General features: G+C 36.4%; 3 protein-coding genes across 6 annotated transcripts; 2 read left to right on the forward strand and 1 right to left on the reverse strand.

Moving 5' to 3' along the window:
* Positions 1-44,987: 44,987 nt before the first annotated feature.
* On the forward strand, positions 44,988-91,445 carry LOC109049359 (cyclin-Y). Of its 4 annotated transcripts, XM_042751596.1 has the most exons (12): positions 44,988-45,528; positions 79,573-79,647; positions 80,151-80,171; positions 82,633-82,667; positions 83,411-83,434; positions 83,776-83,879; positions 84,411-84,446; positions 84,781-84,838; positions 84,919-85,038; positions 88,526-88,692; positions 89,800-89,962; positions 91,066-91,445. In XM_042751596.1, the coding sequence occupies exons 1-12, from the start codon at positions 45,375-45,377 to the stop codon at positions 91,180-91,182; spliced, it is 1,074 nt and encodes a 357-aa protein (XP_042607530.1). In that variant the 5' UTR covers positions 44,988-45,374; the 3' UTR covers positions 91,183-91,445. The 4 variants fall into 4 exon arrangements, with proteins under 4 accessions (XP_042607530.1, XP_042607533.1, XP_042607531.1 ...); XM_042751599.1 differs by lacking the exon at positions 83,411-83,434; XM_042751597.1 differs by lacking the exon at positions 80,151-80,171.
* A 7,313-nt stretch (positions 91,446-98,758) lies between these two features.
* LOC109049535 (gap junction delta-4 protein-like) lies at positions 98,759-102,689 on the forward strand. Its single transcript, XM_019067212.2, has 2 exons — positions 98,759-99,101; positions 100,202-102,689. Exons 1-2 carry the CDS (start codon positions 99,038-99,040, stop codon positions 101,404-101,406), a joined length of 1,269 nt encoding a protein of 422 aa, XP_018922757.1. The 5' UTR covers positions 98,759-99,037; the 3' UTR covers positions 101,407-102,689.
* A 3,624-nt stretch (positions 102,690-106,313) lies between these two features.
* Positions 106,314-109,968, reverse strand: LOC109049033 (frizzled-8-like). The gene is given in 2 exon segments (XM_042751985.1): positions 106,314-107,647; positions 108,895-109,968. Coding segments are annotated over 2 exon segments (1,752 nt in total). The 5' UTR covers positions 109,609-109,968; the 3' UTR covers positions 106,314-106,609.
* Between the last annotated feature and the right edge of the window lie 34,211 nt (positions 109,969-144,179).

The raw sequence follows: 144,179 nt of genomic DNA on the forward strand, positions 1-144,179 counted from the left end.
AATGAAAACTAAATATGAAACCAAAAGTGTTTAGGTGTTTTTTGCTTTGTAGAGTTTGTTGTTATATATACTGTATTGGAATAAAAACCTTTCTGGTTATCATTTAAGTTTTTTCATCTGAAATTAAATAAAATCAATTTAAAACATGTCAGTTTTAGTTAACAATAACAACACTGCAGTGGATTACTATGTATTATTGAGTATGAACTAATTATATTTAATTAACCAAACAGACATGCACATTAAATTTTAATATATTTCTTCAAAACATACTGTAACTGCATTTTTCCTTTAGCTGATTGGTTTCACAAGTCTACAAGCGCCGCTTATGGTGTCTGGGACTGATCATAAACCAGCAATCTCTGTGTGGAATGTGTTCGTTGTTATTTTTTTCTTTAGCACTCAAACTGTTCAACTCATGTGCCTTTAATCACTCACATACTATCACATACTCCCTTCAGGACAACTAGAAGAATTGGCCAACAGATCCAAATAAACATAAAAGATTTACACACCCACCGTCATAAAATGAAGGGGGCACACGTCAGGTCTTAAACCAGCTGAGGTGACTGTTCCTGGACAAAACATGGGATGGAAGCAGCTGGGAAGACAAAGGGAAAAAGAGAGAGAGAGAGAAGGGGGGTGAGGGGTTTCCTCGGCCGGATCAGGTCAACATCTCTCTTATCTCAACACATCTGTTTCCTCAAGCTTCCAGCAGGGTGACAATCCCTATTGGATTACACAGATTGGAGGAAACCAGAGCTAGTGTTTGGCCACTCGTTTAGAGAAGACATAGCGGAAGTGCCCAGCATAGCTACTGACAGGAAGTCATATCCTCCAGCAGCATTGCATCATCAAAGTATTGTTATGAAGTAGAAAGAAAAGGCAAACCACTGCTTTTTAAAAGTTGCTGCTCGCAAACTGTTATTAGTGGCATTTGCTAATATTTTGGTCATAGGGACGTGAAGAAAATCGCATGGACTTGCACGAAGAAAGGACTTGAGACATAACTAGAGACCAGAAATCCACAGAGACATGGGGGTCGGCTCTTTTGACATGGATCAGTGAGAAACTATCTAGCAAAGACCCAGAACATCCGGTGTGCGAACAAACATTCAGAATACATTAACCACAAAGCAACACCCTAGAAAGAAACAGTAGAACTAACGTTACAAAATGGATAGAAACATAGTTAATGAAAGATATGATGTTAAACATAAACATCTGTAAAATAGCTTACAGCAATACTGCATATCACAACTTATATTTTAAATAATAGTTAAAATGCTACTTCTGCAACTACAATTAATGATAAAGATAATAATAGTTATAATTATGTATTAATTTTTTAGATTACTGTATTTTAATCTTTTTTAGTAGTATTCCTGTTATTGCTAGTACAACAACAACAAATAATAATAATAATAATAACAAACTTTAATATTTATTATAATAATATGAAATGTATTATGCTGTAAGTCATTGTAAAATAGCTAATATCATTACAGAATGTCGGTTAATTACAGTAATTCTGACTGATTAATCAGTATTTTCCTAAAATAATTTTAAACAAAATTAAATTGATTCTAATTTATAATCATTGACTGTATTTTAAATGTTTTATTTAACTGTTTTTTTTTTTTGTAAAATTCAACTGTAACTTTTAATTAAGCATTTTAATTAAAACATTATTTTTATTATTATATTTCATAATGTTATATTAAATATGACAGTATATTATATTGTTTATTATTATTACTATTGAAGTTATTATTTATAGTAATGATGTTTATATTCATATTAATACATAAAAAGAAAAGCCTCCAAAGAATATAATTCAAAGATATTACATTATTTCGGCAAACAAGTGAATCAGTTTCTACAGTCTCACAGTACATTTGCTTAAGAAACTAAAAAGCCATGTGATAAAGTATCATCATCGCTAGCACCTTTTTAATTTTAAGGGTCAGGGTTTCATTCAAAAAGACCTGTTGGCACAGCAAAGTGTGGGGCTAGACCTCACCTGAACTCTTTAATGACTTTTACAGAATAACATATTCTGCTTTAGGATGTTATGCACCCAGACCAGGCTGGAGAAAAAAAAATAAATAAATAAAATTTCACAATTAGTCATGTATTGTCAGTATGACATGGCACAGAGAGATTTACGGCTGTAGAATATCCCCCTTCCACTGGAGTCTCTCCATCCATCTGTATGGCAGAAAATAAGCGACTGATTGCATTAGTTTCTCTTTTTCCTCTCAAAGGTCTCTGCAGATGTTGGAAGGAAGGGGGAGGGAGCGACACTTCACAGACGTGCTGGGATTCGGCCCACGGGGGTTAGGAGGAGTGGGTTAGACAACCAGCTGTAGCTGATAAACTCCGTCATTCCCCATCCCATCCATGCGTACAAGAAAAACCCACATTTTCTCTGCTTTTTGAAAGGGTTGGACACGCCTCATTTGACAGAGCTCATGTTATATGTTACCTAAGCAAATGTTAAGCAATAATAAAAAGCCACATGTACTTTACATTTCAGGTTATTTCCAGTATCCCTCAGTTTATCCAACTAACAGGAAATGCATTTACAGTAATACACTTATTGCCTTAATGGAAACAGGCAAGCGGGTCGGAGGGATTAAAAGCAGAAATGTGAAGCATGTAGTTTTGTTAAAGCACTTGAATTTTCCAGTAAAATGTTTGAGTTACTCAAGTTATGTTTGAACTACTTAAGTCATCCTTTTGAGGAAAGACTACTTTAGTAGTGGAGAAAATTGATTCCAATTTATTAAACATTTAATAATTGTTTAAATAATTTAAATGTCTACTGTACATAAAAAATAATGAAATATTCTTGTATTTAATAATTTATAATATTGTAATTATTTAAATATTTTTATAATTATTGAAATAATTAAATTATCAAATTAGAAACCGCCAAGCAACATCCTAGCAACTTCATATTGTATAAAAAAGGAACATCTAAGCAATTGCATATACTTTTGCATAGGCAATCTTGTGTAACAAATTAGTAATTACACCTTAATATAACGTATTATGAACAAAAATCCATAATACTATATTTTGCAATCTCCTTGTTACATATTGTACACATACTTACTAGCAAAAACAGTAAATTATGCAGAATTACAAGCAACTAAGTAGGTGCATGTAGTTAATTAATAGGTAACACTTTATTTTAAGGTGTCCTTGTTACATGTTACATGTACTTACTATTACAATAACTATAAATTATGCATAATTACATGTAAGTAACCCTAACCCAAACCCTAATCCTAACCATACAGTAAGTACATGTAGTTAATAATTATTACTTAGTACCTAAATGTATAAATACACTGAAACAAGTACACCTTAAACTAAAGTGTAACCAATTAATATTACTCTGTACTTAATTATATAATTGCATTGTAACAAATATACTTTAAAATAAAGTGCAACTCCAAATTTGTTAGCCGTGGATCAACTCTCTTCCTGTCTCTCTCTTTTGATTTGAACCTGGGGCCTCTCTGTCATATGATGCATTCTTTCCACCTCCAAGTACAAACTTAACCAGGGTGAGCCATTGTACCCCTCCAGCAGGGAGGTGGGCCAGTTCTTGCTTGCTCTGCAATCCTCCACAAAACTCAGGATGCCCCCAACCCCTTTCTATTGAAACAGGGGTTTGAATAGCAATGAATGAAACCAAAGGAGGATAAGGATACGGCTTTAACAGGGCCACAATACCACCAAACAAATCTACACTTTAACAGTTTCTGAAGAAAAAAAAAACAATGGTGAAGAAATGGTTTCCTGCCATGATTGCTAGGGCTTTGCGATGTATTCTGAGTGTTTTATGTGGTTGTTAGGTGGTTTCTTATCAAGCCAAGTCTCCAAAAATACCTCTTTCATTGTAACTATGGCATCTTTTGGCCTATTTTGTCATCTTCTAGGTTGAAAATTGTAAGTCAGATCACTTAGAAAAGTAATAGCACACATCTTCTCAAAAAGTCGCATGATTGATGTCTGTATGACTGATGCAATGAGTTATACACCAAAGTTGAGGGATGAAGTCATTGCTATCATCTATAAATGCTGCACCGCTCCCCTGCTGCGCTGCATTCTTCCTTCTTTGAGAGGAAATGTAAAAGTGAAATCTTCAAATGTTCTTAAGGAACATTACAGGAATTTGTCTATTCATCTGGAGCAAGAATCACTCAGCGTGTTGAATCTTCATGTCAAATCACTTTCCTTCCCTTGATCCCATCTCCAGTCTAATGGTTCATTTGAAGCTCTTTCAAGGCGTAGAGGAGTATCTTGAGAACATTATGTGGTTATGTGATCTTTCAGCTATTCGATCTTCAAGAAATAAGAAGATCAGGAAGATCACGGAGGTGCCATCAGGAAGCCAGCGAGAATTCGCAACTCTAAGCACGTTCTGCTACATGAGAACTTTTCCTTGTTACTCTACCCCCCTCAAATGTTGTTTTTCCCATCTGTCAGACTTCCCCTCCCAAGGGCAAGACAGGGCAGAAATCAATGCCCGTCTTTATGTTGCCTCACGCATGGGAATAAGAAAAAGAAAACCCAAAGAAGACGCTCCTCAAGCAATGCAAGCACCACTACAGAGCAGTTCTGCAAATGTTCAGGCTTTGTTCGCTATTTTCGTTTACATCTGTTCTCGTTGTCGCAGTCTTGTTCCACGATGGCTTGAAATGAAGTCACGTACAAGACATTTTTAGTGTGGCACCAGAAGAGATTTGATACAGAGGCGGAAGAACACACTGCGTATTGTATCGCTGAGCTTTTGAACATATGCTGGGGCGTTCTCATCTTCAAAAGCCAAGAGTAACAAACACAGTGTGGCGTTTCCAAATCAGAGTCTCACTAGATGATGTCTTCATACCCATCACTCGCACCTGAGATGCAACAGCAAGATTAAAGCAAACAGATTCCTCCTGGTTAACAAGACAAGCAACAACAAAAACAAGCTGATCTGTGTCAGTCACATCTGTGTCTGCCTGAAGCCCCCTCCGACAACTTGATTGAAACACTATTTGATCTCTCAAAGGCATTGAATCTAATATGACAATTATACACTTGAACCGCATGCTAGCTGAGAGCTCTCCACGATAATGAAACTCAATATGAGTTAATTACATCCTTCTGTGGCCACAAGCCCGGTTATGGAGCGCTCCAGCATTTCATGCCACTTCAGAATGTGATTATTGCAAGGGCCATTGAGGAGATATTAACAAAAGGTTATTACAAAGGGATGTCCACGGGACCACTCAGCAAGCGTCTTTTCCAGTCTGGTCCACACCTCACTGCCGTCGCGACATTGTTCCGAAGATGCTGGGATCCCATAAGCACTATTAAATCAATGTAAGAGTGCAGAAATTAACAGCTGGCTGCTCTCAGGCCTCCAGGGCAGCGCCATATGGAACAGGGAGGAAGGGCGTATCTTACACCAATGCCTGTGGTCCAAACGTCTTCCTGCAATCAGCTGTGCAAGAACTGACCAGCAGCTGCTACACTGCCTTTGCCTTGAGCATTACTGAAGAATAGCAGAGTAGCAGAGTTGGCACATGGGTCAATGACCTTGTCAATTTAGTAATTCAAATATACATAAAAATGGGATTCTTGAATATGTCTCTTCAATAACAAGTGTGTTTTCAGTTTTTCAATGAACATTCATTTTGATCATCTTTGTGGGGCTAAAAAAATCTAAAGCGTCTTTGAAATTCTTTGAAGATAATATTTAATTATTTTGTCAAGTATAGTTACACCACTTGACATTTCAGTTATTCAATCAACATTTTTATTGAAAATGGATTACAAGCATTTATATGAAATTTTATAAAACAAACATGAATACAATGTTTACGTTTCTTACAATATGGCATGTTTTTAATAAGATCATTCTTATTTGTCATTGACCCAAACACAGTTAACTCATCACTGTGACAGTAGACTGCAGCACATTCACGCAAAATGACAACACTTGATAATCCCAAGCATAAAGGAAAATTGCACTGATTTGAGTCTCATAATAACAATATATATATATATAAAAAAAAAACTTTTAATGTTCCATTTAGTCCCATTCCATGACAATATCAGCACTTAACTCAGTTAATTATTTTAAAATACAGAAGCTGCAGGATTTAATTTGATTTTTATGTGCAATGCAGGGCTCCTGGGGTAAGGGCTGTGCTGTTCGGTATCCATTTGAGGCAAAAGTAATCAAATGATCCGTAATGCTCTCTCTCTGCTCAGTGGAAAAAGGGAAATGCAGCATCTTAGGAGATAAGAAATCAGTTTCTAGTGTGTTTTTATTTGATCAGATCTAGTGAGAGTAATGCTTCAAGGTACTCACGCGCTAGTGCTCCAGACTCTCTCAAGACAAATGATAAATCTGACCTCCAATGCAAATGTATAAAAAAGTCCCCAAGCACTAAATAAAAGTGACATGCTTTCATAAAATAAAAAAAAGTCTGTGGCACAGAATTGCAATCTTTTTTTTTTTTTTTTTTTTTTTTTTTTTTAAATATAAAACAAAGTGCATTTCAAATCAGACAATATTGAAATATCTCTTTGAAAATAATACAGATAGGAAATTATTTTATCTCATTAGTGGGCCACACAGAATTCTGCACAAAGCTCCAAAGATTCCAGTCCTACATCTATTGTTTAGACAGGACTCATTAAAGCAATCATTTAATTTAATTTATTTATATAGCATTTATATATTAAATAAACACAACAGAAGTTGACCACAGTGCTTTACAGAATATAAAACTAAGATACAAATAAGAAAGCAATAAGACATAAAAAATAAATAAAACATAATTAAGAATTGCTGAAAGCTCGGGCCAGAAGATAATATTTTAAACTCATGGACAGAGGGCAGGGATCTCAGATAAAAAGGAAGACTGTTCCAGAGCCTAGGTCCAACAACGGCAAATGCACGATCCCCTCTTGACTTCAGTCGTGTTCGACGCTGAGCTAGAGAGTAATTGTTTGCGGACAACAAGCACCTGACTGATGTGTTTAATTTTAAAAGTTCAGTCCATTAAGAGATTTAAAAACAAACATCAATATTTTATATTTTAGAGACATTAAAACAGGAGTACTATGTTGGCGTTTGCGGACCCCCATTAGAAATCTGGCTGCAGTGTGTTGCACCATTTGAAGCCTTGTAATAGAAGACTGGGAAATTCCAGCATATAAAGAATTACAATAATCCAATCGAGATTATGAGGAATTGTGTTTGAATACTTGTATTTTTTTGGATGTAAGGAGTGGCTTTACTCTAGACAGAAGTTTCAGATGAAAAAAGCCTGACTTAACTATTGTGTTTATCTGTTGATCAAACTATAAGGAAGAGTCCAGAGTTACTCCCAGACTTTTCACAGTTGGTTTGATATAAGAATGTAGATTTCCAACATCAACAATGTAGGAGCAAACAGGCAAGCAAGGTCTCTAGGCCTTTCTTGTAAGTGTGCTTAAAAGGCAAATCAATTTGAATGTCATCTGCATACAAATGAAAAGCTACTCCATGCCTTCTAAGAAAAGAACCTAGAGGTAACACACAGTATATAATGAAAACAGAGTTAGGGACAAAATGGACCCTTGAGGAACACCACAGGTAAGAGGAGCTATGGATGAGACAGAGCCTCCGATGCCAACTGAAAAAGTCCAGTCAGTAAGAAAAGATTTAAACCAGCTGAGGGCACTTCCACGGATGCCCACATAATGTTCAAGACGTGACAATAGAATGGCATAATCAACAGTATCAAATGCTGCACTCAAGTCTAAAATGACTGAGTCTCCGGAGTCAACAGATAGAAGAATGTCGTTCAAAACTCTTAATAGTGCAGATTCTGTGCTGTGGTTTGTCCTAAAACCAGACTGAAATCTATCAAGGATAAAATTTGCATCAAGGAAACTCTGTAATTGCAGCAGCACTGTTTTCTCTAGGATCTTAGATATAAAAGGTAAATTAGAAATCGGTCTAAAATTTGATAAATCGGTGATGTCCAAATTAGGTCTTTTCAATATTGGTCTCACCCTGGCATGTTTACAAAGAGCAGGAACAGAGCCTGAGAGAAGGCTTTTGTTGATAATTAACAGGATCCATGCCCCAACACTGTCAAATATCTGTTTTAAAACAAAAAATAAAAAATAAACGAGTAGGAACATTTTTAAGAGAGGCGGTAGTAGGGTTCAAATTGTTGACTTTATCAGTTAGACAATCGATTTCATAAAAAAAAAAAAAATAATAATAATAATAAATGGTCTCACTTTATATTAGGTGTGTTTAAAGGAATAGTTCACCCAAACATTTTGTTATCATTTAGTAACCCCCATGTTATTCCAGACATGCATTAAATTCTTTCTTCTGCTAAACACAAAAGACAGTTTAAAGAATGTAGGCAACCAAACAGTTGCTGGTAGCCATGACTACCATAGCCTACCTAGACTACCGTACAACCATACTCTGGAAGTTAATGGCTACCGTCAGCTGTTTGGTTGAGAAATGCATAATCAGTACAATTAAGCACATTTCTTCTTCACAAGGGATTAATTTGACTAAAATCAGTGTAGTGCATGAGGTCCTCTTGCTCCATTTTCTTCAAAGGGAATTTTAAATATGTATATTCTCTAAAAATGTTAATATGATCAGCATTTAGGAACTTAACAGGCAAACATTTTGACTAATAATAATTAACAAACAAACAAACAAACAAAAAGACTCTAGCACATTTTTCCAATATTCCAATCCATTCCACAGAATGACATAAAAAAATCAGTACAGCAAATGCCAAAAATTCCACAGATCCGACTGATTAGCATTTCTCATTAGCAAAATGCAATTCCAAGATTGACAACATCAAAATAGCACAGAGGTTTATCCAGTAGTTTAACAGAAAAAAACCTCTTGAGCTGAGTCAATGTGACCAGTCTTGACCTGCGTGATTGCACACAATGGAGCCATCTAGCATTTGAAAACTTCCATCCCTGAGGCTACAGAGCAAGTGATTTGATTAGGGGTCTTAACGTGACGGCCGTCTTCAGATAGCAACATGTCTTAACCACTGAGAAACACAAGGACCCCCAAAGCCCCCAGGTTACACAGCCCTGGTTGAAATCAAACCATGCCAGATGGAAGAAACAGTTCACTTTAAAGATAGTATTTCAAGTTTGTAATCTGTAGAAGTCTAACATGATACATCATGCTCATTTTTTTTTTTTTTTTTTTTTTTTTTTTAGAAGAACCATTTTGGGTTCCACTAACAAGAACACTTCATTGGACAATTTTAGTCCTAGTGTGAGGAACATTTTAATACTCAGAAGAACCATATTCCAGAATAAAGTTGTTAAAAGTACTTCTTGGAACCATAGATGCCAAAAAAAAAAAAACTATTTTTATGAGTGTACAATCCATACCTAAGTGTTTTGCATTACATAATCACACAGGAAAAAGAGAAGCCAAAACAAACAACTGTTGTGAAGCTGTTAAGTTAAACACCTCCAACATAATGGATCATATTGACAGAGATCTCAATTTTCACTCCCCACCGTTGTCAAGGTGGCAAAACAACCAGGAGCGCTTTCAAGTGCTATTGCTTATTTGTTCGCTATGTAAATATCTTAACAGGCAATGTGCCGGACAGCCCAATAAATCAGTTTAGTCTGCGATCATTATCTATACTCTGTTTACAGGCATTATGTAAGATGGCTATATCCCCAATATGTGTCATTTGCCAGCTAATGGACAGACATTCATTGCAAAATTTCAAATCAAGCCGTGACATGAAAGTGCAATCGAGAGATGGTTTTCAAGCTCATTATTTACCTTTGGCAAAAACTGATCTTTCATTTAGCCGGTTCAATATCACAGACAGCCGATGTGTCATTTGTTGTATCTTTGGCTGCGGTTGTGTGCGTGTCTGGACTGAGTTGTGGTTTAGAGCATTTTATTACAGAAAGTGACGTCGGTGGATGAAGCTACAGAGCTTTTAGTGTTCACCTTTGTAGTCTGGGGTTAAGTGTTGACAACTGTTAGCGCTCACACGGTGCACTTTAAGTTGAAATGGACGCTGCGATAGCGAGGTCAAGGGGTCGAATGAGGCCCGTGGACTCTATCAAAAGGCCCCAAAACTTTTGAACTGCAACATGAAATGCGTCTGACCCTCGCATCTATTTGTTTTACCTCAGCACTGCACTTCAAACACTCCACGGGAGCTGCACATTTGTGTTTTAAGGTTGTCAAGAAACCCCTCTGCCAGTTTTGCGATGTTACGTAAAACCTCTAGTGCTGGTTCAAGTCAAAGATAGGGGTTGGAGCAAGGTCTGATACGATCGTTTAAATCTGCTTTAACATCTCTGACACGCACCAGCTGCGTCTTCTGTTCACTCTACAGACCAGAACGTTGCGATAAATCAACTAGAGCAACACTTTTCCGTATTCCGTTCTTGCATTCCTCCGAAACCAGAGGCCTCTAACTTGTTTTGTTTACTACGATCTCTCCTCACGCAGCATTCTGGTTGGTCTTAACATGTCGCATAGACCGCAAGAATCCCAGCAATGCTAAAAATGCACCCTAAACGTTTGTTTTGCTTTTGGTGGAGTGTGCACGTATTTGACCGGAGGCTACGTATTATACTACAGGCTACAGGAGGAACTCCACATCTGTTCAACATACGAGCTTGTTTAGAGTTACTCACTCTCTCTCACACGCTCTCATTGGATCAGACCTTGTTTGGATGCAGCGGCTTATCTGTGATTGAACAGACTCACGGCATTCTGTATTTCATTGCTATGGCAAGAACTGCCTGCATCTTCAGTATCTCCAACCTTTAAGCTCGGGATTTCCAGTGAAACGCATTTTTATACACAATTCTTATAAATCTTGCTGAAATTGTGAAATCCTGCCGCGGTTGGCCAGGTAGCATGAATGATAATCAGCTTAGATTGTTAGCGATGGAGGCCAGCGCTATTCATTCGCCAAAGCTTGACAAAGGCATGATTTTATGCAATCCAAGTTCCTTCAGTGTTTCCGTAGTAAAATGTGGGCGACTTTGTAATTGGTATCAAATGTTTCATTCATCTGAACTGAACTGAAAGTTGTTGTTTGTAATGGAAAAAGAAGTTCAGCATTTTGTTTCTAGTCAAAAGTTACAGCCAAACAGATACGTAAGTGAGGGATAAAAATCCACCCAGGCTGTATAATTGGAAAAAAGGCCATTTGAGCCATCCAAATTGTCCATTTGTTTTTAAAGGGATATTGATCCAAGAGAGATCTAAATGGTTCTACCACCACAACATGCATTTCCTGTTTTTAAGATATGTGGCTTTATTTATTGGCCAGGATTTAGTGTTGAAAGTGAGCTGTGCTTGAAGCCAATGATGCTAATTGGACTCGCGTAAAGGTCTCTTGCTTCTTAAAACACCAAAACAACAAAAACAGAGACACTTTTATCACTGAAGTTTTGTACTGGCTTTTACTGTAACTTTGAGCTTAATGATGTAGGTTATCATATCCCTATTTGAATTCTTCTCACAGCCACTTCATGTTGATTTATGCTTTGCGCTGCTGAGAAGAAACAAATCATTTCATCTTCTGGCTTATGGGAATGAATTCAAGCACCGAGAGTGCATATTACACTATTCCAGGAAAATATATGTGGATGATTCTTCAGTTAGCAGAAATTTCCTGTTCCCTTGGATGAATTTAAAGAAAAATAAAAAGTATTAGTCTAGTATTAATGGATAGAGTATAATATCGTTATGCTTTATTGTGTTGACAATAAGGTCCCATTAGTTGACGTTAGTGAATGCATTAATGAAGATTAATTAACAATAGCAATTAATTATTATTTTTAATTATTAATCATTTATTAGTCTTTAATAATGTTAGTTAATAAAAATACAATTGCTTAGTTCATGTTAGATCAGGTCTATTGAACAATAAAAATTTTTTTTAAAAAAACTTTTGATTTTAATAATGCATTAGTAAATGCTGACATTATATGCTTTAGAAGTATTTTTCATTGTTAGTTCATATTAATGTAGTTAGCTGCTACAATAAATCCCCAACATTTATTCATGATCTGAAAGTAGTTTTATTAGATGCCATTACCAACGGATTGGTTAGAACTTTATTATTGTATTTATCTTATTATTATTATTATTATTATTATTATTTTTATTATTTTACAAATTTATTGGTTAGAAATTTTTTTTTGTATTTAAATAAAAGCTAACTGACTACAAAGTTAACTTTCTGTTATTGCCATCACACACAAAATCAGAAATCCACTCATTAAACATTATACAAAAATTCAGGTTGATTAAGACAATAATTAAATGTTTCTTTTTTCATAAAATAGCTGAAAATACCCATAATTGAAGAATCTAATATATTAAGTTGTTCTCTACCTCTATTAAAGAAAACATATTAAAATATATTATGAAGTAATAGTTTTATAATAATAACTGCAACAAATTATTGCTCAATGTGTTCACTCAACCATTGAGAATGTTCACTTGTGTGTATTTCAAAATATATGATCTGAGGAACAAGTTGTGAGAAGTAAAGTAGACCCCATTTCACCCTAACAGCTGTTCCCTAGGTTTCCTACAGACAACAATACTGTTAAACCTGCACCAACACGCCTCCATGTCCTTACAGAAAAGCTATCTTGGGTTTTACAAGAGTGCATATTTACAATGACAAAACTATGTAGGCTCTGACGGCGGTGAGCACAGATTTTAGTCTGTTTTGCACAGGTCACCTATGCACATGACCATTTTTGGCTCTGTTACTGTGCTGTGGCCTGTAAGAATAGGAGCATCACCATACTTTGGTGTTCATCCCTCACGTCTGAATGAAAGCGCTGGGTGCTGGCGCGGTCTTTGATGATCACAGTAAGTTTTCATCTGTCAGCCTTCATGGCTCCCCAAAGGTTCTCTCTGGGTTGCTGTCTATTAAATTGGGATTGATTGAAACAATACGAATCATACATTCAACACTGTACTGGAGAAAGGGAGATTTGTTCCTTTTGCTGTCTTTCCATTCTTTTGCTTTCATTTTTTGACAGGCCCTGGGGGCTTGTTACAGTTTCCCAAAATCCATTTCATTGCACTTTTGCAATTTAAGGTGACCACTGAGGTACTTTGCACCCGGGCTGTACATCCATTCCCATCCTGTGCGGCACTGTACAAAGAGTTTTATGTTATTAATATAGAATCAGGCTGTGGTTTTCTGGCTATAATGGTATGAAGGTCAATAAAGTATAATTATATAATTGTGTTCTGCTGCTTGGGGTTGGAGCAAAAATATTGAGCAGAATATCCTTTCTGATTTCTTCTTGTGGATCACAGTGCCATTGTGTAAGATGATATTGTAACTACTGATATAATTAACAATATACTCAATTTATACACATTATTTAGCAGAATAAACCCTGTTCGTAATTCATAATTGAAACCAGTTTTCTTGTCCCCATTTATCATCATTACATTTTAATTGGCTACCCTTTCACAAACAATGGCAAAGAATTGGCAAGTAACACAATTAATTAAACATGAAATTTTGAAGCAGAAAGACAAAAATAGTATTTCCTTGTAAAATGTAATGCTATATTAAATTTACATTTACATTTAATCATTTAGCAGAAGCTTTTATCCAAAGCGACTTACAAATGAGGAAGCAGAAGCAATCAGACGAAAGAGAGAGCAACAATATACAAGTGCTGTGACAATCTCAGTTAGTCTAGCACAATACACAGCTAGTTTTTTTTTTTTTTTTTTTATAGAATGGAATAGAATAGAACAGAATAGAATAATATAGGTAAGTGCTAGTATTAGTTTGTCAAGTGCTGGCAAAAAAGATGTGTCTTTAGACACTTTAGACAACAATCTGCAGGACCGGGCCGTCGTAGCAATATGGTCTGTGAAGCTTAACTGATCATTGATCACAACACCAAGGTTCCAGGCTGTCCTGGAAGGAGCTATGGTTGACGAACACAGCTGTATAGTTTATACAGCATGTCTGTGGATATACTGGAAGTAGCAAGTCTTAGTACTTGCTCTGCTGCAGCAGCAGCAGCAGCAGTGTTGCAGATCTATTCCACTAAGACCAAACACAATAACATAGTCATTGACAATACCATACTAAACTCTCCAAGAGTTGTCATTACAGAATAGCTTTACTAAATCAACCTAAATACATTTTGGTATCAAAACCAAAAATGCCTCTATAAGCTAACAATTGCAGGTTACCACTATTTAGTATATAATATATTATGTTTAATTTAAATTAGCATGTACAGTAATTAACTGTCCAAAAACATAACATTTAAAATCTCACTTAAGTATAATCCTTTTAGGTATATTATTTCCAGAATAAACACATGCTAAAGTGTACGTATTCTTTACAAGTTTCTCTAACAGAATTTGAGAATGCCACATGTTTGCATGTATATTGGCCTCATATCACCTTGAAAATGACTGTGTACGTGCTTATATCAAAGTACAATAATAGGAGGGAACACTACAATCCTATGAAAGAATTTGATGAAATGATTACCAAGAAGAGATTTTAAGGATTTAAAAGTTTAAGGATGACTAGAACCGTAACTCTGAGATACATCATCTGCTCCAGATACCCATCTCTTTAAAGTCCCTTGTGTTGATTTGCAGAAAAGCCTTGAGAAATATCCAACAGAGGTTAATCTCTGATTAGCAAAGGTATGTCCACGCTTGAGTCATTGAGAATGAGGGAAAAGAGAGAAACAAGGAGGAATAAACGGAGAGGGCACCTCTGAGCAAGAATTGCCCCCTACGGTTGCCTGATGTCAGGTGTGGGAAAGCAGATGAAAGTGGGGCAGGGGTGCCGTGGCAGCCTTTGATCTAGCCTTTTGTGTGCTAAACACGGCTGCATGCCAGCTCCTCTCTGAAGGTGCAGCCTTTGAGTGCTCTCCCATGCGCTTGCTATGCCAGTCTGTATGCCAACCTGCTGTCTTGTGCTTTCACAGAAGTGTCTGAAGTATCTTGTCCACCTTCTGCCGCTCTCTTTTTCCCCTTGAAGAGTCTGCGCGCAGCACGGAGACATCGCAATGATTGTAAAAAGATGGTGCTCGCATTCCGGAGGCGCATGTCATGCTGAGTCAGGCCTATCCTTTATCCTTTCTGCTTCACTATCATAGCTGACTTCCAGCAGCGCTGTGATAATGATATGCATGTTCAATTTTTTATGTCTGCTATGGCTTTGAAATGCACCCGTAGTTAACCCATTTAATCTCAATGGTCGCATTTGTGACCGCCATTTAGTTTTGAGTTTGAAGAGTCTAAAAGATTTGATGAATTTCACACCTGTCAACTATAAATGAAAGCGCAGACTGTATTGAATTTGTGTGAACATTTTTACATGGCCAGGGTCGAGAAGGTCTATAATACCTGAGGGAAACCGTTCGTTAGCATTCCCATTCATCTCAACAGCAGTGACCTGGCTGGTGCAGGACTGCCTGGAAGGATGTGAGTTGAAATCGATCATGTTTTTCATTGGCTTTCAGTTTTTTTAGCCTGTGTGACTAATCAGTAATCAGCTGAAAAATAAATAAATAAATAAAGTTTTTGTCAGCTGGCATACATTATTTAAAAAATAAATTATTTAAAAAAAGTATTTAGAAAAGTTTTTAAAAAATTATGAAAAAAATAATGACCCAAAATATATTTACTAAATGAAATAATAGATAATAAAGATAAATAATAAAACTAGACTAGACAAATAATGTTTGATGACAAGCTTTGATGTTTGTGAAGGTTTTATATCAGATAGGAAACTCTAGGCATTGCTAAAATGTTTAACTAGTAACTAGTAGCATGTACTGCTGGCCAGTGCTTGAAAGTGGAGAAAAAGAAGTGCTGGTGCTAGTATGAAATTTGAGAGTTCTCTGACCCTCCACAGACAGCAAGGGTCTTACCTCTTGTGCACAAAAAGTATAGCTTCATAGAATTACGATTGAACCACTGATGTCCCATGGACTGTTTTGTCGATGTTCTTGGTACCTTTCAGACCTTGAACGTGGTAGGACCCTTGCTGTCTATGCAGGGTCAGAAAGTTCTCGGATTTCATCAAACATATCTTAATTTGGGTTCTGAAGATGAATAAAGGTCTCACGGGTTGGGAACAACATGAGGTTGAGTAATTAATCACAGAATTTTTTTTATTTTTGGGTGAACTATCCCTTTAAGAAATTTGGTTAGAATAAAATATAACTATAATTACTGATATTCATAATAATATAGATAAAAAAAAAAAGTTTGATACCCACCTTATTTTTCAAGACGGAAGCAAGTTTTTTCCTGTGAATGTGTGAAGTAATTAGCCATTGTATAAAAAACTAGAACAATGTGCATTAAACAGTCAAATGATTTGAGCTACAAACCAGTATGTTTGTGATTATGAGAATAAAGTAAAATAATATGATAAAATAACAAATACCAGTTTGCAGTATCAAGCAAACTAACAGTCTGTTTTTGTACAGCTAAAATGACTGGAAGCAGCTGATAGCGGAAACATTCACAGTAAAAATGGCATGCTTGCTCTTATGTAAAAATAAGGTGAATTTCAAGAGTTAACTCTGTCCTGTCATAAAAAAAAAACACGTACACAAACACTATAACTCCTTTTTCTGTTGTAAGAGCCTGTTTCTAATCAGAAAGCAAGGACATAGTCAGTTGGTTGCGGAGGGCGTATGCATAGAGGTTCAAGCTTCCAGTTTGTTTTATAATTTCTCTTATTTCATTGGTGTCGCCATAAAATTGAGTATCAGATATAATATGAATTTAATTCACCATGACAGAAGACAGTATTTCTCCAAGAGACGGGTTATAGTTAGAGTAAATAATGCGGGTACATCAATAACGTACCAGCTGAGTTAGTCATCAGCAGTAGAGCTGCTGGCGGCATGTGCCAAACACTCTTTTCATTTGCGTGCATGTGTGAACTGCAGTCTGAGGATGGATTATATAATACGACAGGCACCAGAACACGATGATGCCCCAAAAGCTCTGCTGCAAAATATTGGCTTGCTTCTTTCTCTGATTCATTCTGAATTAATTGGTTTTGCAAACAGAAAACTCCAGTGGTGAGAACTGCTTTTTTTAAAAAGAACTACGCCGCTTGTACCTGACAATATAAGATGCAGCGTACAGGAAATGTCGTGATTTTCCAATTTATTAGTCAGTGCAATCTTCCAAAGCTAATATTGTGAACACATGCATTTTAATATAAGAGCTACATAAAGAAGAAAGGGGCTTTGAGACATGCTACATGCTGAGTTTCACTCTTAAATTGACTGTCAGTGTGTTTACAGGTGTTGGGCGGAAGAGGTCGCTTCTAGTCTCGAGTGAATTCTTTTAAGTGCTTCTTTTTCCATTATGCATTTTACTCTGAGTGTAATGGATTAGTTGTTAGGCTGACACCTGTGAACTTTGCAACCAAGGTTTGTTGGAAATATTTTACTCTGCTTGCATTTCTGCAAAACCTAACAAAACATTGTTCTGGCTACTGTATATTTGACTGCACTTTTCTAGTCTCGCGTAGCCAGACCTTCATTATGTCCATTGTGGACTGAAGGTCTGGATTTCATGGTAGCTTTCATTGGCCAAGACCCGCCCATGAGGCCGTTTGACCGACATGTCAAACAATCAATCACAGTTTGTTTAATTCTTTGTCACGTTTCGAGGCGTGGAAATGTCGCCGCAATAACAGACCAGTGTATAAAACTCTCTGACATATTTTAAAGATTCTATGCCACGAACTTTAAATATTTCACATATTTTTGAAAATCCAGCGTTTAGTTGAACCTGATAAGTGCTCGTCGTCACAGTTGTAAACACAATGGCTTTCTTTTTTTGTGAGGGGGTTTGGTGCCACGGTATCTTTGCTTCTAGGCGGAACGTTAAAGAACGTGACACACACACATCTCGCGGAATTCCTGTAGAATTCAACCAATCCGATGATGACTTCGACATTTCTGAAGTGTTTCCAATTTTGTGTGCCATATGCATCAGACGTTCAGCCAACGGTCCGTGGTTACAAAATCAAACATGAGCTTTTTAGCCATTTTAGCGTCTTTATACTTTGAGCTCTTTTGTGGAGTATTGTGACTTTTACCAGGTGAGCTACAAAGCAAGTTTATTACATTATAATCTGCCTCGTAATCATAATTTGTGTGAAAACAAAGAAAATTTGTTGATGTTTTACTGCCTCTAGTGTTCTTTTTCACCTGGAATCTCCAATGAGTTTGGAATTTTTAAAGTTGTAGAATTATTTGATGCAGTTTTGCATGTAGTGCATAATGTACAAAAGCATGCTTTTTTTGCGATGCTTTTGCATTTGAGAATAATAATATAATTTAGTTCACAATGCACATAAATCCTAGATTTATTGAGTAATGAAATCTGATCCATTTGTTCAGACAGCACGGTCAATATATAATATATCTATTGGTTGCTGTAATAATGTGTGACGCCAAGAGACTTGATCACACAGCAGCTGAAAGCAGCGGTCAGTGTGGGAAAAAAAGGGCAGAAAAAGCTAATCATATCCATGTCAACAACTTACTGTGATGCTGACTTTAAGGTGCACTGTACAACATGAGGCATTACTATATTTATAACTGCTCACTCAAAGCTGCACAGTGTAAATACTGTAAGTGAATTCAGACACTGCTAGACACCACTGAGTTGTGAGTAATGTTACAGTCATGTCACATTCAAAAATCTGAATTTTTATTCATATTTCATGTGTGTGTGTTTTCAGTTGGATATGCAAAAAACAAACAAACATAAAACAGATTTTAGCTGCCTATCTGAACAAATGCATAAGCATTATTATGTTCAACAGGCACTTTTATGCCCCAGGGTTGATTTTTATCAAAACTAACAAATTGAGTCAAGCTTTTATTGTGTTTTTTTTTATTTTTTATTTTTTTTTTTTATAGAAAGTTATGCATTTTTTCCCCTATACTTTGCTGTTAATGCCTGTATAAAATGTCTTGTTTTACCCTTTTCCTAGATCCAGACTTTATGAATATAAAAATTATGTTTAAGCATCAAGATAATCTAAACAGTCAAATAAACAGAAACCATTTCAATTTACTGTGTAAAAATTATTACATTATTACATTAATTTTTACATAAATTACAGTACAGCCGTCCCTCAGCAGTGTCATTTCAATTCGCCTGTGATGTATGTACACATTGTTAGACATAATTAATGGACAAATGAAAATTAATGGATAATCTTACAAATAAAGGTTTATTATTGGCATTGATGGTTCCACAAAGAACCTTTAACATCCAAGAAACCTTTTTATTGGACAAATTGTTCTTTATAGTGGGAAAAAAAATCATTAGGTCACACTAAAATATTATTCATGTTAACAAAGAAATGGTTCTTTTAAGAACTTTTCACTTAAAGGTTCTTTGAGGAAGCCAGAATGGTTCTTCTATGGCTTCTCATTTTGGAACCTTTATTTCTAAGAGTGCTTCCATCCATGCACAGGTGATCGGCTGAGGTTAAGAGACAGTTTATATGCAAGACTGGGAGCACGCTGAGTGTGTTTGAGGTTTGAGACAAAAAATAAAAATAAAAAATGCAAACGCAAGTGCGAGGAATGGCATGCATGTGTGGGAAGTGTTTTTGGCTTGAGCAGTAATGATCTCAGCACACACAGGACTGCAGCCGGACCCTCACAGAGAGCGACTAAAACAGCATCTGCCTCAAACGTTAAGCTCAGACCCCCAGGAAGAACACCTTCAATTTAAATGAAATGCCAGATTTAATGTCTCAGAGTCATCTGGCATTGATATTTAAGCTGATCTTTTTAATTTTCCAGACAAAAGGCAGGGCTACATTTACAGACAGCATCTAAAATAGCATCAGCAATCAGTCGCTCGCAATGCTTCCTCCAGTATCCCTCAAATTAATGTGCACATCACAATCAGGAAGGAAGCAGGCAAGCGTGCACTTCTGACACCTGGAAATGACATGTGCTTGCATCCTGGCATACGAGGGCTTTCTTAAAGATGCATATTTCATGTAAATGGAAAATGCATGAGGACAGGAACCTCAGTTCAAAGTGCACGACCACAGCATGTGTGCGAACGGCCATTTAAACCCTGCTGCTGGCCTGATGTATCACGTGAGGAGAAAACGACGTACAGAGCAGCTTGCCAAATGAGAGAATTATGAGAATTCCACAAGACTATATACAGATTTAAGCAGTAACTGATGTAACTGAGGAAGGTCAGGGAAGGGTGACATTCCAGACGAGTGTGTGTGGGTGAGATGAACCATCTTTCCAAACTTTCACTGGGTTTGTGTCGGGGGATTTGGGTATTGAGTTTATTTATTGCGGTTTTGTTTACAAATGTTATTTATAGACAATTCATTTAATTGCTATTACTTCCTCCCAAATAAAGAAATAGTTCATCCAAAAAATAAAATTAGCTGAAAATGTATTTATCCTGAGGCCATCCAAACTGTAAATGAGTAGTCATCAGAACAAATTTGGAGAAATTTTGCATTACATCACTTGCTCACCAATGGATATTCTGCAGTGAATGGGTGCCGTCAGAATGAGAGTCCAAACAGCTGATAAAAACATCACATTAATCCACACCACTCCAGCCCATCAATGAGCGTCTTGTGAAGTGTGTATACTCTCGCTTCTGGCCAAAAACAGTGCTTGATCTATACATATTTCTCTCCTGATTCAGACAAGATGACATTTTCACTGGAGAAAGTGGCATTATGGATAGAGCACTTGTTTTAGCTGGGAAAAAAAATGGTTTTGAAGTTAAAAATGTGTTGATGGATTTGTTTCTTACAAACATGCAATTGATTAGTTATGTGGACTACTGGATTATTGTTCACATTCTATACGTATATATCATATTTACCAAGGGTATGAATAATTTTGAGCACAAATGCAATTGATTAGTTATGTGGACTACTGGATTATTGTTCACATTCTATACGTCTATTGTTTTATTTTAAGCAATGATTTTTTTTTCTTTACAAATATAGCCTGGTTCCATAGAAAAAGACTCCACACTGTACTCCATACAGTCTCAAATATAACAAAAAATACAAATTTGCTAAAATAAATACAATTCTAATTACCATTGTGCATAATTCTGATTTCAGCTTGCAATGTTTCCTGCAGGTAACAACAATTTATTAAAAATAATAAGCATGAATTTGGTTGTAATATATTCTAAATACAACTATAAAACCATTTCTGTTTGTATAACTCAAGTCTATATACTACACATCCCTTCATCACAGCTCATTAATGTGAGAGGCTATGAACTCTGAACAACCAGCTAATTCTGGTGCCCTGTAGTAAAATCAAGGTGTCTGTATGTTTGCTTTGATTGTGGCTAATCCAGTCACATTTTAGAAAGTAGTTTTGCCTACATCTCTGCAATGTGCTGCGCTGTTCTGCAGTAATTGAGCGGCTCTAGTCGAACAGAGGTCTCGCAGAGAGAGAGAGAGAGAGACAGAGACAAAGACAGAAAGAGAGAGAGACATCATTTAAAGGCAGACAGAATGAGATGAGCTACTGTCAGAATCCTCCGAGCGTGGCCAACATTGTCATCTCTCCCAACCTATCCTCATGTGCGCTGATGTGCATCTCGGAATGACAAGATCTTCCTGTCTTCCTGTCTTTCCCTCCCTCTGGAGTCAGTCAGTATCCGGGAGGCATCAGTCTTGGATCACTACGCTCAATCAAAACCTGGTCAAGAAAGAGCCGCATAATGTGACAGAGGCAATGTCTCTTTGATGCCGTTTCATCAGCCTAGTGCCAAGAGAACCAGACACTCTGAGTCTAAATGGATGATTAGGAAGAACTAGAAAAAAAGAGCAAGAGAGGGAAAGGCACGTAGACAGAAACACTCTCAGCTGTATTACATATAATCCAGGCATTGACCTGTAGGTTGGCTCTGTTTGATTAATTGGCCTTAGTTTTAATTAGCGGGCCCTTAAAGACCACCCGAATCGAATGAAAACACGCAACACAACATAATGAAATAAAACCCCGAAAAAGGGGTATCACAGTCTCGTATGATAATATCAGCTCATTACATTGTGATTGTTTTACCTGCAATCCTATCTCTGCTCATTGCCCTCCATTATAAGGCAGTTGAAGCAATTGAAGGGAAATCAAAACGGAGAAAAAACAGATAATAATTTTTTTGTGATTATGTAATGTCATTTAAAGGCTAATGCAATTTATAATAAACCTGATCATGTCGTAAATTCACAGATGTGCTCTGGAGGTGGTGTCTTAATTTTCTGCGTCTCCATGTTGTAAACACACTGCCCTCTAGTGTGTCTGACGGTGCAGTCAGCGTTGGTGGAGAGCTGTCGGAGTGAATGCCCAAGCATCTTCTGCAACTCCTGAGGGTTTGACAGTTAAAGCCATTTTGTACATGCCACTCAAGGATGATGTGAAAGAACCGCAGATGAAGCCACACTGCTCTTAAAAACCATGTTGACACCACAATTATTAGGCACTACTCTGTGACCCTTTTAAGACAGAAGAGGGCTAATCAATAAAGAAGTCAAGATGCTGCAATCATAATATCAAGATATTTTAACAGAGATGTTTTTTATAGTATGTAGCTTGGCAATAATTTTAGAATACAATAATAATAATACTAATACTAATAATACTTTTTTTTAAAGCTATTGTTAACAAAAGCTATATATTCACTTATTTTTAGTATTTAATTCAAATTTACACACACTTACACATGTACTATTATATACAGTACATAAATGGCACAGATATACATAACATTTCTTGCTTAATTTTAGAATTTAATAAATTAAGTGTTTTTATTTATTTATTTCCCGTACAGATTCATAAAAAAATATTTTAAATACACACACACACACACACACACACACACACATATATATATATATATATATATATATATATAAAAGATATATACACACACACGCATTTGGTATAATTTGCCTAGCAACTATATAATGAGCAAATTTTAGGCAAATGAAAGAGTGATTACCATGCAATGTGATTATATAAGTGTAACAATCTATTAAATCATATCCAGAGGCTCTTGCAGTCATGTTAACAAACCATCCATATCCTGTATGGTCATCTAATTTCACCCTATAAATCCATTATAATTTTGTTAAGGACAAATAGCTGATATCATTTTCAAAATGATGTAAACAGACTCAAAAAGGGCAGGAAAACAGAAAAAAAAATGAAAGTGGCAATTCATGAAACTAAAGAGACATGTATTTTTATTTTTTGAAAGATACAACAAAAGGTCATCTGAGGATACAGTGAATGAGGAAACCTGAAACCGCGTTTACGTCACAACGTGCCTCTCTTTCCTCTAATGGCTGTGAGTGTGTTCTTTCGCTCAGGGACAAGAATTCAAACTTCACCACTATTAAGTCATTGTGTACTCAATGACTTTTCCAAACAACAATCAGCAAACACAATTCAAAACACCAAAACATTCTTTTTTAGTTGCCAAGAAGTGAAATTTTATGTAACTATGTAACCATTTCAAAGGCAAATGAAACCAAACTTTAGGGAAACTAGGCTTCGATTGCATAACAGAACTCTCTCTTTTTGCAGATTTCGACATTTTCCTTCCTTCAGTCGGGTTAAAATGTGACAGACGTCTTCTGGCTTTCTTTTACTCATCTTTGGCTAAAAATTTTATAGCTCAAACATCACAACAGAACTCAGCATCCTCACCCATTTTCACACCTCTGTTTGCTTCTCATTAACATGTTCATGTTATATAACAGATCTGGTTATGGATTCAGAGCTTCATCTATATTGACACTTTTGGCCCTGTGAACATTAATTCTGTTATGCGTCAATCAACAATGTCCAACACTGTACATACACATCACATTGATGCATATCAAAAAGGGAAAGAAATATTTTAATAAAAATAATTAAACAACTATTTAATATTATGTAGCACTTATTATATTCGAAATATTTGTCTTTGCTGAACTGATTATAATTTTTATTTATTTATTTTATTTTAATTTTTATTTATTTATTTTTTGGTGCCGTGACCCGGATCTGAACCAGGGTTGATGTGATTATGAATGTTGTCATGTTTTAACATTACAAATCTGCATCTAGGACAAAATGCAAAAATAAATGAAGTCATGGTAAAAAAGTTTCCAAAACAGCTTTAAAAGTAAACCATCTTACGTGACAAAAAAAAAAAAAAATGTCAGGTTTAATAAAAATCACCCCCTCAGACATGAAAGTGTTTGTCGTTGAAGAAAGACCCCTATCTGAAGTGAAACTGAGGGTTTGAGTTATGTATATATCTGTGATTTTCTATTCTCTATTCTGATGAAAAGGTAAAAAACATGTTTCTTTGAAGGTCACTGCTAACATAGTAAATCTGTGTGTCTGATCCACTTGGCTTTTTGCTTCATTTGTTTCCTTCAGCTGATTGATTTTAATCTGGAAATGGAGCTTTACTATGTTTAGTTCTGTCTGTAAAAGAAAAAGGTCACTTGAGGATACGGTGACACGAGACAGAACTGGAAGCGTTTGCCTCTCTTACCACCATGCTTTTTTTTCCCAGATGGAAAAGACTGTACGAACCACTTATTGCTCAATCAAGACAGAGAATGTTCCAGGCTCCTGTGCACACAGTTATAATCTCCAACTGAAGGGCCGCTATTTTCTTCGCTTCTTTTCTTTATATGGACAAGGAAAACATTAGCTGAACTTGCCACCGGAGTGTAAATAAGATCAAGATGGATTTTGATATCTGCTTTCCGTTTGCAGCGCTGTAAACCGCAAACGTTTCGAGCCACTGAAAGCCAAATCCTAGACATGAGGGGCAACATTAAATGAGATTTCCTGTAGCAAAGCACTGGTTGTGGCTAAAAGCATTAAACCAGATCAAATGTTATAAACCTCTGCTTGTAAGATTTGATGTGCATTACTGACAGTGAGAAATGGTCGGTTTGAAATATAATACAGCACTTTAAGTGTGGTAGATAGCTAGGTGGTTATAAGAAATGTTGAAAGTGTTTTCAAGAACTTGACAGTCATTTTATCAGACAGTTGTCACTGTGGTGAGTTTGCGCTTTGGCTCTGAATTCTCGAAAATAAAACCTTTACAATGTAAGATAAAGCCAGAATATGACATTTAAATCACTGTAGACTTGCTGTAAATGTTTTCCTGTGGGATACAGTGCATTATTGAATCTAATTGAGAACAAATTCGGTGACTCATGCGGAGAACTGATGGAAACGTAGAGTCACTTTCAAGCTCTAGAGAAAAGAGGCCTGCCAATTTTGTTAACAAAGTGCTAAAGTGTTATATGAAAGCCCAGCCTTATCATGTCACCTTCAAATGGCGGTCATGTCTAAGCACATTTAGAATTCAAAGTCTTTCAAATAAAAGTTGAAATTAGTTACAAGGTCAAGTTATACCAAATACTGCATTCTTATGTGATAAGGATGTCTCTTAAAAATAGTGCTTGCCCCATGCATATTTTAACGATATTGCATACAGTAAGGTAATAGAAGGCATAAAAGACTAGACCACCTTTTATGATGAACATTTCAGTGGTTTCTATTCATTTGAGCCAGCTTTGCTTATCTTAGCTCATATGAACAAGCATAATTGAGTGTCCTCAGGTGATGTTAAATTCTAGGACCAAGAGGAACAGTCACATAAGGACGAATTACAGGATAACAAGAAGAGGAAGAAGAAAATGTCATGTAAAATTTCCCTTCCCATCTCAGGGGGTAATTGACTAAGAATGAATAACGCACAATGTTATTTATTTGAACACTGTTTATTGTTTCAGTGGTTCACAAGGAATTATGCAAATTAAGGAAGGATACAAACATGCCCCCAAATTTGTGTGGCACTATGCCCTCAGCTTGCACTATATGCAAAAATCCCATTATGCGTCAATGACAAACAGGAATGTTCATGATTAAAAAAAAAAAAAAAAAAAAAAAAAAATATATATATATATATATATATATATATATATATATATATATATATAAATAATACATGTATCTTATTACAAAAATAAATAATTTTGAAAGTTGCACCACCTGACATTTAACAACTTAAACCAGTATTTTAGTAGCTTTATTGATCTTGACATACTCGCATGCGAAAATAAAGTTGCATACTGACAAGTAACTACTACATTTGTAGAAAAACAAACTTTGTAATGTTAAAGAATATGCTTTATATAATATAAATGTGCGTAGTATGAATGTAATCCAGTCATACAACAGTCATCATGTTGTCATTATAATGAGACTTCACTGCCATCCACAACTCCTCTCCCATGGCCTCATGGGATAGTAAAGTGTCTATCAGATATGGGCAATCAGATTCCTGAAGTGGTGAATCATCCGGGACTTGCCTACGGTTCTATGAATACTAGGAACTTGAACTTGCTACTCATTTCACATGCTGTTTCTTCTCCATAACATAGTCATAACATGGCCTTTGCCAACAGACTGGATGCTGTTAGAGGGGTTTTGGGACCTTATATCATTAAGAATTAACTTGCCCAAGTTGGAAAATCAACTAAACCAGTATAAACTAACTAAGAACAGCAGGAATATATTAAACATACAGGAACATTACTTAAAAAAAAAGATGCCAAAAGATGTGCAACTGATTGACATCTCTGTAATCAATATGCAAGTTAAGACGTGTGATTCAGTGTGATGAAATCTTGAAAACCTGACATAGCTAAATTTGAATTTGATGTCGTAAGACCACTCTGAAGGATCTGACTGATGGGATAACACTGCTTTTTAAGCTGCATGGAGACCTGAGCTGGCTGGGGAAGTTTAGAAGCAACACTCCATGAGGGTTAGACCATGAAGGGGGATTCCCCATTACACCCCAACAACTGTTATTGGAGACAGACAGATAAAGAGGTTCACCCACATTCGGACAGCTGGCTGGTCATAACTGATAAGCAGGGGATGTTGAGAGTTGAGTCATGTTGTTCTAATATACCAAACTCTATATTCAGCATCCATGTTTACATATACAGCCTACATGCAGACAGAAATGGATTAGCATTTTGGATATTAGAAATACTCTGGACAGGTGGTCATTGGTGGATATCACATACTGCATAGTAATGGTTGATATGCTGATGTTTATTAGACTGCAGGAACACTTCAGCTTGACCCCAAGGCAAATCAGCCAAGAAAGTCCCTTCTATGCTCAATCACCTTTTGCAATCACATCCTATTTCCCCTGGTTTCCCAGACAGCGCTGATTGAATGCCATTTACATGTTGCACAGGAAATGCACACCTAGAAATGAGTCACGCTTCCCCTATTACCCGAAACATACTGTGAAGATCCACCTGGAAGAATAAGATAAGACCAAGCTTTCTCATGGCTCTGGTACACGGTTTTCTGCAAAAGGTGTAACATATAAATTCAATTTGCAATATGAACTGTCCTGCCCGTCTCCAACATGGATTTGCATTTTAAAAAAGCCACCTTATCGGATCCACAAACTGCAGACTCTAATGGCTTCTGGTGGTGATTGCATTATTAATGGTACTGCATGTGGTTAAATTTATCCCATCTTCTGCTAAATCCCATGCATATGCCTGAGATAATGACCAGCAGGAATTGCTGAGCCACCCACTGACTCGCAGTTTCTCGTTGTCTCTGTTGGGCCAGGGGTTAATGACATAATTTCCATTCAGTCAGGCTGCTGTACTCTTCCTGGTAGTCAGGTGATGAGAGGGAATGCGAGTGTGCCTGTATAACCATAAGCTGAATCAGAAAGAGCTGGCAGCAGCTCTCTGATCCTGGAAGTGTCACCAGATACACAGAGAGTGATTCACCAGAGGAGCGAGCGAGATAAAACGAGGACTTTGGGGGATGGTGTTAGTCAAGGGAATAGTATGCCAACCCTGGCTGTGGGGAATTTATCCCTTAGAGAGCTGGGTCAGAGAGTGTTTAAGGGGTCCTGACCGAGGAAAAAGGCAATTTAAAGAAAGATTGTGCTTCTTAATGTGTAGCAAAAGTCAAATCTAGAATAACGAGACCAAGTGAGACATTAAAGGACATGTTCATCCGGAAATTCTGTCATCATTCATGTCATCTCTTTCCAATGGGAAGTATACTTCAAGTTTATTTCATTAAGTATACTTAAGTAAAGTTCAAGTATATTTTTAAGTATACTTTATGTAGTAAGTGTACAAATATCAGTGTACTAGAAGTACACTTGTACGTGTACTATTTCAATACTTCTTGGGACTAAATTGGCCCACTTGGCAGTATATAAAAGTACACTTTTAAGTATATTTTTAAGTATAACGTAGTAGTAGTAAACTTTGAGTACACAACTATACGATACTAAAAGTGAACTTAAAGGTATACTGATAGTTTACTAATTAAATACGTTTAGCATTTTTACTACACTCTGAAGTATAATTATATAGTATAAATATATGTTACATGAAAATCTGAACATACAAAACATCAAAAAGAAAGAACAGGGAACCTGCTTGTAAACAATTACATTTTATTCCAGCTTTTCATATAAACACTTGAATGTGGGTAAGTTTCATAAATTAAATAAATAAATAAATAAACAAACAGCATTATAAACAAAAAGCTGAAAAAAAGACTATGAATTGGATTCAGAATGATAATCAAAATGTAGATGAAGCTGATCAACACCCCAAATCTTGAAAATCATTATTACCTCTTCATGAGCCAACATTTTATTTCATAACGTTACACAGTTTTGATGCCGTTTTAAGTCTGATGATTATGTAAAATTGGTGTGGAAGCATCTGTTGTTTTTCGTTTTCTTCTTTGCTTGTGTTTTGGAAATTCTGTACAGAGGACATGTAATAGCGCCCCCTACCGTAAACATTCTCGGAGCACAAGTATAGCTCAAATAAATTTAGACTTTTTATAAGTCAAGTATACTTAAATGCTATATATACTTTAAGTATATTTCTGAGAAGTACATAAAGCACATTTCTGAGAAGCACATAAAAGGTAGACTGCAAAATTACTTTTCCTTTTTTTAAGTTAAAAAGAAGTATACTTATTGCACCCTTGAATAAACTTCTTTTTCGTAAGGGATTTCAAATCTGTAAGTCTTTCCCAAGTTTTGAGGAGAATAAAAGGAGTTATCTAACTAAATGCCCAAGCTTCCTCTCTCTAATACAATGAATGTGGTTGATGACCAGTGGCCATAAAAGATGTTTTTATGATCACTGAACACATACAGTATGCGCATTGTAGTCCCTAAACTATCGGCTCCTAATTAGTGGACCTATTCTATATCTTACCATATTAGGTGGCAAATTACTGTTGGAACTCTGACTGGTAGTCGTCACATTGCTTCAATACTCACTTTTGTCTGCTCAACTTTCTTGCATGACCAATGGTCTCCGTTTTGTTGGTCCTGCAAATGGTGTAATCTGAACAATGTCAGGTTGCTTTGTCACTGTGAATCACGATGAGTGTGAATGCCTCTTTATTTACTCTGGCTTTGACTCTCAAATCTAATTTGTTCTTGTGCACTTTGAAACTCTTCAGGTTAAAAACTCATATGCACTGCTAAATGACTGTCTATTATTTAATCACAACAAGTTTGAATATGCAAAAGTGAGAATGAAAGCTCTTAAAGGGATATTTCACCCAAAAAAGAAAATGCTGTCATTAATTACTCACCCCCATGTCGTTCAAAAACCCGTAAGACCTTTATTCATCTGGTCTTACGAGCTTTTGAATGACATGAGGGCAAGTAATTTTCATTTTTGGATTTTCATTTTGGTCATTGATCTTTATACCTTAAAAGATCAGTAGTGTAATTTTAGTGTAAAACAACTTACATTGTGTTTCTCACAAGTCTACATGGCTTCAAGAAACTTGGATGCATGAGACCAGTGGGCTCTTTTTAGAGTTTGACAACCCCCTTTTTTTAAAGAAAAATAAAAGCACACTGGACATTTTGGCAAGATGTCTGGTTCAATGATTCCTAACGCTAGTCCTCGAGAACACCTACCACTGCACATTTTGGATGTCTTGCCAATCAAAAATCTAATTCAACTGAACAAACTGTTAGTAGAGGCAAAAAGGTTCAGTACCATTGACTTCTTTGTGAGAAAAAAAAAAAATTACTTGGTAAGACTGAGGAATTTCACTTCCAGAGGCAATCCAAAGAAATGACGTAGGGATGCCTGGGCGTATGGTGGAGGATCTGTCCATGTGAGAGATGTGTGGTAGACAGTGTTAGTTGGTGACTCACTAGGAGTGATAAAAGCTAAAAGTGATATTGTAACAGTGCCAGATCCACACCCTTCCTTCTCTTTTGCTGGTCACACCCTGTGGAGATACACTGACCATCCCAGCACTGTAAATAACCTTTGTGCTCTCAGCCAAACCATATCCAAAGACAGAAAGATAGAGGAGCACTCACACAATATGACTCCATGTTAGGCAAGATACTTGGAAAATAACAGTAAAAATGCTTGCCTTGGTGGAAATCTCAGGTAGAAAGCTGCTGCCCTCTGTAATTTATTGTTTTTGTTCCATTTGGGCTCTGGCTGGAAAGGTTATGTAACTATACACAGCAACTCTTTAAGAGGTTTCCTCAGGGGCAGCATTCCTTAGTTTCATTTTATTTTCATCTGATTGATTTTCATTTTCAATTAGAGGTGCAAGAACTCACGTGATATGAAATATGGAAGAGGGGACAAACATGCTCCAACTGCTTATGAGATTTACATATTTGGTAGTTATGTGTGCACTGTGCAGATTGCTTCTGAATTATTGTTGTTTGCCAATATTTATATTTGCCTAGTCTATATTAGACAAATGGCAGCAGAGAATGATGATTCATCTAGTTAATTATAGGTAGAAATCTCCAGTTCAGTAGCATGAACAGACACATTTGGAATTCCAAAAACTAAGGAGGACAAAAAGTACTGCATAAAGATAATCAATAAATAGGCTGCATGAATAAGCATGTTCCTGGGTTTTACCCTCTAGTGATACATAAACACAATGGCACTGCTCTAAAACTATTGCTACTTTTGCAATTTCAACTTCTAAGGCAGCATCTTAACTCCCAAGTGACTGATTTGGAGCACTATTTGGCCTAATGGTTAGAGAGTTGGACTTGTAACCAGAAGGTCGCAGGTTCGAGTCTTGGTGCTGGCAGGAGTTGTAGGTGGGAGGGAGTGAATGAATGGTGCTCTCTTCTACCCCAAATCTTACCGCCAATGGGAAATAAGCAGGCTGTATGAAAACGTATGCATAAGATCCTACAAATTCTTGCAAATTAGCCGCCAATTTACCAAAAGGTTACAAACTGCTATGAGTTAGGAATAACCTTTGCACACCAACAACACCTCAGATGCCTAACAGAGACTGCTTTAAATCACATGATGAAGAGCCACACTGTATAAAGTTTAGTTGATAGTCTGTATACTTCTCATAGCCCCGGGAATGTGACAGAAATAGCACAGGAGTGAGTTACAGTAAGCTTGTGTGCCGCTTTCAGTTATTCTTGGAGTATATCAAAGGTCATGCATAAAGGCTTTCATATTTTTAGTCCTCTAACTTTCGTTTTGATGTTTTAATATTCAATGATTCATATTTGCAGAAGAAGCAACATATATCTTTAAAAAGAGAATCACATTCATCTGGTTTGTGCTTAATTTATCTTGTTTGGACATTTACTTTTTACATAAGAACAAGAACGTACCGATTGAGCATTTTTGGCGTTCTTTCCTTAAATTTGTCCTGTATGGCTGGATACCTCAGTAGTATGACATGCATGAAAGGCCAGAGAGGGTCTATAATCTACTGATAGATGTTGGCGAGTACATTTCAACAGAAATGCCAAATAATAAAGTTCAGATTGAGTTTGACAGACTCTATGATCTTTTCCACTACTAAATTAGGGGGACATTTCTACTTCAAATGCCATGTGTGAATGGGGGGTACGATGAGAATGAAGCTCTGACAGTTTGTTCCCGACATTTTAAAGCTCAGTGTGCCTTCCTGAATGGAATGGTTCCAAGAACAGTAAGTGGAATTCCCCTACATGATTGGCTAAAATTACGACGACTCAGTCAGTCAGTAATACTCCAGCACCCCCGCGAGCGACCCATGCGACACGGCCACATTACCGCTGCAGTTGTCTAAATACTAAATCTTACAAAAATCAAGAGTAAAAAATGATGCTTGCATGCCCGTCAAACCATACAAATTAATCATGTCTTAAAATTCCCAGCCGAGGCCAAATTGAAAGCTCATAGATATCCCTAAAACAGAAGGTGGTTCTAAATACAGCTGCATAAACGATTCCTTAAATAGACGGCAGTCACGCAGCAGGCGAAGACGCGCTACAGAACAATGCCTGCTAGACAGCAGCATATGCCTGCTAGAGATTTATGCCATGATAGAGAAACTTGGCTGGCTGCCTGTGGATTGTCAGCTCATTGCCTATGACCAATGATATAGCGTTTGCGGACTGTGAAGACATTCAGTGCAAATGGGGCAATTTGCATGGGACAGATGCATTGCCCTGTGCAAAAAAGTAATCCGATATCCCAGCTAAATGCATATCTGTAATGCCTCTGTATTGGCTCTACTAGTTGAAATGCGCTGAGAGGTGCTGGGTGTTCTGGTGATGTGTAATTCAGTTCTGGGATCTGTGAATGAGTGTAATTTCAGGCTCAGATTGTGGAGTTATGTGTCATGTTTCTGTGGAAACCAAGATAATAGTCAACATAAGTGCAGGCCAAGACTCTGCTTTTTCTGGGTGTTTCTTCTATGGCCACTTATGGTCATGCAGGCTTTTATAAAATAAACTCACTTTCACTAGTTCATTTCATTTTACAGTGTCCAACAGTGGATATATATACGTGAAGAATTATGTGATTTCCTCTGAACCAACAACTATAATTTCCATCCACCATATCTTAAATGATCCATTTAATTATACATGATAAAAGTAACATTTCAATAAATTCATAGCTGTCTTTGTAACACTTTGTGTGGCCTAATTAAATTCAATTAAATTATTTACCTATCTTATTAAAAAATGAAAGCTTATTTGACAGCATATAAAAATAACAATAAATATGATTTAGATTTTTCCCTCACTATACCAGGGTTATTATAGTTGACTAAAACTAAAACTATTAAAAAATCATTACCTGAAATAAAATAAACATTAACATAAAAATGTTTAATTTATTATATTTAAATTTAAATATTATCAATTATATTTTATTAGCCGTTTGGTCACAACTTTGGGCCTTTCATGTATAATTCAATTAATGTACAGTCAATGTTTGTATATTTTACTTCTCCGATGTACCTCATGTGCTATGATTTTAGGGTTAACTTACAACCATCTGTTTTATATTAACTCTAACACTTTAAATGTTTAGTTTACAGAGCACATGAACTGTATTCAACTTTTCAATTGTGAAAATATTACTGAAAAACATCCTGACAGAATATAGAAAATTTCATTTCATTTCAAACAGTTCCCTCGTTTTATCTACACCCACTTTCAACAGTTTACGCAATTTCAGAGCGGTTTCCGATACCATAAAGGACACATACTCTCACCATTTCCAAAACGTCCTCTGCTCTACTTTGTGACAAGATACACGCAGAAAGCAAAGCATCATAATTAGATTAGAATACTGTGTGAAAACACTGGCTCGGCCTATTGCTGCTTATTGACATTGACAGCTGCCAATACAATGAGCAATGTTACCATCATCTCAGAAATGGGAATATACAGCTCTGTCAGATTTCCTGGCGGGGCGAAACTCCTCAAGGCCAGATAGGAAACTCGCGTGGGAGGGAGAACGATAGCGCACAAAATCATAAAGCCACTGATACGTACAGACACTTTATGATATTCATGAGCTCACCGTCTGGTGCATTCACGGGTGACATGCAATAAACATGTAGACAATGCCTGTCCTGAAGATAATGTCGTTTTATTGACTGGGCTGTGACCTACAGGAAAGAGCAAAGGCTTGACTGCTATAGTTTAACCCCGGAGAGGTTAAACGGGGGTTAGTTTTACATCCACATCTGTCCATCTGATTGGCTCTTAAGCTCTCGGGAGTGCTCTACAGAAAGAGGGCTTAGAGCCGGATCTCCCACCAGGAAGACTTGAGTGATAGCGTGATGGCTTTTTCCAGGTAATGTGTTGAGATTTTCTCTCCCAGGTGAATTACCCAGCTTAAAACTGCTGTTTAAAATTCACCCGGGTGCTTGGAGGAGGACAATCAGTGCCTCTTGCTGGCTGATTGTATAGAGGTGTGGAACATTCATATTCATTTATGCGGGCAGCAGCGCCTTGGTTCTCGTCCCAGCAGCTCTCCTTCAGAGAGACCAGGCAGCCGAGCTGGAAATCTCACCTCTCCAACTCTGTAACAACCAATCGATGTCCAGAAATGATTTGGAATCTATAACTATTAGGAGAAAATCCAACACTGTTATGTGGGCCGTTCTATTGTAAGCTTTGTAAGCAATATCTAAGCAAATCATGATTTCACAAATAAAAATGCAATACTAAATAATACAAACTGTGATGGAAATGTGATTGCGTAATGTGACAGACAAAATGCTTTCTCATATCTCAGCAAAAATGTGTCTGGACTATCATTCACAAGAATACAAATACACAAACACACAAAAATGTATTTACTTCTACTATTTATGAATCATACAGTATATCATAAAACTCAAATTTTTATTTAGTAATAAATACTTTTTATTTTATTAATAAAAATATGTTGCAGCGGTCATTTTAACTGAAATCACAAAGGCTGTTAGTGATTTTATGCTAACAAGACATCTTAGAAAATGTCTCTTACATATTAACAAGAATATGTACTGTATTGGCGTCTTTTGCTGGAAAATGACGGAAGTGATTTTAGAACAAAATTGCATCTTAAAAACTGCACATTTCATACTTTCCAGGAAAGAATAGAAAAAAAAGAAAGAAAGAAAGGAAAACAACTGTGCAATTTGAAATAAGTTGAACCTTCAAGTTCAGAAAAGACAATATAATCTGTGCTTTGGAGGTCAAGAGTTAATGAAACCAGTTCAGTTTAACAGTAATTCACGTAATATACTGCAGCAAGCCGGACTGGCCATTAATCATCCTAATTTAATAAATGCAAGAATAATGATGAGACATTCATTGAGGACGTTTACTTACCCAGTTCATCACATTTAAACACAATCGTGCAAAACAGGAAATGTCAAATCTTGTTAGGAAAGAAAAACCTCACACTACACAGGACAACAAATGGTTCTGATTATAATCATCTGAAATCAGATTTAAATCCAGTTCCTCTTTTAGTGAGGAACTGGATTTAAATCATCACATGATGTTCAAAATATTCACTGAAAGTTCCTAATATATATATATATATATATATATATATATATATATATATATATATATGTTTTTCAGATGATTTTTTGAGGCAGCTTACCTGAATAAATGGATAGCACAACTGAGATGTAACTGTACATAATGAGTCATTCTATATGAAAGTACAATGTGAAAAAAGAGGTATTCAGTTTCATGCCTGTCTAAATCCATGTTACATCATTGTTAAAGACAAACACCTTTATATAAGCGCCGCACCACTCTGCATAATTTTACACATCGCTGCAGGGAGGCTTGGAGGCAATTTCAAAAGTCTTTTACTTCAGAAGTACAACTGTTATCAATTCAGCATTAGACCCACAGGAAAGAAGAATCATAATTTTATCTCAACTGTTATGGTAGCAATCCTATATCAAAGACGAAAAAGACCCCAATCTCACGTGTCGTGAGTAAAAACTAAAAAAATAACAAAATTACATATTAATAAATAACAACACAGATTCGCCAAATTCAAAGATTCAGTACTATCAAAACATTGTGTTATTCAATTCACGTTCATTTAATCAAAAGTTTGATGTCAAAGTTTGGAGTCAAGTTTTGAAAGAAACAAAGAAATTACATTTATTTCTAAATTAAATGAACTGCTTGTTCAGTAAGAATGCATTAAACTGATCAAAAGGGACAGTCAAGAAATGTATAATGTTATTTCTAATAAATGCTGTCCTTTTGATCTTTCTATTCATCAAAGAAACCTGCAAAATATATCAGTTTTCAGCTCTGATAATAAAAAGAATTGCTTCTTAAACAGCAAATCAGCATATTAAAATGATTTCTGAAGAATCATGTGACACTGAAGACAAATATCACAGGAATAAATTACATTTTAAAATCGATTCAACCTGAAAACATGCCATTGTTTTTAATAGTAATATTTCACAATATTACCGTATTTAAAGTATTTTTGATCAAACAAATGCAAATTTGATGGTCACAAGAGACTTCTTAAAATATTTTACGAACAACAAACTTTTATACCATAGCTATATATTAATACTGTATAATAACAATGGTCTCATTTGTATATATTTTTAATTAAGTGTTATGAATTAGGACAAACGTACATGCATATGGTTAAAGATAAATCAGTGCTTGCACTTCTGGTGTAGACTGAACATTTTTGAAGTAAATACTAATATGTCACAAATATTTTATCAACAAATGTGGTCATTATGGGATTTTACCATGGTATGGTAATTTACTACTAAAAGTCCCAGATCATAAGACAAATTCCAATTTTGCACTCTTCCTCTTCGGAAGATATATTTGAAGAAGAGGTGGTTCAGCAGGGTAGAACACCTGACCACATCTAACATACGGCTACTGGAAAGAATAAGAAAACTTTTTTATGGCGTGTCATTATTAATAAAGGTACTGAATAATGAGTGGTGGTATTGTATGCAAATGGATGTAATACTATATGTTGAATGTGGAAATGCAACAGCAACCTTGTTTCCCAAGGCAAAGGAGAGCAATAAATAAATGAAATAAAACATCTGAGAACCCTCTCTGCTCATAACTTCTACATTTGCAGCAATAACAATTAAATAATACACACAAAACTGCTTATGTTGGTGTGTATGGACAAATATGTGCCGTCTTTTAAAATGAAGTCAATAGACTCTTGGCTTAATATCCATCTGACAAAATTATGACCAAATTCCACAGAAGCTGCTGCTTTATGGTTTCACAATCCCACAACCCCACACTGCCCCACTGTGGCCGAGAACCACCAACACACACAGCTCCAGACGTCTCAAAGACAACAAGAGGCTTTTGAGATGCACATTATCAGTGACAGACTGGGAAAAGGCAGAAAGCAATCATTTTATTTAGCTGAAGGGTTCACGACCTCTGTCCTAAAACACAATATGAAGAACAAAGAAGGGAAATATCAAGCATAAGCAGTGAACAATGAAGCAAGGCATTAGGACAAGGCAACAGGACAGAACAGCCGCTGAACCCAATCAGACTCACCATTTCAAATGCCAAGGCAACAGTAGCCACAACCTATTGCCACGTGTAACTCTTCATGACATTTTCATTCTATTCAGTGCAATTCACTTAGATATGGAAATGCAAGCCTGCTTATCTGATTTCAATAAATGGCATTCAAGATTTAAAGGCATCTTATGTCCTTTCCATGTGAACTCAAGGAGGAATCTGTGCTGCTGAGGAGAGAGACGGATCGGATGGTTGATGGGGAAATGCCCACAAATCACAATGACATATGACTCTAAGCTGACATTTTCTGACCGTTAACTAACACGGATGCTAGAGTTTGTGTGTTGAACAGCTGGTACTTTTTATTGTAACTTTTTCAGTTTAATTGGTTATATTTCCAATCAAAGCCCTAACTGATCAATCAAGACAGATATGGATATGTTTAGCAATGGGAGAGTAAAAATGAACAGGGATGCCATATATATCAGTACCATATCAGCTATCAGCCAACTGTACAGTATTGTATATTGAACAGGACATGATTATTTCCTCTATTTTTATATTTAGACTACTTTTGCTGTCATCTAATGCTCATTTGAAGTTCATATTTAATAGTACTAATAAGAGGTGATGTGGAGAAGACTTATTTGCATTTGGGAGCAGACCGTTTTCTCTCAGTCCTGGAGAATCTATGCTGTGCTGATATTCAGAGAAGCAGCACTCCTGCTTGTGTGACAATACCATCTATTAAAAAACAAAAACAAAAAGAAATCCTGAGAATGAGGAGCAGAGTATGTGATATTGAGGAGGTGTAGATGGTAAACTAATGAATTAAAAAAAAAAAAAAAAAAAAAAACTTGGCCAAAATTATTCCTCCATCATATTCAAAAGGTGAGCACATTATGGGTGTTAATTTTTGTTTATAAATATTAATAAGCATTCATAAATATGTATTTTACCTACTAATTTGCTCAGTTGTGTTTGGTACAGTACACTCTAAAAAAAATAAAGGTTCCAAAAGGGTGTTTTTGCAGTGATGCCACAGAAGATTTTGAAGACCATTTTATCTAAAGAACCTTTTCTGCATTTGAAAGGTTCCATAGATGTTAAAGGTTCTTTATACAACCATTGATGTCAATAAAGAGCCTTTATTTTCAAGAGTGTAGAGCAGGCTATAGTTAAAGCATAGGTGAGTTTTTTTTGCATATTGATAATAGTATAATTTATATGAAGATTAATAAATGTAGATTCATAATCACATTTATAAATACATTATATTTTACAAGGTTTTCATGTTTTACATGACGTTCGCCCATTAAGATTAAGGCCCTTTTTTTTCTTTTGGCTGAAAGAAATATGCTGTAAATCAGAAGGTTTATAAACATAAATGTTGATAAATGTTTATTTATCCATACAATCATGAAGCTACTTCACTTCCTGGTAAATTACTAAATCATGTTCGCTTGAGTCATGCAGCATGATTTAATTAGGCTAATATTCACACCGGGGTAATATATATCCGACTCGAGACAGACTTTGAAATATTTTGAACCTGACACTCTTTAAATATGCTGAAAACAACCATGACGCAATGAAATAAAATGCATAAATGTGTCAGGTGGGAACTTACTGGTTATTTGAATGGTTTTCTCTGATTATTTTAATGGAATAGCATCTACTCGCAGTATGAAGTAAGATTTGTCTTCAACGTTAGATGAGGTTTTATATACTGTATCTTTCTTTGAAGATGATATTAAAGGGGTCATATGAGATTGCTAAAAAAGAACATTATTTTGTGTATTTGGTGTAATGCAATGTGGTTTAAGGTTAAAAAAAAACATTATTTTCCACATACTGTACATTATTGTTTCTCCTCTATGTCCCGCCTTTCTAAAACACATTGATTTTTACAAAGCTCATCATTCTGAAAAGAGAGGTTTGCTCTGATTGGCCAGTTATCCAGTGTTTTGTGATTGGCCGAATACCTCAATGAGACGGAAATGTTACATCCCTTAAAATACTATGATGCTGTGTTCCAGTGCGACAAGACAAAACCAATAAAACCCAATTACAAATGAGGCACATTTGTTGCATCCAGTGTTGACATAATTACAGATTATAATGACTTATACTCTGTTTTTACGCGTTGTGTTGCGTATCACACTGCGTACACATAAAACCATGTCTGCATTTGTGATCAGAGAAACTACAAAGAACAAGTGCTACTCTACACTGCTCAAAACTCACATTTGAATCATCAGTGGCAAATTCTTCAAATATGAAAACATACTTACAGGCTGTGAGTCAGCATTATTTGTCAGAACACCGGCATTGTAGGTTACTCCCACAGGAAACAGTCCTCGTCCTCCGTAAAATGCGTTGCACACATCTGAATATTTGGGTTGAACTATTGTGTTGATTTAGTTTGCTAACTATAGCTGTTAACTACTGCAAACAGCATTTCTTAACCACAAATGAACCTTCTCCTGATCTTGATCAGTTTTCCAGTTGAGTCATGTTTCAGTTCCTCTTATGGGCTGACTTCTTGTCCAGACTTCTCTTCCTGAGAAGCACAAATGCCCCAACCCTCACAAACTTGAACAGATTTGATGTAGCCTAGTATCTAGGATTTCCATTTTGTAAATTATTGTAAATTTTACAAATTTGAGATTAGAATCAATTATATAATTTTTATTACAGAAAGTAAATTGTAAGCACTTTGGGTGTATTAATAGCAAGAGTGTAACACTGTCTGATTCTGATTCATCAGTAAGACTGTTTTGGACAGTGTTGGGGAGTAACTAGTTATATTTCATTTACGTAATTTCATTACAAAATAAATCTAACTGTTATCTGTTACAGTTACTGAGAAAATGGATATTGTCATCTTTGTGAGGACATTTTGTTTCCATAACGTAGAGCACCACACCATTAGACAAAAAGCGATTAAATTGGGATTCTGGCATCACTAGTTTGATTCTAAATAGCTAATAGCAAACACAAATGACTTGGTTGCTAATATATTATCAGAGAAAATGATCCTCAGGTCTGTAGCCTATACTGTACGTCAATCCCATCCACACATAAGGATCTATCTGTAATATTTACAGAGTAACATTAGTATTTCACTTGGGCTCCTGCCCCAGTAAAAAGGGTCTGCTGACACCCCTGGCGAGACCACCAGCCATTCACCCCTTGAACTAAGCCTCAGAGCATCAGACTGCTCAAAAATATATTCCTGTTTCACTTCCACCTAATGAGACTGCAAGGTGCTAAGTACTCTCAGTATAGAGATCATGATGATGTTAATGGCTCTGGTTTTTGTATATTTCATGACCGCTGTCCAATAAAGCACTTTGTGATGCATCACACAGTCTCTCGCTTCATATGCAGCTGTGCACACTGACACTATTGCTCTCTGTAAACATTGTTCATATGCTGCGTTAATCATCTGTATGTTGTAATTTGTGAACAGTGTCATTGTTTGAGTCTATTAGACAATAATAATCATTTCTCCTGTAGAGTCTTAAATGGAAAGAAATGATGCAATGAATTGGGAAATCAAAATGAGCAAATTATCAGCCTTCGAGTACTAATTCATTGTCTTCAGATAATATCATGATAATTAAGGATGGGGTTTGTCTGTCAAAACATCGTAATGATCTTTTTATTGCTAATGAAAGGAAAACGTTATCTGATATCAACCCACTCTAATTAAAGGTTCAGTTTAAATGACTTGGTGCAGAGCCGTGAGCACAATCTAACACGCCTGGACTGTTAACATACAGGTGCATCTCAATAAATTAGAATGTTGTGGAAAAGTTCATTTATTTCAGTAATTCAACTCAAATTGCGATGCTGCGAAAATTAAATAAATTCAGTGCACACAGACTGAAGTAGTTTAAGTCTTTGATTCTTTTAATTGTGATGATTTCGGCTCACATTTAACAATTTAACAATTTATTGAGATGTATATATATATTTTAGGTTTCTATATTTTAGGTTTTGTAAAGCATCTATCCATGTCTTAGTGTTTTCCATTTTTTTAGACACAACTTTCCAATCTGAAATCCTCACAAAAAAAGTAGCTACCATGAAAAAATGCACATGCAAATGACCTGTGATCTCTGACCTTCCTGCTTTTAAATGATGACCGATTGTTCTATTGAATTTAGTAAGTGCAGGTATCACATTAAACCACTAGAGGGCGTTGCTGCATTGCATTGATGGATAGTGTGCAGTGTGTAGCGCTTGTCCATGACATAAACCTTTACATTGCCTTACAGTCTTGAAAGATGTGATAACCTACTTATTAACGGCTGACTAGGAAATGAGAAATACCTGATATTGCTAATATTGTCCTTGTATTTGTCTTGCCTCTTCAGACAATCTGTTGTATATTTGTACAGTCTGTTATATGTCAGTCTTCAATATTGTTACATTAGTTTTGGAATTTACGTTTGGAACAGAACGGTTTGAATTAGTGATATGATGACGTGTCCATGACGTCAATGACATTAAATCAAGCCAGGCTCTGATAACATAAACACAACGCTGGCCAATATGAACCTTCATTAAGGAGGCCTTTTGTGTGGAGCTTAAATAAAGCCTCTTTTGTTTGGAGCAGATAAAGGTCACAGAACCTGTAATCGTACTTACATTCTAAATGATCGCGTCTTGTTTACAGAGATATTGTCGCTGTAGGTGATATTCAATAGCTTTTGTAGATCTACAAGTATATTGCACACACACACACACACACACACACACACACACACACAATCATACACAGGCATAATTGTTTTAAAAGGACTCTCCCTGGGTGTGTTTGTTTTATATTTAATCATATTTTCTGTTTTCTGTAACCCCGCATAACTCACAGGATTTCAACAGTTTATAACTATCCTTAATTACAATTGCTTAATTGTAAACATTATAATTGTGCATGCTTAGCAATAGCAATATTTAAGCAATGTTCCATATTCTCAATATGCCTTCTAAAGCAGTATTATCCCTATAAATCCCATACCTGATGAATTCATTTCTAAGGCCTCTTAATGATTAACATGATCAGAAATTTGCTGTATGTGTATGTGTGTGTGTGTGTGTGTGTGTGTGTGTGTGTGTGTGTGTGTGTGTGTGTGTGTGATCCTGCTGCCTTGTCTGCTTATTGATAGTTTAGACTTTTTCAGTAGTAACAGGCCTTTAGTATGATTCTATAAACATTTCCTTGTGTTTTTGTAAGAAAATGTAAGAATAACTTTTTATATTGTTAGTAATATTGCAAGATAAACACTTACTGGACTGAAGCAACTTTACTGTCCATATATATCAGTGGCAAGCAGTGACTTCTTTAACCGGGTATGCTATACAATTTAATAGGCTATAATTAACTAGGGGAAGTGGCCTAGTGATGGGGAAGTCGTGGCCTAGTTTGACTCCTAACCCTAAGGTTGTGGGTTCGAGTCTCGGGCCGGCAATACCATGACTGAGGTGCCCTTCAGCAAGGCACTGAACCCCCAACTGCTCCCCGGGCGCCGCAGCATAAATGGCTGTCCACTGCTCCGGGTGTGTGTTCACGGTGTGTGTGTGTTCACTGCTGTGTGTGTGCACTTTGGATGGGTTAAATGCAGAGCACGAATTCTGAGTATGGGTCACCATACTTGGCTGTATGTCACGTCACTTATCACTTACAAACATGGCAGGTGTTGAGTTTAAAAGTATATAGGGTTGTTACCAGGAATAGTCATTAGGTGGCAGTGCCTTCCAACATGCTTACACACACATACAGTACACAGGTTTCTATGTTTTATGGGAACTTCCCATAGACTTAATGATTTTTTATACCTACTGTACAAACTGAATGTTCTATCCCCTTACTCTAAACGTTTTGTTTTTTTAATTTGATCTTTATTTAGATTGAGTTTTTTTTTTTGGGTTTTGAAAAAAAGACCCTACAAGGTCAAAAATGACTAGTATTTCTATTCTTGTGGGGACATTTGGTCACCATAATGTAGGGAATACCAGGCGCGCACACACACACACACACACACAAACAAATGGGGAAAATCCATCTTTTCACACTTAGGACAATTGAGGGACTCAAACTCAACTATTAAAAAAGGTTCAAACATTCACTGATGCTCCTGAAGGAAATAGAAGGAAACACATTTTTCTTATTTCGTTGATATATATATATATATATATTTATATATATATATATATATATATATATATATTCTATTTAGTACTGCCCTTTGGAAGCAACAGAAGATACTTGCATGTTTCCCGGAAGACAAATTAAGTAAAATTTACCTTGATCTTCAAATTCAAAATGTTTTCACCCATGGCTCTTAATGCGTCGTGTTTCCTTCTGGAGCATCAGTGAATGTTTGAACCTTTTTTAATAGTTGTGTTTGAGTCCCTCAGTTGTCCTCAGTGTGAAAAGATGGATCTCAAAATTACAGTCACTGCTGGAAATGGTTTAAATATGCAAAAGATGCTGAAAAACTGAAGAATCTGCAGGACATGGAGGATTCTTCTGAAGAACAGAGCTCAGTTTAACTGAGAACAACCATCACAAAACAGAAAACAGTCGTGGATCATCCAGGTAACCACACACAGCAGTAAGAACCCAGGGTTCCCAAACTTTTGAAGGGGGTTATTTTAATAATTTCAGCATTTTTTTTGTCTTGTGGACTATATGTAAACATATTTTATGTAAAATATCTTACTCAGGACAGTAGTAAATAAAAAAATAAATAACTTGATGATGGTATGATCTCTCTTATTTTGTTAAGATGATCCACATTTTCACAGATTCTGCAAGGAGTTCCCAAACTTTCTCATGCCACTGTATAGGTTATTTACATTGTGTGTGTGTGTGTGTGTACTTGAGCAGCATTACAGTCCCTGTAACTAATCATAACTGCCATGTCAGATGCAGTTTCTGTACCATCTTCTTAGATGGTTTTTGTTGATGTTGGATAAATAAATGAATACATACATACATACATATTGATAACAGTCAGTAATATTATGACTCATTGATTGATTGAAGTAACTGGTGAACTTTAAGTATTTTACATACCTTATTATTTTTTTCCATTAAAACATATGTTAAATTTGAATATCAGCAATCAAAAATCTGACTAACAACAACAACAACAAAAACATGTTTAATTTTTATTGTAACTTTGCATGCAGTATACAAACCTACAAAATACAAACATAGTCTATAATATATGGTTATTCAACCCCATGACGCTGAATAGATTATTGTAGGCTACATCAAAAATACTTTTTTATTTCATGAATACAACACAAACAGAAAGATTCCATTCATTGACTAATGTGTAATCAGTTCAACGTGCACAGCCAATCAAAAAGACATATGTGCCAGATAAAATCTATCATTCACCCATCCATATCGTATTAATATTTCAATCTCTTCCAAACAGATACGAGATGTATCGTTCGGAATGACGTCATGCGCTGAACCGGAAGCTGTTTCGCGTTCTGTGTCTGTGTGCGACAGTGAGCTCGGTGATACACTGACAGCTGAACGATACGATGCAGCAGCGACGCGTGGGAATGGAATAATCTACCGATACATACGAGCACATAAACCTCCCCGAGAGCAGTCGGCGTGGATTATGTGTTGATTCGCTGAGGGCAGTCGTGATTGTAACACGCTGATGTCGTTACACGAGCGTTTGTCACGGGAGTGATCTTCTCGTGGATCGCAGCCCGGGTTTCATCCCGTCCTCCGCAGCTGTAACGCCCATCATCTGCGGCGGGGCTCCGTCGACCAGTGCCGCTCGTTTATCCGCACACACCGGGACTCATGGGGAACAGCACGTCGTGCTGCGTGTCGTCGAGCCCGAAGCTCCGGCGGAACGCGCACTCGAGGCTGGAGCCGTACCGGCCCGAACCGGAGCTGAGCCGCGAGGACACGGGCTGCAACCTGCAGCACATCAGCGACAGAGAGAACATCGACGGTGGGTGTGACTCACTTATTATTGATTTGTGTTCATTATTAAGCAGCGATAGCGGAATAACGGCTCTCCGAAGAGAGAACTCCTCGTGAGGGATCTGTATTCAAAAAGTACGGTGCTTTTTGGATAGTTTACCACTGTAAAACTACAGTATTAGTAAAGTACCACGTAAATGCCATCATTCATACAGTGTGGTAATGCCCCACTGTACCATGATAGCGCCCTTACATTTTTCACACATTGTTATGTAAATATCACTACTGTGTTTTGTTTCCAGTAGTTTTGTCTCTCAAAAATGACCACAGTTACTGCAGAACTCTCTTAACCTGTTTCTTTAACCATTATTGTCATGCATTGTATGATATCCAATGTGGTCTACAACAAGTAAGGACTTTACTGTTCATATTTACCATAGTATTTACATAATACACCACAATAACTACAAACGCATAATCTTGTAAATGTGCCATGTATTAATCATGCATTATTATCCTATTCATATACTCTAACTTCTAGGTATTTGGAAGAGTACTATGATAAGCCCATGGTAGAGTACTGTGGTATTGTCATAGTAGAATATTATAGGCCTAATGCTTCTTTGTGGTTTGTTTTACACATTTACCATTGATAGTACCACGATAATGCAATATTTGGACATTCATTGTTGATAGTATTGCTGTATTTTTTGCTATTTTTTTAGTACCATATAAATGTCTTGGTACAGTAGGTGGAAGTACCATGGTATTACCCTACTGTGCCATTATAATGCTCTTACTTTTTTGTAATGCAATTGGATTTTTTAAAGATTTTTTGACATGCACTGTTGATAATACCATGGTATTTTTTGAGAAACATGTAAATGTTGTGGCACTTGAGTATGGTAAACACTATGGTTAAGTATCATGGTTTTTCCATCTAATGTTACCATAGTATCACCGTAATTCTGACTTTGGTGTTATATTGATTCTTATTGTAGATTTATAGCTGAATGATTTTGTGCGTGGTTGTTACTACAGATAGAGTTCTCATGTATTCGTTTTCTGAATCTGGCAGTAGATCTGCTCTGTGGTGTGCAGTTAATGGGCATCTGTTAGTGGAGAGTGGATCCAGCTATGTTCTAATGTAATTAGATTATGTTAACATCTAGCAGAAGATAGAGGCTGATGAGAGTGTCATGTGACAGCAGGCAGAGATCATGTACAGTATATAAGGTAAAGCTGATCCAGGACCAGTTATGCTCACGATCACATTATATTCTTCTAGATGTGCAGCATGTAAAATCAATATCCAACATATGATCCTACTGTAGGCTGGCGCCATGAAATGTCTTTATATGTTGGCTGGTTTGTTTACATGCATTTCATGACACTGCCATCATTTAGTAAAGGACGATTAATGCTCAGTGCATGCATTTTAATCAAGCTGATGCTACTTCTTGATAGAACTCATGGGTATTTACTTTAGACATTTTAAAACTTGTGGGTAATGTCTGTGGTGGATATACTGTACATTGTTCCACTTTTTGTAGATCTATTATTGCTTTTACCATTATTTTTAATTCTTTTTTATTTTATTTATTTATTTTATTTACATTTTAGTTTTAGCAGTTTTGTTGTGTTTTTGTCATGTTTATTATTATTCTTTTTTAAAGGGGTCATATGATGCAATTCATTTTTTTTTCTTTCTCTTTGGAGTGTTACAAGCTCTTGGTGCATAAAGAAGATCTGTAAAGTTGAATGAAATATTCTTTATAAAAGTTAAGACTCGTCCACGCCCTCCTAAAACGCCTTGTTTAAACACACCCCCACATGTCTACCTCATGCTGTGGGAAGATTTGCATAACACCGCCCAAATGTTCACGCAAAGAAAGAAGGCGTAACTTTTATTCTCGAAGTGAAAATGCGTGTGCCCTGTGTTTATCAGTATCCTTATGTTCAGTGGGTAAAAATAAAAACTAAATAAACAAAGTAAAAATTAATTTGGCTGATTCCCCAAGTTTTCTGTAGATATTGCGATATATGGATATCGTGAATTCTTTTGGCCACAATAACCGTGGTGTGAAAAATCTAATATTGTGACAGCCCTAATGTCCGCCCATGTGTGCCCTTCTAAATTAGTCTCAGGTACACTTATGAGGATGATTTAAAGTTTGTTTAAAGAAGCATAAGTACATCCCTAAGTTCACTGACATCCAAGTTCTTTTATTGCACACACCCATGTTACACTTTACACTGAGGAAGCCCCATATTTCATCACAGCTAGCCCACCTATGGCAGCTGAGCTCTTGTGCTGTGAGAGGAGAAGGCTGTTTTGGGTTCGGGGTCAGTCTGTGCCAGTCTCCTGTGATGGGAGAGGAGCTGTACTGTGATTAACACTGTCCATTGTGATTCAGACAGCTGCTGTGTGAATCAGCTTTATCCCACACAATAAATCAGTGCTCTAGTTCTCATTCTCTCATTCATGAAAAGCTGCAACATAATGCAATGTTTTTATCATGTTATCACATTGCTTATATGTCTTTGCATTAAACCTTAGTGTAGTATTCCGGCTCATTTAACAGCATTTTGTAACATAATGTTGATAAACAATTACAAAAAAAAAAAAAATCTTGGTTATAGTGAGGCACTTACAATCAAGTGAATAGAGCCAGTTTAACCTCTGGTACTTTTCTGCCACTTTTTTTTTTTTTTTTTTTAATCACAGCTTCATCGAACTGATATGAAACTTGGTGACTTTAATGGCATTTGGAATGTGGACACAAAAAAACTGAGGGCATGATTTGAGCAGACTAAGTGGTCATTAAAAAAATAGCCACACTTGTGGTCTTCGGTCAAAAATGACCGACCATAGGAAATGAATGGAAAATCGAGTATAATAAAATCTGACACAATGCAGAAAAAAAGTACACAGCAATGACAGGGTGAAACTCTAAAACATCAAGAGAGCAAAACCAACACATCCACACACACACACACACACACAAACACACGGACACACACTTAAACAATAAGACCTCATCAGTTAACCTTAGTGAATGCATTAACATTCACAATGAGCAATAGCTACACTTGCTACAGAAGTTATTAATCTTCGTTAAAAAATACAAGTCTTAGTTCTTGTTAGCTCATTAAATAACACAGTTGCAACTTTCGATTTTAACAACGTGTTATTAAATATTGGAAAACCTAAGGCTGCATTTACACTGCAGGTCTTGATGCCCAAATCCGATTTTCTGACTATATCCGATTTTTTTTCACGACCCGCTTACATCATCTTTTAAAAGTGACCCGTATCCGATTTTTGCATTTACACTATACACTGCTGAAACTACCAAGCGTAGACATTCTGACCCGGAAAAGGAAGTAAAACAGCACGAAATACAATGGATGCAGATGTCAATAAAATTATACAGTGTTTTGCTTTCCACAATATATTGAAAAGTCAACAAAAAAATCAGCAAAACATTGGTCTCGTACGGCGGAGAAAAAAGAGGACTTAAAAGACATGAAACCTCCGCATTGCTCCACTGTGTGTATCCCTCCATCGCGCCTATAATAAATCATGTGATCTCAGTTGGTGGTGTCCACCTGAGTTGACGTCACTTTTTTAATGACGTACGACTCTCATTTACTGGGGAATATCCGATTTGTCTGCTTACATGGCACACGCAAATGCACGTATTTGGTGGTATCCGATTTATTACCACATATGAATGAGGCCTGAATCCGATCTGAGAAAATCGGAATCCATGCGGTTTTTTCCTGCTTACACGTTCACCGGTCATATCCGATCTGTGCCACATGAGAGGAAAAAATCGGAATTGGGTCACTTGAACCATACAGTGTAAATGGGGCCTAAGATGAATGAATGTTCAGAATAATTTTTCATTGGCAGTTGTTAACTAATGAATTAACTAATGTTAACTAATGAGGCCCTTATGCAAAGTGTGAACGAACAATAAAGAATCAAAACACTTTCGAACAATATCTAGGACATGTTGTAGTCCAGATTAAAATTTAAAAAAAGTTACATGAAAATGAATAGCCTATTAATTCTAAATATTTAAGTATTTGGCGCTGTGCTGAACACCATAGCAAATCCACAAATCTGAATGGCTATTTAAAATTATTTAAATATGTTTTAGAAAGTAGCAGCTGCTTTATTTATGGGGTTAACAGGGTAAGGGCTGTATTTTCTACAGTTTAGCACCATCTGCTGTCAGAGAGTGAATGTGCATTCATTCAGAGCGTCTCTCACGCATTCCCACAGTCTTTCAAGCAGCATACAGCGATGTTGTGCATTTTGACCAGTTGATGGGAATAGTGGGGCCCTATGATTTCCGTGATGTGGAAAACGCGGACTTTATTGAGTTTTAGGGTTATATGATTTGAATTTTCAGTTTGATGGGGTATGTGAATCCAATAACAAATTTTGAATGAATTAATCAAAAGTAGGTCATTACACTTAAATCGCGATAAGGACTAGTGTCTGTAAATATAAAGCCGGAAAAGTCGATTTAAATATGAATCCTGCATGTTCTGCGTGTCTCTGTTAATGAATGGCGCAGAGGCGCGGTTGCGTTTATCACACGCGTATGGAAGCGTGCGTGATGCTCGCGATGATTTCAGTGTCTCTCTAAATGAGGACGTAAACACATTAACAACATCCTCAGAACTGTAAAACTTGCATCATATTACATACACAGAACTGTAAAGGTATTCACTGCAACCCGTCAAAATAAAAGTCTGGTTTAATTTAAAGACAAGTATTTGCAAGAAATGTATTACTGTTGTTCAGCAGAATGTACATAGCCTACTACTACTACTACTAAAAAGAAACAAACATTATTTTTTAAGGAATAATCACACAAAATGACTTCCATGTTTTAATTTTAATATTAAATTCCCTTTGTTTACCAAAAAATTAAGTTTGCTTAATTTTCAATAATTAAAAGATAAATTAATTTAATGTTTAATGCCTTCATTTGATAACCAGAAAACTGTAAATACACAAAGGAATTTCTGAGGTACAAAAAAAAAAAAACGTCATAAGTCTATTTTAAGATTAAAAAAAAAAAAAAAAAAAATTATGCCTTTAAATAATTAGATATGATAAAACACAGAATTATGTAACATTAAAACATATGGTGAAGAAAAAATAAAACATTTCATAGGGCCCTAAACATGTAATTTTTGTTAAACTTTTAATAAATTGATGTGAAAGTAGGGCTGGGCGATATATCTAACGATATGATCATGTGCATCTAATCAGTAAATCTGGTTCCCTGATTAGCGCTAAATCGCCATCACCTGCTTTCAAATGGACCGGCATTTAATAGACAGAGCCGTAGATCACTGACAAGCTACGCAATATCGCGTTCATTATCCCAGATGAATCGCCTTCGATAATGAACGCGATATTGCGTAGCTTGTCAGTGATCTACGGCTCTGTCTATTAAATGCCGGTCCATTTGAAAGCAGGTGATGGCGATTAAGCGCTAATCAGGGAACCAGATTTACTGACTAGATGCGCATGATTATATCGTTAGATATATCGCCCAGCCCTATGTGAAAGTTTCATGATTTTAATCCATTAGACATGCTTATTGATTAATTAATTGAATTTATCCATTAAAAAGGAGTTGAGAAAAATTCTAATGGAAAAAAAATAATAATTTGGAAAAAATAAAACGGATTTCATATGGCCCTAGAATAGTATTCTTAAAATACATTTCAAATTCTGAATAATTTGTAATATATAATTATTCACGGTATTTAGAAGCGTTCATGTAGGCAGAGGGTGGTGCTGCCAATAACACACCTAAAAGCTGTCAAAGACAACTGTAGACTTGTGGCATAAAAAGATTTGCTTAGCATATAACGGTTACAGTAACTTAGGACAATGTCAAATAAGAGTCCTGTGCGGACAACAAACACCCCCGACTGGGTTAGAGGTGTGGCTAAGTCCGTATTCAGAAAGGCACGGAAAACAAATAACGCGTTTTATGGAGCCACTAAAGGGACATGGTTAGCCGCTTTCTAGCCTGCAGTTTATATACAGTATAATTGCCCAATGATATGATTGCGACAAGATATTGAAGTATATTTTTCCTCTATCTCATATCTATTCCTTTTAGGGGTTCCATTTTTTTTTAAAATGGAAATATCCTAGCCATATGAGCATTTCATTTATAACTGTACGACTATTGAGTGCTATCATTCGGTTGTGTATATTATATTAATATGTTTCAGCATGTTACGAACATTATATGGCTTCAGTTAAGGTAGCCCATATATCTTCTGAATAAAACAGTTTATAATACAGATTGTAAAGTGTAAATCCCATCTCTCTCCCTCTTTCTCAGTTGATGGGTGTTTGTGCGTGCATGCGGGGGGGTGCATAATACCCTGCGATTTTCTAATATTATTTTTGCTTGGAATGCCCATCCCTAAACCATATAACCAAAACAATTCAGAAAACTGAAATAAGAGGTTGAAATCAGATCAAACCCAGAAGGATTAAGCTCTGATAAAACATTTCTGTTAATTTTTGTTAAATTTTTATAGAATTTTAATGTTTTGTGTGACAAAATGCTTTCTCTGTGTTCAGGTTTGACTGTAGTAATAATAATTAAAAAACTGACGCTTCAAATCAACATATCAAACAAAATAATAAATAAATAAAATAAACCTTTACAAAAAGTTGTCTTTGAGAATGTCTTAATAGAGTTCAGAGTTTCGCTCTTTGTCAAGTGATCTGTGCTTTTTTTTTTTCAGTTCAACTCAATGTATGCGCAGCACACCTGGATTTGACGTAACGTAAACTCTAGTGTAAAGGTGCACAACTCACCATCGCTTTGCTTTTTCCTCACATGCAAAGAGAGAGAGCGAAAGAGAGAGTGTCACATACTATGCAGAATTGACACGCTACATGTAAACGATATTCTTTGTTGTATTTTTTTTCTTTCAAAATAACAGTTCCTTTGGAATTCTTCAGCGTTTAAGAACTGCCGGGTTCTCCAGTAGTGGGTGGAACTAATGTGCAAATGACAATCTCATTGGCTGGCGCTCACCTATTATCTTCCCTGTTTTTATTTCAGCAAATCAGTTCAAGCGAACGCGCACAGCCTGATTAATATTCATGAATCCAGCAGCTTGTTAATCCTTAGTGGGTTTTATATTTTTCTTAGTAAAATTCATAGTATTATTATCTTATCAGTATTTTTGTTAGTTTTTTTTCCCATTTTTCCCCCCATTTGTTTTGACCAAAAAAAAGCATCACCACCAGTCCTTAGTTTAGTTACAGTTTTTCTTAATCAATTTGACACATTTCTCCAAACTCAGGTCACTGTTCTCAAAACAGTTAACACAGTGATCTGGATACTTTGTAATTTTCCTAAACAGATTGAACATTTATATAATTCAGTATGACAATATAGTATAGTACACTTTGTATATCCCTTTTATATAACTCCAGTATCTTTTCAGTGCCAATAACTTATTTTGGTAAAAGAGGCAAATCCAGCATTTTTTACCCCCCATCTCTGAGACTCTTATCGTAGCATGCTGGAACCTTGATAATACAATATTGTTTCCCACTGGACAAATTAAAACCTGTTCACCCTGTCTCCCTAGAATTGAGTATCAGTCAGCCATCAGATTGGAGTTTGCAATTTTAAGTGACATCTTGCCATGCTACAGATGGTCAATGAGGCCTAAACCGTTGACTCAAATTTCAGACTGTTTTGCATTTAGAAGCAAATATTTGTGTCAGACATTTTAATAATGGATGGACTAATGAACTTGCCTTATTTTGTTATAATCCTAAATCCCTGTATAAAAATGGAATTGAATTTACAGAAAAAGTTGTGTGAAAGAAACTATTGACTACATTCATCTGGAAAATTAATGAAATGGCCTATTATATATTATAGTACTTTTTTAGATTATATAGAACAAATTAAAGTGTTGTTACTATCACCAGGTTATTTAATTCTCTGGCCTCTGGTCACCCTGCATGGTTCATGAGCTACACAATATAAATGTTCTTGGTTTACTCATTGCTTTCCACATGCTTTTACTCATTCATATGATTCTGTACAACATCTATTCTGTTGCCACACCGGTCCTGCGGTGCAATGTGACTCTAGCATGATTGAGAGTGCAGTACAGTAGGGCATTTGTTTGTGAGTACACTGCCTTAGGCTTGAGTTTAGAACTGTGACCCTCCAAATGTGTGACTTGAAGTCAGACATTAGAACTGCTGACTTTCAACCCGAAGCGTCTGTCCAGAAATCCCCTCGTATCACTTTCCCCAAGTCACCCCAGTGAATCATTTAACATTTTGCCTCCATCACCTTCTCACATCTTCCTCTTCATTAGTCTTGTTCCCTTTATCCAGTGAGAACATACTCCAGGAGTTCTGTTCCTTTCACCATGCAGCTACAGTACGTACTCCTTAGGCTCTCCTTTTGTTATGCTGCTACATATGAGTCAAAATCTGCTAAGGGATAATGTAAGATCACTCATTTAACAGTTGATCTTTTGCCACAGTTATGAAACAACAACAACAAAAAAACAAGATTAGTCATGAATAGAAAATCATAGAAATTATTCAAATAAAAGAGTCGTGGCCTAATGGTTAGAGAGTCGGACTCCCAATCGAAGGGTTGTGAGTTCGAGTCTCGGGCCGGCAGGAATTGTGGGTGGGGGGAGTGCATGTACAGTTCTCTCTCCACCTTCAATACCACGACTTAGGTGCCCTTGAGCAAGGCATCGAACCCCCAACTGCTTCCCCGGGCGCCGCAGCATAAAATGGCTGCCCACTGCTCGGGTGTGTGTTCACAGTTTGTGTGTGTGTTCACTGCTCTGTGTGTGTGCACTTCGGATGGGTTAAATGCAGAGCACTAATTCTGAGTATGGGTCACCATACTTGGCTGAATGTCACGTCACTTTCACTTTTATCATAGAAATTATTCAAATCAAGTTTGTGCATAAAAATGTCTGTCAAATGCAACACACGTTGAATTATGTTAACTAACCCAGCAAAGTTTTTCAACTGGATTGGAATTTATTCTCTTTACCATGCAGTGTGAAGTATTTCACTGTGTGTCCTGATCATTCCGATTTAATTTCAGCGAGTGAAGAACAAATTTATACTCTTGTGCTTTATGTATTATGCACGTTATCTTGTTTAATTTTACTGCACTCTGGTGGTTTGAAACTTTCCTCTCAGATTGGTCTTTCAAGGTATCTTGGGGAGGTGAGGTGTCCAAGTCGCAGCATCTAACTACTGGGGTGCCTCAGGGCTCTGTTCTTGGACCTCTTTTCTTCTCTGTCTAAATTGGCATCACTAGGTTCTGTCGTTCAGAAACATGGCTTTTCATGTCACTGCTATGCTGATGAAACTCAACTCTACCTCTCATTCCATCCTGATGATCCGACAATAGCTGCTCACATCTCAGCTTGTCAGACAGACATTTCTTGCTGGATGAAGGAACATCATCTTCAGCTCAACCTTGCCAAGACAGAACTGCTTGTGGTTCTGTCAAACCCATAGTTTAATCACAATTTATCCATCCAGTTAGGCACATCAACCATAACTCCTTCATAAAACAGCCAGAAATCTTGGAGTTATGATTGATGATCAGCTGACTTTCTCAGTCCACATTGTTAAAACTGTCCGGTCCTGCAGATTTGCTTTATTCAACATCAAGAATATCAGGCCCTTTCTTTCTGAACATGCTTCACAACTCATTGTTCAGGCTCTTGTTCTGTCCAGGCTGGACTATTGCAATGCACTCTTGGCAGGTCTTCCAGCCAGTTCTATCAAACTTTTACAATTAATCCAGAATGCGGCAGCAAGATTAATTTTTTATGAGCCAAAAAGAATGCACATCACGCCTCTCTTCATCAATTTGCACTGGCTACCAATAGCTGCTCGCATAAAATTCAAGGCATTAATGTTTGCCTACAAAACCCCCACTGGCTCTGCACCCCTTTACCTAAATTAATTACATCAGACTTATGTGCCTTCTAGAAGCTTGCATTCTGCAAGTGAACGTCGCTTTATTGCGCCATCCCAAATAGGCACAAAATCACTTTCACAGAATTTTAAATTAAATGTTCCCTCCTGGTGGAATGACCTGCCCAACTCAATCCCAGCAGCTGAGTCCTTAGTCATCTTCAAGAATTGGCTAAAAACACATCTCTTCCATCTTTATTTGACCCTCTGATTCTAGCACTCTCTATTCTAATTCTATTTCTACAAACAAACAAACAAACAAACAAAAAAACTAGCTTTTCTAATCTTTTTGTATTCTATCGATCTGTTTTCTTTTTATTATATAATAATAAAAAAATTGCAACATGTAATGCGTTAAGCTAACTGAGACTTGTCATAGCACTTGCATATCGTTGCTCTTTTGTTGATTTCGCTTCCATTTTCCTCATTTGTAAGTAAATGACTAAATGCTAAATGACTAAATGTAAATGTTTAACAGACAGCATGTTGAAGAGCTACTATTTTGGCTGCAATTTTCTTCTTCTTCTTTGAAAGCGACAATGTAGCCAAACTATCCGGTAGTGTGTATTTTCCAGGTAATGCGTGTACTCTCTGGTCCTCTGCTCTCATAAATATTAACACATTGTGCATGTTATTTTTTGACAAACATTGATTTTGTGAAATTCATATGATGTAAATGTGGAAACAGATGGATCGTAAGGTAATACTTACATTTTTCTTAGTCTGCAACTATTTAGTGAGGTGATTGATACCCATGAATGTGTTATGTCATTGATCTAATATTCTAATATGTTCTAATATTCAAACCGACAGCCAGCCTAAGGTTTTGACAGATGTGATAATGTGCATAAGGGGTGAAAATGCTTGTGCTTTGCTTCTTTTGTGGAATGGTGTTTATTTCATGGCTTAAATACATTATTTTGTTACTCAGAGACTGACAGAAACTGCTTGTCAAGAAATGTAACATTTAACTGTCCAAATTTGTTGACTTTTGAAAGTTAATGTTTCAGCAGAAAAGTAGTGGTTTTGATGCACAAAGTTATTTTTATTGTCTCTTATAATAAAAATCTTGTATTTAAACACATGGAAATTCAGATCCTTTTGTAAATAATAGTGCCAAGCCACTTTTTAAATTGTTTGTTTCATTATTACCCCTAAAGAGATTTTGACTCTCATACTGATACCAAAATAACTAAAAGGAAACCGACATAAAATACACAACTCCAGAAGGTGACAATAGAGAAGTGACAAACATATTCTATTTGAAGATTGCATCCTAACTCATCTGATGTCACATGAGGGGGAGTGAGCTCAAACAAGACTAATTTTAGCCAACATTAAGGGCTCATATTTGCACTGGCAGAAATGATATGGAGATTTGTGTTAATTCCTGCTATTGCACCAGAGCACAGGTCTGGAGATTAGTAGAGTTTTAAAATCCTTCTGGAATAATACAGAGACACTGGCAGTTTTGGATGAACTGTATGGGAAGATGGACACAATGGAAGTGTTCAGCGCAAAGTATACTTCAGTTTTGATGCAAAATCGTATATGGGCATTTAAAACTTTAAATGCCGTGCAGTTACCACTATGTTAATTTGTGATGACAAACATATCTAGTTTATTGAAAATAGACCATTTGAAAGAACTGATTCAGAAGTCTAAGCATTTTAGCTACTTAGGTTTAAATCAGAGAAGTTGACCACTCTTATATTAAGAATGCATTCACATTCATTAAAATGTTCAGTAATCTCATTGCAGGTAAAAAAAATAATATATTGTGTGTGTTTAATCCAGCTCTAGTCCAGTGTGAAATTTTGTTGCAGTTTCCTCTAAAGCAATGACTTTAGTGGAGGAAAGTATGAGTACACCTAAGCTAGACAGGAGAGTGAATGTGAGACGGCCGTGAATGTGGAAAGACTGCTGACTGATGACAAACCTCAGCAGAAATTAAAGTGCATCTACATAAAATGAGTCAGCGATGAAAACGCTCTCTAATCGTTCTTAATCACTGTCAGTCTTAGTCATGAATGAACCAGACTCATTTTTGACATTTGACATTTTCTCTCTGAGATTTTGTCCTTTGAAGGAAATTACATACAGGAAGTATGCTTTCCCTCCCTCACCCGTGTCCGTGTGTTGTGTGCTAGATTGTTTCATATGAGCTGCAGAAATGTACGGGTTTTATGGGGTTTTGTGAAATATTCAAAAGCCTTTGCTAGGACTAGGAGATCTAGCCAAAAATAATTAATCTAAAGTCATTTTACAAGATTCAGAAGCTAAAAGTTTGTCAAGAGGTTTTTTTTTTTTTTTTTTTTTGGTCAAAATTATGAGGGACTTTAAAGAAAGTTTGCTAAATCAAATTTAAATTTAAAATATGGTAGAAATCTAGAAACATTGTTTTAGGCTGTGTTAATTATATTTACTTATTTATTTTTTTACTATGTTCCAATGCAGTAATGCAATATTTACATACTACTGTTAAAAAGTTTGGGGTCTGTAGTTTTTATTTATTTTTTATGTTTTTGAAAATACTCTTCTGCTCACCTAGGCTGCATTTATTTGCTCAAACCTATTGTAAAAACAGTTATATTGTGGAATATTATTACAATTTTAAATAACTATTTTCTGTTTGAACATATTTTAAAAGTAAAAGTAATATTTTTATGATGCAAAGCTGAATTTTCAGCGTAATTACTCCAGTCTTGCTCAAAAACATTTCTTATCATTTTCAATGTTTAAAACCATTGAAAACAGTGATACATGTATTTATTTATTTATTTTTCAGTATTATTTGATAAATAGAAAGTTCAAAAGAACAGCATTTTTTTTAATACAAATGAATGAATGAATGAAAAAAAAATAATTAAAACAAACCTTTGAATATGTTTTACTTTTTAAATGAAACATTAAAACATTTTAGATGAAATAATCTCAATACGTTTTTGTTACTGAGGGTTATTTAAGAGGTGTTATCGTGTGCATTGGGGTTTTCCATATTCATAAGTGACAGTGAGTGATTGCAATCTTTGGGAAGTTTAATGGGCAATTAAAAAGCACATTAAAATCATTGCAGTATTCACGGTGAATCCGTAGGGGCTATTGTTCAGGTTAATGTTGTAATAATTAAATAATATTGTGTAAGTCATAAATCCCCCAGCCATAAGTCCCCAACAGCTTAACTTCGTGTCCCTTTGCTGGTGTTTTTTTCACAAATTAGTCTCTCGTGTTTCACGTGGAGTCCTTTTAGAAGCAGTTCTACCCACATCCATGCTTATGTTTCTTTGCCTACTTTCCTAAGTAGGTCTGTAGACAGTCTGGCCTGAACTTATCTGCATACACATGGGCAGCTGACCTCTTTCCAAACCACTTTCTCAGATTCACTCTTGTAGGTCAGCTGATGCCCCTCTTTCTTTACCTCCCACTTTAGTGCGAGTGAATCATGATATACTGTCCCCACTATCATATTTCCTCTTTTATTTTATCATACTTTCAGTATGACTAGGTTTTGCTGCAGGAAAGCATCTTAAAACTGATTTAGTGCTCTTAGAAAACATCAAAGATGAGCGTGACCGATTCCTGAATGGAGCCGTGTGATGTGGCCGACATAGATTGCTGCTTTATTCAGTATTGTAGCCCTGGAAACCGCTGATAATGCCAGCAAGGTGCTCTGAATGCTTTCATGACGTGTGGAATATATTTGCTTGTCAGCATAATCCTTCCCTGTCGATGATGATTTGTGAAATATTCTAGATATGGACAATGTATGAATGGTTTAACACATGATCAACCATTTAGTGACTATTTTAACTCATACACATACATTTTTAAAGGTTAAGTAACAGTAAAGGTTTTACTATTTCTGAAAGTCTCTTCTGCTCACTAAGACTGCATTTATTTAATAAAAAATACAGTAAAATCAGTAATTGTGAAATATTATTATGATTTAAAATAACTTTTTTTTTTTTTATTCTTTTTTATTTTGTTATATTTTATTTATTGTGGTTTGTTAAGGTTGTATTTTCTGTATTTTTAGTATAGTTTTTCCAGTCTTCAGTGTCACATGATCCTTTGGAAATCATTCTAATATGCTGATATGCTGCTCAAGAAACATTTCTGATTATTATCATTGTTAACATTTTGTGGAAATATTTTTTTTAGGACACTTTGTTGAATAAAAAGATAAAAGGAACATTATTTATTATTGCATCACTGATAAGAATGGACACACGTATGTCTTTCTGTGGGTCACTTATTTACAGCTTACTTGATACACTGATAAGAAAGGAGATGGTTTATACATTTGATCGTGTATGTAAAATTGAGAAAATTTAAAATGGAGGGGTTTTTCATGAACAGAAGCTTAATTTGTTGACCCCAGAGGGTTAAAATCTTTTGTAACATTGTAAATGGCTTTATTGTCACATTTGATCAATTTAATTCATTTTTACTGAATAAAATAATTAATTTCATTCAATAAATAAATAACCCACCCACCCCAAACTTTTATATGTTTTTGTGTAAATGACATTCACAATAAATGTTGTGTTCATTCAGATGCTTAAACATGTGGAACTCAGTTGACTAGTTTCCAGATAAATGTCGGGAAAAGATTAAAAGTGTGCTCTTTACAGGAAACACATAAAACTTCAGCATTTAAAAAGGATTGTGGGAATGGATATGAGTTGTAAAAGCTGCAGGAGGAGTGAAGCCTGGGGCGCTGGGCAGCTCTGTTAAAGACTTGCATTGCATTGCATTTTCAAAGGATGAGTTGTGCGAGATCCTCCTGTAAAGCCGCGGTGGGAAGATCAGTGAATGTGGGAGAGGGTGCGTGTTCTTCAACGTGAGTCTGCACACGTGGATATGTTTTTCAGACATAAGACAAGGCCTTGAGGCAAACCTAAACCCTGCTTTGAGGAGTTTGACTCTTGACATACTGCCAAATAATCAAACGTTTGAAATTTGAGAGTGTTTGATCTTTTGTGGTCAGAACAGACAGTCTGATAATATCAGTTTTCAGATGGACTGCAACACTATATAAAAATCTTTGAACAAAGAACATACTACTACTACTACTGATATTGATTAAAAAATAATAATAATAAAGTAATTCACTCCACCCAAACATTTAAATGGTAATATCATATTACATTACATTACATTACATTATATTTAGGGCTGTCAGTCGATTACATTTTTTTAATCTAATCAATTACATGTCAATTAATTTATCTAATTAATCAAAAATTAAATTTGGCTGTAAAATTACCAACTAAAGATAATTTAAAGCTATTATTGTGTTAAGTGAGAAATTATCAAAAAGTAGCTTTGAGCTTTGGAAGGAAATACTTTATTTAATTCAACAAAATGTATTACACATAAACATTTAGGCTACAATGGTCTAACATAAACTATGGAACAAAAAAAGAAGAAAGAAAGTGAGAAACATCTCAGAATTTATTGTTATTAAAGTGAAATTTATTGTTAAAGTAATATGTTTTTTTTACAATGTTTTTTATTGGTAATTTATTTTATTTTGTGCAATAGAAAGAAAATCATACAGGTTTGAAATGACATGAGGGTAAGTAAATGATGACAGAATTACATTTTTTGGGTGAACTTTAATATTTTATTATTATTATTATTATTATTATTATTATCATCCCATTAATATTTTATTATTAAAATTATTATTAATAAAATTATACTCTAAATAAGAAACTAAAACTGCTAGCAGATGGCACTAAATGTCTTTGAGTCTTTCATTCCTTAGATTCATTCAAACAGCTGATTCATTCAGGAATTCAGTAAATGGCTCACTTTATAAATGGGTCTTTGAATCATTGGTTCACACGATTAATTAAAAATGAGGATTCATTCAGAAACTAAGCACCGCTTTGTTGCTCGAAGACAACAATTCTGCTGTGGCTTTTATAGGCGATATTCTAGTTGGCAAAATTAAGTAAAAAACAGAAAATATTGTGTTTAAAATATAACTATTAACTTCTTATTTACTGAACTGTTGTATAATATCACATTTAAACTTATGATGTTCGTGACAAAAACGGCTCTCACTGCTCATGTAATATCGCTTATCATGTTATATAAATATGAGACAAACTCATACAGGGACATTTTTTGCCCCAGTATCTTGAATTTTGTTGCCCTGCATCATATTGATCAACAGGCAACTGTATGAAATGAAAGATGATGTACAGGTCTGGGGGCGGGGCCAGTGCGTTAACTGTGATAAAATATTTTATTGCATTATTTTTCATAACTAATTTATTTTAGTTTGTTTGTTATAATAGCAGTAATAGTATTGTATTATATTATATTATATTATTTTATTTTAATATCATATTATATCATATCATATCATATCATATCATATCATATCATATCATATCATATATGATATCATATCATAAAGTGTCAATAAAAAGAATAAATAATAATATAGTTTGTAAGCCCAGTGTAGGTGATGTTGTAGATATGTAGAGTTAGAACTTTCTGTTTTATGTCAGCACATCAAACACTGCATTTATTTTGTTTAAAGAGACACTGATGTAGTTGTTTAGGCAAAAGGCCCGGCACTGAAGGCCAAATGAATCCGAATTGAATCAGAATCAGGCTGTTTGTATGCATAATCATTATGCTAATGAAATCTACTTCAAAAGACCCAATGTGCTATAAACAAATAAATCCTCTCAAACCTCTCTCTTGGTTTTGTGAAGCCAAATAACCAACATAATGAGCTGAATGAAGGAGAAGCGTTTTAACAGCAGCTCTTTTAATCTGCACAGTAAACATTAGACGTATAGGACTTTTGCACTGGTCTGCAAATCTCTGTAGTCATGAAAGCAATAGTCCACCCCAAAATGAAAATTTGCTGAGATGTGCTTGCACTCAGGCCATCCAATTAGAACAAGGTCAGAACAGATTTGGAGAAATGTAGCATTACATCACTTGCTCACTAATGGATCCTCTGCAGTGAATGGGTGCCGTCAGAATGAGAGTCCAAACAGCTGAGAAAAGCACAAGTAATCCACACCACTCAAGTCCAATAATTAATGTCTTGTGTAGTGAAAAGCTGTGTGTTTGTAAGAAATGAGTCCATCAAGACATTATAACTTCAAACCATTGCTTCAAATATGTGTTCACAATCCATAATTGCTTTCTCCTGTAAAAATCATGATGTCTGAATCAGGAGAGAAATATGCACAGAACAAGCACTGTTTACAAACAAAAACACTAGTTAAACTCAAGTAATGATAGATTTCTCCAAATCTGTTGAACAAGCAAACTATTCATCTTGGATGGCTTGATCGTGAGTAAATTTTCTTTGAAAGTTATATTTTTACCCCAAAATATGTTATTAATTACTAACCCTCATGTTGTTTCAAACCTTTATAATGATAAAAAATAATAATAATGAGCTGTTTGTCACCCTTAGCTATTGCATGGCTTTAGAAGTCAAGGAATATAGTGCACTTGTATGCACTTTTATTCTGACACTTGGTGTCCTTTTTGATACTCAGAATTGTGTTTGGTTTGGGGATGAAAAGCAGGAGGCTGCATCGAATGCGCGGCAGGTGAATCTGTAGGGGCTATAGTTCAGCAGGTGTTAGAGACATAGAGAAACATAATATCACACAAGCCTTTCATTAAAGCACACAGACATCAGGCAGCTGGTAAAATCCCCCCATTTCAGATCTGTCTAGCCTCTCTTCCCTCTGTAACATCGCTACAGTAAGGTGCCTCCCCTCCTCCCTTTATAGTGCTATGGAAACGAATACCGGCCCTTGAGCATCTTGGAGGGTGGAGCTTGTATTCTACTAATTATGCATGGCACTTCCCGTTAATCAGTGTAGGATACGTGCCCAGATTTGTCTCCCTCCCAGCAGTTTTTGCATCAATATTTGCTCTCGGTGTTTAAACACATTTGCCGACTTTAAACTCTTCAGTCTGTTTAGCTCAAGTCTAATATTCTCCAATGACTTAAAAAGGTTAAATCTCAAGTGTTTAAATTGAAGTCACTTGAATATCAAGCGTGGAGAGGTTGGGAATGCTGCAGTGAGATGTTAGGAGTCTGTGCCACACACGAACACAAACTGTTCTCAGATGATTAGTGGATTTATGCGGTCGAGACGAGGAGGACTTATTCCCATGACATCACTGCAGCTGCTGTATGTTGTTAGGTAAGGAACTGCCACATGAAAGGGAAGCCCTCATGAATATGCAAAATGGGGGTGTGGCTGCTGAACGTGTTTGGAGCATGTCTGATGACCTGAGAATTAAATTGAATTAGATTTCATTTTTTTTAAAAAGTTTCAATAGACAGGAAAGGGCAATTTGAATATATATATATATATATATAAGGAAAGGGCAATTTGAATATATATAGACAGGAAAGGGCAATTTGAATATATATATATATATATATAGACTGGAGCAATGGTTCTGAACATTCAGCCTTGGTGAGCAGAAGGAACTTAATTTTAAAAACATTTTAAAAACTTACCTGTGTGTGTGCATGATATAAAATAATTTATTGAGTAGTTTAAAGCTAGGGTATCTCTGTTGTCTGTGTCTTCCTTCAGTGTTATAAATTGTATCTTGTTCCATTATCATATTAGGTAGACTGTGTGTAATGCATAGTGTGTGTATTGTGTTGCCGAGTGTAAATGTCAGAAAGGCAGGGTGGCGCTGGCACAGATGGCATCACAGTCAGATCTGCTTCCTTACCAGCATGACACACACACACACACACATTCTCACACACTGCAGTAGGAAAACCATTCCTCAAGTTACTTGAGTATCTGAAAATAAAGCCTTCAGGATTCACTCAAGATGTCCCAGATTAGACACGGTTACCGTTAGCTGATCCTTCACTAAAATAACAAAGCAACTTTATCAGGACAATATGTGCTACTTGCTTAACACCTTAGATTTTGTCAGCTGATAGCATAATCTGAAAACCATTTGGTGTTGAAGATGTGGTCGAATGTTAGCAAACACTGTAAATATGGGTGCTATTTTTTTTTTTTTTTTTTTTTAAATATCTATTTATTATATATTTCAGTATTTTAAAGTTAATATTGAACATACTGTTCTTCTGTTTCTTCTTCTTCTGAGACTAAACTTTAAACAGTATCTCCTCCTAGAGTTTTAAACTACAACCATCAAAATCAGCGCAGACTTTTGACTCAGGTTGCTTTATCTTTTCCAACGGATCAGGCTTACAAATTTCATTAAACAGACAATCAAAACTAAATGTCCCAGAGACTTTCATAGAGGGGCTCAAAACTTTTTGTACAATAACACGTATAGGGCCAGATGTACTAACAGCTTGCACCAGCGCAAACTGTCTTTTGGCATTAAAATAATACTGTCAGGATTTATTAAAGACGCACAATGAAGAGTTAGCGCTGAAAAGGCGTGGACAGTTATTTTTGCGCCTGACCTTATTGAATATGCATTTGTAGGAGTTTCCCTTTCAGAGGCAAAATTTATGGGAGGAGAGTATTAAAATGAATCGTGCGACATGATTTACTAATATTTGCGCTCAAGTTACTGGTATTTGCACCAATGTTTAACTTCCCAAAAAAAGCATGTCTTAAACTATTTTGCGCTTGAAATGGCTGCATTTGTTGTTGGTAGGAAGAGGCACTGCAGAGAACAGGGAGTTTGTGGTAGAAGGAAGAGGATTTTTTGTTTTTCCACATGTAGCCTGTTCATTTATTTGGAATGCCAGAAGATCTAAACATATCCTTATGCTAATTTGCACTGCAAAAATGTGTCTAGCAATGTGTTAATTCATTTTAGCAAAATATTAGCTATATATATAATTTGTTATATAATTTGCTATATCATGCTAGCAACACGTCAACCCCTACCTTTTTTTTATAGTAAAAGTGTAGTAACTGTGGTTCTTTGGCAGATTACCATTTGTATAACCATAGTTTTACTACTACAAATACCATTGTAAACTATGGTTAGTGGAGTGAACGGGATAATTGGTTCTCTAGTATTGATGTTGCTGGCTATTTCCTAGAACTATGTGGTGCGAATTAAAAGGCCCTACCAAGGCCCTACCTAACAATCTTCAAAGTTTTGAATTACTTTTTGGTAATACTAGTTACTTAAATGTTGTTTTTCTGTTTGCTTTGCTGAGCTTTCTACTGCCCATTAAATATTACAGTTATTAAATGTGTCTTACTCGAACCTTTCTTCATTCACACACACACACACGCACACACACACAATATTATTCACTTACACACACACACACAGCATATGTGTGAAGCTTCATTGAGCTTGTGTTGTTGTGATCAGGCACCTGTTAACACCTCAGCGCTGCACAGATTCTGATCTGGGCTCTAATGCCCTCAGCAGGTGCCGCTGGCCTGTTTTCTGCCCACACATTAACACGACTCGCAGCTGCCACATCACACTGGCACACGTCACACTGTTTGGACAGCTTGCTCACCATCACGCAAACGAAGCTCTCTGATATCAGCTGTGCAGACTAATGAGCGCCTTTTCATTGCATTTCACTTGGAAGTGTGAAATATCATTGCAATTTCAAAATACTGGTTTTCTATTGTAAAATATTTTAAAATGTTTTTTATTTCCTTGATGCAAAGCTAAATTTTCAGCATTATATATGTGACACTGAATATGAATACTTGAGCAATGATACTTGCAATTGTTGTTATAATATTTATAGATTGATTTATTTCCCTTTTAGTAAAAAACAAGCCCCACTTTTTTTTTTTTTTTTTTTTGGCTTGTGTCCACCTGTTAAAACACAGTAGCTCCAGCTGTCCACTTTCCTGTGTGTTTGCCCAGTGCTAGTGCGGCGGGTGGTCAGTGGGGAGGAAGCACTGAGGGATCGTTCTCATGCTGTGATGTTTCCTGACAGGGCTGTGAACCCTAAACCCTCCTCATCACACAAACTCATTTATCATTACTGCCCTCCAGGTGCTTACTTTCCTCACATACACCGTGGCACAGTAATATTTCATCAAAAATAACTACTTTGTCCAGATCTGAAGTGACTTTTCTGTTCATATAACCATGATACAATACCCAACAATTAACCAATAATTTTCTTATCTATTTTGATCTGATGATCCAATCAAATCTTGTCTCACTCAAATCATAATGGTTAAAATCATGTCATGTCCTACCTTTAACTTTTGCTTACATACACTATATAGACAACAATATTAGAAACTGGTCCATTTCTCCAACAAGGACCTTAATGATATTGCATTCTAAATACATAAACATTAATTTGGAGTTGGTCCACTCTTCTGAGAAAGCGTTCCACTATTTAGGTAGGGCCCTATGAAACCCATTTGTGTTTTTGTTTTTGTTTTTTTTTCTCCAAATTCTGGTTTTTCAGTTTAAATTTTTTTGGATTTTGTTTTTTCCATTTAATTTTTTTTTTTCTATACTGTTTTAATGGTTAAATTTAATTATATTAATCAAAAAGCATTTCAAGATTATTACAGTCATAAAACTTACACAATTGAACAGCCATTTATTGGAAGAATAAAAAGCATCTCTAATTAATTGATTTTATGTAAAACATTTTTTATTTATTTATTTATTTATTTATTTTTTTAAATACTGTGTATTTAAATTTTTCTGCTAAATAAAAAAAAAATCTTTTTTATTTTTTTCTGGTAAATATTCCTTAAAAATTATGTTTTAATAATGATTTTATTTTTAGTTGTAGTACTATCATTACATTAAGTAATATGTTTCTGTCACAGTCTCTTCAGGTTAAACAGAACTTTTATTTTGACGGGTTACTGTAAAGACCTTTAAGTTTCCATTTGTATACATGAAAGTGTTTTTTTTTTTTTTTTTTTTTTTTTTATAAATGGTAATGTTATTATGATTATGACTCTGAGATAAGTTCCAGAGATTGTTCATGTGTTCATTCATTTTGAGGCCTGAAACACCGGGAGCGTCACACGCCCTTCAGTATGTGTAGTAGAAAACGAAAGTGTGCGTTTGCGCCATTCATTCACACAGAGACACACAGAACATACAGGATTTATATTTAAACAGTCTTTTTGCAACTTAATATTCACATATACACTAGTCCATATCACGTTCTGATTTAAGCGTACTGACCTACTTTGAATTCATCCATCCAAAATTAGGCAAATTATGTGACATTTCAAATTAATTTAAATTTACTTATAATTAAATTTTGTAATAAGTTACACATTTAGTTTTTGATGACTGGATCCTGCATTTCCCTCAACATTTTCTGCATTGCAGAAATCGTAGAGCCCTTTTTAGGAGTGTTTCTGTGGGAAAGTTTGCCTATTCATCCAGTAGAGCATTTGTGAGGTCAGGCATTGATGTTGGATGAGAAGACCAGGCTCACAATCTCCATCCAGTTCAGCCCCAAAGGTGTTCGATGGGGTTGAGGTCAGGGCTCTGTGCAGGCCAGTTCAAGTTCTTCCACACCAAACTCATCCAACTGTGTCTTTATGAACCTTGCATTGTTCACTGTGGCCTTGTTTCTCTTCACTGGAAGTAAGGGGCCGAGTCCAACCCCTGAAAAACAGTCCAATAGCATTATCCCTCCTCCAGCAAACTTTACAGCTGACACAATGCATCCAGGCAGGTAACATTCTCCTGGCATCCATCAAACCAGACTCGCCCATCAGACTGACAAACAGGGAAGCATGATTCATCACACAGGTTTCCACTGCTCCAGAGTCCAGTGTCAGAGTACTTTACACAACTCCATCCAGTGCTTTGTACTTGATGTGAGGCTTGCCTGCAGCTGTTCAGCCATGGAAACTCATTCCACGAAGCCCCGTCACACAGTTTTTGTGCTGATATTATTGCCAAAGGTAGTTTGGATCTCTTCAGCAGAGCGTTGGTGACTTTTACGCACCATGTGTCTCATGGTATGTTCCAATACTTTTGTCCATATAGTGACTCATTAGTGATCTCGAAATATGGTCAAATCTGAAATGTTATACACATAAAGTGACCAAATACAGTAGATGTTTGCTCATAGAGATGTACAGAGGCAGTGCTGTTGGCTGAACCATTAATAGAGAGCAAGTCCGCTATCCTTTATCTGGCGTTTCCATGGTACTGCTGCCCAGGCGACAGGCGAGGACGCAAAGACAAGACAGAACAAAGTATTAACACTGGCTAATTACTGCTCTCCACCCAGCTGAACACTCAAACACACACACACACACACCATCATCCATATCCATCTGTCAGGATACACCACATATTTACTTGATGTGGTAGTTATCCACGTCATTGCACATTATAGCTTATGAATATCTCACTTTCAAAAGAATGATGGCCCTTTTGAATTGCAATAAATGTTTCAGAGACTGTTTTTGAGAGAATCTCGTGAATTACAGACTGTAAGGTTTATGCAGAGGAGCTGTTTGAATGAAGCCTCGGTTCTCTCTGGTGTAGGAAGCACAATTGACTTTCCTTCCTCTCTAATGGCTGCAGTGCGTCAGCGTGTTCACAGCGCGATCCTTTGATTTATTTAACCCTTTCTGAAAAGCACTGCTGGAGATGAGGAGGGTGTTGGCCGTTCTGCTGAGAATAAGTGTGTGGTTTGTATCCCGATGCAACCACATACGCTCCTCTGCTCTTTTCTTCATTTTCATTAAAGGAATAGTTGACCAATATTCAGTTTATGTGATCACTTACTTACTGTCATGCAGCTTCATACCTGCATGATTTTTCTTTCTTTTGTGGAGCACAGAAGTTTAGCAGAATGCTCAAGCTGCACTTTTCCATACGATGAAAACATACAGTGACTGGGACTGTCAGATCTGGTGTTTAGCGTTATTGATGTACTATTTATAGCATTTATTTTTATATTTTTAAGTTAAGGAATTTTGTTATGAGTATAGTAGTAGTAGTAGTAGTACTAAATAATTTCTGTATTTCTTATTTAATTTATTTTTATTTCAATACTTTTTTTAATAGTTGTATTAATTAAACTTTTAGTTACACTGTAAAAAAAGATTGTTTTACAATTTAATTTTTAGTTTTAGTTAATGCCATCAAACTCCAAGAAAAGAGGGAGTAAAAAGACCAAAATCTAAGTTATAACTTGATTGAAAATATGAGCACTATAGTGGACAGTAGGATGTTTGGTTAATATCATACAATTTAAGATTTAAATTGTGGTCTTGCTGCTTGAAAATATGAAAATAGAAAATTTCTAATGTGACTAAGCCTTAACTTATTATTATTATTATTATTATTATTATTATTATTATTATTATTAAAGAAGTTGCTTATGCTCATCAAGGCTGTATCTATTTGATCAAACATACAGAAGAAAAAAAAATTGTGAAATATTATTGCAATTTAAAATACCAGTTTTCTATTTTAATATGCTTTAAAATATAACTTATTCCTTTAAAGCAAAGCTGAATTTTCAGCATCATTACTCCAGTCTTCAGTGTCCCATGATCTTTCAGAAATCATTCTAATATGCTTATTTATATTCAGTGTTGGAAAGTTGTGCTGCTTAATAATTAATTATTTTTTTCAGGATTCTTTGAAAAATAAAAAGTTAAAAAAGAACAGTGTTTATTCAAAATATATATATATGTTTGTTACAATATACATTACTATTCATAAGTTTAGGGTCAGTAATTTTCTTTTTTTTTAAAGAAATTAATAATTTTATTAATCAAGGATGTATTAAATCGGCAAAAAGTGATAGTTAATATTTATATTGTTAGAAAATATTTCAATTTCGAATAAATGCTGTTCTTTTTTCTTTTTTTATTTATCAAAGAATTAAAGAAAAAAGTATCACATTTAAAAAAAAATAAGCAGCACAAGAGTTTCATTACTGATAATAAATCAGTATATTAGAATGATTTCTGAAGGATCAAGTGTCACTGAAGACTGGAGTAATGATGCTGATGAAAATTCAGTGCTGCGTCAGAGAAATAAATTATATTTTAAAGAATATTAAAGTAGGAAACTGATATTAGAAATTGTAATAATATTTCACAATATATATTGTATACATACATATATATATATATATATATATATATATATATATATATATATATAAAATATTACTGATCCCAAACTTTTTTTCATTCATTCATTTTTGTCAAACAAAGCAGCTTGGACTTTCAGCAACACCTCTCCTTTTGTGTAACACAGAACAAGTTTGCAACTACATGAAGGTTAATAATAATGACAGAAATACATTTTTAATGAAATAACTTTTTAATGATTATTAGACTTTCAAAGCCCTCTTTCCATGTCATCTGCAAAGCTAAAATGGATGAGGTTTTGGCCCAATCTGTTCTACTGCCTTCCTTCAGTTTAAGACTTCCCAGACCATCCCGTGTGCACACAATTGTGCCGTGTTTTCTTTTTATGCAGAGCACCATTGTTTACACAACAGCTTTCAATGACCACCAAAACATTACATCCATAGAGAGGATATGATGTCGTCTCCTGACAGGAATTAGGCTCAAAGGAAGTGTGATTGGGGCATGTGGCAGGCCACAGATGGCTCGTTTGCATCAGATAATGATTCAAACAGAAATACCATCACCATCCAACTGTCTGTCCCATTAGACTTTGGGCACGGGTTTGAAGATGCAGACACAATCATATTTGATTTATCGACAATCCTAGCACGCATGCACTGGAATAACTATTTGTGCAGTGTAAAGGTTCAGTGCAGGATTACAGTGAGGAAACAGCACTCGTCTCGGTCTCTATGTCACTTCCTGTCGTCTGAGGATGTTGTTTGCTGTTTGTGTTGAGTGACCACCCTGTGTGTTTGTGTGTGTCCATTTTAGCCTGTTGAGGACCCCTGTTGTTATTGTTAACTAAAACTAAATCTACGAAAGGTTTTTGATAATTGAAATAAAGCTGAAATGAAATGAAATATTAATGTAAAATGTAAATGTAAATTAATGTAAAACTTAAATCTAAAAATCTGAAACGAAAATAAGGAATGTTTTAGCATGCTAATGTTGAGTGTTGTTATTGTTAACCAAAATTAAAACCAGTAAAGAATGAATTAGTCAATTGAAAATGTAAAAAAAAAAAATAATAATAATAATGTAAAAACTGAAGTATAAAATGATATTGTAAAGGAATATTGCTGAGGTAAATTGCTTAAGTTGAATTATTAAGATGTATTTATATAAATATATAAATCTAAAATAGACATAAAAAAACAAAAACAAATGAAGACCCAAACGAGAACCTAGTAAAAAGACCAGAAGCACATAAAATGACTAAAACTTGAACTAATTAAAATGAAAAATTAAAATCTACAAGTTAAAACACGTTTTCAAATATTTACAGTTCTATAACAGTTTATAAATAATAAAATAATGACGTTTAGGATGTGAGGAAGGTGGGGTGTTTAGAAATGCTTTTCGATTAATCTTTTCTGTGAATCTGTCAATCTTTTTCACAAAAAAAATGGTCTGAATGATGTGTTTAACTCAGTTTGACTCACTAACTCAATCATCTGGTTACAGCGGTTTAGATTGATTGTAATCACATGGAAAATAAAGAACAGCACTGCATTTACAGAAATTCATTGAAACAATTGAAAATGAATTTTCATTTTTAAATAAACTTTTCCTTAAACTGCATCAAATAGAAAGAAAGAAAGAAAGAAAGAAAGAAAAAGAAAAACACAAATAAAGACTTCTCTAGAAGTAGCAGATGTTCCCCTTTCTAAAACTCACACTATTTGAGTCAGTGTTGTTAAGACCATTCAAAGAAACAGATTGCAGTTTCATTCTGTGCCTGAAGTGCTGTAGAAATCCACACTTCACCTTTAACTCTGATGATGGAGATGGATGGCTTTGTTGATGTTATGATGGGCTTCATCTTGTCTGTGCTGTGTTTCAGGCACATCTCATTTAGTTTCATTAACTTCCCACGTCGTTTCCGGGGCTGGGAAGCAAATCGAGTTTTTTCTCGTGTACCAGCCAGGAGAAAAAAGAAATCAAGGAACAAAGTCCAGTTTAAAGTGGCATTTCTTTTCTTCATGGCAGGGATCCAAATGGAATGCACTGGCTATGATTTAATTGGAATTTTTAATACTGAATGCTGTGCAGTGTATACTACTAATATACATACGGGGCGTCATGCATTTATTGTTTTTGAGCAGGCACGAGTGAATCGGGTTGGGGTAATGTTAGTGTAATCTGTTAACTATATGCAAAAAAACAGGTCTTTTTACTTTAGTATCAGATATGGGTGTCATGTCATAAAATATTTTTAATAACGTGAATTTAATAAATACATTTTAAGTTTCTAATACTAACTTTAGGCTAACACTTTCATTGTACAGAATGAGAGCAAAGATCACTACATTATCAAAGAACATTATCATTGACTTAAGTCTACCCAGAGCTCTCGAAAACTCCCATTACAATCCCTGAAGCTGTTTGCACTGTGAAATGAATTATGCACATCTGCTCTTATTTGTTTCTGATGAGAGAATTAATTCACTAGAGAGCAGAATTCAGTCAGCAAGCCAAACACTGGTATTTCAGTGACTCGTCTGAACGCCTCTGATTGGCCATTGCATTCATAAACTCAACAGAATAGTTCTGAGGCGCAGAAAACACCGGATCATGAGCTGATCGCATGAACAATGTAAAACACGCAGTAAAAAAAAAAGAAAAAAAGCCTTGATGAAGGGATTCAGCCATGTTGTGCTTACGGTTTTAGTTCGTTTGACAGAAAATGTGACAAAGCATAATGGCTCAAAACAAATATATTTTAAAAACTTTTATTTTGCCCGGAAGACCTGTTGTTTCATATCGTCATGCAACCACGATAATAATGAGACCTTTTTGATATTGCGATATCGATAATATCGCTACATATATATAGTATACAAGGATGTAACTATATATATATATATGAATAATGAAAATTACAAAAGCATGTAACAGAACTAATTAAAAATTTAAAACTGAAAATTAAAAAATCGAAGCTAATTCAAAATATTTATAAATACTATAATATGCCAATAAAATATTATTAATTGATAAGCAATGATAAGCATAGTAACAGTGACTCTTATCTTAGGGGCTGTTTATGCGAAACTCTTTTTAACTAGAAACGGAAAGCATTTTATGCATTTTGGACGTTTGTTTACACGACAACAGCATTTTGGGGCCCTAAAAACGCAAATTTGTGAAAACGGGTTTCAACGTGCAGGTTTTTAATAGCGATAATATTAATGTCTCTTTGTAAACTACAAAAATATGAATTTGTGAAAACGGTGATGTCATACACTTGCGTATTATGTGTTTAGTCTATAGGTCCGTGCAGAGTTACTGGCCTGGCATGCATAATACAGCATTCTTAGTTGGTTGTGTGGATCCATGAGGATCATTTTGACAATCTATTGTTATATATAGACTTGTCTATATGCAAAACCACAAAGGAAAAACTTCCATTTTTCATTCATTTGCTGTTGTGTGAAAGTACCCTTAGCAATCAGCAGTGAAATGGAGTTGATCATCTCTGTTCATGCTCTCTCAGACTCTGTTAGTGAAGAGTCAAGATGTGCAGAGACAGAGAAGCAGGCTGGTGTGTTGTGAGAGTTGAGCGAGTTCAGTGAGATGTCTGTCAGCATCAGCGCAGAGCTCACTGAACACCTCCATTATGCTGCATGTGCTCTCAAACGCTGTTCCCTCAGAAATCTCACACCCTGGAGACTTTAAAGTGCACAGAACTGGAAGTTAAGAAACGTTCTGGTCCTTCAATTTTAAAAGCAAATCACAATTGTGTTTAGAAAAATAATAACTTACAAAGGAGTTACATGCACGTGAAGCATTTCAGAGGGTTAAATGTACTTTTTTTGTTCTTGTTAAGTGATAATATTAATAATGTATATTAATATATTTACCTGTAGTAATATTAAAAGTTTCTAAAATTGCTATTAACATTATATTGTTAATAATGTTATGTTTTTAATATTGGGGTTATTGGGTTACTATATTTTATCCTCAGATACAAAAAAATGTAGTAGAGAACTTGGTAAATATATGACATTATTATAAAATTTATGTATTTAAGGTTGATTCTACATTATTTGGGATTTCATTGTGTAATAACCTTTAATGATAACAAGTTTTAATGTTAGAATTAATGTAAAAATGTGATTGATCACCGAAAACTGCAATAATCAATTGAAAAAATAAATATCACTTTCAGCTCAAAATAGAACGTGTGTCGGATCATGTTGAACTTTTTTTTTTTTTTTTTTTTTTTTTTTTTTCAGTTGTGGCCAAAATTGTTAGAACACTTGGTATATTTAAGAGGTTTCGGTTGTTTTTGTTGAATTGGCCATTACAATACCCACAAAACAAACTATTTCCAGAACTACCTGCGATGGAAGGAATCTGCTGGAACATTGAAAATGATGGACTGGACCCTCAAAGTCCAGACTTCAGTCCCATGGAGGAAATTCAGGGCTAGTTGGAAAATAAACTGGACAGATCTATTGTACATTCAAAGGAAAGAGTTTGGATTGAGTTGCAGAAGGCATGGGTTAACATTAGTGCTGAAGTTCTCAGGAAATATATTAACAGAGAGATGTGCTGCTGTAATTGCTGCAGAAGGTGGACATACCAAATATTAAAGTTAAAGGATACAAACATACGACTCACTTCATCTGATATTTGTTGTGCTCAGAGCAACCATCTGCATGTTCCATGAACATTATGAAATGAATTCATGTTTTGAAGGCAAAAAGGTCAATATTTTTAGATGTGAAGTGTTCTAAAAATTTTGGCCATCACTGTATTTATTTATTTTTATTTTTATATGTTAATGGACAAGTTGATCTGATTTCCTGTGATAAGTCCGCCACTGACTGAAATGATTGTGTGAGATTGGTGTGTTAATATAACAGACCTCTAAACTGGGGAAAAGAGGGATGTCAATGAAAAAGGGCAGCTATGTCTTCATAAAAGAGGAAGTACATATTTCACAACTTCCTTGAGTAGCTCATGTGACAAGTAGACTTTTCTGATCCTATCATGTGGTTCTGTGTCAGTGTTTGGTAATTGCGTATAATGTGAAGGTGGCACTTTTCACTGAGGTGTGTGTGTGTGTGTGTGTACGTGTGTGTACGTGTGTGTACGCTGTGGGCGTGATGCCCAGAAACTCTCCTGTTATCATGTCTCTGACACCAGCTGTGCCAAACTCAAACACACACACACACACACACACACACACACACACACACACACACACTCACTCTTTTATTACTTTATTTTCATCTTGTTGTTTTGGTTGTGCAAGTTTAACCACCTTTTCTTTTTAAATGACTTTTGCAAATAAGTTTATTTATCTCAATGTTTAGATAAAAGTTGCTTTTAGTTTATTTTTTTTTATTTTATTTTTTTTCTTAAAGGGATAGTTCAACATTTATTTACATGACCTCGATAATTTTTGATGACGTAATATATTGCCCATTATATTTACTTAAAAATGAATGTCACCGTGTTTTTTACATTCCGCTTGCGCCTGTTTCTTTTGCAGCTTCTTGTACATAACGTGGTGTAGTCATGAGGCGCTAGATCAAATATAAAAAATGCTTCTACAAACAAAGTTTCATCTGAACATATGGCCTTGTTTAGGGATCTGTGTCTTTGTGCATACAGACATCTGAATGCTAAGTAGTATTTGTGTTTCAGCAATAGTGTGCACCCTTAATTTACAGAGAAAAGAACATCAGGGAACAAATATGTAAATGGAAAAATCTCCATACGAGTTCTTTGTGCAGTTTCTACTTGTTGCTTTGTTTTTTTTTTGTTTTTTTAAGAAAATGTTTGTTTACTATTTAATCAGGTTTTTTAAGGTATCTAATATTTTGATACTTAATTTCCATTATCTAAATATTCTTAAAAATAAAAAGTTTGTTGTCATTTGGAAGTATAGGCCTTCTTGCATTATTATTCTGTTACATTATGATCATATATTCAGAGGCATAAAATGGTCTTTAAAATGACAATAATATTGCTTATTGTAATTATTTTTGGGGCAATATATCGCACAACAAAAAAGTTGGACATTTATCATAATTTTAATTTAGTTTAACTTGCTGAACTAAAATAACTAACAGAAATATAAATGTAATGAAAACTATAGACATAGTAAAGAAACAAAAACTAATGAAATTACAACAAAACTAAAACTTGAACAAAAATTTCAATGAAAATGGAAAAGATAAAATGAAAATGGAAAATATAAAAAATAGAAATGTTTAACTATTAAGAAAACTATAATACTATTTCAAATGACACTAAAATAAGTAATTTTAGCATTTTTTAAAAAAAAAGGAAAATTAAAACATTATTTTATTATAGGATAAGATGTGTTAAAAATGACACAACCTGTTTTGCTATTTGTTGTTAGCTATTTTTGTTTTGATTTTTTTTTAGACAACTTTCTGGTGAAAATGTGGGTATCATAAAAATAATAATCTATCAGTTTATCATGGAATGCTTATATTGATCACCCCTTACTGCAAATGTATAAAAAATGTGCTTGTGTTGCATAGTCAGGTAGACTGTCTTCAGGAAGCTCTTTTTACAAAAAAACCAAAGCATCTGTCTGATTCTGCACAAACCTTCCATACACATAGAAGATGGATGTGTGCAGAATGTTCTGCCCATGATGCATTAGTGAGCAGCCATTGGCCGTTCTCTTCATGTGGCTTTGCTTTTCTCTGCTGTTTCTGGAGTGTGTTCTCTCTCTCGCACGCACACACACACACACACACACACACACACACACACACACACACACACACACACACACACACACACACACACACACACACTGATGGCAGGCAGAGAGAGTGCAGGGCCGAATGCAAGCCTGTACTGAGCTCTGCTGCCCTCATTCATCCTCATGTTTTATAAGCATGTGTAATATACTAATAAAATATTAATTATATTACTTAATACAATAACTCAAATAACTCAGCTGAACTGATTCAATCGATTAGACATCCTTTTGTTATTTAAATGTAATTAAACCATTAAAAAAAATAACTTGGACACTTGGAACTTTAATACATAAATGAATCTTATTTTATAGGGTCCTAAACAGTTTTGCACATGCTTTAAAGATGTTCTTGACATGTCTGTGTGAAAGCTGTAGTGTGTTTGTTGGAGTGTGTCCTGAGTGTGAGGAAGTGCTGGGCTGTTCAGATCAGACCCCCTCCGAACACTCGAGACCCTCTTCACAATATACAGAGGGTGGGTCACAGGAAGAGAGGAAATGACTCAATCCCATGGAAAACTCTACTGTTACCACATGTTCTGCCATGAGTGTGCACTTTTTTTCAATAAGACACATTAATATTAAAGCATATGTGTCCAGCATCTCTGAGACCGGCAACACATTCACCGTTCTCTGCTTTCCTTTCCTGTTTTCATCCATCTTCCACCTCTCTCTCCCACACGGCTCCATCTTTTATTAATTAGTCTTTCCTCCTCACCCCAGAGTGCTCCATACGTCTCACAGTCGAGGCTCCTTTGAGATTCAAGTGGCTCTTTCGCATAAAAGACGCTGCTTCAAAAGACTGGAAACACAATGCAGCAGCCGTTTCTGAGCCAGGTTTCACTGTCCCTGAGTTTGTTACCGATTTCACAAATCTCAGTGCGCATGATGCAGCTGACCCCCGAACACTGAATTAGAAATAAAGATGCTGTGCTTTAGGATCGGCTGTTTCGGCTTTAGAGGCTGTGAACTTGGGGTTCCTAGTTTCCTGGTCAGGGTGTGTGCCTCAGCTCTTTCCTCTGATGACATCATGCGTGTGTGTGTGTGTGTGTGTTTTTGTGTGTTTGTTGTTTGTTTGTGGTTCAGGGTGGAAATTTGTGGGAAAACTGAGCAGAAGGGAAGTTTCAAGTGTATGTATCTACGATGACGAAACAAAAAGTTTCAAGTGTATGTATCTACGATGACGATATATATATAATATAATATATAATAAAATAGAATATAATTAATTATATAATATAAAGATAATATATATATATAATAGAATAATAAAAATAAAATAGAATTAATTAATTAATTAATTCAAGTCTCTCTGTTGGTGATGACTGAGTATTGGTGGCAGACAAAATAAATATTACTATAAGCTAAATACAAATATAAAGCAAATACAATATGTATATTGTAGTATATATTACTGTAAAATTAAATAAAATCTAATGGTGGAGTAAGGGTTGTAGTCTAACTGTCCTTGGATCCCATAATCACTAGGTCTGCCCCCTAGTGTTGCCATAATCCCATAACATGGTAATAACATACTATTTTTACAGTACTTATGCTGTGCACAGTATAGACATTTTCATTATGAAATGATTATTAAAATACATCAAACACAATTTATTTTTCCTACAAGTAAGTACAGTGGTGTGACAGTATCAGACAGTATAGTATTATTAATATTATTTTTATTATTATTATTATTATCACGTAAAATCTAAATATTATATTATATAGTTATATTCGACAAAATAGTTTGATTCTTGCTTTGGCAATCAACTCAAATTTTATGTATTTTAAATTGAAGGGCCAACATAACTAAAACTGAAATTTAAAAAAAAAAAAAAAAAATAGTGAAAAATTAAAGCTAAATATATTTTAAAAATGACCAAAATCAAATGATCAAAGCTTTAATCAGAATGAACACTGAAAATATGGAAAGAAATTCAAAATAATAAATACTGTAATAGTATAAACATTATACATAAATGACACTGTTCTCAACACATCTAATTCTTTCACACAACTCTGTATTTCAATGCTATGTGTACGTGTTGTGGCTCGTCTGACTAAATGTTTTCAGTCATTCTGTCAGAAATATAAGATTCTTTTTTGGTTTGTTCTAGTAATACAAGAATAGTAACAGAAGCCTCACTCTTAAATAATAAATCCTCTCTCTGCTTCTCTCCTCAGAGCTCAACATGGAGTACAATCCTTCAGAACACCCGCGCACCAGCACCATCTTTCTCAGCAAGTCTCAAACAGACGGTGAGAGACTCCATGTCTTCTGACTCACAGGATGAGTGGAGCGGTCTCCCCTGAGGCCTGGACGCTGGAGGGGAACGTTAATTAAAATGAAACCGCGGTCAGGATGGCTTCAGCCTGATCCAAACGAATCAGGAGCGACCTCACAGATGGTCCTGACTCAGTCAGACCAAACATTCCCTCCTCGGAGAAGACTTGTAATAATAGTTTGGTTTATCATGATAGCCCTGGGTGATGATACTTTGTTAACTGTCAGCTCTTCTCAGCGGGTCATATTTCTACCCAGGCTAATCTTATGATATTAGTCTTGTTTCTCAGTGAATTGTTAGCGTAATGTTTTGTGACTCTGGTCTCGCAGACATCTTGTGATTCTAGTGACATTATGAAGGGAAAATTCAGTGAAATAAACAAAATTAGTGGCGTGTGAACTGTAGAGTCAAGAATAAGTAACCGCCGGCCTTGTTATCCATGCTCAGATTTAATTTAGAAACCTTTTTGTTTTTCAGTTCTTTTACCCAACAAGAAAGGTACGTTTGATCTCGGCCTGTTTGTTAGTCTGCTGCTGTGTTGTGCCGAAGCTTTCTAGATTCAAAATGTCTTTAGTTTGACTTTATGTTGCAAGCTGTTATTTGTTCAGGAAACTTCTTCGAAGCGTTAGCATGCTAAGCTACAAGCTACTCCATTTAACTGCACTGAAGCTACACTTTTGTAGTTAGCTATGCTAAAAGCTAACCAAAAGTAGCTAACTATATTGAAGCTGCTAAATGGGGCAACAGATTAACTTCACAGAGCAGTATTTTCAGACATGCATGTTGACAATGTCTGTGAATCTGTGCCATGTGTCTGGCTGCGCAGCTGTTTGTTTAGAATCATGTGCGCTTTTCTGTCATCTGTAGGTCTCTAGTGCTGAAGTTTAAATTAATATTGATGAAAAATATTCAAGCTGCTAATATATGAAGGTTAAAGTGAGTCATACAGTAGCTTTCATATTTGTGTGTGTGCGTAAGGGGCTCCAGGGACTTTGATAAAATGTCTATCCCACATGACCACACACACAATGCCTCTTCATTTTCACCTGCAGTCTCAGTTTGTTTTCTGGGTCAGGCTTTTAACACATCACCTGTCAGTCAAAGTAACTGGCCCCCGCCACAGATACAGTAGTGATCGTTAAAAATGAAATGCAGTTTAGTCACTGTGGTAAGGTGAATCATTTGGGTGCTAATGGAAATTATCTAGTGGGTAAGATGTCTCAGAGGTCTCTTTTGTTTCATTCAAGCAATTAAACTACCAGACAAACCAAAACGACATCAAAGAAAAAAGATGTGCTTGACCACACCGCAAATAGCGTTAGGTAATGTTCACATTGTAAACGTAATTTGAAAAACCGAAAACTGAAATTCGGTGCTTTTTCCGGTACTTTTTCAAAAAAAGTCAATAAAAAGTCCAAACCTTTCAATTTCAGCTTTTTCTTATTTATTTAGAAATTTTACACACTAGACAAAATAATTATGTCAAAAATAATAATATTCTGAAAGTTCACTTGGTTTAGTATGATTATTTTATTATTTTGCAGTGTAGGTTTGATGAAGTGTGCTAAAAACAAACATTTTTCACAGTCTTCGAAACTGAGCCACAACCTTATCAGTTTGTACGTAAAGAATTTATTGAATTCATCAACTCATTCATCACGAAAGACATCAAATTTTGAGTTTTGTACTGGCAAACTACTACTTTAGACCCGATTCCCCATGGATTTAGAGGACAATTACTCCTAGTCGCCCCCTGTCATTTATAAAAATATTACAATGGTGAGCGTGAAATGTATAAACACCTCATCCGTTTGGGGAGGTGCACACGCAGTTAGCGGAGGTTCTCGAAGCGGAGCTAGGAGCTTCAAGAATGAATAAAGTTTTGTTGATTACTTTTTGAAAAAACAGAGCAAACGGAAAGAGACAGTGTGATCTATATTATTATGGCTCTCTATATAAAGCATACGGACTGTATTAGCGTCACAGAAAGACAAACATTTTGCTGAAAACGCAGAATACATCCATCATAGGATGAAGTCATTATGTATATTATACAAATATAATGTGATTTTATGGAAAATTATGTGAGTAGTGTGGCAGGATTTTGAACAGCATCGCTGTATGTGTGCATTAAACTTTGTTCCACAGAGACCAACGATGGCAAATAAATAGAAAGGTTTAAGAAGCTTTAAGAGAACAAATGACATTTGAAAGTCTAAACCCTTGGCAAACATCACCAGCACTGTTTAATAGGTTGTGCAACTGCTGCATGATAATTTTAGTAAAAAAAAAAAACCTTTACTAATTTATTTAGTTTTCATTCAAATTTGATTTAATTTGATTTCATTAAAATGAAGGTACAAATTAAGTACAACATGGTCATGATGTACTAAAATGAGGGAACAAATTTAGTTTTAATTTAAATAAAACAAGGCAACGAATTAAAAAAAAAAAATGAGGAAACAAATTCTTTATTTGTGGCCACAATAGATTTTTGTCTGAATATCATGTGCATGGTTCTATAGTTAAGAGAGAACACAACTCTTGCTTAAATGCTTATAAAGACATTTTATCGCTTATAACTTATGGAGAGAAATAGTGCAGACAATGTACAATGATGAAATGTCCTAGCATGCATATGTCGTGCACCTTAACACATGCAAAAAACTGCAGTAACTGTTTGCATCAAAACTGAAGTATACTTTGGGTTAATTATTTTTTTCTTGGCTAGAATAACCCCCAAATTGGACCAGACTTCATGCTGATAGTCAAAGCTCTCTCTAAGAGACTAACCAGCAAGATTTTTTAGAGAAACATTAAGGACAGTTTAATTAAAGTTCATTTTCTTTTTCATCTCCCTGGCACCCCCCCCCCCCCCCCTCTGGCCTTTGTCTTTTTGTCTGTCTCTAATTAACTGTAGTGACTGCTAGTGTTATTAATTATGCGTTTCTTTTTACAGTTCGGGAAAAACGGAAAAGTCTGTATGTCAACCATGTAAGTATCAGCAGCCATGTCATTAGTAGATTTGTTTTCTGTTTCTCATAATGCTTGTGTCTGTGATGAAGATGTCTCCCCACTTGTCACAACACCCACAGAACTAATCATGTCCCACACTCAACCACATGAGAATGCAGGAACCAGTGTTGCATGAGTCTCTGAGCTTGTGTTGCATTATTAACAGTATTGCTTTTCTGTTCTACTCTTGTTCATTCTATGTAAATGTTGTAAAGAAATAGTTCACCCAAAAATAACAATTTGCTGAAAATTTAACCTCAAGCCATCCAAAAAGAAGAAGAGTTTGTTTCTTCATTGGAATGAATTTGGAGAAATATAGCATTACATCACTTGCTCATCAATGGATCCCCTGCAGTGAATGGGTGCCGTCAGAATAAGAGTCCAAACAGCTGATAAAAACCTCACAATAATCCACACCACTTTATCAGCTGTTCGGACTCTCACTCTGACGGCACCCATTCACTGCAGAAGATCCATTGATGAGCAAGTGATGTAATGCTAAAATTCTCCCAATCTGTTCAGATGAAGAAACAAAATCATCTACATCTTGGATGGTCTGAGATTGGCTACATTTTCAGCGTATTTTCATTTTTAGGTGGACTCTTCCTTTAATATGCATGGCTTGATTTTCTTCATTTAATTACTGCATGCTATTCATACACAATTTGCAATGAATAGCTTTTGTTTTGTTCCTATTTTAATGTCTTCTATTACTTTGCAAGTTAACACACATTGCGGAGTCAAAGGTAAATATTTGCTCATTGCTCTGTTTACTTTACTTAAACTATGATATTGTGTCTGTTTTGACATTGTAATGATTTATTTGCATTGTTAATGTTGCCTATCAGTTTGAAATCTTGCATAATACATTACTGTGTTTATATTGTAATGGATTGGGATTCTAACCCACACTAACGCACACACATTAAGCAAGAGTCACTCAGGTATAAATGAGATGATAATGGTTTCTCTGGGGCTGCAGGTGGCCTAATTTTCAGCCCATTTGCTGAAAGTGTGTGTTTGTGTGTATATGTGTTTGCGAATAACTGATATTCTAGTTTGCACTCTGTGTGTCCTTGTCTTTCAGCAACATCCATCTGGCCCAATGAGACGCAAGTACAGCTCCTGTTCGACGATCTTCCTGGACGACAGCACCGTTAGCCAACCCAACCTCAAATACACCATTAAATGGTACTGATTGAAAAGTTTATGATTGGTTTATGACAGATAATTAAATAAGGATGTGCAAAGAAAATTGTATTTCCAAAAGCATGGCTGGAGCCTTCGGAAACTGGGCGTAACAGCTTGTTAATTTGCAGTGTTGAGAGTAATTAGTTACTGTAATTTAATTACTTTTCCCTTGAAAGAGTAAAGTGAGGCATTACTCTTATTTTTTTCTGTAATTTAATTTGCAACGATATCTGTTCTTTGTAAACGAGGCCCCTTGTGGCATTGATTTATCCAGGAATAGTTTTTAAATGACACTTTGCCTGTTTCATCATACATATTCTAGTATGTTTTTGAGTCCATATTATTCACTGATCTGCAGATCGATAAAAAAAGCAGCATATTCTTTTATATGCACATTGCACAGTTAGCGAGGACAATGCAATAGTAGTGCAATACAAAAGATAACTTCTCCTTCAGCTTGAATTTATTTGATGCTTTATCATGTTGACTAGCGTTATATCAGCTTCTTTCTGCTATTTCTTCTGTTTGCAGTGTTTCCCTCGCGATATACTACCACATAAAGAACAGGTATGTTTTTTCAGTTCTCTCTGCAGAGAGATCTATCTACCTGCCTTCCATCCATACTTTTATATCCATCTTTTTCTCTGTCTATGGCTTTCTTTTAAACCTGTAATACCATATAAACTCTCAATGCGTTATATAACCTTCAAACTCCAAGGCTTCAGAGCTACTGAGATATAACTTTTAGACAAGGTTCCGGCAACATTAAAAATTTATCACCACCTTCATTCCCATAGAATTTAATTGAGGGGGTGAACTTTCCTGGTTCTTTATATGAATACAGCGTAGAATAAGTATCAGTCTTCCCTAATCTAATTTCAATTCACCCTTCTCCTTTCAGAAATGTGGATGGGCGAATGCTGTTAGACATTTTTGATGAAAAACTTCATCCGCTTTCAGTAAGTGTTTAGTTTCTGGAGCTCATTTATAAAATGTGTAATAACAAGTTTGAATGTCCTAAAACTTCCTCTTCCCACAGAAATCGGAGGTGCCGTCAGACTATGACAAGCATGACCCAGAACAGAAACAGATCTACAGATTCGTTCGTACGCTCTTCAGTGCCGCCCAGCTCACGGCTGAGTGTGCCATAGTTACTCTGGTGAGTGAAAGGTCATGTGACTTGATGGCGGACAAATGAAAGTTCATCTGTGTCTTTTTGGATTGGCTGGTAACAAGTTAAAAAGGGTTTACCATCAGTGAAGTGGATTTACCATCACTCAGGTGAAAATGGTTGTCATTTTTAGCGCTTTATTAGTGGGCACTAAGCCCAGCAGCTGTCTGAGTGTGACTGTTCATCCTCTGTGATGAAATCCTTCTTTTGAAGCCTCATCCCTTCTCACTTCTCCAACCAAATACCTTCATGAGGTGTCATTAAACAAGTCGTAGACATACAAGGGGCTGTGAATGCTTGAAAAGGGCTTGTGTGTGTGTGTGTGTGTGTGTGTGTGTGTGTGTGTGTGTGTGTGTGTGTGTGTGTGTGTGTGTGTGTGTGTGTGTGTGTGTGTGTGTGTGTGTGTGTGTGTGTGTGTTTAATAGGGTTTTAATCTGTACTGATAATCCAATGGAAATGTAGTCTCGACCTCCGATAGTTCCAATGGACTCTTCACATAGATATTTTATATGAGTTTGGGATCTGTGTCCTGTTATCTGTAGACTGATAGACTGATAGACTTCTCAGATAGACAGATTGTTTGTGTTTCTTTGTTTCTAAATGTAGATTGAGACAGATTGAGCCTGTTCCTTGACCTGTAGGGGGCAACAGGTGCGGAGATGCTGGTAAAAGCTGATTGGCTGTTGCTGGTTGCTTCAGTTATTGAAAGGAAACTATGAGTCACTCACTGCACACAGTAAGCTTCATGGGAGACTGATTGACTTGAAAAATACACTATCAAAGCATTCCCACCCAGATGCCAAATAATAAATCAATTTGTCTTTCCAAAAATTGTTGCCCAAAACAGAAATCTCACTGGGCCAGTTTTGCATTCAAAGTGGACAGACAAATTGACTTTTTAGTTTAGGATACTTGGAAATCTTTGTCATAGTACTAAACAGTCCTCTTAAGCATAATCAGATACATGGAGTAATATTGTATCGCTATTTATTATGACAACAAAACAGTGTTTTTATTGTTGACTAAAACTAAATAATTGTTATTACTTGAAAAAATGCTGAAACAAACATAAAATATACATTATACATACAAAACTTATGTTACCTTGGCAACAAAATAAATTTAAGCTGAAGTACTGCGATTTCTAAAACAAAATCAAAACTGAAATGAAGCTAAACAGAAATATATATTTAAAAAACATATTAATATTAAAAATGACAAAAGCACAAAATCTGAAACTGAAAATAAAAACGGAATTGAAAAATATTCAATTTTAATAAATACGAATAATATAATAGTATATAATTAACACTTATAAAACACTTTATGGTAATTTGCCCTCTTAAAATGTTTATGACTGAATAAAAACAGAATTATGTTTTTGTAGCTCTACTTGGGTTAATGTTTTCTATTAGGCTGCTGACCAATGTCCCTGGAGAGTTTTTGTAGGTTGTTGATTTATAAATTGTAGGTGTGTAATTTGCCCATTTGCTGACACTAGCTCATCTTGAACAGCGTAGAGAAGATAGCTCACAAACAAACTCTCATAAGCACATATTTAATGTACAGCTGCCCACGGGTGAGCCGGAGCCCCCCGATGCAGTGGAAGCAATTAAACGTGTGATTTCTGTCTTACACTTTGTACAAACAAAATTGAGCTCTTATTAGATTTCTTTCCCACTGTGAGAAAACTAATATTATTTGACATTGTTTTCCCCAATTTGTGTGTGTATGTGCATTTGCGCTGCTTAGTGCTTTTTTGCATTGCATACATCATGCGTTTTTCATTTCATAAGGCCTTCTTTGTTCGCCTACATCCATCAGCAGTGTTTATGAATGCTTAAGACGCCCATGGCTATAGCATAATGTCTTACACCACATCAACAGAGCACACACTTACAATTCCACCACTTAATAAGTAATGTTTATAACTTTCCTTTAAAAGTACACAAAGAAATATTATTGGAGTTACTTAGGAAACCAGCACTTTTGCTAGTGATCACACTCATTCTTTGCCATTAAACATATCAATTGCTTTTGACATGTTGCTTGTCCAACAGACAGGAAAAATACCTAGAATCATGTGGCATGTTAAAAAGAGGTGGGCTATTTTTTCATAATGTCTAGTTGCCAAAGCAACAGACTTTAAATTGGATAAAACAGAAATAAGAGCTCGATAATCTACCTGTTCTCCTTCAAAATTCCTGTGGTGTTTAACAGTACGTTTCAACCTTGTGCAGTGTCATAACACAGAGAACCTTTCAACAGACATGGAGAATTTATGAGCACCTCAGGATTCAGGAAGCAGTTTGATCCGAATATATTTTGCTGTCGTCTTTATGGTTTAAAATTGAAATGCCTAAAGGTTTAGAGAAATAATGTATCCGTATGATTTAGGAGTCAGTGGTACAGAGCGAGTTTTTGTTAATCGAGCGTGTATTTCTGCCTTCTTTTTTAAAAATCATGAAATATAGCAAAATTCCAGAGCCAAGATTAACCAAAATCGCTTAATGAGGGGATCTGTCTTATTTTGAAGTACTGAATTCGTTGTCATAGGACTGAACAATCATTTTAAGCATAATCAAATCATTGTAGATGGTTTCAAAACTTTCAAAAAGCAATATTTGTTATTTGGATCCTTATGAACGGGATTCTTAAATTTAATTTCAATGAGGCCCAGTGAGCAGTCAAAGGTAACTTTGTCAAGGTGGTGAAGTGCTGAAGAAAAACCTTAAAGAGAACCAAGCCTAATCCAATTTTTTATTAATATTTCCAAAGGACAGCATGTATATTGAAATCAGCAGGGGGCCCAACACAGATCCGTGTGACACCCCATACGTACTAATGTTAGATTTGCTAGTTCCACGTTTAAACAAACAAATTGGTAACGGTCCATTCTAAACCAGCTTAAGGCATTGCAATTTTCTAATCAATGTAAGAGTATGTCATGATCTATAGTGTCAAAAGCACTAGGCTCGAAGCTCTAGTAAAATTGGAGTGAAATGCAGTCTTGGTCATATACCAGAAGCAACTCATTTGTAATTCTAAATACAGTCTCTGGTCTATGATGGGCCCTGAAACCTGGCTGAAATTCTTAATAAACTTTGCATTTACATAGCACTCCAATGTTTTTAAAGTATTCATGGTACATCTCCAAAAAATTACTTTTCTATAAGTGCTGTTAAAACTGAATGGTGTTCGTTTGCAGTTTTGTTACCAGTGAGGCATCAGGTGTTTTTGTTGGTTGGCTGAGCAAATGTGTTTGTTTGTCTTTCGGCATTCATGCCCCCTGACCTATGTGTCAGTCTTGCAGTAATCACATATTTGCAGTGACGCTGCAGTAACCTTCAAAATCTAAAAACAAACATTGGTTTTAAATTTAAATTTGACTTTATTGCCAAGATGCTTTATTGGCATATTAGTCAAATTTCTTTTATGTTTAACTTAAAATTAATGTACTTTCTTTCTCTGTCAGGTGTATCTGGAGAGATTATCAACATATGCAGAGATTGACATTGGTCCTGCTAACTGGAAAAGAATTGTTTTGGGTGCTATCCTGTTGGCGTCAAAAGTGTGGGATGATCAGGCTGTGTGGAATGTTGACTACTGCCAGATCCTCAAAGACATCACCATTGAAGACATGTAAGTGTGTGTCTCTTGCACCTCTCAATTCAAGATAACATGACAATGCTCTGAGGTGCAAGTAATTTAATACTCTATGTAGGAAAAAAAGCTAGAGTGGCTTTGTTGGTTTTAACAACTTCCATTTTTATTATTGATACTTTGCACCAGTTTCCTTGGAAGCAACACGTATCTTGAACACAATACTTTTGAACACAAGATGAAAACAGTGCTAAAGTTTTATGTAATATTCCAATTTTTCATAAGACACAAACATTTCTAAGATATACGCTGAATTACAGCTGTAAAACGTTTATGATGTAATATATTCTGAATAAAGCAAGTGTTTTATGTTGAACACAGAGGTTAGTGCCCTCCACAAATCATGTACTGTGGTATAATATTCACTTTATCTATTGGCAGCTTTTCTAAGGTTCTAAGAATAAATAGAAATAGTATGTATGATGTTTTTATGACATTCTTTAAAAACTACATCCTAGAGACCTTAAGGTACTACATATATAATATCTCTGAAAGCAAGGTACCAAGAAATTGAGCTGACACATATAAAGAGTGATACTTGAGACTTTCAGCATGTTGTCACATCTGCCCTTTCAACTCCTGCTGAGCACAGTTATTTTAAAGGCCGTCCTGACTAAAGAGTCAGTGTAGGCGGCAGTCATATTGTTCTCAAAGCATACCACAACCAGCACGGAGGACCATAGAGTGTGGGTTTGTGGGTGTGTGTTGCCTTTTTGTTGTCAGAGGCTTCACTGTTAGTTATATTAAGCTGGTCGCTTTCTGCATGCCTTGGAATAATTATGCGGTTGGTAGGAAGGGGTGACAATAGATTGTTTATTTTGAACTTTGAGAAGTTTCATCTGTGGTAAGAAATTTGGGGGTGAATAAAGGAAGATTTTTAATATGGACAGATGATCAGGGCTCGTCTTTTTCAGGATTGTAGTTTTAAAATGAAAAGACATTGATTTTCATTGAAACATGCTAAATCAGAATTTCCTTGAATAGCTAAGCTGTCAAGATTTTCTTTTTGCTTATTTCCACCCACTGACAAATGTCAAAAGGAACATAACGCAGAACTAATTATCTTTGCTTTCTCTCTCCCACCAGGAATGAGTTGGAGCGACAGTTTCTGGAGCTGCTGCAGTTCAATATTAATGTTCCATCAAGCGTCTATGCCAAGTACTATTTTGACTTGCGTTCACTTTCAGAGGCGAACAACCTCAACTTTCCCCTTGAGCCTCTCAGCAGAGACAAGGCCCAGAAACTTGAGGTGAGTGGTCGATACTACTCTAGATCATTAGCACACATTATATAGCATAAGATATTTATTTCAGATTGTCACTCAAGATCTTGTTCATATCCCAGTGTGTTGTGGTTTCTAGGTTTTCATGAGAAGTCCAATATTTCGGCAGATTGTAATACTGAATCTGTTAGCATTGTTCCAGCAAGTTACAAAGAATATGGCAGTAAAATTTGAAAGCTTGCTTTGGTACAGCTTTCACTAAGAAGGGATATCATGACATTTTGTATTGGTCCATTGGTTCAGTACCAGCAGGGCTGAGTAATTACCTCGGCTGAATGCCCATGTGTGTCTTATGCCAGCATTCAGCCTTGATGCTGCCCAATTACAGTCCTGACAAGACTAGGCCTATAATGATGTTAGTTAGTTCAGTTGTGTGTGTGTGTGTGCGCACAGTTGCCTTTGGTGGCGTAATAGCCCACTAGCCCATCTAGAGTCAGTGGTCTGTGGGTGGACAGCTCAATCAATCAGTGGTGTGTGATCTAGTTCGTTCATGAGGACCAGCCCCCCTGCTTCCATTTTGCACTGGTCCTCTTTATACGCTCCCACACACAATCACCTGTCATCTCAAAATATTGGCACAAGTTGTATCTTGTCTCAAGAATGAAACTTTTGCCCACTTATTATTGGAGATTGTGGTACTTGGAAATTTGGTCCTTGCATCAGAAAGTACAGGTTTGGCCAATACTTTTTCTGTGACACCTTCAGTTGTATCAGATGTATATATTATATGACACTGTTAACTCTTAAAAGTCAGCAGATAATAACCTACAAGATAATAATAGTAATAATAATTCTGTAGAAAAAGAAAAGAGCCAAAAACAGAACCCTGGGGAACACCTTGAGGAAGATGAGCTTTGTGTTATTTATATAATAATAACATTCTGGGCTGAAAAAGTCAAGCCACGAAATGTATAAAAGCTGTTGAAGTCATTTATATTTCTAAAATTATATATATATATATATATATATATATATATATATATATATATATATATATATATATATATATATATATATATAAAAGTTGTAAAATATAGAGTATTAAAATGTTTCTCATGTTTTTTTTACAGGCGATCTCCAGGCTTTGTGATGACAAATATAAAGACTTGAGAAAAGCAGCCAAGAAGCGCTCAGTGAGCGCGGATAACCTGACGGTGGTCAGATGGTCGCCGGCCATCATATCCTAATAACTGTGGACATTGGGGACTTTCACGAGAGACTGAGAGAAAAAGACTGTTAGAAGAAGCGTTCTCTAAGAGGACACATACGTGCTTAATACCTCCACAAGACTCTTGAGCCAGAGGTTTTTGTTCTAAAGAGTGTCCTTGCTGGTCATACGGCTGCTGTATATACAAGACACCCACACAAAGATCACTTTCCAACCTGTGGCTTAGAGAAGAGAGGAGGACACTGCTACTACAGTTCAGAAAAAAAAACAAAAAAACTGGAGTATGTGAATATAAATGAGGGAGAAAGACGCCCAATGACTGGAACAGCATTCCAACAGCTCTGTGTCATACATGTTTGCCATTCTAGGTGAGGTAGTATTCGTACTGTGTTAACTGATCTTGTATGGTTAGAAAAATTCCACCTGGATGCTCAAGGATGTGTTGTATCAAGATCAAGAGCCAAAATCAACCACTTCTCAAGATATTCCCTAGATATTCTTTCATTCCTTAAAGTATCTCTCTCCAAATATCTGTGAGCTGATCAAACTATAAAATTACCACTGTTCTTACATAGTTATTTAACATTTTATCTCATGAAGATTTATTTTAAATTAAAAACATCCTTAATGACGGTTAAAATTAGTCTAAAAAAGCAAATTAATAGGAAAATATACAATCTGGACCTCTTTATTTAGTCTGATTATTTTATTGTGTTTTTTGTTTTTTCCTTCAATTCGTAATACTCGATAAAGGCAGTTTGCACCATTTAGTCTTATTATATAAGGGTAAAGGAAGCTGACTTTGTATTTTCAAAAGGAAAGTGGTGTGGAGGGTTTCCATATGAAGTTCTTGGGACATTCCTTTTGAAACACAAGATTCGATAATTGAATGCCTTGAAATAATTAGTTTCAATTTAAAATGTACAATGTCGAAATGGACTAAAATTGGAAGTTTTAAAACTGAAATCAAAGGTTTTTCTTCTGCAGAGCCAACAATGACATTCCATCATCAATGACCATGAACGTGTTTATTCTTGTCACCATTTTTTTATAACCTCAACAAACGGCAGATATGCACATGCTGTGCCACTCATTTCCAATTCTCAAAGCAATAGACTGTGTGTTCTATCTATTCCGTACAATGCCTATTGGAAAGATTGGAGCTGATATTTGAAATGTTGCTGGGAAACTTTCCGATAACATTGAGTTAAAATTGGTGTCTTGAAGTCAAAATACTTGTTATTGAAGGTGAGGCTCCAAGTGCCACTGCGATACAAATGTTTGGACTGATTGCAGTGTTTTATTTCTCAATTGCGATGCGTCAAATCAGAGACTAAATTGAATTGGCTGTATCCACTGCCATCACCTGCGGTGCCTGCATTTAGCGGGAAAATGGCCTTAGATGTAGAATATGAAATTAACCATTTTATCTTCCTTTCTCATTAAGACAGCAAAATATATATATATTTTTGATAGTGCTGTCAAACGATTAATCGCATCCCAAAAAAAAAGAAAAAGTTTTTGTTTGCATGATATATGCGTGTTCTGTGTATATTTATGTATATATAAATAAATATTTATAAATATAAAAATATTTACATGTCTATATTTATATTCATATAATTTATATGATAAATAAATACATTTAATATATAAAATATTTCTCTGAAATAAATAAACGTGTAAATAAAAGCTTATTTTGGGTGCGATTAATCGTTTGACAGCACTAGATTTTAGACAGCAGAATTAGTTTTAAAATCAGTTCTTCCCAGTTCAAAGCAAGTCTCGAATTATGTCCTCCGATGTATGTGTGAAAATTATTTATGTTATCTGTTGAGAGTAACTGAGACATTTTCATTTGTGAGACTTCACTCAGAAACACCTTGAGAATTAGAACTTCCAAAAATATCTTTTGTATATTGTACATACTTAAAGAAATTCAGTTATGATCTTCAGATATTTATATGTGACCAGTATTCACTTTTGTTAATTCCTGAATTCTGGACAATTATGGATAAAAATTTGAAAAATATAAATATGTCAGTTGTTTTGTCAGGAATAAGTAAATCTTCCGACACAGTTTCTAAGCACTGTCATTGAGGTGTTTTTTTTTTTTTTCTTCTTCTTCTTTAGTCGTAATCTTCTGTCCTCAATTGAATTTCCAGTTGAGTTTAACCCATTTTCTGTATCACTAAAGTGACATAAAGCAATTTAACAATGTTTTGTTGACATGAATGTAATTTTGCAATAGCTTTTTTTTTTCTCAAGCAGCAATGAAAGCAGCATTTTTTTCTTAGTAATTGCTTCAGATGACATCAAAATAGCCATTATTTTCAAGCAGTATGTGTTTATGCTTTCATTAATTCTAATATTTTTTTCTAGGTATTTTATCTCAAATTCCCAAAAGCGTCTTAACATTTTTACTAAAAAAAAAATAAAAAAAATAGTTGAATCTAAGTATAGTGCACACTTTGTGTCTTTTGTATACAAGTAGGCTATGTAATGCTAACATATCCGACAGGACACACAAGGGTTAAATATTTCCTGCAAAATCAAATGCAAAAATGATATTTTGCAAGAAGAAAATTAAGCCTATTTTAGGATAAGATTGTATTGTCATGATGTTTTGTGGGCTTAATTATCGTATTTATGCAATATATCATTTTTAATTTCTTTTAATTTTGTAGTGAAATATGACCTAGACATGTTCTTGACAGGTTTGGTGAGAATCACTCCCTGAGCAGAGTACTCGTGTTTAGATTACGTTTTGTCAGAGACATGATACTAGACAAAATGTGTAACCAAGGCAGTGAACCCAGATGTCTGTTTGGGTTTATTTCTTTAAGATGAAGGAAGATTGACCAAAGTACTTCTCAAGGAAGGTCTGTCTTTTTTGTTTTTTTTTGCAAATGGCGGTGCTTTAGACTCCCTTTGCACATTTTAAGAGTGTTGGAAACTGTTGGAAATCAGGGAAAACATTCAAGAAAAGTGTCTTTGGGGAGGCAAATGGATTTGTGAATCGAAAGACTGATTTGAAGCATTGAAGATTGTATAATTCTATTTATTTTCTGTGAGCATGTGAGGATGTGGCCCAGTGTTGGATCTGAAGGCGGTGTTGTAAACTCGAGTCCTAGTGATAGGAGGCAGTAGGCAGCGAGTGGCGAGTTTTAGCCGTGTGCACTGAACTCTACCTCTGCATAGAGTCTTTGTTTCTTATTTAATACCTCTCTCTTACTCTTTCCTTCTGTTTTTCTGTAATCTTTTTCATTTTCATTGCAATTTCTAGGAAATTACAAACTCAAATCTTTAAGAACATTTCTACTATAAGTGGTTTCCTGTGAAAAAAGAAAGAAAACTGCTGTAGTTGTGACTTTTTAATTTGATGTTCGGTCACTAATTGTATGCCTGTTATTATGAATAATACATTGTTGTTGTCATTTGTTTCTGTTCCAAAGGTCAAACCCTTCTTCAGTATGTTTTCAGTGTGTGCCAAAGGCTGAATCCTATCTCCTATGTATGATCTTAGTTGATTCTACTTTGTTAACTAAGTGAACCCAGTCACCTGCGGCCGTCCGCCCAGGATCTGGAGGCTACAATGGTCGCATGCAGTTTTTTTTTGTTCTCGAACTATGATTTTAACTGATGCTCCCAGTTCAGAAGCAATGTTTAGAAACCGCCACAAGAATAAACTTTTAAAAGTTGCAATAAAAACTGATCTAATGTGTTTTTAATGAGTCTCATCACATTGTATAAGATGTATATGGAGGACTGGGTCATATTTTTCAGGGTAGCATTTTTTTATGTATCTTATGTAGTTTAGTCAATTTCTGCTGAACATCCTTATGCAGTAAGTTAAGTTAAAGCTTTTGTGTTTTTGTGCCAAATTTGTCCCAGATGAAAATCACTTAAGATGTTAAAATGGAAAACCTCTATTGAAGCTTTTCAGAGACTGAAGTGAGAAATTTAATAATTCACAGCTTTTTTTTTTTTTTGAAGGGGTCACATATTTTCTTTTTCAAAATTAGCTGCACATATGAATGAATGAATGATGTGACTATTTGCACTCAGAGGTGTAAATTACTATAAAGTTAGTATGAATAGTATCTAATATTATTTGTCATTTGTAGTATGTATTGCTGTTTTTACATTACTCATTTTCTCAAACCCTTGCATGGGTAAAATGGATTTCTCACAATTATTTCCAGTGCTGCCACAGTCATAGTAATTGAGATATATAAAACTAACAGCCGAAAAACAACCTTTGACAATATATATATATATATATATATATATATATATATATATATATATATATATATATATATATATATATATATATATATATATATATATATATATTTTGGCCTGTGAAACTCAAATAGATGAAGAAACAGTCAACTTTCCTGGGGTGATTCAGCAAACGAGTCTCAATTTTGAGTAAACTTTTGAGTTTTCATTTTCAGAGGTTCTTAGGTATTTCACATTTTAATGTTTGACAAGTTACAGTAAAGGTTTTCTGCTTTTTACCCAACTCTTTAGTGTTTCTCAAAGTGTTGATTTTTGGCAAATTGCACTGAATGGAGGTCAGTATTGGAGGACATAATTTACCTTACTTTTTCAATTAGAAACCACTGATAGAGAGAATAAATATTTGCGCACTATGGACCCTTGGCAACAACTAAATTTGGTCTCATATGTATTATCAAGAAAATAGTCATTTATAAATTAAGAGTCTTTTTTTTTAAGGCAAGGCAAATTAATTTATATAGCACATTTATACACAATGGTAAATCAAAGTGCTTTGCATAAAAGAAAAGAAAATAATAATAATAATCACACCAATAAAACAAGGACTTTAAAAACTTTGAAAATGATTAAAACAATATTTAAGAGGTTTAAAATGAGTTTAAAACAGTTAAGAATAGAAAATGATTATACATAAAATGTAGTGCCATCATTTTGGACATTGCACAGTGCTCATTCAATAAATGCACAGCTAGACAGATGAGTTTTGAGACAGCATTTAAATGTGACTTGTTTTAGCACATCTGATCTCTTCTGAAAGCTGATTCCAACTGCAGGCGGCATAATTAAAAGCGGAATCCACTTGTTTTGTTTGAACCCGAGGTATTTCTAACTGACTCGATCCTAATGATCTGAGTGGTCTGTTAGGTTTATATTCAGTGAGCATATCTGCTATGTATTTAGGTCCTAGGTCATTGAGTGATTTGTAAACGAGTAAAAGTACTTTAAAATCAATCCTAAATGTCACTGGAAGCCAGTGTAAGGACCCGAGGACTGGTGTGATATGCTCAGATTTTTTGGTTCTAGTCAGAATCCTGGCAGCAGTATTCTCTATGAGCTGCAGCTGTCTAATTGTCTTCTTGTGAAGGCCGGTTAGGAGACCATTACAATAGTCCACCCTGCTGGTGATAAAGGCATGAACAATTTTCTCCAAGTTTTGACAGGAAACAAAGTATCTAATTTTTGCAATGTTTTTGAGATGATAGTATGCTGATTTAGTTACCGCTTTGACATGACCTTTGAAACTAAGGTCTGTCTCCAGAATCACACCAAGATTTCTGACTTGATCTTTAGATGTTTGACTCCTAGAGTCAAGGTGTGCATTCACCTTGAGAACTTCATCTTTGTTTCCAAATGCAATGACTTCATTTTCTCCTTGTTTGACTGAAGAATGTTCTGGCACATCCAACTGTTAATTTCATCGATTCATTGGCAGAGGGAGTCAATGGGGCTGTAGTCATTTGGCGATAAGGCTAGGTAAATCTGGGTATCACCAGCATAGCTGTGATAGGTAATATGGTTCTTTCTCATTATTTGACTTAGTGGGAGCATATACAGGCTAAACAAGAGTGGTGCAAGAATTGAGCCTTGTGGGACTCCGCATGTCATGGACGTCCACTTAGACTTATGCTCTCTTATACTCACATAATAACCTTTCCCTTCTAAGTATGACCTAAACCATTTGATTACCATCCCAGAAAGCCTGACCCAGTTTTCCAGTCTCTCTAGTAGTATGTTATGATCGACAGTGTCAAACGCAGCACTGAGATCTAGTAGGACCAGAACTGATCATTTGCCAGAATCAGAATTTAAGCGAATATCATTTATTATATTTTTAGTAAATACTGTGTGTACAATCAAATGTACTGTTCATTGTTTTAAGAAATGGAATGTTGGCGCTAGAAAGGTTTGATGCATTTTACTTGACCAAATAAATTCATCCATAAGTTGCACTGCACCTCATTTTATGAAATAAATAGTTCAATGACATGTTCAAAAATAGACCATCAACTATAAAAGCAAGTCATTCTGAACCGAGAGCATATGGCCCATGCGTTTCCATCCTAAGTCTTTGGCTTTGCACCTCTAAATGTGTCCCTGGTGAACTACGCCGCTGCTAGTTACCTTAAAATTGTCTTTATTTAGCAGAGCTTGCCTGCTAATCCAATTACAGATATACAGAGCCGAAAAATATAAAATTATTGAAATATTTTAGACTGTAATAAGTCATCTGGGACATGCAGTATCTGTTCTAAATTGTCAGTCACCACAAATGTGGGAAATGCATTTGTGTTGAAAATAACTAATTTTGTTAGAATTGCAAATGCTGTATGATTTGCATTGTCTCTTCAATGCAGGCATAAACTTAAACTGTTGTTCGCCTACTCGCTTAAAAAAAAAAAACAGGATGCAATTTGCTGTTCTCCTAGTGTAATCAATCTCATAAACACGTTCCAAAATAAGAACTAATTTCCCTACTTGACTATCCAAGGCAGGTTAATAGTAATATTTATGTAGAGTGTCTGACGCAGAGTAGCCTTTATTTTTGCAAATATTTCTTGTTAATGAATACATTACAATTTTTATTCATAAAGGGATTGCAAAATAATTCTCTAAATTACAAACTTAATTTAGGTCCACAACAATTTCCCTCTCATTTAATGTATCAAAAAAGTTTACTACCCAAGCAGCTGCCAATACAGTTTGCGTACCCATAAGTCTCCATTCATTAGAACGCAAGTCCTTCAAACCCTCTGTCCAGATGTCCCTCATTCAGAGGTCATTTAGACTGGGCTAAAAGCTTCTAGAGATTCCACTATGATCTCCTCTGATCCCATGGCATTCAGTCATGCCAAACACCTCAAGGACAGAGCTAAAGAGGGGATTCTTTTTAATAATGTAATAATATTAGAACCACCTAGTGCATCTCTAACAGAAGCCAACCAAAAATATCCTTGTAGAATTCAGATCAAAAGTTTAATTTATATGCTGCATGACCTCAGCACCCAACAAAAAACTTAGACACAAGTATGCAAGTCTTCAGTATCCTAAAAGGTTAAAATAAATGAAATTCACGTCAACAAAAATTATTTCCTAAGGATTCTGCCACCCAGGACCTCATGTGACTGACAATGAACTGTCATTGAAATGCTTTCCATCAGACATGAGAATTTAATATGGTTATTTGATGCCTGATCCAGCTAGTTATTCTCCTGTAAGGACAAACAGAGCCCAAATATCACAGCAAGGCCTGCATGCCGACATGCCTTTGGTGGGTAAGAATAGCCTCACAATGGAGCTCACATCTCTCGTCTTCTGTTGTCTGGGAACAGTTGTTGTCAGGGCAGAGGTAAGATGGGAAGCCAAGTTGGTGGATACGCGTGAGTCTTGCCGTTGTGGATTTCATCCAAACTGGTGTGTAGGACCTGACCGGGAATTTGAGGGCTTGTAAATAGTGCTTATTTTTAATGCCCACATAGACTGAGTTTAATACAGACTTTGTGTGGAATCAAGTGGGCTGTGAGTTGACCAGTGGGATATCCTGGGTTTGGAGGCCTAAATCTGCTGGCATGGCTAAACAGACTGCATCTGAAATTATCTTCATAACATTGAACCACAACATCACTCTCATAGGTATGTGTACGGTTTTTGGTATTTTAATACAAATTCATACAGGAGCTCCAGAAAGTATTTGGGCACTTATGTGCAAACCTTCCATGTCTAAATATCATTGTATTATATTTTCAAGGATAGCACATTTGTACATGGTAAACATTCACATAAATGTCTGTTAGATTTTAAGTAATAAAACAACGGATATATTGTTGAAAAATTAAGATGAAATGTATTTGGACACTTGCTGGTTATTAAACGATGCCTGTGTAAACTGAGTTCATCCACTAAAAATCACCTTTAGGCCAATTCCTTCATTTAAAAAATGGCTAATTCATTGGCAGATGCCACTTATTTTTCCTTAGTTATTTATTTTGTATCTAATGCAATGACATTTGTACATTCCGAACAGTCCAAATATTTTGGGGGGCCACTGTATCATTGTGTATTGCATGTGGACAAACGTTATCCATCAGTTTTTACATGTAATATATAATGTAAAAAAATATATATATAATCCAGGATGATTTGCCAACACTATCTCATAAACAATTACTATGTATTTTAAAAGGTTGCTAATTTGTACAAATTCGTATGACCTCACAAATTTTTTATGACTTCTGTGAGGGGTAGGTTTAGGGGAGGGGTGGGGTTGTCAGTCATATGAATTCCTATGAATTTACCACCTTGCAAAATACGTAAGATTTTTCACAAATTGTACAAATTCGTACGACTGAGGTCATACGAATTTGTACAAATTAGCCACCTCATAAAATATGCATGAATTGCCGTGACATCGGGTTGTGATTTGCTTGTATAAATATTCTAAATATAGTAGAAGTAATATAGTAAAACAAACAAACAAACAAAAAAGTTAAGGCAAAGTCATAACATTGGGAACAATATCCACTGAATATCAAGTGTAAAGCTGATATGATCCTACCAATGTTCTCCTACAAATACTCAACACTGGGTCATATTTTATATGTTGTCAATTAAAGTAATATTTAAGATCAGTCTGTCAAACTTAACAACATTAAGTGAATTTCCAGACCAATTTTAAAGGAACATTATAAATGATAAGTTAAACTGACAAAGAACTGTGTGCTTTTGCTCCTCAGGGAAAGCATGGCTCGTCCTGGTGGTATTCCTCAGAATCCTGGTCTTGCTGTTTGCTGGTTATCCCCTCTACCAGGATGAGCAGGAAAGATTTGTGTGTAACACCATTCAGCCCGGTTGTGCCAACGTGTGCTACGACATGTTTGCCCCTCTTTCCCTTGTCCGATTCTGGCTGGTGCAGCTCACCACCCTTTGCCTTCCTTATGTGGTGTTTGTCATCTATGTGATCCACAAAGTGAGTTCTGGTCTACCTGCTGACAGCGGGACTTCTGAGTCCATAAAAGCAGACTCCATCTATAAGATCCATCAAGAATCGTTCAGGAAAGCATCTCTTTGTAAGACCATCATGAAGGCTGAGAAGGGCCTGGTGCAGTACTTCACAGGAGCCTACATCTTGCATCTGTTGCTTCGGATAGTTGTAGAAGCTGGATTTGGAGCTGCACATTATTACTTGTTTGGCTTCCACATCCACAAACGCTTCATGTGTCAGCAATCACCTTGCACAACAATGGTGGACTGCTACATCTCTAGGCCCACTGAGAAAACCATCATGCTGAACTTTATGTTGGGGGCAGCCGCTTTGTCCTTGCTACTAAACGTGTGCGACCTAATCTGTGCCATCCAGCGCTCTGTGAGGCAAAAAAGCAAGGGAAAGATGCTAGTAGAGAAGATGTACGCAGAGGAGCAGTACTACTTGTCAGGGAATGGGAATCAAGGTGTCGACACCAGCATCCAGCCGAATCAAGATGTGATGGGACCGGGAGGGTTCCGCAAAAGAGGGACCAGAAACTCAAGTTGCGATGAAGCTGCTTCCATTCTTTTGGACGATGACCCTCCACAAGCTTCACCTCTTGCAGGAATGCCTACAATTGCTGGAATGCCTGGTTCCAACAACAATGACGACAGCAGCAGCTACCAACCCATCCAAGAAGAGGGGATGGTTAGAGAGGGCAGTGAAGTGGCACTGTACCCCAGTGAGCCTTTGGGGACTCATAGATCCGTCCGAGTTAGCAAATGCAGTCGTCTCAAACCTCCACCACCTCCACGACGGGACAAACTAGCTGCTCAAGGTGCAATTGATGTCTCGGGGGCAACAGCGGTGTGTACCAGAAGAGTAGGGCAATATACTCTGGTAGAAATGACCACCGGTGAGGACGTACCAACTTGCAATGGAGACGGACAAGAAAAGAGGTCGGAATGGGTTTGATTGTCTCTCCAGATGACTAAGAAGCTTTCATTTTGAAGCATAGCGAGTTGATTGGGACTTGACTGAAACAGAGTGACTTGATTGGAATAGACTGCTTGGAGAAACAAGGTGAAATGAGAGGTATTATTAGATGTCAACGTCATGGATACATGCCAACCCTTGGATCAGCTACGCCCATCAGCATCCACCTGCCTCTTATGTTGTGTTAGTGCATTCTGTCTTTCTTTCACAAGCCAGACGGGGCCTTGACCTGTCTTGCCCCTGCGACAATCAAGGGACACCGAAGGCCTTTCTAAAAACAGGTCTGTTGCAACCACCCAGGGTCTCTGAGGTTAAGCTAAGACTGACATACTTTCTGCTTCAACAGTAGCGGCCACCAATCAAGAACAACCCTGAGGGTACGAAGGTGCTTTAAAGTTCCTCCAAAATCCTCCAGCCTGAAAAAACTCAGGAACTGTCGATTGTCAGTCAACTGGACCGCATCATAAAGCAATTACTGCCTAGGCTGCTTTTGTATTTATGTAGGTAGCCTGTAACACTATTTCAAGGACCCGCTGGGGTTCGGTTTGGAGCTTTAGAACAAACACTTTAAATAGAGCTCCATAATCTGGTGTAACACGAGAGCAAGACGATGCTCGCCTTTCAGACTCTCAGAAGCGAGCCGCAACATGTAAACGATTAGACATGTTGGTTTTGGACAGTCACCTAGACTGCAGCCCTCCTGTCCTCACAATGTCAGTCATGTGTCTTATTAAACACAACAGGGACTTCTGGGATTGACTATTTATGGAATTTCCTTATACATCACTGATGATGATTTGTAGTAGTAGTTTTTGTCTTTTTTTTGCTGCTAGATGCTACAGATCTTTAGTCTGATGTCAAATGGTTTGCAAGTTAGTGACTCTTTGGCATGGTTTCTATTTTATTACCTGAACAAATCACACTCCCCCTTAAAAGGGCAGAGAAATATTATTAATATTTCACATATTACACAACTTTAAACTGGTGACTATTAAAGAAAGGACAGACTGCATGAACTCCTGTATCTCAAAATGCAATGCATTTAATTTCACTTAAAGTTCATTTCATTTCAATTGTGATGACAGCTGGATTTCAAATGAAAAAGAATCATTTCCAAAATGATAACTGGATCTCACTCATGCGAGTTCATGTGACCACAAAGTAACATATTACTTGGGGTCTCTAGTAATGTGCTGATGAGTTGACTCAGGTGTTTCTGATTAGAAAAATGTGTACTGTTGGTATGCCCTGCTGGGGGCAGCTGTGGCCAGCTGTGGCCTAATGGTTAGAGAATTGGACTTTTAACCAGAAGGTTGCAGGTTCGAGTCTTGGTGCTGACAGGAGTTGTAGGTGGGAGGGAGTGAATGAACAGCACTCTCTTCCATCCTCAATACCCATGGCTGAAGTGCCCTTGAGCAAGGCACTGAACCCCGGCTCCCCGGGTGCTGGATATAGATGCCCACTGCTCTGGGTGTGTGTTCACTTCTCACTGCTGTGTGTGTGCACTTGTATGGGTTAAATGCAGAGCACCAATTCCGAGTACGGGTTACCATACTTGGCAAATATCACGACTTTCTTCTTCTTTCTTCTTCTTCTAAACAGGGTTGGGGAAACCTACCATCCTATTAAAAACTGACAAATCATGCCCTCTAGTGGACAGACATGCACTGAACTCAAGTCTGAAGATGGACAATTCTTCATTACTGCAAATGTTTGTACATCAATATGCAATAAATGCACATTAATGTGCAATAAATGCAATTACTTTTGCATATATGTTATTTCAACTGTCTTTGACACTTCTCCAGGACACTCAGAATGTTTAATATATACATTTCTATAAATATACTGTTTAAGTATATGTAGGCCTACTGTAATACTAAAACATTACTGTAAATGTAAACATTCTAGAATTGACCAACTAGGGGTGTGTTTCCCAAATAATTGTTAGCTTACTATGGTGGCAAGTTCCACTGAGCTCTACTGGTAGCCTAATGACAGAATTTGCAACCAATAGCTTCTTTTAGGAAACACCCCCCAGGAAGGCTAAAGTTGTTTATAAGGACTACAACAAAGTTACAGTTTGCCAGTTTTCATGCCAGTTCTTTTTGGGTGTGAGAATTGTCTTCTAATGGCTACAAAATTAGACAGTGCATGTGATTTTGATTTTTATTAATGTTTATCGTTATATTGTCACCACAGTAATGAATTTTAGAACACAATGTATTTTCAAAAGAGGAAAACAACTGAAATCTGTATTTGAACACTGCACAATTGTTTTGTTCTTGGTGTCACATATGTAAGGTGAGATCTAATATTAAAATAAGAGATGTTTTGAAACCAAGGAGCCTGTAAACGTACCTGTCACATGTGCAGCTTTCACTGTTACTGCTCTCACTGAGACTCAGTGCTCTCTGCTGGCTGGAGTGGGTACTGCACCTCTCTGGCTTCAATGAATCTTTATTGAAATGGTAAATTGCATTGTGGCAGGGGTCGTAAAATGGGCGTAATCTAGCGCCCCGGAAGTTATCTTTAAATGGTAAGGTAACACTGGGTTAAATAATAATAATAATAATAATAATAATAATAATAATAATAATAATAATAATAATAATAATAATAATAATCATCATCATCTTATTTTATTCAGGTGTTATTTATTGTCCTGACCGCAGCTCAAAGAGGCGCGTGGACGGCGTGTCGCGTGGTATCTCTTACTTTTCTCAGCACTGTTGAGTAAAAGCAAATCACGGTAATTTGCGATTACTCGATGAGGCTTTTGTTGATTCGTTTTATTATTATTATTGTTATTATTATCATTTCCTTGTTGATTCATTTGATGGAAATTGAATTTGTATGTCAGGTAACAATTTTAAAAGATGACCTATTTCGTTTTAACTCTTCTACGTCCGGAAATTGCATTGCTAATGGTTTTGCTTTCTGAGAGCCAGCACTTCTTTGAGAAATACAGCTTCTCGTAGACAACGTCCCCAGTGGTTTTTAGCAGGCCTATGTCTGTGAAGCGAATTTAATAGCAAATATTATACTTCTATAGATTTGAATAATCATGACTTAATTACTATTAGCTCGCCCCAGTAAACAAAAATTAGAGGACTAAATATTTCAAAATATTATTTGTATATTTTAAACTTTTTCAACACTTTCTTATGGTTGACTCTTTTGTCATTTACGACTGTCAATTTTATGGCAAATTAATGTTCTGTCAATAACATTGTTATAGCCTAATAAAATACACAAGATTTATTTTCTGAAGAAAGCAAGCTTCCCGCAAACCCACGTTTATTTGTGAAACAGGAAACAATTTTAACAAATGTTTCCACACTTTCTCATTCAAATGTATCTGCTTCCACACGCAATTCACAATGTCCCTGCCTATTGCTCTCAGATGTGTAGAATTTTACATATCTGCAGCTACTTTATTACAGCTACCAACTAATTGGTAATTGAAAACAACTTGATAAAATATCTGATAATGTGCAGCTGTTGATGTAAGACGGTAAAATCCTGCAAGCTAAGCTTGATAAACATTACTGTATTTCTTTACATTGACCGCTAGGTGGAGACACAGTACAGCAAAAAATAAAAAATAAATAGGAACGCGCTCTAAAAAAAAGTAATAATTAAAAAACGTAATTGTTTTAAAGATATGCCTTTATTATTATGTAGGACTTTACATTCGTTTCCATTATTATTAGGTTAAATTATCTTTCAAAGTATCATGAATTCACCAAAATGCTTTGTTTGTGTAAAGGTATAGATGGAAATACCACAGCACTCTGAAAAATGGAAATGTGTGCCAACTAATTTAAAAACACAATATCCTTCTGGAATGTTTAAACCTATTGTATCGGAATCGATCAGTGCATTTGCACATAAGCACGCTGGTGTCCTTTGGCTAAAAATACAAAGAATTGTTTGTTTTCAGACCATTTTACAGTTGCTAAAATACACAGAAATATTGCAACAGAATATTCCAAGTTAGATCACAAAAATATCTAATATGGCACGAAACTAACCATTCTGCAACAATTTCAGTGTCATTCTTTGTCTCAGAATCTCCATAGGAGTTTCACAGAAAGGCTCTGTGGATTACGTAAGGGACCACCTGTAGGTTTTTATTCACCATCTCAGTGAGTGTAACTACTATTAATACAGCTGAAATTCAAAAAGGACGTTTTGATAGTGTTAAAAAAAAATCTAACTGTCACAGGTTTTCTCTAACAAAACATGGCTGGGGGCCCCGAGCTTCAAAAAAATTCTATAATGTCGATCAAAGGACAACGGTCTCAAATTAGACATGAAAAAACTTGGCGCATCAGTCTAAAGGTTCTATCTACATGGCACCTTTATTCTAGACTTTAAAAGAAAGATCAAAGTTTCCCCAGATGAAAAGGACCCGTTTTCTGCATTTAAACCCCATTCCCCAGCCCTCTTCTAGTAAATTAAGTAGCAAGCACGTGAAGGGTTCAACAATTATGGAGATTCTCCAACACAAGGCCCCTGTCTCTAATTAGGCCTCAGATAGCTAAAAGAGTTTCTCTGAACAGAACCCACAAAAGCATCTTTGCAAAGCATCTTCAATAGGAATGACCACAAAGAGCCGACGCGGAGCACTCATTACCAGAAGCTTCCTCAGCATTAAAGCAGCACTTGGAGAAATTCAGATTCATCAAAAAAGTTTTTATTGTCAAAATAAAAGTCATATTTGCTTTGCATGTGGCATCTCTACACTATATACAAATGTACAATAATCTTATAAATCATCTTTTATACACCATTTACAAGTTTGTATAAATACATTTCGCAAAAGGAACAACAACCCGTATATAATAAAAACCGTATATAATAACATTAACGATAATATTAAGGTTTATTTTTACGATTTTTTATTGTTCAGACAATTCAAAACGTGTCTTCCAACAACACGAAATGCTGCAAGTTGGGGACATGAGTTACTCCACTGGGAACAATGTAATGCCCAAACTCTCCTTAAGAATGACTGATTGCATGTCATGTCCATATCAATAGAATGGAATTAGCGCAACGTAATTGTTTCTGCATCGCTGCATTGTTTCAGCCAGTTCGTCCGCTAATAGAAACCATCAACAAGTTCATTTGTATGCAAACGACTGAAAAGACTAAGAGACCCCCGACAATTGTTTCAGACCTGGGACAAAGGCATCTGCTTGGGGCAGGACACCGAGCTGGCGGTCCCGGACCTCCACGTTAATCCCGTGCTCACGTCACTGTACATGGAGCCACCGGAGCCCTTGCTGCCCCAGCAGCAGCGCGTGCAGAAACTCCTCCAGGACTCCAGGGTCTTACCGGACCAGGTCCAAACTCCAGAGGTGATGCCCACCAGAAGGCACATGAAGTATTTGAGCATGAAGACGGCATAGTCCGGCCTCTTGATCTCCTGCTCCAATAAACACGAACAGTTATGAGTGATCTCCCAACTCTGTCTGTTATGCTGCTCGTAGAAGTAGCACGCCACGATGATGGTGGCGGGAACCGTGTAGAGCACCGTGAAGATCCCGATCCGGATCATCAGCTTCTCGAGTTTGTCCGTTTTAGTGCCACCCTGCTTAATGACACTCCTGATCCGGAACAGCGACACGAATCCGGCCAAAAGAAACATGGTGCCGATGAACAGGTAGATCACTAGCGGCGCCAACACGAAGCCCCGCAGGTTGTCCAAGTTCTGGTTGCCCACGTAGCAGATCCCGGCGACCGGGTCGCCGTCCACCGAGCTCAGCGCGAGCACGGCGATGGACTTCATGGACGGGATGAGCCAGGCGGCCAGGTGGAAGTACTGAGAGTAGCCCGCGATGGCCTCGTTGCCCCACTTCATGCCCGCCGCGAGGAACCAGGTGAGCGAGAGGATGACCCACCATATCGAGCTGGCCATCCCGAAGAAGTAGATCAGCAAAAACACAACGGTGCACAACGCGGGGCCGGTGGTCTCGTAGTGGATGTGCTCCACGTCGTACTCCCGGTTGCACGCCACTTTTTCGTGCCCGGCAATTAAACGCACAATGTAGCCGATCGACACAAACATATAACACGCCGAGAGGAAAATAATCGGGCGCTCGGGGTATTTAAAGCGCTCCATGTCGATTAGAAACGTAGCGACGGTGGCGAAAGTGGATATGAAGCATAACACCGACCAGAGACCGATCCAGAAGGCCGTGAAAGTCCGCTCGTCCTGGGTGAAATACGGGTTGTGGCACGGCATGGCGCAGTTCGGGATCTGACCCGTCTTGACGCGGTTGTACAGCGGGGTGTCTGGTCGCTGTTCACCGCCACCATCGGCGGGCGCGACACTGGCAGCCCGGCTCGCAGGGTTTACTCGCTTTGGGTCCCAACACCCGTTCGCCCGCTTTTCTTTTTGTGCGGATTGAAGGCTTTGCTGGGGGTAGTTGGTGGGTTTGGACAGCACCGGCGACACCGTGGTGGAGTCGGTTCGGTTGTAGTCCATGCACAGCGTGTCTGGTGCGCCCTGCAAGGGCAGCAAATCGCACCTCATTCGATCCGGCCAAGGGAAGCCGTACTGCCGCATGAGCAGGCGGGCGCAGCCCGCCTTGGCTCGCTATCGCACACGCTCCGGCACGGCGGCAGGGGTTTCTTATAGTCCTCCAGGCATATGGGGGGTGTACATGCTGCACAAGAAGAACTTGAGATCCGGGGAGCACTGAATCTCCACCAGAGGCCAGAACTGGTGGTTCTGGGGAGGGGTGCACCTCCAAGCCGGCTTCGTCCTGCGTGTCGTGGTTGAACTGGTTGGGCATGTAGGTGTAGTTGTAGCCGATGCCCTTGCACAGAGGAACGGCTATCTCCTGACAGGTGATCTCCTTGGCCGTGGTGCCGCTTGACCTGGGCAGCAGGGCGAGCGCGAGGAACAGGTAAATCCCCAACAGGTAGCACTCCATTCTTTTCTCCCCCTCCTGTCAACACAAGCAATGCGGCGCTGGAAACAGTTCAGTTCAGATCTTGAAGAGCAGACCCATCTCCGCTTCACTTGTTTGGCACGGACTCGCGGTTGGGTTGCATACCGAGAATAAATAGCCCCTCGGCCGGGCGCAGGCAAAATGGCTGAGGGAATAAATGCAAGCGTCTCGTAGCTGTTTCCTCTCCTTGTTCCCGCTCCAGCGATTCGTTCCAATAGAAAGCCGCGTTTCAATACTCTAAACTTCTCTGTTAACAAAAAAACACTCCTGGTGTAAACGCGTTTTCTACATTCGTTCCGTTCTCGAGAGCCTTTCTCATACAAATCAGTGCCGTGGAGTAGGACGCGCCGAGTATAAAAGACAGCCGAGCGGACACGCCGCACCCCCCATGCGCCGATCCGCCAAATCACAAAGCGGGGAGGGCGGGTCGCCCAGGCGTGTCAATCACGTTTGCTCAAGGTGTACAATTGCAGAACGTTGTTTTTTGAAAGGGGAACACAAATTAAGTCCGCTCGTCCTGGGTGAAATACGGGTTGTGGCACGGCATGGCGCAGTTCGGGATCTGACCCGTCTTGACGCGGTTGTACAGCGGGTGTCTGTCGCTGTTCACCGCCACCATCGGCGCGCGACACTGGCAGCCCGGCTCGCAGGGTTTACTCGCTTTGGGTCCAACACCCGTTCGCCCGCTTTTCTTTTTGTGCGGATTGAAGGCTTTGCTGGGGTAGTTGGTGGGTTTGGACAGCACCGGCGACACCGTGGTGGAGTCGGTTCGGTTGTAGTCCATGCACAGCGTGTCTGGTGCGCCCTGCACGGGCAGCAAATCGCACCTCATTCGATCCGGCCAAGGGAAGCCGTACTGCCGCATGAGCGGGGCGCAGCCCGCCTTGGCTCGCTCGCACACGCTCCGGCACGGCGGCAGGGGTTTCTTATAGTCCTCCAGGCATATGGGGGTGTACATGCTGCACAAGAAGAACTTGAGATCCGGGGAGCACTGAATCTCCACCAGAGGCCAGAACTGGTGCACCTCCAAGCCGGCTTCGTCCTGCGTGTCGTGGTTGAACTGGTTGGGCATGTAGGTGTAGTTGTAGCCGATGCCCTTGCACAGAGGAACGGCTATCTCCTGACAGGTGATCTCCTTGGCCGTGGTGCCGCTTGACCTGGGCAGCAGGGCGAGCGCGAGGAACAGGTAAATCCCCCACAGGTAGCACTCCATTCTTTTCTCCCCCTCCTGTCAACACAAGCAATGCGGCGCTGGAAACAGTTCAGTTCAGATCTTGAAGAGCAGACCCATCTCCGCTTCACTTGTTTGGCACGGACTCGCGGTTGGGTTGCATACCGAGAATAAATAGCCCTCGGCCGGGCGCAGGCAAAATGGCTGAGGGAATAAATGCAAGCGTCTCGTAGCTGTTTCCTCTCCTTGTTCCCGCTCCAGCGATTCGTTCCAATAGAAAGCCGCGTTTCAATACTCTAAACTTCTCTGTTAACAAAAACACTCCTGGTGTAAACGCGTTTTCTACATTCGTTCCGTTCTCGAGAGCCTTTCTCATACAAATCAGTGCCGTGGAGTAGGACGCGCCGAGTATAAAAGACAGCCGAGCGGACACGCCCCCCATGCGCCGATCGCCAATCACAAAGCGGGGAGGGCGGGTCGCCCAGGCGTGTCAATCACGTTTGCTCAAGGTGTACAATTGCAGAACGTTGTTTTTGAAAGGGAACACAAATTAGATCAAAGATACAAGTTTGTGCCTGAAGGAGGCAGATCGCACATAAAACAAATGTAATAAATACAATTAGCGTTTGTATTGAATCTCTAATGCATGGTTTTATGTTATTTGATGTCTTTGTTTACTAGCAGTGTGTATTATGAAGTCTATAGATCGCTTTATTGTGGCGAAAGTGGATGCAAAACTAAGTTCAAAAGAATATCAAGACAATCAGCTATTATTATTAGTCCTGTTTTTTTTTCTTTCTCTTGAATGTTCTATTCAATAGAATTTATTTAATTTTTTATTGTAGCCTATTATTTCAAAACCTTGACTAGCCTACCACATAAAATAATTTCAAAAGATGCATTATTTGTGCTGTAAAATGGTATTTATTTATTTATTTGCAGGACATGATGACAAACTCTTTATTGAACAGTGAGATTTTTGATACAAAGTGTACATTTCAGGTTATTTGGCTGCTCAAAATGTAAAATATAAACGTTAAAACTTTTATATATATATTTGGCTTTTTAGCATGTCACTGAAATATAACTGCGGTGTGACAAATGACTTTTTTAAAAGTACATATAAACATGTGGCCGTAAAACTGCATGCGCAGTATTCTTGAACAACTTGTTAAAATAGTTTTTTTTTGTAGGTTACAGCATGCCACACTGCTTGTTAACAATCCATATTTCAATTAACATTCAGAAGTTTGTGGCTTTGGCTTTGGGTCCAGCTGCAATTTCACCAGCAAATGTTTACTGTCCGAGCCTCATTATTTCAGCCTATTATTTTATGAAGCTCTGCATATATACAATATAAAGAGTCCATCTCATCGGGCCCCCTAATGTATTGGGGTTAATTTGTGAATGATAGGGCCCGGCGGGGGGTTGTCCTGCTGGCGGAGCGGGGAGCTGATGTTTTAATGGAGGTGTGGATGCGCAGAGCTCCTGCAGAGGATGTAATTACTGCAAACTCAAGAACAAGCAAAGCAGTTTGTTAAACAGTGGCAGCGGACAAGCAACCCCTTCCCCCAACTCATTATCACAGGCCGTCTTAAAGGAAATGCAATGTAATAGTAAAATTAGAGAGTGTAAAAACAAATGATTAAAGAGCTGCTTCACAAATACTTTCATGTTCAATAGTTACAGAAGGAGTTTTTTTAATAGATTTTATGTGCAATCTCTTTGAACTCTTGTTCGGTGCCTTAAAAGGCCCATACGTCCATCAGGAGTAATTACATTTAGCTACATTTAATATGTATAAAGCTGTTTTACTCTGCTACAACTGTTTTATCATTTCCATTACAAAGCTGCGGTGACTTTATGGGACATCACAAACCCGAAACCTGTTGCACCGGTTTGTTTTTCTTCTCTTTGAGCTCCAATATCGCAATAATTATTTTACTCCTTTCTTTAGGGAAACTCGCAGGGATTTAGGAACAGGTGTGCCCTCTGAGGCTTGTGGCAAATGCAGGCAGATGAAAAGTAGAATCGCTTTCACTGATTATGTCCATTATTCCCCCAGCCATATTGATTAACAGGAAGATAGAGCACACTCTAGTCTCCAGCAGTTGGAGCGTAACCTTTTACCCTGGCTCTGTCCCAGCTCCGGCCGGGCTTGGGTTACATAGTGCCCGGGCATTCCAGAGTACAAATGGAATTAGTGCATCTGTTCGAAAGTTAATTTTCAAATCACCATTGAATGAGTCTTTAGAAAGAGCTGAAATGGTGGCTGGTGGCCATCAGCCAGAATAACACGCCTTCTCGTGTATCGGGCCTAAGGATTCTTTGTGCGCTTATTATTTCTAAAGCGTGGATTATGAAGCTTCAGATGGGAATTAATTTTCTACAAATGAGAGAGTCTTTCAAATAATACTCCAATAATACAATGCGGAGCTCTACGTGGATTTCTTTTGTAGGTTTAATGCAATCTGTTCAAATGTTTTCAGGCTACAATAACCAAATCTAAAAGTTAATGCAATTAAAGGATTTTTAAGGTCTATTTACAGTGTTTGTGGCACAATGAAATGTTTACAAGCTATTTTCCTAAAAACATAATAATGCATTTTGTGCTGTAAAAGTCTTTCTTTCTTTATTAATTAATTAGTTAATTTATTAATTTTCCTTTTAATATGAGTATCTATGATAGATAGATAGATATTGTTTAAATATTTTAGGAATATAATGATAAAATGCTCTAAATATCATTTTTTTTATTATTATTATTATTACTACTACTACTAATTTTTCTTTTTAGCAATTTTAACCAATTTTATGTTAAATATTGGCACAGTTTAATCTGTTTGAATACATTTTTAAACAGTTTCTTGAGCAGCCAATCAGCATATTAGAATAATTTCTGGATCATGTGACACTGAAGACTGGAGTAATGATGCTGAAAATTCAGCTTTGCACCACAGGAATAAATTACATCTGAAAATATATTCAAATAGAAAAGAGTTTTGTTCTACTAAGTTCAGTTTATTTTCTGTAGAAATTAATTATGCCACAAATGATGTGGCTACAGCTTAATTTGTTGTAAAGCTGCAACATTCTGTCAAGGTGTAATTATTAGTTTTCCAATTTTCACTTAACAATAACAGCTTAAGTAATCTTGTTTCCAGTAATCACCTCTCAATATAGGAATCCTAATGACATTGAGCATGTTAATGAAGCACTGTCTGTGTGTGCAATCCATTAGCATAGTATGTATTGATTGGGTACACCGTGTGATTACATCTGCAGGAATCTTATCAGGGATGTTTACGTTTCATTAAGACTTTCAGCCAGACTAATAGAGCAGAATGTGTATTTGCCTAGTACCACACACTTTAGCAAACTCTAGCCCAGAGAAAACATCTACCTGGAATTTGAGTGGAAGGTGTAAGATATGAGAGAGAGAAAGTCAGCCATTAATGCAGGCCGCTCACTGGACAGGTAATGATTCACTGTGAACTGCCGCTAAACTCAGATTTATGGCTCATTCTGCAGTTATTGAGTGACAGAGAGCATGTGAAAATTCTTCTTCGGGGCTAGTTGTCTTATAGCTGATTTACCCGAGGTCAGGAGGAGACACTATTGAGACAATTAAGCTGTCTGTAGCTGTCTGTCAGTGTGTGAGAGAACATGCGTTTTCTCCTCTACCAAATCCTGAGTCTCAACTGGAAAACAGCTCTGTTCCAAAAAGGAGTGAGCTGCCTGCTTAGCAACATTAAACTAAATTCGGTGTACACAGAGGCCATTCACTAAAGAACTGATGCTTTCTCGTATTCCAAAACATGCATCCCAGAATGCACTGCAAGATCAGTGAAAAAAAGGAGAAAAAGTCACACAAGCCGATAACTTTGTAGATAATAAATGCACTTTAGAAACTAATTTTGTTATGCATTTTTGTGCAATATGTGTACAGCGTGCTATTTTTTAATGTTTATTAGAATATCTCATAGTTAGCTTAGCAACATGCAACTGTCAGTGAGTGGAATCGGCTGTTCACATTGCATAACGAGTGCATAAGTTAGCTGTCTAAGGCAAGATACACTGTAAAAATTGTTTGAAATGTTTACAGAAAAATACTGAAATAATGCTACAGTAATTGGTTCACTATAAGTTACCTTATCATTTGCAATGAAAAACTGCATTATGTAATTGTACTGTAAAATACTGTCAAATGTATGCTTTTTGCAACTTAAAAATATAAATTATCAAATAATTTACAGTGAAAAACAGTAAAAGGAAGAAATCCCTTTTTTATCAGTAATTTGCTGTACATTATGGTGTTTCAGGATGTTTTGTGTTGCATTATTTTTGTTTTTGTCTGTATATAGCTGTGCACCATTTATGTAGAAGCATAGGTTGTGTTTAATGGAGGGGGCCTTTTAACTCTGATTTTGCTTTCTGTTTTAACACTTGTATTATTAAAGTGGTTATCAGTACATTTGAAAGTAAAAAACAGATCTTAGAAGCTTAGGTTGTTAATTAACATTACTTGATGAAGTATATGGTAATAAGTTGCAACATACATGGCACCAGTATACCATCGCATAATACCTGAAAAACTCACATTATTTTATTACAGTGAATTTCTGGCAACCACATCTGACAGTTTTTCACATAAAGTTAACAGGATATTTTAAGGCCGCTCACTAGTTTGAAGCACAGATCTAGCATGCTCTCTGACTGCCACTAAGTCAATTAACAGCCTTGTTTTAAGGATGTGTTTAAGAATTGCTTTTCTATGTTTGTACTTTGACTTTGCCCAGGCCCCCACATTTCTCCATAGAGCGATGTTGGTGGGGGAGGGCAGGCTGGCCCAGCCCCCCATCCTTATCAGCACGTGTTTTCTTTGGGCTTGGCAGCTAATCAGTTGCAGGTGGGGCTGAGATCCTCTTGGGTCCCCTGAGGTGGTGGAGCGCGCTCCCTGGGTGTCCCCTCACCTTCACCTCATTACCTTGACAAACAGGGCTGGCCCTGCTAATCAATCCACCGCTGAGAGCACACAAGACACGACATCCTTCTCATAGATCCACTCGCTGTGTCTGTGTACCTCAAATCAGCAGGTTATTACATACCATAGAGCATGCATCAGTAAAAACCACGCAGCGTGGAGTGACGATTGGCAGTGTTTTGACATAAGGTTAGAAATGTTTGTAACTTCTTGTTGCAATTGAACAATTGCATTAGACATAATATGCATTATACATAATAATTAGACATTTACATTTATTCGTTTAGCAGACGCTTTTATCCAAAGCGACTTACAATTGGGGAATACATCAATCGATTCATCTTAAAGAGGCAAATAGACACAGGAAGTGCTCGTCATACCAAGTTACAAGCATTGTTCAAATAAATACAAACTAGACAGAGAAAGAGAAAAGTTTTTTATTTATTTATTTATTTATTTTTAGGATGAAGTCAGATAGAGGTAGGCGTAAAGAGGTACAGGTAAACAGGTAGACGAAAGAGGTAAGTTTTCAGCTGTCGCTTGAGAAATGTCAGGGAATCAGCATTCTGGATAGGGGTTGGAAGATCATTCCCCCAGCCAGCAATGGCAAATGAAGATGTTCTGGAAAGTGATTTTGTGCCTCTTTGTGATGGTAACATGAGGCGTCGCTCACTAGTGGATCTCAGACTTCTGGAGGGGATGTAGATTCGCAGTAGTGAGTGGAAGTAGATGGGTGTTGAGCCTGAGGCTGTTCTATATGCAAGCATCAGTGTCTTGAACTTTATGCGAGCCATAATCGGTAGCCAGTGAAGTGAGATAAAGAGAGGTGTGACGCAGGGTTTTTGGGCTCGTTAAAGACCAGTCGTGCCACTGCATTCTGAATCATTTGTCAATCATTTGAATCGTTTGACTGTGCATCATGTAAGTCCAGCCAGAAGAGCATTGCAGTAGTCCAGCCTAGAAATAACAAGAGCCTGGACAAGAAGTTGTGCAGCATGCTCCATTAGGAAGGTCTTTCTGATGCTGTGCATTGCAAACCTGCAAGATCTAGCAGTTTTTGCAATGTGGTCTTTGAAAGCCAGCTGGTCATCAAAGATTATTTTTAGATTTGTGGTTTTTGTTGGTAAGTTGGTTGTTTTTGGAAATTTGTTGACGGTGAAGTCATGCTGTAGATTTGGAGTGGCTGGGAAGACAAGAACCTCAGTCTTTTCCAGGTTGAGCTGTAGGTGGTGTTCTTTCATCCATGCCGAGATGCCCGCCAGGCAGCCTGAGATCCGTGCAGCTACCATTGGATCATCTGGTTGAAATGAGAGATAGAGCTGAGTGTTGTTAGCATAGCAATGGTAGGAGAAGCCATGTGCATGGGACTCAGTGATGTAGTGTATATGGAGAAGTCGAGGGGTCCAAGAACTGATCCCTGAGGAACCCCAGTGACCAGTTGATGTGCTTTGGATACCTCCCCACCCCTCCCCACCCCAGACCCCCAAGACCTACCAGTGAGATAGGATTTAAGTTTAAGTGCACTTTAAGTGCAGGAACGAAGCAATACAATTAACAAAAGCTCCTTCTAAGCTGATGGCCTTTACTCTTATTACAAATAAAGTGCAATCAAAAATACAGCAAAAAAAAAAAAAAAAGATGAAGAGTTATTTATTTCTTATTTTTTTATATTTTGGATAATATAATATAATATAATATAATATAATATAATATAATATAATATAATATAATATAATATAATATAATATAATATAATATAATATAATATAATATAATATAATAAGACCTAGTAATGCTTCTTTTAAAGATACAATTAATTTTTTTATTTTTTTATTAATTAATTAATTAATTTAGTTAGTTAGCTAGTAAGATTAACATATGTTTAATCTGTATGAAGTAGATGAATTTACTCTCTGTTAATTTTTTATATACTTTTTGGCTGCTGCCCCTTTTTCAAGTCCAGCTCTCAGTTCACTTATTATCTGTTTATCTGGACTATGGTGTTTGAGTTTAGGGCACTTTGGGTTCAAAGGTTGATTCCTGTCACCAACCATTAGAAGAAATAAATATTCAGTATATTAATATTCAATATGTGAAACCTTTCAAAATGTAATGCATTTCTGAGTAAAACACGTTTTTTAGTGAGACTGTTAGGTGGGAATCTATTTCATCCATTGGAAATTGTATGGTATTGCAAGTATGTTTTTGACTCCAGAATAGAATTATATCTGAATGTTAATGTGGTAAAACAAAATTGTTATTAGTGAATATTATCTGATAGCCTGGACAGCCTAGATAAAAAACCCGCTAGTCAAAGTCATTAAAATAGATGGTTGGATGACTAGTTGACCATCCCGCACAAATGACCCAACCCTGCTCTCAACTTACTCTGTTTGTCTGTCTTCATTTCAGGACAGTTGAACGGTGGACAAGAGACACATGGAGGGATGGGCTGAAAGAAATAGAGAGGAGAGCAAGAAGGTAAGGAGGAAACACCTCAGACAGAAGTTGAAGCAGCGCAAGAAACATCCGGAAGGCTTGAAGCAGACATATAATAAGACGGCCTCGCAGAGTGTAGCACATGCAGGCGTATTTGTTTTCTTGCTTCATTCTGTCAAACCTTTCCTGCTCCGTGGGCAAGAACCTCCAGCAAATCCACCCCGGGCCCCCTCTAATGCTCATTAGCAAGAAGATTAAGACATGTTTATTTACACGCTAAAAGAGTGAGTGGGTAAACAGGGGGCTTATTTATTAATTTACCCTTAACGTTGAGTGCACTTGACAGGCTGGATAAGAGGGAATTGATGCGAGTATGCAGGCTGTGTTTGAAGTCTGCATGCAGATATCTGCCGAGGGTTGAGGTGCCGGGGTGATGGAAGTAAAGTAACGTTTCGGCGACACGAAGGCAGGGGGGTCAAGATAGACCCATCCTTAGGAGACCCGCAATCGCCTACGATCACGCAGCGTTTCACCCAGGAGATGAAGCCACCTCTGGATTTCTGTTTGGTTTTCTACGCCCACATGGTCTCAAGTGGAAGCTTGTTGATGGATCTGGCATCTTTTGAATAATACATGCCCTGGAAAATGACTAGTGCAAAGACCCATTCGAGTATTGTTGATATGACTAGCTCGCTCACATCTTTTGCTAATTGCCGGTAGTTGCATCTTACAGTACGGGTACTGATGAGATAAGAGACAAAACATTATAGATTTACTCTGTGTTATTGCTGGGTGAGTGAGGGTTAGTGAGTAAAGGTGTGAAAGGAGGAAAAAAGGAGGAATAAAAGTTGCCAGGGTGGAGAAAGTTTACAACTTCAGGTGTATCTCTCGACCTTTGAACAGTGGGAACAAGAAACATTCACCTTCAGGTTCAGTAAGCGTGACAGTCATGCATTACCAAGCTATGGTTGATTGGTTCAAAACCAATTTTTAAACGCTTTACATTTACAAATTCATTAAGCACGTCAACCAAAACAAATGAGGAATATTAAAACACAATGCACTTTTCTTCCATGTAGTGAGGATTGCGTAACTCATTCAAACCCAAGAGTGGCAACTCGATGATCTGTTCCTTCCTAAAAATAAAGATTCCCAAAGGGGGTTGCCATAGAAGAACCATTTTGGGTTCCTTAAACAACACTTCAGTGAACAGTTCTTAAATAAACCATTTTTCTTGAATGGCATCTTCAATAATATAAGAACCGTTTTCTACTATAAAGAACCTAAAGATTCCATGGATGTTAAAGGCTCTTTTGATGCCAACAAAGAACTTTTATTTTTAAGAGTGTTAGTTAAGATGTAATGCTAGAAGGACAATCCCTTTCATTGGAGAAAAAGTGCACTTACTGTACAATAACACGCTTGGCACTCTATAACAAAGTTTAATTTTGCTGTAGTACCTTAGCATGACATTTGCATAGTTGGCACTTTTGCTTTTATATGCTTATAGGGCAGCTTGTCAGTGATCTACGGCTCTGTGTATTAAATGCATCTGAATAATTTCCATCTGAAAGTACGTGATGGAGATTTTACCAGTACAATTTATCACAGAACCGGCTTTACTGACAAGATGCGCATGACAATCACATGCGTTTTATCGTGCAGCCCTTGTTTGTTGATCACAAAGTACAAAGTAAATGAGGAAAACCAGGATGCCGTGTGTATTTAAAGCGCCACCATTACTGTGTAGAGTGTTTGGAATGGTGTGCTGTGATTGGTTGTCACCGTTTACAGTGCGTGGAATGGTGCGCTGTGATTGGTTACATCTGCACTGTGATGGATATATCGTATTCTGCAAAAAAGGGAGACTGGCATTTGTCGTGGTTTGGAAAAAAAGGGAAAAACATGACCTAATAACTCTGCGAATATCGCATTTTGCGTAAAATTTAAAATGGACTTTTCAGTACCGCCCAGACATAATAATGATTTTGGTGGAAACTATGAATGACATAAGGAAGAGCAAACAATGTCGTAATATTCCTTTAAGAGGTCAAAACTCCATATTAACCCATATATTGTGAATATTAGAGGCTTGTTTCCCCACCACAATATCTATAATATTTATGGCCCCGAATTTGACCCGGTGAATGCATCACAGGGAACTAATAAAGCCTAGGGACACCTTGATTTTTGCACTTTTTAATAAATGCTACATTTCAGTATCAGCATGATCATGCAAGATTAATGAAACACACTCCACTCTGCGCTGAGAAAGTACAAAACACACACAGAGAGACAAGAACATACTAGATTAAAGCAGACTGCTTCAGTTTCACCCTGTTGTAATTTGTCAGATGATAATTAGGCCATTTCAATTTGCATAACGACAGGAGGTGTTTATGTTGTGTGTGGTGTTGGCTAAATTAGGTTAGAAAATGACAGTGGCTTCCTTTGAGTGTTTTAATATGGTGTGATTTCATCAAACAAGAGGAGAGAAAGTGACTCATTTAAGACAATAGATCTTATCTTTTAGAGATATGATGTGGCCTCAGCAGTCACACGTCATATCTTTGTGTATTTATTGACTTGAACTAAGGGCAAGATTGTCTGTTTGAAGCAATGATATGTCCTGTTAGCATTAACCGTGCCTGTGGTTGCTCTGAGGAAAACTCTCAAACTGACTATTTTGCCTCATGAAAGATATTTATCACATAATTCCAAGCTTATAACAGCAAAGTATTACATATACCACAATATATAAACTTTGTAGCTAAGCGTGTTTTTTTTCCTGTCCAAACCCAGTTCCAGACTGTCGGTAGCATTAATACACCCATAAAAGACACATTTATCTTCTCAATCAGATCAGATCTCCATATATATGTCCAGAACAAATAAAAAGCACACTAGTTACACAACTCTCCCTTTGCATTTATGTGCTACACCTATGATTAAATCATATATATGCATGCTTTGCCATGATAAACACAGGGCAGTATGGTAGACATAAACCTCAATCCTGACCATGGAACTGGAAGGTCATGTATTTTTATTTATTTATTAATAATTTTTTTGTATTTTTACAATAAGTAATGAAAGAGAAGGGTAAAATGTCTCAACCTCAAATAAATAATGCAAATAGGTAATAATGAATTCAATTTTATAACCACTTCAGTCAACCACTGGAAAAGTGGCAGTATGCAGTCGGGTTTGGTACTAAGCCCATGCTAAATTTGAATACCACAAAAAAGTGACTAGTCTGAAGGTTTGGGATTTAAAAAAAAAAAAAAAAAATCAGCTTCCATTAAAAATTTTATATATATATATATATATATATACTAATAAAAGCTCGTCAGGTAACCTAAACAATTGCTTGGTGTGTTTAAGGTTTGATGCCATGATATTCTTCTGTAAATAAACAGAATATAAATTACCATACGTTTGGGTAATATACATGTTTACATATAAATCAATCGCATCCAAAATAAAAGATTGTGCTTACATACTATATGAGTGTGTACTGTGTATATTTGTTACGTATACTGTATATAAATACAAACACATGCATGTATATATTTTAGAAAAATATGCTATGTTTATGTATTAAATATATTTATATATTTGCGATTAATCATTTGACAGCACTAATACATATAAATTATTATAATTTAGTTTATTAATATAAATAGTTGTATTTGAAAGCCTAACCTGAGTGATAAATGCCTGTTGTGATATTTAATATAAGGTAATTATTTTTACAATAAACAAAATTAATTATATTAGACATGTCTTTTATCATATTTAGCCATAATAATGATATTTAATGCAATTTATACCCACAAACAAACATGTACAAACCACACCTGGGATTAAATAAACTATATATACACACACACACACACACACACACACACACACACATATATATATATATATATATATATATATATTTATATATATATATATATATATATATATATATAAACAATAATGGAGCTTCTTTCCCAGCCTTTCTTTTATTTGTTCACTCAATAAATAAAAAAATAATAAAAAAATAATAATGAATGAATTAATTAATTAGCTAGCTAAAAACCCTCAGGCCTACTAAGATGCATGAGTTTGTTTCTTCATTATTTTTGTAATAAATAAATCCATCATTAAGATACTTGCACAATTTTTTTTAAGGAAGCTTTGGTTTAAATATAAAATGTTTTAATTATTATTATTATTGCTTCACAAGAATTTAATTGATGGACTGGAGGGATGTGGATTACTTGTGGATTATTGAGATATTTTTATTTGCTTTTTGGACTCTGATTCTGACGGCACCCATTCACTACAGAGCATCCATCTGTTCTGATGAAGAAACACTCATCTACATCTTGGATGACCTGAGGGTGAGTACATCTTCAGCAAATTTTAGTTTTTGGGTAAACTATTCCTTTAAATGTATTTAAATACTTACTACTATGGTTTAATACGTTTATTATGTAAGTTTCACTTACTGTTTTAAGGAATAGTATGCAGTAAACAGTGTATACTGCACAGGATTCAGTATTCCATTTCACTTTGGCTTTAATGAGATTTACTCCACACTTCCACCCAGACAAGAAAGTGTTCCAATCACAATACAATGTACACTTGCTGCACTCAGGTGCAAAACCACAGGCCTGCGAGCCGTCAGCTTAGCAATAGAAACTTGATTGACACCAAACACGGCGGATCCACCCGGGGGCCCCTGACCCGCTCTATGTGTGAGAGCCTGAAACCTGATGATGGCCAAATCCAGTTTGGAATGGCTGCAGGCAGTGACCTGCACTAGAGGGGGTCACAGAGAAACAAAGAGCATTCAGGTACAGAGCGAGACGCTCTCCTGCTCTGATAAGAAGGGCGAAGAGGCTAATGTACAAGAGTTTGCATTGTTAGCAGCACTGCACACAAAGATGAATGGAGCAGAGGGGCTTTTTTCGGCTGTGGAAAAAGGGTGACGGAGGTGATTGATAGGTGCGTAAACACTCCAAATCTGAATAGACATTCCAGAAATTGCTAACAGTATTGAAAACATGCCATACGCGGCAGCAATAATCCTCTTCTGTGTCTACGAAGCTAACGCTAATTCACTTCTCAATCGCAAAACCCAAGAATTCAATTTCACCAAGTAGCATTGCATTCTTTTCAGATAACCCCCCCCCCCCAAAAAAAAACACACCCTTTGGCTTTCACACACACTCACACACACACACACACCAAATTCGGCCTCAACGACATCATTCTGCACCTTAAACTTGTTGTTTACAGAGTTAGCATTAGCGACACAAACTGCGGTGAGCATTTTTAAATGCATAGATGAACTGGGATTTGCGTGTGGTAGTTTGTTTTGTGCTTAGACTGTAGTCAAAGAAACCCCGGATTACTTTGTACATATCCAGTTACACAAAAGAAACAGATTAGCTTTTCAGTGTGAGCCGGTGAGTCATATGGTTCCTGAGGAACCTTTCCCAAACTTACATTGAGAAATTAGTTTATGACTCCTGTACAGGTGAACACAGGTGGAATACTGCCCTGCTGTCACTAGTAACACCCGCAATGCCTGCAGGAAAATATCACTCATCAAACATCAGTGAAGCAGGGAACGGTCACGTGTTGTGATGCTATAGCCAAGCTTGGCCATTTAATGAGGGCCAGACTGATAAAGTTCATGCTGCTGTTTTGGAGTGATAATGTGTTGCAGTTCTTATGACTGTGGTTAAGGAAGTGTTTTGTATATATAAACAAGGTGTTTAAAGTGATACTGAGCAGACAGTTAAGGTATTTCCGTGTTCATATAGTGACACTGATTATTATTCTTGACTATATAATTTAATCTTCCAGCATTGCTGTGAGTTAGATGGGCATGGCTGATAAAACATTCTTAAAGGAAGAGTTCACTCAAAAATGAAAAATTTGCTGAAAATGTACTTAGCTCCAGCCCATTCAAGATGTAGATGAGTTTGTTTCTTTATCCGTACAGTTTTGGAGGCATTTCGCTTTACATCGCTCACCAATGGATCCTCTGCAGTGGATGGGTGCCGTCAGAATGACAGTCCAAACAGCTGATAAAAACATGACAATAATTCACAAGTAATCCAAGCTTTTAGCTGAAATACCAGTCAATAATCCATAATAATGCTTGAAAAAAGTCCATCTCCAGTCTGACATGTTTGTGTAGAACTGTTTTGGTGTGTAAATGGTGCTTTCTCTCCTGCCTCAGACGATGCTATATTATGTTGTTATCAATATATTAAAGATAAAATTAAAACAACGAGTTCATGTTACAGAAATGTTTCTGAGCAGCTCAGTATGAAGGTTGTTTGTTGCTCTGGTTGCTCTTTTGTCATGGCAAAGCTTCACATAACTTGCAGCCAGGTTTGAACTTGATGGGGTTTTTTTATGGCAGGTATGAGTTTGTCCTTGTGTGATTTCAGATGGAAATTTTGTGACTGCTTTTATGTCCCAATTTGTGTATAGGGTGCTTTGTTTTTCAATTCATTTTTGCTCTCTCTGATAATAATGCTACAGTACTTTGATATAAAGGTGTTACTAATTGATTAATATATTCATGTTGCATGGTACTTATGTGGTATTTCATTGTACTTTACCATTTGTACACTTATACTAATTATTCAATATTATTATTTCATTCCTTTTTTACATAAATGGAAATATAGAAATGATGTTTATGAAATTACGAACTGGGTGCTTGAGGATGCTTTTTAAACATTATTAAAGGTGTCATATATTTTATTTTATTTTATTTTATTTTACTTGAAAATAAAGCCAAAAATGTACATTTTTTCATAATTTTATTTTATTTTATTTTAATACTGGTTTCATTTTATTTACAAACTTGCCATTTTATTATTTTTTAAATCTAAAAATAGCATAAAAATTATGAAATTAGAAATATTTTTTTAAATAAATTACAAATTAGGTGCTTGAGACACACACACACACACACACACACACACACACACACACACACATATATATATATATTATATATATATATATATATATATATATATATATATATATATATATATACACATACTATATATATATATATATACACATACTGTATATATAGGCTACAAAACTCATTTCAAACAATTAACGGGGTCATATGATGTGATTTCAAGTTTCCCTTTCTCTTTGGAGTGTTACAAGCTCTCGGTGCATAAAGAAGATCTGTAAAGTTGCAAAGACAGAAATCTCAAATCCAAAGAGATATTCATTATAAAAGTTAACACTCGTCCACGCCCCCCTGAAACGTCTCGTTCTAACACGCCCCCACATATCTACATCAGTATGTGGGAAGATTTACATAACGCTGCCCAGATGTTCACGCAAAGAAAGAAGGCGTACCTTTTATTCTCATTGTAGTATTGTTGTTGCCGCCGCCACCATGTCGTATAGATGCTGTGTTTGGTTGTGAAAGCGAAACTACTTTGTTTGGCCTTCCAAAAGAGGACGATATCCGCTTCGTCATGCCTGGAACTGATCCGTGCTGGTCGCTGAGGAGATACATCAACTTTGCACTGTGGATTGCAGGATAGGCTTTCACCGCGGACAAAGCGGAGTCCAGCCCTGGGTATTCGGCCAATCACAATGCATGGGATAGCTGGCCAATCAGAGCACACCTCGGTTTTCAGAGCGATGAGCTTTGTAAAAATCGGCACGTTTCAGAAAGGCGGGGGATAGAGGAGAAACAATAATGTACATGTGGAAAATAATGTGTTTTTTTAACCTTAAACCGCATAAACACATTTCATTACACCAAATAAACCAAATAATGTTTTTTTTAGCAGCATCATATGACCCCTTTAAGCAGAATACTTTAAATCAAAACTTCAAAACAAGTCTGTGTCCAGAAAGCACTGGTAGTACAGTGGTACTCTTTGGCCCAATTCTCGTTTCTTGTTTCATCAGAATTTTTTTTTCTTTTACTGTAGAATAGTATTCCATATATTCTCTTCTGCCTCACTTTCCTCACTTTCTCTCAGTCTATCACTCACTCTAGGGCCTAATTATGAACTAGCTTGAAATAAATACATTTATTTTTCAAAACAACCCTGCTGAGTGCTGTTTTTTGGTACAATAAGACACAGCTCTATAGTCTCTAGTGCGCTCAGGCTGGGTTGAGGGGGGCACTCTGGGATTGACTGGCCAGAGATTTGCTGGGTGCAGTAATTGTGTCTCATTAATTCTTACAGTAATGCAGGGGAGCTATACAGGCTATGCAATTAGCAGGCTGAGCCCTGAATAGAGCAGTTAATCAAGGGACAAAGGCAAGAGCTCAGCAGCCATTAGGCACAGAGGATGTCGGCCCATTGTCAGGGACATAAGGAATGCATGCAGACGTGCCTTCATTTAGGACAACTCAGGCAGGGGAGAATCCAAGCCCTCTCCAGAGCTTTTCACCTCCCTACTTAAGCAAACTTCCTGCTTTTTCACGCATTTCAGAAATAATGCTTTGACAAAAAAATGGAAACTCCTTCAGGAGAAAATCAGAAAAGAAACTTTCTTGTAATAATAATTACTGATTAGCTTATGATGTTATTTTATTTTTTTAAATGGCACCGTTTTATTTTATTTAAATTATTTTTTTGATATCCATTGTCTTTTGTTTAATTTATTTTTATTATTATTATTTTTACATTTTAACCTGAAAGATAATAAGAAAATAACAAAATTAAATATCTATTTAACTCAAGTTTTCTCTTAGAGGTTGGGTTATAGAGTTTTATAGACATTGTAACTGGTTTATAAAGACAATAGGTGTCTTTGGTATGTCCTCATTTAGAGGCTAGATAAACATATGTGTGTGTTTAAGTGTGTGTGTGTGTGTGTGTGTGTATTTTCACCCCAGTCCACAGTGCCAAGGCTACTGCAGTCATATCTGTCGACTCAGTAGTTTGTGAGACCTTTTACCACCTCGGAAGAGTGAGGGAGGAAGAAGAGAAATTACCAGAATACTCTACCTTATCTTCCCTTTCCGCTCTCTCTGCGCAGTTCCTTTATCTCTCACCCCAGATAATCACTCACTCGGCAGCGTCGAGTAAATGAACCTCTCCTGGCCATTAAAATTAAGCATTGAATTATTGACATGTAATTAGCATGTCTTTGCTAGCATGGCCACTGTAAAGTTTTCCCCTGCGGTTCCAGTGAAAAGCTGTGTCTTTCACTCATTGTAGCTCAGATATAAAAGCATAGCAATTTTAAAAGAAAAAAAGACTTATGATGAAAAGTGCCTTAAACCACAGACTCAGAAATCCTATTTATCAAATAATACAGCTGCTAAAACTTTATCAGCATTTATTCTCACAAGTAATGCTGTCTCCTGCTTGTTATCATAGTCGTTATGGAGGAGACGGCACAGTGTTCGGATTAGGTTTTGGATTATGCAAACATGTCAAAATATATGTGCGTAATGAGCTGCAAGATTCTCTTTCAAGACAATTATGACTACAGCGGTCTTATTTATGTATTTAACGCCTCATGTTTAAATGATTTATTTATTTTTAGCTGGGGAATTTTTGGTAAATTTCTTATTTTATAATCCACAATCAGCGTACCACAACAATATGCAGTTTATTAATAAATACATCTCACCCGACTGCAGTTGTCAGTTCCCCTGACAAATTCCTCTCAAAGCTGAATTCCACTGTATTTTAACCCACGGATTAATTCCTCTCTTACTTATGCAGTTTTTCTCAGTTTTACAGACCTGTGGTTTGACAACCTGTTTATATTAAGCCTAAGTAAATCAAATTCAGAAGTTGTCTGGTAATCTCATTTTGTTTACAGCAAACTTTAGGAACAGCAGCTTCCAGTCTGCCTGACTTAATTTCGTCTGTTTGCAGACAGGCTTTCGATTTAATGGGGAGTAATAAGAGATAATTTTTAGTAACCTACATTCTGTGGTGCTGGCATCATCCTGTCACAGAAAGTAGGTTGTAGAGACTGGAAAGGTAGTGGTGGAAGTGTTTAGAGCTTTGGCAAAACTTCTGTCACCCACTTGCGTGTATGAGATGCAGGCGAGAGACACTTTTAAATAAAAAACTCACCCAAGAATAAAATTTCTGTCATTATTTACACACACTCATGTTGTTTTAAACTTGTATGTTGATACTGGTTTGGAGTGTCATGAAGGCAATTAAAAAAAAAAAAAAGATACATGCCATTGAAACTAGTAATTGGTTGGAGGGATTAGTTTCAGTAATCTTTAACATCCCACCTTCAATTCAGATTCTTTTTGTGAAGCAACATCTGCCACCATTTTGTTCCCAGTCCTGGCAGGAAGAAACACAGGTGAGAGGAACAGCCAGCATCCTTTGCATTGTTGGCTGGCTTGTATCAGGATTGAAAGAAAGTAGTATCGTGTCTCGTCTCTCTGAAGGATCTCCTGGCAGTCTCCAGTTTCAGAGAGTGGCCATAGAGCTGTTTCCCAGCGCCTCTGCTCCATGCCTCATTGAACAGACATATCAGTGCCCTTTTGTGGAGGTCTCATACATCCGGACCCTTTCCGCCACACCCCAGAACAGGCCATATGGTTTATATATATATATACGTATATCTGTCGCTACTTTGCATGTGTTATTTTCAGACTGCTTTAATAATCAAACTGGTGCTTGCTAGTTCAAACAAATAGTGATTCCAGATTTATCGAGCACCACTGAAAAGTATAATAACAAGTTTATTTTTGCCCATACTTGACTATTAAGCTCAAAATAATATTATTTTTTTTTTTTTTTTGTCTGCCAAATGACAAAAAACACAAATGGCTGAATAAAAATGCAAATTCACTCTTTGACAGTAGGTGGTGCTTATGGAAATGCAGAAACACTCTAGTTAAGCCCAAAGTATACTTAATTTTTACAGTCAAAAGGCTGAGCGCCAAAAAAACGAAACGAATATCGGATGCAGAAAAATGCATTGTTCGATTCACCTCACTTTCTTGCATCACGCTCAGTGTGGAAAGGCCTGAACACGTAGCCTTTCAAAGTATATTCCATTTCATGTTGTGTGTGAATGCGAGTGGTCAACACATCCGCTCATGAAAACTTTCTTCATGTCCAGTATCTGCTCTATTTTTCTCATAATTTATTACCATTAACAAATATTTATAAACTCTTTTAAACCAAAGCTGGACTATCCCATACCCTCTCGCTCAATAACGCTTGTCATTGCAGCCGTCTGCTGTTGTTGCAGTCTCCACTATTTTGTTGTTGTTGTTTTGTCTCTTTAGTTTGTTTTTTACTGTGAAACAACGGCCCGGGCCAGTGTTGCCACCTTGTGGAACAACTGATTACTGCAAAACAAATTCAATGTGCACGTGCAACCTGCCCATACAAAAATCGGGTGATGCGTGTACGAGCTCTTCTGATGACGTAATTTGCGTCAAACCCACTGTACGCTGTCCCTTGCGTATGCGTAAAAATTGAAGTATACTTTGGGCTTTACTGTACACAGTAGTTTTGCGTAACTTTCCATTTCTGACACCTTCTTGTCACAAAGAAGAAATAAAGTCAAACAATGTTTTCAGCTGTTCATATTTTTGTATTCGCTATAGTGTTTATCCGACAACACTAAATAAAGGAGTACTATGATGGTACTCAATTCGCTTAGCAATAGAGTGTCTTTGAGAGCACCACCAAGTCAGAGTTTTATGTTTTATGTATGGGCATGTGAATAAATATTATTGGTTGGACAGTTGTCTTCATAGTGTGAGCTATAAAAATCTGTCGCATTGATACTATGCAAATGTTTGTGTTAGTAAACACTTGCATTATCACTCATTCAAATGAAAATATTTTTTTGTTTTTTGGTTTTTTGGTTTTTTGTTTTTGCACCAAACATTTTTCCTGAAAATATGAATAATACCCCAAATTATGATGCTCAATGAGGTGTCCGATTTTCACCTGTGGACAATACAACATTTAGACTGAGAGCCATATCTAGGGACCAGAATATCATAGAGACTTGTGAATGTACTCTTTTAACCTTGGCAGATAAAAAACCTCATAGCAAGATGCTTAAAAACAGTCAGGACACTTCTGTAAACCCCATAATAATGTTGTGGCAACCATCCACAATAGCCTAGTATTGTGGCAGTGGATTTTACATGGGCAAGTAGCACTCATGTTTCCTTCAAAAACTGTAAAAGTCCAGTTTGTGAGGTGCTGTGGTGCTTTTTTGGTTTGAAATAGTGGCTAGACACAGTGACAGACACATTGACAAAGGAATGGTTTATGGATTGTTAAGGTTAATTTCGAACAAAACAACAGCTCTAATAGTATTTAAAGGTACATTTTCCCCAAATACAGCTTGCAAACTCACAATGCAATGTGTATTCCAGTAGCTAACAATGCACCTCAAGGATGCAGATGTGTGTTTTGTTTTTGAAAGCAGAGAATAGGGGATACTGTTCGTCCTCATTATTTTGACCCTCCCTTCAACCTCTTCTATTGTTGTCTGCAGGTGCTAATGATTATGTGGCCCACTAAGTACACCAGCTCATTTTCTGAGGTGGAAATAAATGACTTCTTTAGAAGTCTTCCCTGTTGTCTACCTAATATAATTTAGTTTGGGATGAAGGTCTGACAGTCTGTTAAAACCTTGAAGATTTTAGCACACTCTCACTAAGAAAACAATGTTGGTTTAATTCCTGAGGCTGCCTGGCCACCTGGCTCCTACAGAAAGAAAAACTCACAAAGTTCCTTACATAAAACCAAGGGAAGTGTCTTGTATTGCCTTATTGGTGTGGTTCCTGTGCTTTGTGTTTGTGTTGGCACCCTATATTCTGTAGGTTGGTTTTTTTGTATTCACTGGTATGTAGGCCTATGGCGGACGTCTCCGATCACATGTTCCCGGTGATGATGGGATGGACAGCAAGATTTTTCCACTCATGTCCCAGCTTGACTGTCTCACAAACTGTGTCTAAGAATGTTTAAACACTAACTCATGATGACAGAAATGCACACACACTTTAATGCGTATATACACACTTTGATATGGGTTCTTACTGTGTTTGTCTATCATTGTAAGAGCTGGAGTATAAACCTGGAGACTGGTTCTAGTGCCTTGGGGTCTCAGATTGCTAGGGGTCGTTAAAGCCTTAGGCCAAGAAGTCCAAGAGTGCCCTTGTTGCATTTTAAAATGTAAGGTGACCACTAGGGCCCCTTGGCACATATAATGCAAGTTGACTACTAGGGTCTTCAGGCCTTTCATTTCATATATCGTAAGCTGACGGCTGGGGCCCACAGGCCCCTTGGCACATGCAGCTGACGACTAGGGCCCTTGGGCCCTTGAGCACATATGTTGCAAGTTGATAACTAGGGTCCCCTGACACTTTGGCACATATAGCACAAGTTGACCACTAGGACCCCTGGGTCCCTTGGCATATGTGTCATAAGATGACAACTAGGGCCCCTAGGCCCCTTGGCGCAAAAAGGACAAGCTGACCGCTCAGGCCCTGGGCTTCTTATTGCACACAGTGTGAGCTGACCACTAGGGACCCTGGACACCTCAGTACATAGCACACAAACAGGCCCTTCAGCACATGCATCATGAGCAGGACACAAGCATAAAGCAAGGCCCCCTCAGACAGTGCACTGAAAGCCATACCCCAGAGACCCCAGTGCACACAGTGCAAGTTTATCACCAGCTTCACTGGCCTACTCAACACATACAGCTGAGTTCCTGATTGGTAAATTACGATATGAACCACATAATCCCCTCTACCCAAAGACATGAGCCCCAGGCGGGACCATAATCCAGCCCTGGACATGGACTGCTTCCCAAACAGGTTATCTGCAGAGTCCACTGAAAATGCTGAGCTCAGCACACCTCATACAGTTTACTTGCTCTACTATCACAACTCATAGTTCAGCTTAGGGAAAGGGTGTTCAAGCCAAAGAAAGTTAAAACACTGAAGGTTGTCAAGTCCATGTAATCCCAGTATTCAGCTGTATCAGGGGGCAGATCATATGAGCTCTCGTGTTTTAACTTCTTGATAGTCACCACATCAGCTCATGTGCATTAAGTTGAACTTTGCTCAAGTTGGTTGCATCATGAACGGTCACTGTTGCTCATGGTGTCACTGATAATTCAGCTACACATACCTATTGAAGGGTGGAGTGGTGGCTCAGTGGGTAGTGGCCACACGGCAATAAGGTCTGCAGTTTGAGTCCCAGCCGAGCCCTGAACTCTTAATATAAAGTTTGCATGTTCTCCCCATGCAGGATAGGTCAATTGCTTATAAATGGACTTGGTGATTGTGCATTCAAGGTGTTTCCCTGCCTTTATATAGGCTACCCTTTAACCCTGCATAGGGCAAAGGGTTTAGAGAATGGATTCTTATTGCAGTGTTAGTGACCTGAATTGAAAACCCAGGTTGTCTCTATGTAATCACTTGGATAACAATGTGTCTGGTGGATAGAGGAATGTTTGTGAATGTGAAAATAGATAGAGATAAAGAGGGAGTGAAAGTGTGATATGATAAAGGGACAGAAACATATCAAGCTTTGTTGATGGGTGATCTTTGCTCCTAGCATTGGCCCAGGAGACATGGACAGCGACAAAATTCATCAAAAAAGACAACAAGCTACACAGTGTAGTCGCAAATGTCATTGTTACCTAAAGTGTGAGATGAAGGGAGAGAAGACCTCAGAAATGAGCGACACGTCCATTTGGACTTTTGATCAATTTTTAAATTCGCAGCTTTCATGTCATGTCCTAATTCTTTATGCAAAACCAATTTCAGACAACACAGTGGAATCTCAGTGCGACAGGTTAAAAATTAATGAGCCTGTCAATGTGGGAGCATTCTGTTACTGTTTAACCGCACACTTAGTTAAATATTCAATCTCAGGAACGCAAACATTGCATCCCTGATCTTTTAGTTTCACCTCCCCCTGGTGTGTGTGTGTGTTTGTTTGTGTGTGTGTTTACTCAGATGTTTCGTCTTAATTGGAATTGTTTCTACAGGACTTTCAGGCAGCGTGCTACACCGAAGTAGACTAGCTAATACATTGTTTTCGTTATTTTCACAGTTGCCCGGAAAATTGAGTGGTGGTGTCTTATTAAGGAACCTAATTTAGAGGGTGAACACCTAACCAATTATATCTAATTGGATGATTATCGCACAGCCTTCAAAAGACACCTTTCTGACCCTGACACCTCTGGAGACAGTTTTATTAGACTGTGAATCGCTGAATACTTTTGACCCCCCGTTTGCACTCAACAGATCATGATTAGCATTGTATGAACCACAAACAAGCTGTGAAATCTTGGCAGTGGCTTTCATATCTGCAAACACAAGACAATTTAGAGGTGTAGCAAACATTAGATCTTGTGATTTTTACATTTTTTTTTTTTTTTTTTTCTTTGTTGGTGTTCTTTGTCACCCCAAGGTAGAAGTGCTAAAAGCTATGCTAGTTGACTATTAGCATTAAGAATGAAAAAGACATTAATCAAAATGTGTCAAACAAAATGAAAATGACTGTTAGCAAATGTGCGCACCAGTGTAAGGACGACCAAAGATGTATAATATAAAACTGAGCGCAAAGTCAGTAACACTTACCATCTGAAACATTTTAATTCACCATTGAGCAAACATCCGGCCGCTTGGCTACGAAGCACACCGCCACCCCTGTCAATCTCTGGTGGTTGACAAAAGACTTTAGTAATATCTATTATCACTTTACAACTGTGTCCTACATGCCGTATGGCCTGGCAGCAGTGACAGATGAGGTGAACATGGTGGGGCTAATTCAGCATGTCCTCTCCCAGCAGGCCTCCTTACACAACGCTAATAGGATGGGACCCATTGTCTGTGGGCCAGGACCACCATGCTTCTCACCATCCACACAAACACAATGACCCTCGCTGGGCCTTGTCTCAGCGAGTGAGTCTTTTCAGTTCTAGAACAAGAGAGACTGATGAGGGCGTTCATGCATTGAGGAATAGCGTTGAGCTAGCATTGTATATTCACATATGGTGGATATACATTATAAAACCCATGAGAATATCTGCATATACTACTAATTTTTACTTTTTTATTTCAATTAATTAATACTTTGTAATCTCCAGGAAATGACAGCTAATTAGGTATAGCGCATTAGCATGTTAATACAGTAGTTAGCGCAGCTTGCAAAATTTTTTTTTTTTTTTTTGGGCAAAGTCAACTTGTGTGGCAAAGTTAGCCACAATCACCAATGACTGACTAACTAACTACTTGCACAATCGTCTGATATTCCTCGTAAACTGAGCTCAAACATACTGTAGCACATTGTGGCCTTACTCTTAGTTTTGCAGTAAATTTAAACCAGCATCTTTATGCCATAACATACTGGCTTGGATGTAACAGTCAGGAATTATTTAAATATATAATAAAATATTTATTTAAAATAGTATGGCATGTTTAAAAAAAATGTATGCTCTAATGTGTGTATTTTTGTGTTTCATGAATCAGATATATTTTAGCCTTGAATTTAACAGTCAGGAATTATTAAAATATATAAAGAATAAAAAAATCTGAATTATTTATTTGCTTGAAATGTTATGATGTAATAGAAATTTCATGCAGTAATGTGTGCATTTGTTGTGTTTCATGAATCAATAAAATAAATTCTAATAAAATATGAATAGAATGTATAATAATAATAATAATAATAATAATAATAATAATGTAAGAGTCATGAATTATGTAAATATATAACAAAAAAGCTTTATTATTAAAGCTTTCATTTATTGTTTGTTTGTTTTGTGTAAGTCATGTTATAAAAAAATAACACGCAAATCTAAGTTTTTTTTTTTTTTTTTTTTTTTTTTTACGATGCAAGAAGCAATCAATAAACCAACCAATCAACAATTGATGATAGTGACGGTAAAAAACAAAAACAAACATATAAAAACAAACAAACAAACAAACAAAAACAGAAATACAGATCTAACAACAAATTAGTGATCATTAAAATGAAAAAAAAAAACCTTTTAGAAAATGCACACAAAGTTATGCACAAAACAAAACAAAACAAAACAAAACAAAACAAAACAAAACAAAACAAAAAACAAAACAAAACAAAACAAAACAAAACAAAACAAAAACAGACAAGTTGCCATGTTTGAGAATGATGTGATTATATTATCATGGCTAAAATAATAATTACTTTATTGAGTTTGCAACTTTCACACCATCTCCAGCTGCAGCAACATGTCAGATTTCTTCGTTCAGAAAGTATCAACAGGTTCAACACAGTCGTTCTAAGGTTATAATGTGATAAACTGTTGGCTATCACTTTACATATAGATTGGGGACCAGCTATGTGTACTCGCAAATGCTTGAGGTTTTAGTTTCAGAATGCGAAAGCCGTTTGCGAGGTACACACAGGTGTTTGTTCAACAGGAGACACACCACCACTGACCTCTGCGCTTTCAGCCAATCACAAGCCTGCAAATCGCTTCAGCTCTAAAGCTATCGGGAGACACCGAGTGAGTGTGTGAGCGTGAGAGAGGCATCTGGAACAGAAATCTGAATCCAGGGTGGAAGATTAAAGCACACTCCTATCTGGCGCCGGTACTCAGAGAAATCCATATCATTGCTCAGCGCTAATGTTTCCTCCGCAGAATCAAGCAGGGCTTTGCTATCTGATTGGGTGCTCATTCTGCGATGGAACGGGATGCGAGAGAATGCAGACGAGCCTTTGAAATGGCCTGATGTTCTATTAGCAATTCTAAACAGCTCTCTCTGTCACAGTAGCACTTTTCCTACATCAGCTTATATTTCACGTTGTGCCAGAGAGCGTATGTGCGTATGCTTTCCGGTTTCAGTCCGTTTTTGATGCAGTTCAGGTGCACCTGCCTGGCCCAAGCAGAGACATGTGACAATCCCAGAGTTCTATGCAGCTCCAATGGTTTTTAACCCACTGAAATTGAAAACTGTGATTTTCAAATAAGAAAATTATAGAATTAAATAATATTTAATTATTATTAATAATATTTGATCTATCTATCTATCTATCTATCTATCTATCTATCTATCTATCTATCTATCTATCTATCTATCTATCTATCTATCTGCTAAGGGGGACTTGTTTTATTTATTTATTTGTTTGTTTGTTTATTTTTCAGATTATATATGCAAAATACAAAAATATAATAAAAGTAATTATATTTCATAATTCAATATTTAATTAATTATCTCATTTAATTTTAATGGGGACTCATTCTTATTTTACAGAATATATACAGTATGTGAAATTAAATATTGTACTAATTTAATTTATTAGTTTATTAGGAAATTTGTCTTGATATATCAAATGAAAAAGAAAAACATTTATAATATATTAATCATATTTAATCAGTTGTTTCATTTAGTATCAAGTTACTTTAGGGGACTCATTATATTCATAAAATGTAAAAATATAGTAAAATAATTATATTTAATACTTAATTACTTGTTTAATTTAGTATCAAGTTACTTTGTTACCTATTATTTAAAAAAATATATATATATACATATAAATATAAAGTTATAGTTAATATAAATATGTTGTAAATAATATAAATATAGTAAATATAATACAGTTATAGTTCATATTCTATTTTTTATATTGTATAAATTTTTTTATACTTTTTAAAATTATTTTAATTAGTATCAAATTATTTCAGGTAGCTTTGTCTATATATATTGTTAAATTTAAAACTATATTAAAATCAATTATATTTAATATTGATTATTTATCTAATTTAGTATCAGGGACTCATTCTTATTTTACAGATTATATATGTATAATGTAAAAATGGAGTAAAATTAATTCTACTTCAATTTTCAATTAATTGTCTCATTTAATGTTAAATTATAGTCATGCTTATATTAATTTTATATATTATATACATGCAGTTGTGCTGTTTATTGCATCAATTTTATTTAAACAATCTCAGATAAAGTAGGTTTCTGCCTTCAATGGAAGTCAGCAGGTCGGTGTGTGGGAGTGAGTGCATGTGTGTGTGTATGTGTGTGTGTGTGTGTGTGTGTGTGTGTGTGTGTGTGTGTGTGTGTGTGTGTGTGTGTGTGTGTGTGAAAGAACATAGTAGTGTCCGTGTGAATGTGTGTATGGTTTGTATGACAGATGGACCCCGGCTCAGCCCTTTTGCGAGTGGAAAATTGAAGCCACATCCCCTCTGACCTGATTACCATGGTAACCTTTGACCCAGAGGTCATCTGCACACAAGGCCTCATGCATTCATGCAGCCTTTCAGCAGAGAAACAAACCCCTACAAGACGAACCCAACAAGAAAAACATTGTCTCATTTAAAATTCATAGTCCGAGGGCCCACAAAACATACATTTAACATGCACTTTTGTATGGCAATAACCATACGACCAACAGGCAGCATCGCAGACGTGCCTAGAGTAAAAATATTGTGAAAATAGCAGCGGAGGCGCCGTAATTCTCCGCTGACAGGAGCGTGTGGAAGCGTTCTAGTCCCAGGGCGGGTCTCTGACAGTCTAAGTATACACTAAAGCAGGTGTATCTGAGCCATAACAAACCCACTCATCCTAGTCAAACAACAGCCACGGGAAAGAATTCCTGCAGTCGGATCATTTAGGAAAGGAGGACAGTTTAAGGTAATTGCATGGTGTGTCACATTGCCCATCCTTATTTTTTTTACAGGCCTTAAATATAACCACAATTTACATCGCCTCAGGAAGAGTCAACTTGGTTAAAGCATTTTTTCTCATGATGATTGCTATTTAATGGGTTTGTGTATGTGCACTTGAAAATAATATAGTATGGCTCTCAGTAGATTAAAATAGGCCTGATTATTTATTTATTTATTTAATTGCTTATTTTACTTAAAATTTTGATGTTGAAAACAATTTGGCCCACATGTATGTGTATGTATATGTATATGTATATGTATATGTATATGTATATGTATATGTATATGTATATGTTATTTATTTATTAATTTATTTATTTTTTTATTATTATTATTTTTTTTTTATTTGAGGAAATAAATAAGGTCATATTAAGCAAATTAAATTCAAGCTAATTAGGTCTTTTAGGGCAGAAAAGATAAATATTTTAGTAAATAAACAATAGTAATTATAATGTAATCTAGTGCAATGTAGTCTATTCTAATCTAATAATATATAAAAATTATATATTAAATTATATATAAATTCTGATGAAATCATATGATTTTTTTTAATAAGAAATTAAAAACAAAAAAGTATCAATGATATAACATTTAGATGTATTAGTAATTGTTGTATTTTTATTAATTAATGTTAATAGATATTAATAAATACTAAAACAATGTCAGTGAATGCATTACTAATTGGACCTTATTGTAAAGTGTTTCCAGATATAATTAGTAATGTTTTATATATATTATATAGTTTGTATGTTATTTAATATATAATTTATATATTATTTTTATATAAAATTATATAAACAATAATATAAAATATAATGTATGAAAGTTTTACTTTACATTCAATATAAATGTAATATATATATATATATATATATATATATATATATATATATATATATTTTGTAGTTTGTTGTTTATGTAGTTTATTTGTATTGTGTGTATATGTTTTTAACTTTTTTAAATTATATATAGCTTTTTTAGCAATTTTATGAAAATAAAATAATATAATATAATATAATATAATATATAAAAGTTATATATTACATTCCATATAAGTTCTGATGCAATGGTATTAATCAAAGGGATACTCCACCCCAAAATGAAAATTTTGTCAGTAATCACTTACCCCCATGTCGTTCCAAACCCGTAAAAGCTCCGTTCATCTTCGGAACACAATTTAAGATATTTTGGATGATCCATAAAAAGTATGAAAGTTGTCGTCAGAATACTCCATCTGCCATCGTGCAATCTGGGTTATATGAAGCGACGGGAACACTTTTTGTAAGTGAAGAAAACAAAAATAATGACTTTATTCAATAATTCTTTTGTCAACAGTCTCCTCTGTGTCTCTCCATATTACCGTATGCTGTGTATGCTCTTCTGTGTCATCCGCGCCACAAGGATGCACTGTTTTATTTCACGTCTGATGGCAGATGGAATATTCTGATGACGACTTTCATACCTTTTATGGACCTTGACAGTGTAAGTTACTTGGCAGTCTATGGGACAGTCACAGGCCTCCCGGTTTTCATCCAAAATATTTTCAATTGTGTTCCGAAGACAAACAAAGCTTTTACGGGTTTGGAACCACATGGGGGTAAGTGATTAATTAAAAAATTTTCATTTTGGGGTGGAGTATCTCTTTAAGAGGACTCAAAGAGACCTGTTTTTTTTGTTTTGTTTTTTTTCTTTGTCATTTTTGGATTAGTGTTCATTAACACTGCCTACCAACCTGCACATTCTGCTATACATCTCCTTTTGTGTCCCATGAAAGAAAGACATGAGGATGAGAACATGACAACATAATATTCATATCCCTTTACCAGCCTTGCTGCAAACTTTATCAGTTTATAAAGTTGCAGCAGCAAGCGTTTGGAGCTGTCATATCTCGAAGTGACTGCAGCTCCTCTGGCTTTAGCGCCCATCTGTTCAGCCATACACCGTCCAGCACCGTCTTGGCATGCAGAGCAGCGTGGAGCTGTCACAGAGGAGCAGGGTTTTGTGTTTGTGATGGGGAGGCAGTTCGTCTTGTTAATTCTGCAGATGGACAGGGGTGAGGATTTGCCCCGTGGTAAAGTACGCTCGCTGGCACTGTGTGTCTCGCTGCTGTTCAGGAGTCAGTCTCAGACGGGCAGACGGCCAGACGAGATGGACAGACAGACAGCCAGACAGGCTAAGATATCGCCTGCAGTTATTCAGAACCCTGCAGTCTGGCTGGAGTGAATTTGACTGGAGGCAAGAGACAGAGCGAGGATTGCTGAGGTAACAGGAACAACACACACACACACACACACACACACACACACATGCATTGCTTAGGCTTTTCTCTCTCTCTCTCTCTCTCTCTCTCTCTTTCTCTCTCACTTTCCATTCCTCCATTCTTCCCGATATTCTGATCAGATATGCAGAGCGGTTGCGGTTCCCCCCACAGACTCCGGAGTTTCTCATGTCAAATCACTTTGACTGCATAGGAGTCATGGCAGGGTGGAAGCCCTGGTGATCAGACCTCCTCTCCGTCTCTCTACGCTCACTTGCAATCGTTCGCAGTTTAATGATTGCGGTTCTGATTCTGATGCACTTAAAAGGGATAGTTCACCCAAAAATGAAAATTCTGACTTATCCTCCACTTGTTCCAAACCAGTATGAGTTTCTTTCTTCTGCTGAACACAAGAGAATATATTTTGGAGAATGTTGGTAACCAAACAGTTGACAGTTTTGGAAGTCAGTGGCTGCCATCATAAATCATAAATAAATATTCTGTCATCATTGACTTACCTTCATGTCATTCCAAACATATAATACTTTCTTTCTTTCTTTCTTTCTTTCTTTCTTTCTTTCTTTCTTTCTTTCGTAGAACATAAAAGTAGAGATTTTAAAGAATTGCTCTTTTCCATACAATGGAAGTGAATGAGGATTCAGGTTATTGTTCTTCAAATGACAAACAACATTTTGAAGTATCAGGAAATAGTAATTTAAGCACAATTGTTTTGTAACCTGAAGTCATATGATAGCTTTGTGTCAGAAATAGACTGTTATTTACAACGATGCACTGAAAATAGACTACGAAACTTGTATGGACTACAAAAATGGCTCCTAATGTTTTTGGTTCTCTTGTGTCCTGTGGCAAAACATCACTAAAATGGTGCAATAAAATTCAAATTTGTTGAGATGAATTGGTGGGTTTTTGTTAAATGTGAGGCAAAATCATCACAATTAAAAGAACCAAAGACTTAAACTACTTCAGTCTGTGTGCACTGAATTTATTTAATACAAAAGTTTCACAATTTGAGTTGAATTACTGAAATAAATGAACTTTTCCACAACATTCTAATTCATTGAGATGCACCTGTGTGTATATATATATATATATATATATATATATATATCTATATATATATATGTATATGTATATATGATATATATATATATATGTGTATATATATATATATATATATGTATATATATATATATGTGTATATATATATGTGTGTGTTTTTTTTTTGTGTGTGTATTATATATATATATATATATATATATATATATATATATATATATATATATATATATATATATGTATATTAAAAATGCAGCCTTAGTAAGGATAAGAGACTTTAAAAAACCTCAATCTTAAAACAAAAATCTTACCTTGACTCCCAACCCTTTTACGGCAGTTTATATATATATATTTTCACTACAACTGTTATATGAAACAACTATGCAGTAACTAAACTAAAGTAGCTAAATTTAAATCTCACGAACCTTAAGTATACATACAGTACAGTTACACACGGTTGTTATTTTATTTCACTTTGAAATGAACAAGTCTTCTTGACCAGTACATGAAAATGAACTGGTAGTGATCTTTGTTGTTGCATGTCACCAGTGAGGATAAAACATTACAAGACACTGAAAGCGTTGTTTTTGTATCATGTTCTGACGCCCAATCTTTATCTACCATTACTTTTTCAATTTCACATAAATAAGAATTCCCCACAAAAAAAGTTCCTGACTTCTCTAAGGAAACGCAGAGATGCTGAATCATGGTAATTGGGGCAGAATGAGAATTAAAGTGTGAGAGGAAATGTTCCTTCCTCCGCCCACAGACACAAACATTCACACAAAGCTGCAGCTCTTGCACTGTAATCTCATCTCCGGATCTGCTGCAAAACAAGATAAACTGAATTAATACCACTATTTTACAGGACCGTTCCTCCCACTGACTAAAGCTAAACAGAGATGAGACGTAGAGGTGCTGTAGATCAGTGGAAAACGGAACAACCGTACAGCCCTTTGAAATATGGGATAAAACGGCCACATTCAGGACCAGGTGTTCATTTTATATGGAGTTTAATGAGGCAAATCTGAAGCACAGATTTTTATTTCCGCTGTATAATATATAAAATGTTCCCAAACATTCATGAGTGGGTTGTCTGTTGCATTTCTGAACAGGAAATATTATTGGTCAGATGTTGCTCTTTAACTCAAGAGTATTTGAAGAATTTGACTTTTTTTTTCTTTGACAAATCTGAGAACAGTGTGTGAAAGATCTTTTGTAAAATATACAATATAAAAGTTTGGAAATGCTGGGATTTTTGTTTATGTAAGAAGTCTCTTAAACTCACCAAGACTTAAAATTGTGAAATATCATTACAATTTTAAAGAACTGGGTTCTACTTGAATATATTTTAAAATGTAATTTATTTCTGTGATTCAAAGCTAAATTTTCAGAATCATTACTCCAGTCTCCAGTGTCACATGATCCTTCAGAAATCATTCTGATATTTGCTGCTCAAAAATATTTCTTATTATAATCAATGTTAAAATCAGTCACATCTAAAATAAAAGTTTTTGCTTACATAATATATGTATGTGTACTGTGTATATTTATTATGTATATATAAATTCATACACATACAGTATATATTTTGAAAATATTTACATGTATAAACATTTATATATTTATATGGTTATATTATATTTTATTATATATAAATATATTTAATGTATAAACATAATTTTTTTCTTAAATATATACATGCATGCATTTGTTTTTATATATACATAATAAATATGGACAGTACACACACATATATTGTGTAAACAAAAACTTTTATTTTGGATGCGATTAATCTGATTCTGCATTTCTTTTTGGAACTGATAGATCATAGGCCTCACTGATCTGAGCTTATGCACCTCAGTGATTGAGTAAAAACAAAACAAAACAAAAAACAAAAAAAACAAATCAAACAAAAAACATTATTTATGGATAATTTTGGCAAAGTTCACTCAAGAACTAAGGTGCATAAGCTCAGTTCAGTGAGGCCTATGATCAGTCAGTTCCAAAAAGAAACACAAAATGTGCTATTCAGTAAGTTTTAGTCTATTGTGAAAACATTAACTAGTATTAACTGGAGAAGAAGAAAAAAAAAAAAGTAGCACTTTATTTTAAGGTGTCCTTGTTACACGTTACATGTACTAACTATTATAATAACAATAAATTATAGATAATTGCATGCAAGTAACCCCAAGCCAAACCCTAATCCTAACCCTAACCCTAACCATATAGTAAATATATGTAGTTAATTACATTGTAACAAGGACACCTTAAAATAAAGTGTATATAAAAAAAGCATCTCTCTAGGTTAAAATGACCGGAACACAACATGAAGGTAAAGAAGTCTCCACTGGCTCTCCATTCAATCTAATAGTCATCTAGGAGAGACAATTGAGACATTACATTTTTTTTTCTTTCCTGTGGCAGCAGACATTGTGTGCCATTCCAACACTGAACACTCCTACAAAACAGCTTTAGAAAGTTAGTAGCTATTTTCTTGTGCTATATTTCGTGGCGCAGTGTTCTGAAACACCAGCAGAACACACGTCCTAATGACCATTTGTAGAAAATAACACCCTTCTCATGTTTGCTAAGAAAATCTTTCCTTTCAAATTCAGCAAGCTTAAAATAGCTCTTTTTCCTGACAGTGCTTGTTTGTTGATCGTCCCATTCATTCTTAAAGCACATTAACAGTATTGAGAAATAAAGATGAGCGATTTCCTGGAAGTCTAAAGAATGTGCAAGACATACAAGTCACAGTTCATTAACTGTCAAACCAGACCATATAAATAACAAAGAAACACTGAAGACAGCATAAAAACAGACAAACTTCACATTCATTATGATAAAAACATCCTCCTTTGACAGCAGCTTGTGACCAAGCTTTGACAAAATGGAAAAACTTAAGTGATGCTAAACATCTGTCCTCTTGGTTTGAATCATCTACAAAGAAGAAAAAAAAAAAAAAAACATTCTTACCTTCTCTAAAGAAAATGTGAGTTGTTGCCATAGAAATGTCACCGTCATGATGCTAGGCTGTTTCTGGTGGTTGCTAAGTAGATGCCAACTTGCCCAGGTCAACAAAGGCCTCTGTTAAGTCTCTCCTGGTCAATGTAAGTCAGTCTAAGTGTGTTTGGAGCGAAGCTACATGCCAAAGTTTAATACTGATAATCACATATCAGTTTGATTCTTTATTTAATAAGAAAATAAATGACGCAGTTGTCATGAATGACTTGGATCATAACAAATCTACCCAGGGAACTAAATATATCCTCCTGTGTGTGTGTGTGTGTGTGTGTGTGTGTGTGTGTGTGTGTGTGTGTGTGTCTGTGGAGACCACAAGTCTGTTTGGAGACCGAAAGCCTGGCAAACGTCCAGTACAACCATTTAAACCATAATGATCTGAGCCTCTGTTTCTCTTTGTCATTGTGCCATGTTGACTCACAGAGCGAGTAGTTTTCTATCTACTGGAATTCTCTTTCTCCCTCTATCAGCTGTAAAAACATTGGCATGACAATTAGTAGCTTGTATTGGACCTGTCTAAATAAAGTGAAAAAGAAAAAGATGAAGACTTGGAAAGAGAAGGTGGGAGAGATTTGGTGCAGATAAAATGATCTTCATAAGATAACTACAAATTCTATACAAAATTACTCAAATATAAATTAATTTGATCTTTTTTTATTAAGGTTAGTTGTAAAATGCCATGTGGTGCGACTCCTCAAAAAAATTAATATTACATTTCAAACAATATTTATGAATTATTACTTGTAATACTTCTAAATACTTGTAAAAACTATATGAACCTGGACCACAAAACCAGTCATAAGTACCATGGCTATATTTTTAGCAATAGCCAAAAATACACTATAAGGATCAAAATTATCATTTTTTCTTTAATGCCAAAAATTATTAGAATATTAAGTAAAGATCATGTTCCATGAAGACATTTTGTAAATGTCCTACCTTAAATATATAAAAAAATGTATTATCATTAGTAATATGCATTGTTAAGGACTTCATTTGGACAACTTTAAAGGCGATTTTCTCAATATTTAGATTTTTTTGCTCCCTCGGATTCCAGATTTTCAAACAGTTGTATCTCAGCCAAATATTGTCCTATTCTAACAAAACCATACAACAATATATATATAT

The sequence above is a fragment of the Cyprinus carpio genome, chromosome B24 (genome assembly GCF_018340385.1).
Source record: "Cyprinus carpio isolate SPL01 chromosome B24, ASM1834038v1, whole genome shotgun sequence".
NCBI classification, from domain to species: Eukaryota; Metazoa; Chordata; class Actinopteri; order Cypriniformes; family Cyprinidae; genus Cyprinus; species Cyprinus carpio.

Coding starts and splice junctions, on each gene's coding strand:
- LOC109049359 (XM_042751596.1), top strand. CDS start 45,375: ATGGGGAACAGCACGTCGTGCTGCGTGTCGTCGAGCCCGAAGCTCCGG. Junction 45,529..79,572: donor CGACAGAGAGAACATCGACG/GTGGGTGTGACT, acceptor TTCTCTCCTCAG/AGCTCAACATGGAGTACAAT. Junction 82,668..83,410: donor AAAGTCTGTATGTCAACCAT/GTAAGTATCAGC, acceptor TTACTTTGCAAG/TTAACACACATTGCGGAGTC.
- LOC109049535 (XM_019067212.2), top strand. CDS start 99,038: ATGGCTAAACAGACTGCATCTGAAATTATCTTCATAACATTGAACCAC. Junction 99,102..100,201: donor CCACAACATCACTCTCATAG/GTATGTGTACGG, acceptor TTTGCTCCTCAG/GGAAAGCATGGCTCGTCCTG.